The sequence below is a fragment of the Dermacentor andersoni genome, chromosome 3 (genome assembly GCF_023375885.2).
Source record: "Dermacentor andersoni chromosome 3, qqDerAnde1_hic_scaffold, whole genome shotgun sequence".
NCBI lineage: Eukaryota > Metazoa > Arthropoda > Arachnida > Ixodida > Ixodidae > Dermacentor > Dermacentor andersoni.
This window is the reverse complement of record NC_092816.1, coordinates 137,799,176-137,914,330: the sequence shown is the minus strand read 5'-3', so window position 1 is coordinate 137,914,330 and position 115,155 is coordinate 137,799,176. Positions and strand designations below refer to the sequence as shown.

Genomic DNA, 115,155 nt, shown 5'->3' with positions numbered 1-115,155 from the left:
AACAGTTTCCGTTCCGGCTCACCTGCATGCTTCTCGGCCTGCTCACGCTGCTGCTGGGCTCGCACTGCTCCTCTCGGGCTTTCCAGGGAGGCTGGCTGCCGCAGTACTTCGACGTCTTCCACTGCTTTTCCTCGGCGCACCACGCCGAGCACAAGCACGTGACCAACAAATTGAGCGAGTCGAGCCCCAAGGTTTCGGACCCTGTGGCTTCGACGGTCGTCAACAGCGATGACACTCACAGACTCGGGAAAAACATCGTCGCCGACGGTTCTAAGAGCCGGAGAACCCTCGACGCTTCGTCCAAGGCCAAGAGAACCGGCTCCCCCGATGTTTCGTTGAGGGCCAGGAGATCTTCTTCGAGGGCCAGCAGGAAAGCCGGTGCCGCGCAGGAGGGAACCGCCGCGCAGGAGGGAACCGCCGCGCCGAAGGACGCCGCGATCAAGCCCGTCGGCGGTGCCGCGCACCACGGGTCCGATGCGAAGACGCAGCCGAGGAAGGACAGCATCAAGTTCACGACCTCCGCCAACTCGCCGGAGAGCAAGCGGGAAGGCAAAAAAGCGAGCGAGTCGTCTCAGGCGCCCTCCAACAAAGTTCGCCTTTCCCGTGGCCGAAGCAACAGCGACGGTCGGCCTCCCGAAGAAGGGGAAGCGCCACGTTCGGAAGCACCAAAGCCCGAACCGACGTTGTTTGATCTGGGGCGTCTCATCTTTTTTGTGTGTGCTTACGTATTTTAGGCAATATTTTAGCGCCGAAGAACAAAGAGCGAGCTGCGAAGACTGCACGTGACCAGCTCTATATGCACGATAGCTTAAACTTAAGAGGCAGAACGTGTATACGCGTGGCCACCAGCGATATTTCTCGTTAAAAAAGAAGAATCATGCTTGCTGACCGATTTAGTGAATACATGTTTATCGCTGCTGCATTGCCCCAAACACATGCCTCGCTCTTCTGGATGGGAATATCACCCGCCGCGGTTGCTCAGTGGCTATGGTGTTGGGCTGCTGAGCACGAGGTCGCAGGGTCGAATACCGGCCATGGCGGCCGCATTTCGATAGGGGCGAAAACACCCGTGTGCTTAGATTTAGGTGCTCGTTAAAGAACCCCAGATGGTCGAAATTTCAGGAGTTCTCCACTACGACGTGCCTCATAATCGGAAAGTGCTTTTGGCACGTAAAACACCATAATTTTTGGATGTGAATATCACGCATTTCAGAAAGCGCTTCCGGTATCCACAAAGGCTCTGAACGGTGTTCTGAACTACTTTTGCTCGGCATGCGGGCTTTAGCGCCTCAAGATGCTGTCAGCTCCACATATATCCATGGAACTACAGGAACGCCAAAGCCAGATTTCCGGCTGTAATTAGCACATCGTTTGAAAATTTCTAGAGCCAGCTGGAAACAACTGGAAAATATAGAAAGAAATGGAATAGGAGGGAAGTTCACTAGGTTAGACCTTATTTGCTAACCTGGGCTTCGGGAGAGAGAAGTAAAAAAAGGAAAGGAAGAACAAGTGATGCGCACGCGCGCACACCAGCGTTAACCACGCAATCAAAGGCGTCGCAGAACAAATGTTGCAAGGCGGAGAAATGAAATTTTGAAGCAGAAAGGGTCGCCACTGATACAATTCATGATGACCAGTACGGTTATGCTAGAATGGGGACACTCCAGCTGGAATCCCTACGAATAGCTGGAAGTAGTACAATTTCCAGGTGACACATTTGGTCATTGAACCTTTCGAGGTGCGATCCGCAATGTTGCCAGCTGACGAGGTGGAAAGCATCACCATGAGTAACTAGAAAAAAAGTCGCAGTATCGCCCGAAAGGCGAACTATTGATAGCGATAGGAAAGTATTAGCCAATTACACGATGTAAACTAGGTTCTTGTTTACCTGCCGTGTAAATTGTTGTCACACACCGCACAGGCAAACATGCACAGATCTCGCTAGATGACCGCCGGCACTCGCTGTAGCAGTACTGGCGTGATGAAGGGCATATATGCAGCGGAAAACGAACGCTTCGCGCTGCCTCTCGCTTCACCGCATCTCCGGCCTAGTTGAGGTTAGGCGACCTCCCATGCTAGACGCGCGGAAAGACAGCGCGCACGAAGCCACCGGTCATCTTGGATCGCCCTTAGCCTTTGCACCCGACGCAGATGGCCTTTAAGTTAGCAAGACGCGGCGCGCGAACCGCGTATGCGCTCAGCTACGCGCAGCCACACGGAAAGAGAGAGAGACAGAAAGAGATTGTGGAGAGGAAGAGGCGCTATTTTCTGCTACCATATTGAGAGTATGGTTCAGCGCGTTTTGGATGGAGAGGGGACGAAAAGAACGTCGTCATGCTGACAGGACCCATGGCTGACAGCGACAGGCAAGTGGTGCGTTTACGAGTTGGGCACCCTTAAATCCTATAGAGGCGGAGATGCGTGCTTGCCTCCCCTATAGCGCACACTTGGTCACGCGAACTCCAACATTAGGCGCGCAGAAAGAGGGTACGCATCAAGCCGTCATCCTTCTCTGCTCATGCTATAGAACACTTTCTGTCGCAGCATACGTTGCGCGGGCACCTCATTCATATCTAGAACTGAGGTTAAACAGCGCGAAAAAGACGAGGACACAAGGAAACAAATACCACAGATAAGCGCTGACTGCCAACTGGAAGTTTATTTGAAATTCACCGAACGTTTATACCTTCTTCAGCATAGGCATGCGCACACCAGTCGCAAAAACATCTGCAAATCAGCAACATTATAATCTTTCATCCAAAAATGTTATTTCTTTTCCCGACAAGGCAAGAGAGGGGGTGCTTACACATTTATCTCCTTCCTTTCTAATGTGAAAAGCCTCTACTATTTCCATTTCCCTCTTACCTTTCCCTCTAAATGTTGTCTTTTCAAATACGGGGGTGCAGTGACACTTGTTACAGTGTGCAGCTAAATGACTCCCATAGCCATTCTTTAGGTTACTGCTGTGCTGACGAGCTCTTTCATTGAAGCACTGTCCCGTTTGACCTATATACGATGTTCCACAGCTTAGCGGTATCTCATATATAACGTTGCGCCTGCACTCAGTGAAACGAGTTTTATGATTTGTGGTGCACAAGTGCCTTTCGCGCTTGTTCATGCGATTACATATTGAGGACAGCTTACAAGGGGCACTGAAAACCAAATTAATATAATGTCTAGTGGAAACGTTCTTAAGATTGTGTGACAACTTGTGCAAGTATGGCACCACGTGCGCTTGTCTTTTGTCTTTCTTTTCTTTTTCGGAAGTTTCGGAACTTCTTTTCTCTTTTTGCAAAATTGCTTCGCATACTGAAGTGATCACAGAACTGGGAAAGCCTGCGTTCTGTAATCGCGCTATCTGATTTTAAAAAACTTTGATCGCACTCATGCTCACATGACTTACTAAGTGCTGCCTTAATGCACGTTGTAGCTATGCCTCTCTTAATCAATTTAGAATGTGCGCTGTCGTAGCGCAACAACGTTTTCTTAGATCTGGGATGATATCCCCAGCATACATGCTCGTCCAAAGAAAAACAGAGGTTAATATCTAGAAACTGAATACGGTTGTTAATTGGCAATTCATACGTGAATTTAAGTCCTCCCGATGAGTTGATGAACAAGTCCAAAATTTCTTCGACCGCGTCATGAAAGTGCATACATGTATCTTTCTTCATAACAATTAAGTAATCGTCAACATATCTAAACACTCGCGTTACAGGCATGTCCATCAACTTAGCAGAAATTACATTGCCAACCGAGGATAAAAAAAATGTCACATAAAATGGGGGCTATGGCTGATCCTATACAGATGCCAGTGCGTTGGATGTAGTATTGGCCATTATAATTAACAGCAGTTGAATCAAGATAAAAGTCTAAAAGCGTTAAAGAATTGTCGCTGTTGACACCTACACAATTCTGAAAACTAACTTCGCCGAAATCTTCTATCCTATCGCGCACAGCGCACATCAAACCGTTTTGCGGCACAGAATAATATAAGTCCTCTACATCTACTGAAAATGCGGTTAGTGCAGTCCACTGGTCTTCATTTAAGGCCAAGATAACTTCTTCAGAGCTTCTGCATTGGGACTCCTCTTTCGCGCTTCCCTAAAAACACTCGGCCCCACCTAGCGCCGGTGTCGTGAAGCCTGTGCGTAACATCTGAAATATATGGCGCGCCGGCGTGTGCTAACGCGGAGAAATGCGCCATGCTGGCAACCGGGCTCCTCTATCGTGCGTCTTTCTGTACATGCTGCGCCATCTAGCGGCACTGCTGAGAAGTCCGCGCGTGGCCTCCGAGACGAGAAGCATGGCGCGCCGGTTCAGCTGCCCACGTTCCTACTATTTTTTCCCGTACTGATAACACTGCCCGACGAGAATAAGCTTATCGCAACACAATCGATCTTCGCATTTTGAAACAGCGCTTGTTAATGATACTGTGCTAAAGCTGACAGATGCACACCAACAATATGGCACCATGGCACCTACTCAGTGACCAAAGTTGGCAAGAGGTTCTGTGAAGAGCAGCACATGCCCCGTGCATTTGTGGCACAGCCTGCTAGTGCGTCTGGCTGCTGTCCATGAGGAGCCTATAGCTTCGTGACGTGGTTTGGTTTCGATTCCGCTCAGCATAGGAGAAATAAGGGTTCAGAGCCAGAGAAGGCTTCTGAAGACTACCAATTTTCCTCCGCGCTTTCAAGAGCTCGAAAGGGCTATTTTGCGTCATTGTAGAGCGGCCGATTTCTAGTGGCGCATATTTAGTTACCCAAGTTTGCGTCAAATACGTTCATTGAAGAGGGGCACAGACCCACTGGCACATACCCACTGACCCATGTTGGCATCAAGGAGGTTTGTTAAAGACCAGCACAGACCGAGCAGGCTGCCGCCGCCGCCGCCGCCGCCGCTGCTGCTGCTGCTAACCGAGAATTTTACGTGGATACTTACCCAAACTGATTCCAATACATGCAAATGGAGACCATAACCTTCCGGAAGACGACCGTCCAATATCTGTACTAAGTGCCATTAACACAGTAATCGGAAAAATTATCATGAAGCGGATACTAAATTTCCTCGATCCAGAATCTATGTGAACACCTAGCCAGCGTGGCGTTCGGATCAACCAACACTGCAGCGTTATCTCTTTCAGATATGGTAAATTTCCTACCTGAACAACAATACGATTATAATTGGCATTTTCATAGAAGTTAAAAGAGCTGTCGGTACTATTCATCATGGTATATACCACTTAACAAATTGGAACGCTATGGCTTCCCTGCGGGGTGTCTCGAATTTTTTTCCAAGCTACCTTACGAACAGACGACAAATGGTTCTTTTTTGCAATACTAAACCAGATTTTCTCCCTGTTGCAACGGGTGTCCCCCAAGGAGCAATATTGGGACCCAATTTATTTTCACTGTACGTAAATGGCCTTCCATTAATGCTACACAGCTTCAGTTCTGTCATGTAGGCAGATGATACTGCTCTCATTTGTGGCATGAGTCCATGGCTGAAGCTATCCGTGAAGCTAACGAAGAAATGAGACGAATTTGTGATTGGTTTCATGTCAATAACCTGCTCCGAAACGTAAAGAACGCAAAATATATTGGGATTCATTCTTCTCATAAAGTTACAACATTGGACTCGTGTGTGCTTCAGGCTGAAGGAGAACCATACCCAGGAATTCTGGACGTACGTTTAGTTTCTTTTTTCGCCACCACGTGGCCTATCGACCTTAAAGATTTGAAATTCGCGCCGTGACGTATGCCATGACGCAAAACTAAGAAAAACATAAAAAGAAGCACACCCTGAGACTGTTGCTTCACGTCGGTGCTTCACGTCGATACGAGCGCCCTTATGTATCAGCCCTATTTTGAAGACAACCTGCTACTTGCTCAATTGGCAATGAATCGATGATTTCCCTAGACTCCTTGCCAGGCAGCTCATGGACATTCCGGGTGCGATGTCTGGCTGAGGTAGCGGCTGCCGCAAAGGATCCGTTGGGTTTCCTTTCTTCGCTGTTTCTTTTTTCTTATTATTTGTGAACCACTGCGGCCGAGGGCTTCCGTATAGTTAGCGTTATGTTTTGTGGATTTCCTACAGAACCGGTGTGATGCAATAAGAGGAAGCTTTAGCTCTCCTTGCTCTTCTCCTTGCCAAACAGCTCATCGGCATTCCGGGTGAGATTTCTGGCCGATATAACGGCTCCCACAAAGCTTCCGTTGGGTTTCCTTTCTTCGCCGTTTCTTTTTTGTTATTATTTGTGAACCATTGCGGCCGCAGGCTTCCATATAGTCAGCGTTATGTTTCGTGGGTTTCCTATAGAACCGGTGTGATGCAATAAGAGGAAGCTTTAGCTCACGCCTTTCTTCGATGCCGGCTGCTCAAATACATGTATAACGCATAAATTATTTTATGAGAAAATCGCTCAACCGCTCAACTGATCTGAATGAGAATTGTTGCATTCAAGAGAGAACGTTATATCACAGTGATCGCTGCAATAATGATTTTGATTAAGGCCATGACATTATTGACAAGAATTATTGGAAATTGATAAACCTGAAAAAAGAATAGAAGTACGAAGTTTACAAATCCGTTAGTTTGCATCAAAAACTGATATCGCACCTCTACAAACTGCATCCCTTGGAGCATCTCAAGCGGACAAACTTATATGTATGAATTTACAACTTATGTGAAGTTGTTGCAATGCTTGTGAAGATTTTTCGAATGCCATATTCAGGAATTCAGTACTCACCTACGGTGCAGAAACCTGGAGGTTTACGAAAAGGGTTCTACTTAAACTGAGGACGACGCAACGAGCTATGGAAAGAAGAATGATGGGTGTAACGTTAAGGGATAAGAAAAGAGCAGATTGGGTGAGGGAACAAACACGAGATAATGACATCTTAGTTGAAGTCAAGAAAAAGAAATGGGCTTGGGCAGAACATGTAATGAGGAGGGAAGGTAACCGATGGTCATTAAGGGTTACGGACTGGATTCCAAGGGAACGGAAGTGTAGCAGGGGGCGACGGAAAGTTAGGTGGGCGGATGAGATTAAGAAGTTTGCAGGGATGACATGGCCACAATTAGTACATGACCGGGGTAGTTGGAGAAGTATGGGAGAGGCCTTTGCCCTGCAGTGGGCGTAACCAGCTGATGATATTCAGGAATTAGTGGTGTATTCCAAGGTGACATACAATATATCATTTTTGTCCGCTATAGATGAAATATTAGGTGTAGCTTACATAATTTTGATATCGTTTTTAGTTGCTGAGATACAGAGTCGTACACTTTAAGTATTAATTCATGAAATTTCGCATTTTCTTAGAATTTAAAAAGGCGGAAGCTAAATAAATATTTGCTTTCTGAAATCTCATTTGAAATGTTACTTTTAAGTTCAACATAACTCACGAATTGCGGTGCAGTCGTTGTCAGAAGAAAGTATTGCTCATTTCCCATGTACAAGCTAAAGCTCCCCGTTAAGTTCGGTTTAGAATAATATTTTTGCTGAGAGAAGAACCAACATGGGTAACGTATTTACATTGTGGCGGCCACATTCGATGGGGGCGAAATGCGAAGACACCCGTGTACTTAGATTTAGGTGTACGTTAAAGAAACTCTGGTGGTCGAAATTTTCCGGATTCCCCCACTACGCCGTGCCTCATAATCAGATGGTTGTTTTGGCAGGGTAAACCCCATAATTTAATTAATTTACAGAATGTACAGTAATTTACAGTAATTGACAAAGCCAAGCATGCAGCAGGTTAGTCATTGAAGCGTTCACTTCGTCAGAGCTAAGCTTGTGCTCATCTTCCTCAGGGTTATGCGGAGGTGCGCAACATATTTCCACTTGGATGGAAGCGCCGTCCCACTGCTTTTTAGGCAGAAAACGACTGGTAGCGTTTTAGGCGGCTGACTTGAACGACGTGATGGGAAGCCTGGATGGAGCGAGTAGTAGGTGCCACCGGGGACATACGTCAGTTACCTGACAGACGACCCGGTAAGAGTCGGGGTAGTGGGACATTAGTTTTTTCTAGAGGCCGGAGTGGCGGGTGGCAAATCACACAGGGACAAGAACCCTGGGAAAATCATCAGCGTCCCGGTGACGACTGTCACAAATGCTTTTCCGCTTGTTCTCAGAAGCACAAAGGCGACGGTGAGCAACTTGGCGTGTTTCTTGGGCTCGAGCAATGACATCACTTGTATACTGACACACGGACTCTTGAGCGGTAGGCAGTATTGTATTAAAAAGCAATACCGGATCTCGGCCGTCCAAGTAATAATATGGCGAGTGACCTGGCGTGATGAATTGTCCGCGAATGTGGCAAAAGAGGGAGTAGTATCCTAATCACGATGGTTATCAGAAACACACATGGAGAGCTTTGCCGTTATTGTTCGAATAAGCCGTAAGACCGTTCGTCTGAGGATGGTATGCTGTACTAAGTTTGTGTTTGGTAGAACAGGAGCGGAGCAAGTAGGCCACAAATGTGGTGAGGAAGGAGCGACTCCTGTTGGTAAGAAGTCGATGAGGAGCGCCGTGGTGAACAATGATGTTCTGCGACAGGAAGTAGGCTACGTCTGTTGGAGGGGCTCTGGTGAACGCGAACAAAGTTGTATGATCAGTTGCGACGGCAATCCACTTGTTGCATCAGTCAGATATGGGGAAAGGTACCAAGAAGTCTACACCAAAGCGATAGAAGGGTTCGGTATGAAGCCAAGAGATAGGAATAAACCAGCAGTGAGCACAGATAGCTTCTTCTGGCGTTGACATCACTCGCAAGAAGCGACGTAGCGGCGGACAAATCGGTACAGACCAGGGCGAAAGAATCGTCGCCGGACACGGTCGTACGTGCTAATTCCCCGAGGTGACCAAAAGTTGGTAGATCGTGCAGGTTGGACAGAACAGGGTTGCGAAGATGCCGAGGAATGACCAACACCATCTAAGATCCACTAGCGTACATGCTGTCCCGATATAGAGTACCGTCCTGGAATACGAACATGCCAAGAGAAGGATCACATGACCTAGGTGTGAGCTTGTCGATGATAACACCTATGCTCGGATCTTGACACTGTTCGGTAGCGAGGTCAACGAAGCATATAGCGAAAATACAGAAGCAGAAGGTGGCAGGAAGACCAGGAGCATCGTCTGGGTGGTGGTACAAGCAGTTGGCATCTTGGTGTAAACTCGTACAAGCAACTGTGTACGAGTATTCCTGTAGGCGTAGCGCCCAGTGACCTAGGCGATCGGTAGGTTCTTTGAGGGACTAAAGTCAGCAGATCGCATGGTGGTCTTTGGTGAATGTAAAGGGGCGACCATATAGGTAACGGCGAGATTGCGACACTGCCCAGAGAAGTGCAAGGCACTCACGTTCAGTAATGAAATGATTCCGATCAGCTGGAGAAATCAGATGGCTAGCGCAGGCAATGACGCGGTGGTGGCGTCATTACGTTGGCAAAAAATAGCACTGATTCTATGATCACTGGCATCAGTGCGGACTTCTGATGGGGCAAGTGGGTCGAAGGGCGCAAGAAGGAATGGAGATGTTAGGAGAGAGATAAGCTTCGAGAAGGCAGTTGCTTGTTCAAGTCCCCAAGAAAATGAAACGTCTGCCTTCAGAAGAGAAGAGGGCGGGTGACTTCAGCAAAATTGTGCATGAAGCGGCGGAAGTACGAGCACAGTCCCCCGAAGCTCCGCACATCTTTACACATGTTAGCATGGGAAACTTATGTACAGCACGAGCTTTGCCCGAGTCTGGGCGCACACCAGATGAATCAACAAGCTCACCGAGGATAATAATTTGGCGGCATCCGAAGTGACATTTAGACGAATTAAGTTGAAGGCCAGCATTGAGAAAAGCAGGAAGAACGAGTGAGAGGCACTCCCGGTGCGTGGCAGACGTAAGAGCAAGAACGACGGCGTCATCTTGATGTCATGAAGGAGTGTGTCCACAATGCGTTCAAAAGTAGATGGAGCATTACATAAGCCGAAGGGCATAAATTTGAACGTGTATAAGTCATTGTGTGTTATAAAGGCGGTTTCCTCGCGGTCCGTGTCGTCGACGGCACTCTGCCAGTAACCGGAGGCAAGGTCGATTGAAGATAGGTTCTTAGCACCGTGGAGGCAGTCGAGGGCGTCGTCAATGCGTGGTAAAGGAAAAACGTCTTTCTTGGTGATCTTGCTGAGGTGCCGGTAATCCACGCAGAAGCACCAGCTGGCGTCCTTTTTAACTATAACAACAGGGTCCGCCCAAGGACTGGATGGTGGTTCAACGATTCCTCAAGAGAGAACATTTTCGACCTCCGTTTGAATGACTTGTGTGTGCAAGGACAGACGGTATGGTCGCCTGTGAATAGGGTGTGCGTCACCGGTGTCAATATGGTGTGTCGTGAGAGAGGTCTGGCCTAAAGGGCGACCCAGGTCAAAAATGTCGCTGAACGCGGAGAGCAGCTGGCATAACTAGTTGGCGTGGTGAGGCGGAAGTTCGGGAGCAGTTACGTTTGTGAGGTGAGGAAGGACAGCCGGCAAAAAAGAAAGGTCAATGGGAGACGATGTAATATAAGCAGTCAAGGCTGAAAACAGGCAAACTTGGGAGGAAGACAGCGTACCTGTATAAGGCTATGCCTTGTGGTAGGACGTGGTCACTGATTCCGAAGTTGACGAGATGAAGGCTGGTAGAGTTACTGATGATCCTGCGGATGGTTTGCAGAAGAGCAAAGTGATGAGCAAGGAGGACTTCCGCGAGGAGAGACACAACACAGTCACCATCAGGCACAGGTGGAGCTGTATAAAGCAGGACGCTGGTCATGGCTTGTGGCGCGAGTCCAATGTGCTCAGCAAAGCAGAGCCTGCTGGGAACTTTCTCAGGAGGGTCAGGACAAGGTAAATCAAATGGAACAAGTCCACTGGAAGAGTAGATAAGGGTGGAGTGAGCGGATAGGAAATCAAGGCCTAGAATAACGTCATGGGGGTGCTCTCAAAGAACAGTAAGCAAAACAGATGTTGGGAGGCCACAGACACCAACGCGAGCGGCACACATTGCTATTGCAGCCAGTGTTCTTCCGCTAGCGACTTGCACAAGACAGGACGCCGCAGGTGTTGGGACTTAAGTGAGCTGTCTACGAAGCTGGTTGGGCATCACATAGATGTGCTTGCCCATATCAAGCAGAGCAGACAGGGACACCACCTACGTCACATCATGTAAATTCCTTTCCATCAGTAAGGTCAGTAGAGCAACTGCAATCCCTGTCGTTCTAGCAGCGTCACCTCTCGAAGCTGCACCCTTCAGTTTCCCGTAGAGTGCAGGTACATCGGGGACGGAGAACGGCAAATAGTGGGTGAGCGAGACAGGGGTCATCGTGGTGAGGGTGAACGACTCTGCCGTGTAGATGAGGACGCCTGCGTAGAGTTGTATGGCTCTGTGGAATTTTGCGGTGATAGACAAGTACCTGGCGAGTGGCGGTAAGGTTGCAGCGCAGGCCGTTATTGGCATGACGTCCAGGTATTGCGGCAGTGGCGGGAAATGTGGCCAACGTGCCGGCACTTGATACATATCGGCCGGTCATCGGATGTTCGCCGTTCCGCTTGGTTGCGAAAAGGCCGACAGGAGTACTGGCCTCGCGAAGAATAGATCGTACGAAAATGTAGGTGTCCGCTCGGTTGACGGAATAGACAGACTGAATTCCAAGGTTCGCCAACTCGTCGCGCGCACAACGGACTGCACAAGGGAAATCGTCGGTCGAGAATAGTTCGAAGAGGTCTGGAAGCCCACCGGTGCCGCGGCTCCGATCTTCCGGCGACCGATACCAACGAGGCTCTCGGGCGTTGACGGCTGATGCGCAGAGTGAAAGTCCTCGCACGAAGACGTAGCGGCCGTATTTCGAAGACGCATCAACTGGTGTGCGATGTGACGACTTCTTTCTTCTTCGGAGCGTCGACATACATTATTGACGTCGGCTATGGTGGAAAAAATCTTACGCACGAAAAGATTACCAGCGTCGTCTGCTATGCCCTTCAGTACGTGGTTCACTTTAACTTCTTCTGAAATGCTCTTGTCAGCCTTGCGGCAAAGGGCAAGAACGTCCTGCATGTATGTCACATGATTCGGTCGACGACTCTATGCAGGACCCAAGTTCCCTTTGCGCAGCTCGCTGACGCCAACAGGTTTCCCGAACAACTCGTGGAGCTTTTGCTTACATTGCTCCCAGCTCGTCAGTTCTTCCTTGTGGTTTCGAAACCAGAGCTATGCCATTCCTTTCAGTTAGAAAATTATGTTAGCCAGCGTAACAGTATGGTACCACCTGTTGTGGGCTCTGGCGCTCTTGTACATTTGGAGCCGCTCATCGACATCAAGATTGTCTGTCCCAGAAAACGTTCCTGGTTCACGGGACTGCGACGAGGTGACTGTCGGCGTTGCAACCCCTTCTAACAACATATGCTCTTATGGCACTTAGTCGGAACATTGGTGGTGCGCTAAAGCAGTATTTTGTTCAGGGATTGGCCGTGAAGTCACATTTCACTTCAAGAGCAAATTGTTTTGCACCCTGCCGGCAGAGGGAAAATTAGGGCTATTTTTTTTTACCTTCACTTCGCGCAGACTGATATAGACGAGTGTAGTGCTGGGCAGATGTTATGACGTCGTGTGCTGCACTTCGCTCTTTGGGTTGTAGCGAATCACAGCAGACTGCGTGTCGTCTTCTGCGTCAGCAGACGAAAAGCACTTGACTTCGCACTTATCGGCTGCATATTTCAGTGTTAGCATCGAAAACACCCAAGGGAGCGTCGCATCGAGCCTTACTCGTACCCGCTTGCCATCGCCTCTTGCAGGAGCAGGGATCGCCGTCACACACGCTGGTACCCCGGGCTGACGACACCACGGACGAGTGTAGCACTACCAACCTCACGCTATCCTGAAACTAAACTCCAGTGTACGGTTTTTTCTCCCCTGGCGGCACGGTTTTCCCTCCTACGGGTGTATACTTCCGTCGCTTCCCTTCGCTCGTGCTGAGCTCGCGCTGCACGCGAGAAGGCTTTTGTTTGCGATGGCGCCCCGCCGGAAGACTGGCAATTACTGTTGTGTTGTGAACTGCCATAACCGCAATGTGAACACGAAGGGGCTGCAGCCGCCAGTGCAATTCTACCGATTCCCAACTAACTGGTACGAGACAGACAGACGATAGATGTAGATTACCGCAGTGCGCCGAACAAAGTAAGTAAACAACTTTTGTTGCATGCGCTAGCAGCGGTCAGAGTTCACGCATGCCGAAAAATTGAATGTGTGCACGATGCATTGAACATTACCGCAACTCATTCCTGCATAACTATTGCACTAATCGATCGAGTTACTGGAGATACACGCGCGCGTCTTGGTCACGCCGGCATTGGTGAAGCAAAATGATTACAAATGCTTTCAACTTCGGTCTCTTGACCAGTATTATAAATATTACCAAGCTATTTACGCTGCTTCCAATTTTCTACATTGTAGGGGACGTGCTAGTTAAAGTTGTGTACGCACGTCGTATTTTATCTGTGCGGTGATATATTTTGTGTATTTCCGCACAGTGCCAATGGAAGTCCGTGGTCGCCAACAGAGACTGCAAGGATTTGTAGCAGGCATTTGGTGGGCAACTGCAAAATTAACTGCAGCCAACCCCCACCGTATGTGCCGACCATTTTTCCGGCGGCGTGCAAGAAACGGACACCTGGCCCAGAAGTGGCGCAGATGTATCATGGCCAGTGGAGCGCAAAATGCAGTGCGCGTTTTGAAGCATCTAGCTTAGACTAATGATTCTCGCTTCCGTGCTCTGTGAGAATTTGTTCCACGCACGTCCTTGATAGTTAATTAAGGTTAAAAATAGAAAGCAAACTGTGCAGGACTAACTTCAGCTCGCTTAGTCGCCGGATTTCTGCGAGTGCGGTCGTTCAAACAGTATCAAGACAGTCCACGTTACTACTTTGTCATACTAGAAAATAGCATAACCCGATTTTTGCCTCGGTGCACAAGAAAAACAAAGCCCAAAAATCTTGGCCGTGCAGTAGTTAGCCAGGAATTTTCCTCAAGGATAAAATACCCGGTTCGCTCCCCCCCCCCCCCCCCGTCCCTCTCCTGGCTACTCCCCTTTGACCGTGTCACTGTGGTGAGCTTTGCGGTGTTAGATATGCTAAAAGTTGATTACCATACATTTACTAAAAGAACAGACCACATATCAACCTTGCAATGAACAGCTTGATGTAGCTGGTGCCACACTCTTATTTTCCTTTGGTGGAAACGGCGTTCTGTAAGGGCAGCCTGATCAGTGCAAAATACTGTGGAGCAGGCTGTGACTGAAAGTACTCCTCAGGTTTGCCCACCAACGCAAGATCAAGATTTCTCTGCTTGCCTGGACGTCTATGACACACTTGCAAGTGATGAGGAATCACCAGAGATGCCTCTCACACCTATCAGTGATGACCCTTAACTCTTCGGCAGGACCCTATGAAACACAACCAGTTACACAGGCCGATGCTGTAAGCATGCGCTTTTGACATATCGACCTTGTTTTTGTGTTTACCTGTAATATCAGTCAGGCTGTCTACATTGAGCAGTGCGTTAAATACTTGACAGCCTGCCTCTCTTTTGCAAACACCGCAGGCATGCCAAACAGAACCGGAATCCCGATGAAGCCTGGTTATCCTCCTGTCAGCGACAAATGGGTCTGAGGCATCAACTCAAGTTTTTCACATGGAACAATGTGACAAGGTACAGTTATCACTACACATTTGGTGGGTTCATCTTATACTTACTGTTGTCTTGGCTTTCGTCAAAGTGTTTGTTGCAGTAATTTATAGACAGACCTCTGAAGAACGCATTGAAGCATGCGTTCCTCGTCACAAAAATATTTAAATAACTGTCATAGTGGGCAAAAGCGGCCATTTTGCTGCATGCCGTGGCCGTGGATATTACAACACTTCATAGCTAATGCAGCGTATACTGTAATGCCTTCATATGGTATGTCACATCACCACGTATATTGCATTAACTTGCTTGTATTTGTACCAAATGTGGTGATAGGCATCGTTTGTCACCACTACTGCAAAGTTCTCTTCCTCGTCATGTAGGCACCACTAGTGACTTTATTGAAGCACAGTTGTACATGTTTCATCACATGACATATCATTATTGATGCCACACTGATCAATGACGCAGGCCTCCTAATATGCGCTCTCCTAAGCCCATGAACAATGGCCACTTATAAGCAACTTCATTTTCAGAGAATTGTCATTCCAACTGTATATTTATTAAAAATGACCTGAAAGTGCACAGTGAAGCTTACTGCATGAATTGTTTGCTAAAGAGCGAACTAATCGTATTTGTACCAATCGTGAAAAGACAAGAGAGCAGCGGCAAATACATGTGAAGTACAGCCTGTAAGCTAACTTGTCACAAAGCCCACTGGTACAAGCATCCATCTGGGGAAGAGGTACAGAAGAGGAGCTGCACAACCGAATGCCGAATTCTGCTTCTCCCCCAGAAGGATCCTTCTCCACTTCTCTCTTCCCCAATGAAGACGGGCAGTTAGCAGCAAGGGGATGGAGAGAACTAAATTAATTAGCACAACTTTTTTTTCAAGACATGCTTGCCGTTGCAATTTTGTCGCTGACTATAGCTTCCTCTGCAATACCATTTTTATTCTCTTTATGTACGTAATCCGGCGCTTGATTTCTACTGTCTATTTGCTTGCCATGTCATCTAAAAGACGGCAGTGCGTATAAATAAGTATGATGTGAAGGATCCATGCTTTGTAAGTCTAGACTTGCTTGCAATACTGTAAATGTAAAGTTCATGTATATTTACAAGAAATTTAATGTAAACAGTTTACTAAGTTGGGTATGATAGCATGACTGGTAATATTCACATAACATGAGGCAACACAGAGATTGACTAGCAGCTATTGGAGAGATTTCTTACTTTCTGAGCGTGATCTGTTTCAGAATAGCTATGTCACTCTATGGAGAGTTGGGAAAGGCTACATTATAGTCCCAAGTTTGCAAAATATTTGCTTATTAAGGCTGTATTTCAAGTGTTTTCTGTTGCTTTTGTAGGTCACTGGGACTGATGGAAGCACAAGAGGAAATGTGAATTCTTTGGATTGGAGACACTTAAGCAAAACGAGACTGCTTTGCGAGATATATGTGGGGTCACCATGCAGGTCTTTAGTCTTTCGCTCAATATTCAGCCAGATCCTAGCTACCGAAGCACAGATATGACCCGCGAGGACAAGCTTTGTCTTTTTTTAGCGAAGCTTAAGCTTGGGGTAAGCTTCAATGCTATGTCTACGATTTTCGGAGTGGCTGCATCAACTAGATCAAGTGTATTTAAAAAAACGCTCGACATACTTAGCGCAGCCTTGAAAGAGTGGGTATCTGTGCCACCAAGGGCTATCATCAAGCAGTGCATGCCACAGCCATTCAAAGAAAATTATCCAGACTGCACATTTATTATTGACTGTACAGAAGTTCGAGCTGAAAGGCCATCAAATCCCGACTGCCAGCACATACTCTATTCCAATTACAAGGGAAGTTCTACCTTGAAGGTCCTTGTCGGTATAATTCCAAATGGAATGATAACCTTCATGTCAGAGGTATATGGTGGGCGGTAGGCTAATTCCTTTATTACCCAAGACTCTGGTCTTCTTAATCTTATACAAGAAGGGGATATTATCTTGAGTGATAAAGGGTTTCCACGCATCCGGACAGATGTTAAGGACAAAGACGGAGTCATATGATGCCTCCCTTCAATTCTGGAGGTGGTCAACTGTCTCAAGAAGACATGGATGGAACATATAAAATTGAATCTGTGCGTATCCATGTTGAGCGGGTTATTCGCAGACTGAAAGTATACAGGATCCTGCGCAACACAGTACCCTTAACTTTGGTGTCGCACATGGACAAAGTGTTCTCGGTATGTACTGCCTTGGTCAATATGCAGCCACCAATAACTAAAAAGAAAGAATGCGTGCATTGTTTGTAATGCTTTGTGAGTGAGTTCTGCATGGAAATTTTGTGTGTGAATATAGTTCCTAAAGGAAATTTAACGATGCGTAAATCAAGATTACCAGTGTTATTTGTCTTGCACAGATGCTAGCAGAGTACAACTTACAAATGTGGCATCATAATGCACCAGCGCATTTGTTTCTGCACAGCTAAAAAAGAACTTTATTGAAAGATCATGTAGTTTATTCACTCGTAATGGTTTCTTTAGTTGTGCATTGGATGCACAGCATAATTAAGTTAGCTTATGGTGCCCTGCAATATTACTTTGTGTCTGCTGTATGCACAATGATTTTGTTTGCAATGGCTTGCGATTTCAATAAATATTTCATTTATCAGTGCAGTCATCATCTAACTGTTGCCATGTATTGTGCCTCAAACCCCAATGTATACATTAAACAAACTAGCCAGCTTGCCATCTGCTATCTCTAACCTTCTTGCATATCACATTAAGTGTTTCTTGATGTATTGTTTTTCAGGTATGTATGAGCAAGCTTCTAGAATAGACTAACAATGGGAGTATTTGGCTTAGGCATTTAATTTCAGTCATATGAAATACCTAAAGTTTATAAAATGCTGTAACCTGAAGCATTCCAAGTATAGTCCATTCTTGCAATGCCAACTGTGTGTAGTAATGCAATTTTTAAGACAAAGACAAATGTTTATGTGATTTGTTTAAAAAAAAAACCTCTCTGCCACGCGCAGGTGGCAAATGCAAATTGGCATCATTAACAACATTGTAGAATTAAAAATACTGCATGTATGTTGCCCTACATCTTAAGTTCATGACACATCTTCACAATTTAATCGATTTAACATAGTTGAAGTTAAACATGTAAAGGTAATTTCATACTTTATTAAGACTAGCTTCAGCAGCATTAAAACATTGAATACTAAAGTAACTGCAACTTCTATATCCACAAAGATGTAATAAAATATTGCATACAGACTACATACATTGCATACATAAAGGCACTGTAGCCACATTTTAAAAGCTCTGGCATATCTGTGCCCAGTCAACGGGTATTCAGGGAAAACAAGAGAAGGCGGGAGATGGGAATTCAAGACGATGAGCAAAAGGAGAACAAAGTGAAAGCAGGAGCCAACGTTTCGACAAGTGGGCTTGAAAAAGACAAGCCCACTTGTCGAAACGTTGGCTCCTGCTTTCACGTGAGCATACGCACATATTAGATATTTTTTTCTACCTGGATGGACCAACTTTAAAAGCACCACAAATGATAAAATAGATAAATGCACATGTTTTCTCGAACTACCTGACGTTACAAAGTATTGCATATAGGTTAGACATGTTAAACATTATATTGAAGAAACTGCATTCATATTTTCAAGGCTGTGGCCTAGCCGTGCCAACTCAACTGATTGTAATGCAGACCTAAACACCACCTGGATGCAGTAAACCCTATAAACATCGCAAATGATAAAATAAATAATTGCAAGTATTGCCAACAGTGTGACACAAATATATTGCATGTAGACCAGACACACAAATCTTTATGAATGCGCTGTACTCACATTTTTCAAACCTCTGGCATGTCTCATGCCAACATTATAAGACACTTCCACTTTTCCTACCAGTATGTAGCAAACAAACAAAAAGATCACACATAACAGAGACGAATAAATGCAAATGTTTCCAACAGAGTTGCATGGCACTAAAATATTACATGTTGACTAAAAATATTACACATTCAAATTAAAATAAAAACACTGCACTTTCAAAGCTCTGACAAGTACCGCGTGGACTAAAAGACTGCACTTTAGAACATCCTTTTTAACTTTTAAGATGCATATACCACTAAGCATTTTTAAAGCAAACTGAAAATATCACATTATGAGATCACAAGCATTTTGTGGATATGATGCTATGGTAGAGTCCAGCAATACTCGACAGAATATCTTTTTAGATTGTGGACCCAGACGGAAAAGCTCACGATAGAAACAGGAGAAATACTGCTAGAACAAAGCAGGAATAAAAAACTCGAAATAGAAATGCTCCATTTTAGGGATGAGCTCCCACAAAAACACTTCATTCCTCTTCACAGAAACTATGACAGACTGATTTTGACTGTACACAAAGAGCAAAGCTTTCTGTAAATGAAGAATATACATTTGGACCTGCAAGTGAGTTTAGTATTGATGTGACTTTCTTAATCCAATTATATCATCAATGAATATCAAATATGGAAGCTCACAGTGCCATTCTTTGTACTTAATAAATGGTGAATCCTTAAATTTATATGTCCACTTGATTTCAATCAGGACACTCTCATAACCGAGCTGTACAAGTCCGTCAGGGCTGCAGCACAGCCAAGGTTGCTCAGGAAGAACCACCAGTCCAGTCTAGAGAATACAAAGATATAACAATGAGGTTTGGGAGTAGTGCTATGTTCACAATACAATTTGTGTGCTTTCATTGCTTTACATAAAAAAGGAGTCCTACCTGCACAATGCTTGCTCCAAGCCCCCTTTCCAGGTCCTCACGTGCTGTGCCTCCGGTTCTAATTCCTGTAATGATATTTTTGTGAGAGTACTATACAAAATCAGTACTAATGGTTTTCTGTATAATACAATAAAGGCACATCACACTAGTCAAGTGCGGCCACGATTATTCTTTCCATTTGGGTAATGTGTAGGAAAAAACACACCATAGCCCATGGCAGCACTCTTGTAGGAGCCGGATTTCAGAAATTGCTGAGCAGCTTTTTGAAGCCCTTTTTCATCCCTTTTTGTACGAATCAGGTGTGCCTTGGCACTGCTGATGCGAAGCCTCCTCTCCTGATGCCACCTTCATATTGTGAAACACTAAATTTGTCACTCCTGACCATTATATGCCCTCAACCTCTAAAACTTTCTTACATGCCGTGTACAGCTTGATTGTTCTTGGGTCAATAAAGATAAGTGACATGGGATTTGCTCGAGAGTTATTTTTTCTTTGTACTTTTCTCTGTGATGAGAATTCATTTCAACCAAGAAATCTCTTTCCTGGCTTGTCCCATCTTCCAATACATTCAGAACATGGTACCCAGGCCGGTGTGACATTTGTTTGAGAAGGTTCTCAAGGGTATCTTTCTCTGCGGCCTTCGATACCTGCTCAACAACACAGTCGAGCACCTCTCTGCAAATAAGCTCATCAGCACTGAGCTCCATCAACTTGAGCACTTCTTGTAGGGGCAGTCTATCCCAGGGTAGTTCATCAGTGTTGTTCTTGGCACACTTTTGAAGGCTGGAGCTGTTGATTCCTTACCTGTTGCACAGATTAGGAGACAACAGATGACGTGTATTGACACATCTTGGTTCCAATTTAAATGTGTACATAAAGTCAGCTGTATGTTCTATGACTCAAGACTAAGATACCTTAACGTGTGGAACTAGATTGAGCATAGCAACGTGCGCTAATAAAATGAATGTTATTAAAAAAACAAAATTATATTTACAATTATAGCTCAGCAGCTTGTGTGTGTACCACTTTCTACTCGGAGCCTTTTTCCTACTGTGGGCAAAACTTTTATGTTGTGCCACATTGATGTGAATGTTGTCACGCAGCACAGTCTTCAAACTTACGAGGGAATACTTCTGATAAGTGTTGTGATCGCTGCGTCCGGTGCTTCGCGCTGGGCTTTCCCCACTGCTGAGGTCGGCTTGTGCAGCTGTCCTCCTCACAGCTGTTGATGTAGAGGCATACAGCCACTGCATGCTTGCACTGAACCCGTACACCAGCAATGCAAATGCACTTGCCGCAGGAAATCCGGAGCTCTTGCTTGAGGGGGCGCGAGCGCGATAGCTGCAAAAAAGGGGGAAAAATGCATTGGCCGTTGTTGCACGTATATTAGTTTTCTAGCACAAAGACACAGCGAACTAGCTCTCACTGTGCGAGCAGTTATAGCCCGGTCACGGGGTGCACATTCGATCGCGACCAAGATAATATTTCTCGACAGCGACTAGCACTTTCCCGCAGATTGTTCAAATGAGCGAACTGCGATTGAAGACCTTCATAACTGTCAAAAGTGAACCGTGTGACTGCGGTATCAATCAAGTTTGTAAAAAAAAAGTGTGCCCGTAAAACAGCGCATGCGAAATCGTGATACCAACGTTCGCCATACATTACCCAAAAAATAATTATAGGTTAACTGATAGAGTATCGTACGTGCGCTTGGTCAGGTGCTACTAAGGTTAAAGATCTCAACTAAAGACTGTCACTGCGTCAGGACCGATTAAGAGGAAGCTTTAGCTTGGGCCCAACTCCAATGCCGCCTATTCAAGTACATGTAAAATGCAGAAACACTTTCTGAGACAACGCCTGTATGGATTTTAATGAAATTTGTTGCATTTGAGCGAGAGAGTCACATTCTAGTGACTGTTGGAAAGGGAACTTTGATTTATAGCCTGAAATGTTTTAAAGAGATTTTGAAAATATTGTGAGTATGAAAAATATAAAGCACGAAATTTACAAACTCGTAGCTCTGCATCCAGAACTGATATCGCAGTTCAGTAAACTGCATCGATTAATTAGACCACCCAAAGAGGACACATCTGATATGACAGTTTGTATCTTGCGTGAATTCATGAAATTGTTTACAGAGGTATCGCAAAATCACTACTCACATATTACTTGTTTTTCTTTTGGTGCCAAACATGGCTCTTTTAGAGCCATGTGTAATATAACAATTTTGTCCGCTTTAGATGTACTATCCGCGAAGCTCTGCACATCTCTGTAAGGTGCCTTGTGGTGGTCTCGTGCTGACGATGCCCTCTCGGTGAGCGCATATTTCCCCCCCCCCCCCCCCTCATCTTTTAAGAGGTTCAATACATACAAGCATTTGTCTCGCAAACCAGGTTTTTTTCAAGGGAATTTTCCACGTCTCAGTAATTTCTCTCGTCGTATTCGAGTGCTGATTGCCGTGTTATAGTTTGTTTACGAAGCTTTCCCTCAAGTCTAAATATTTTAAGGCAGTTTGTCGTGTGCGTATCATGGCCACGCACGCTTATATCGCCTTCCGTTTCTCTACCACGGTTGCGCTTTAAAACCACGGCGCTGCAGGTTTGCTTCAGAGACTTTCCTTTCCTTCCCACTTCTCCGCCCTTAAACTGGCTCTCTCAACTACTACACGCAGAGACAAAGCAACAGCGCGCGCATTAGATCCCATAGATGAGATGAATATTTACAATTATTATTAGGGTTATAATTATATTCGAGTGCTGATTGCCGTGCTATCGTTTGCTAACGAAGCTTTCCCTCAAGTCTAAATATTTTAAGGCAGTTTGTCGTGTGCGTATCATGGCCACGCACGCTTATATCGCCTTCCGTTTCTCTACCACGGGTGCGCTCTAAAACCACGGCGCTGTAATTTTGCTTCAGAGACTTTCCTTTCCTTCCTTCTTCTACGCCCTTAAACTGGCTCTCTTAACTACTACACACAGAACAAAGCAACAGCGCGCGCATTAGATCCCATAGATGAGATGAATATTTACAATTAGTATTAGGGTTATAATTATATTCGAGTGCTGATTGCTGTGCTATCGTTTGTTACCGAAGCTTTCCCTCAAGTCTAAATATTTTAAGGCAGTTTGTCGTGTGCGTATCATGGCTACGCACGCTTATATCGCATTCCGTTTCTCTACCACGGGTGCGCTTTAAAACCACGGCGCTGCAGTTTCTGCTTTTCTTTCCTTTCTTCTTCTCCGCCCTTAAACTGGCTCTCTTAACTATACTACACGCAGAGACAAAGCAACAGCGCGCGCATGCGATCCCATAGATGAGATGAATATATATATATATATATATATATATATATATATATATATATATATATATATATATACATCTATATGTATATAGAAAAGTATCAGTCATAGCTCTCGTAGTATAGCCCTCTGGGCCATTTCCTTTTTTTTTCTTTCGAAAGTAGTCCTATTAGGATTATTATAATTACACGAAGGTATTTCGCCCTCGTCAGCAGCCGTCCTTGGTATAGTTATTCTGGCGGCTAGCTTCCCACGCTATGCGTGCCGCCATCGCACCTGGTTAAGCTTTTCCTAGACGCTAGAGTTATGCTTTGTCCGCGCAACCTTGAGCGATCGGAAAGCGCGTTTTCCCCTCTTGGCCGGCGGAGAGGGGAGGCTTCGTTCCGGCCGCGAAGCTCTCCACATCTCTGTAAGGTGCCTTGTGGTGGTCTCGTGCTGACGATGCCCTCTCGGTGAGCGCATATTTCCCCCCCCCCCCCTCATCTTTTAAGAGGTTCAATACATACAAGCATTTGTCTCGCAAACCAGATTTTTTTCAAGGGAATTTTCCACGTCTCAGTAACTTCTCTCGTCGTATTCGAGTGCTGATTGCCGTGTTATAGTTTGTTTACGAAGCTTTCCCTCAAGTCTAAATATTTTAAGGCAGTTTTCCTAGCCTCTAAAGCCGCTCGAGTTCGCTCTTCTCCTCGAGCGGCCATTTTTCCTAGAAAGTATGCCTTCCAACTTCCACGTAAGTGTGAGGCTCGGAGCAGGAGCTGTGGCGCTTGAAAGTAGCCTGGGGCCTGACGAACCAACCGACTGAGCTATCTTTCCGGGCAACATCGAAGGGTCACGAGTTCAAATCACCTGTTATGTTCCTTTTTTTTTCGCCCCTTTTTCTTTCTTTTTTTTTCTTTCTTTTAATGTCTTTTCCTTTATTTTATCACTGTACGGGAACCTTCCTAAAAAAAAAAAGAAAGATATATATCTTCAAATATGTATGGCCTCACCTGTGCAGGTCATAAATACCAGGTTCTCTAGCCGAGTGCCATCCATGCGGTATAACCGAGCTCAGATTGGTCCACCTTGACTGATCAAATAGGGCACCACTGTAGGTTAAATGAGGCGTACAACTCCTGCGGGACCCGCCGTGGTTGCTCAGTGATTATGGTGTTAGACTGCTGAGCACGAGGTCGCGGGATCGGACCCCGACCACGGCGGCCGCATTTCGATGGGGGCGAAATGCGAAAACACCCGTGTACTTAGAATTAGGTGCACGTTAAAGAACCCCAGGTGGTCGAAATTTTCGGAGTCCTCCACTACGGCGTGCATAATCAGAAAGTGATTTTGTCACGTAAAACCTCATAAATTAATTTTTAATTTAACTCCTACGGGGACGGTAGAGTATCCGTCTCCAGTGCAAGAGGACCGTGATTCAAATCCCGGTGCCGCGCAATTCTCCACCGGAAAATACAAAAAAAAAACGTGTGTTGAGAAAATTGCACAAACAGGCCTGGAGTGCGGCCTGATCCCGGTGACCAGAACCGGTAACGCACTCTCTCACCAGAGCAGGATTGGCCACCCTGGTGCAGTACTTGGCCACAACCTCCTATATGAATACAACAATCGAACCCCGGCCCTGAGTCCCCAGCAGCCGCGAAGCAACTGACCACGGCGGCGGTCAGATCTGTGACGCTGCAGAGGGTGCTAAGAATACCGGGCTCCGGACAGGCCGCCATTGGAATCTGAGCCTGGCAACGTTTACCGTTAGAACGCTATCTAGTGAGGCGAGTCTAGCAGTGTTATTGGAGGAATTAGAGGGTAGTAAATGGGATATAATAGGGCTCAGTGAGGTTAGGAGGACAAAAGAAGCATATACAGTGCTAAAAAGCGGGCATGTACTGTGTTACCGGGGCTTAGCGGAGAGACGAGAACTAGGAGTCGGATTCCTGATTAATAAGGAAATAGCTGGTAACATACAGGAATTCTATAGCATTAACGAGAGGGTGGCATGTCTTGTTGTGAAACTTAATAAGAGGTACAAAATGAAGGTTGTACAGGTCTACGCTCCTACATCTAGTCATGATGACCACGAAGTCGAAAGCTTTTATGAAGACGTAGAATCGGCGATGGGTAAAGTCAAAACAAAATACACTATACTGATGGGCGACTTCAATGCCAGGGTAGGCAAGAAGCAGGCTGGAGACAAGTCAGTGGGGAATATGGCATAGGCTCTAGGAATAGCAGAGGAGAATTATTAGTAGAGTTTGCAGAACAGAATAATATGCGGATAATGAATACCTTTTTGCGCAAGCGGGTTAGTCGAAAGTGGACGTGGAGGAGCCCGAATGGTGAGACTAGAAATGAAATCGACTTCATACTCTGCGCGAACCCTGGCATCATTCAAGATGTAGACGTGCTCGGCAAGGTACGCTGCAGTGACCACAGGATGGTAAGAACTCGAATTAGCCTAGACTTGAGGAGGGAACGAAAGAAACTGGTACACAGGAAGCCAATCAATGAGTTAGCGGTAAGAGGGAAACTAGAGGAATTCCGGATCAAACTACAGAACAGGTATTCGGCTTTAACTCAGGAAGAGGACCTTAGTGTTGAAGCAATGAACGACAATCTCATGGGCATCATTAAGGAGTGCGCAATAGAAGTCGGTGGTAACGCCGTTAGACAGGAAACCAGTAAGCTCTCGCAGGAGACGAAAGATCTGATCAAGAAACGCCAATGTATGAAAGCCTCTAATCCTACAGCTAGAATAGAACTGGCAGAACTTTCTAAGTTAATCAACAAGCGTAAGACAGCGGACATCAGGAACTATAATACGGGTAGAATTGAACAGGCTCTCAGGAACGGAGGAAGCCTAAAAACAGTGAAGAAGAAACTAGGAATAGGCAAGAATCAGATGTGTGCGTTAAGAGACAAAGCCGGCAATATCGTTACTAATATGGATGAGATAGTTCAAGTGGCTGAGGAGTTCTATAGAGATTTATACAGCACCAGTGGCACCCACGACGATAGTGGAAGAGAGAATAGCCTAGAGGAATTCGAAATCCCACAGGTAACGCCATAAGAAGTAAAGAAAGCCTTAGGAGCTATGCAAAGGGGGAAGGCAGCTGGGGAGGATCAGGTAATAGCAGATTTGTTGAAGGATGGTGGTCAGATTGTTCTAGAGAAACTGGCCACCCTGTATACGCAATGCCTCATAACCTCGAGCGTACCGGAATCTTGGAAGAACGCTAACATAATCCTAATCCATAAGAAAGGGGACGCCAAAGACTTGAAAAATTATAGACCGATCAGCTTACTGTCCGTTGCCTACAAAGTATTTACTAAGGTAATCGCAAATAGAATCAGGAACACCTTAGACTTCTGTCAACCAAAGGACCAGGCAGGATTCCGTAAAGGCTACTCAACAATAGACCATATTCACACTATCAATCAAGTGATAGAGAAATGTGCAGAATATAACCAACCCTTATATATAGCTTTCATTGATTACGAGAAAGCGTTTGATTCAGTCGAAACCTCAGCAGTCATGGAGGCATTACGGAATCAGGGTGTAGATGAGCCATATATGTAAAAATACTGGAAGATATCTATAGCGGCTCCACAGCCACCGTGGTCCTCCACAAAGAAAGCAACAAAATCCCTATAAAGAAAGGCGTCAGACAGGGAGATACGATATCTCCAATGCTATTCACAGCATGTTTACAGGAGGTATTCAGAGGCCTGGTGTGGGAAGAATTGGGGATAAAAGTTGATGGAGAATACCTTAGCAACTTGCGATTCGCTGATGATATTGCCTTGCTTAGTAACTCAGGAGACCAATTGCAATGCATGCTCACTGACCTGGAGAGGCAAAGCAGAAGGGTGGGTCTAAAAATTAATCTGCAGAAAACTAAAGCAATGTTTAACAGTCTCAGAAGAGAACAGCAGTTTACGATAGGTAGTGAGGCACTGGAAGTGGTAAGAGAATACATCTACTTAAGGCAGGTAGTGACCACGGATCCGGATCATGAGACTGAAATAACCAGAAGAATAAGAATGGGTTGGGGTGCGTTTGGCAGGCATTCTCAAATCATGAACAGCAGGTTGCCACTATCCCTCAAAAGGAAAGTGTACAACAGCTGTGTGTTACCAGTACTCACCTACGGGGCAGAAACCTGGAGGCTTACGAAAAGGGTTCTGCTGAAATTGAGGACGACGCAACGAGCTATGGAAAGAAGAATGATGGGTGTAACGTTAAGGGATAAGAAAAGAGCAGATTGGGTGAGGCAACAAACGCGGGTAAACGACATCTTAGTTGAAATCAAGAAAAAGAAATGGGCATGGGCCGGACATGTAATGAGGAGGGAAGATAACCGATGGTCACTAAGAGTTACGGACTGGATTCCAAGGGAAGGGAAGCGTAGCAGGGGCGGCAGAAAGTTAGGTAGGCGGATGACATTAAGACGTTTGCAGGGACAACATGGCCACAATTAGTACATGACCGGGGTAGTTGGCGAAGTATGGGAGAGGCCTTTGCCCTGCAGTGGGCGTAACTAGGCTGATGATGATGATGATGATGAGATGTACTATTGGATGCAATTTATGAAACGGTGACATCGTTTTTTTTGTTGTTGTTGCTGAGTTACAGAGTTGAAAACATTACACTTTAGTTTTCAGAGAATATTGATTTTTGCAAATTTTTATAATTAAATTGACAAGATAAATCGAACATTCGCAACAAATAGTGACTAGATTTTAACTTTTCCTTTTAAGTGCAACAAACCTCATCAAATTTGGTGCAGCAGTTGCCGAGAAAACAATTTCTCATTTCCCATGTATTTAAATAGAAGCCCCAGAGACAAAAATCAGGAGCACATGGTACACACAGCAAATTAAACAAAACAGGAATGTAATTTTAAATGTGCAGAACATTATGCTTACCTCTAACTCCACGTCGTAAACAATTTCGTCTTTCACTTGGGAAATGCGCTTCGCCCTGACGAGGACGATGTCGTCTCCGATAAGCTGCTTCGCGTCACTTATATGGCTAAGCAGACGCTGCCCTTTCGCTACATTGCAGCCACGAAAATATTCGTCAAGCGCACCGATATTCTTAAAACCAAACAGAAGCGTGTACGTCGTCCTTCGAATAAAACGTCCACGCACACACACACGTAGGCGCACACCACGCGCGGTATGAAATGTGCTCAAACACGCGCAGTGCAAGAGGCAATCTAGGTGGTGCGAACGAGAGATGGGAGAGGCGTACCACCCGCTAGTTGAAATTTGTCCCACATGCGCCGCTCTCATGCCATCGCAGCAGCGCCGCTCGCGGTGCCGTTCTTGTCCATACACGCACTCGCACGCACGTATATGCAACAACGGAGGCACTAGCACGCGCACACTCTCTCTCCCTCGCACGCAAGCACGCACACACACACACACACACACACACACACACACACACACACACACACACACACACACACACACACACACACACACACACACACACTGCCTCGCGCTTACACACGTTATGTCCCCCTCGCACACACACACTCTGTCTGTCTCCTTCGCACACAAACGCACTTTCCATCACACGCATGTACACATGCGCGCACGCACGCACGCACGCACGCACACACACACACGCACACACACACACACACACACACACACACACACACACACAATGAGTAGGCACAGACATCCATGCGCACAAAACACGCACACATTTGTACGCACTCGTGCATGCTGAAACTCGAAAACGCACGTTGGCACGCGTACACGTCCACACACGCGCCCACACCTGCACCGCAAGCGCACGCAGGCATGCACACACGCCGCGAACGCTCACACCCGCATGCACGCACTCGCGCTCATGCAAACTCAAATACCTAGGCACACGCCCGCACACCCATACACAGAGCGCACACGCGCATACAACTAACAACCATATATATATATATATATATATATATATATATATATGTATGTATATATATATATATGTGTGTGTGTGTGTTTGTGTGTGTGTGTGTGTGTGTGTGTGTGTGTGTGTGTGTGTGTGTGTAGGTAGGCCCAAGACATGCACACGCATAACTAACTCGGTTCCCTCTCAAAAACCTGCCGCGTGCTAGCAGACTTCATAAATCTCCCTCTACCGTTAGCGTTTCAATGCCAACTCCAATCAGTCGTTTTCCGGTTTAAATTTGGCGCTTCTTCAAGTCAATGTGCCCTCTGCGGGAGGGTGCAAAACGATTCCATCCTGTCGTGGGACTTCACCGCCCCTGTCTGACCTGCTTGAACTGCTTTAACGCACCACCAATGTTCCAACTAAGTGCCCAAACGCATATGTTGTTAGAAGGGACTACCTTCTTGTTGTAATCAGTTGAAACTTTTTGACCCTCGGCCCATATTCTGAAATATAACTTTGAAAAAAAAAATTTGCCCATTGAGTTACGCTTGTGCATTGTTGTGAAGTTCCAAAGGAGAATGTCCAGAATTCCTGGACATGCCATAGAAAGAGTCAGCAACCTAACATATTCAGGTGTTGCATCAGACCATCATTTCAACGGGAAAATGTATGTCGACTGGCTGTGCAAGAATCTCGGCACTGCGTGCCTCACGCTTTTCAAATGTCGCCCTTTCTTTGACGTAGCGACTTTGATCTATTTTGCCCTATATCATAGTTACCTATCTCATTGTGTAGAATCTTGGGGCCATACGTACGGTTCTTACCCAAACCCACTCGTAGTCCTGCGAACACGCGCTATCCGTTTTATGTCAAACTGAAATAATGTGACCTCTTCTGAGCCCCTCTTTTCTCAACACCAATTCATGCTTCCACAAGTGCTAATAAATTGTGAAACTACGATGGTGCACAACGTTTTAACTAGCAATGCTAGTTAGCAATGCTAGCAACTAGTTCAGCTTTTATGCCTTTCCGTTTCGGAGTCTGAGCCTGAGTCTCTATACCAGACATGCATACCTAGGTCCATGGCTTAGGAGAAGGGGAAAAAAGCCGCTAAGTCGCAGCTTGATGGTGCTCCCTTATCCGCAGTATACATCGGTACAGCGTTACGCACAAAAGCATAGACTGCACAAGGCAAAGCCATATACAAGGAAGACTCAAAAACGAAGAACTCGCGGCGCAGCATAAAATGAACCCTAAAACAAATGGGGTAACATCTCATTGCAGGCATTTAATACAAACAAGAGAGAAATAGTGGCAAGGCAATGTGCAAAGAATAAAATTAACGAAAGATGTTTCCAAGGGAATTATAAGAAATTTCACGGATCGAGGTGTAAGATAAGTCAAACCTGTCTAGTAAAGAAGGCAAAGTATATTTTGGAGTTTGAAAACCGTGGTTCGCACGTGGATGAGACACATACTAGTATTCATGCGCGTCGTGTAGGGTAGTAGTGAATGTTGGTGTGCAGGTTAGCAACTTCGAATGAAAATAATATGCCATGTTCAAACTTTGATCTATGTAGCTCTAAAGACGGTAATTGTTCATATTCGATAAGCGCATAATGCAATAGGTGGTGAACAGTGGTACAGAATGCGTTCTGCAAGTCACGGCAGCAGATTCTCTAAGTGCATTCTTCAGCATGACGGAGAACTTCACGATGTTTTTCTGTGTTGTACTGCCCCACACCAAGATCCAGTATTTGAATTTCAATTGAAATAATGCGTGGTACAACGCAAGCTTTGCTTTTGCAGGCAATAAATGATGAAATTTTCCCGTGATTCCAACTATATGGGCTAGTTTACCTTGCAGATTCTCGGTGATAGTATCCCGCCACATGAATACATTGAAATGTACTCCCAGCATTCGGACTGTGTAATTTATATAGCATTTCCTACTAAGGTAAGAGTAGTGCTGACACAAAGAGCTTGATTTTTAGCTCTGGAAAATGTGGCTTTAGTTTTGTTGGAGTTTATGAGGAGAGAACTTTTGATAGACCAGGAGCGCAACATATCTAAGATGTTAAGATGTTATTCACTTGTTTGGCCAAATCATTCGCATTAGTACCTGATCATAAGCTCGTGTCTTCTGCACATATAAATGTATATAGATCACGAGCTTATGATCAGCTACTAATGCGAATGATTTGGCCAAACAAGTGAATAACATCTTAACATCTTAGATATGTTGCGCTCCTGGTCTATCAAAAGTTATCTCCTTATAATATATATATATATATATATATATATATATATATATATATATATATATATATATATATATATATATATATATATATATATAAAACGCCGCCTTTTATAGTATTACAAGACGAGTAATGGCCGACAATAACCGCATATTGAACACGATCGCGCAAGTAACTAGATATTGAATTTAAGCAAATGCCTCGAATACCATAAGCTGGAAGCTTTCAGAGAAATGCTGATACTATTGTTGGCTCTGTGAAACGCTTTGGAGAGATATAGAAATATTCCTAAAGTAATTATTTTGTTTGCCATATTATTAAGAATAAGTTCTTTTTGTTCGAACAATGCAACATCGGTAGAAGATTTTTCTCTAAAACCAAACTGTTTACTGGTTATTAAACCACTTTTTTTTTAATTCAGAAAGGCGCACATAGGTCATTCGTTCTAATCCTCTGGAAAAAATTAGCAAAATAGATATGGACCTACATTTACTGAGAATTTTCTTAGCGCCTCCTTTACGAAGAGTGACCACTTTCGCCTTTTTCATCTCTGATGGAAAAATACCGTGACAGAGAGACAAATTATAAATATACGTTAGCACTGCGCAAATAACATCTACGATATATAATAAAAGTTGCTTTCTCAGCCAAAAGCGCCTGCGTATTTGCGGACTTTCATGCGCCTAAAAGCGGCTACTGCCTCATCGCAATCATACTCAATAAGGCCCATGGTATCATGTGCAGATTTTTCACGTAATCAGGAACAATAAGACCACGCTCGATTTTAGCAAGGGAGGTGAAAAAGTTGCTAAACCTGTCAGTTAAGTCTCTATTAGAATAGTTGACACCGCCAACTGTAATAGAAACAGGTGAACGTGATCGTTCGGAACTTAAAGATCATGTTTAATCTACTCCAGAGCATCTTTTGATAACTAATCCCTTCAAATAACTGTAAGTGTTATTCCTTCTTAATAAATTTGACGTTTAGTTTATTTCAGAACAAGAGGCTATGAATGTAGTATCTTCTTTAAGCCACTAGTAAAAGATGTGTGCAGATAAAGACGGCTTTCTAGTGTTAGCTCTTCTTTAGGAAACAATCTTCCTGTTCCGCTAAAGCAACATAAAGCTTTCCTCGTAATGCTTAAACGTTATTGCAAAGAAGTGTAATAGTTGTCGAAACTCTTAGGTTTTGTACGGTAATCTTGTATGCTGCTAATCTGATGTATAAAGGTGTCCTCTGCCTGTGCGTCATGTACTATTTCTGCATGGATTCATAATAGCATGATGCTAAGAATCCAGATGCTTCTCAACGTGTTTCTTGCGGGGCCTTTCTTTGTCTAATAAAAATTCAAATTCAATTAAAACAATTGCAATTCAATTCAAGAGACGGTCGACGGCGTCGGTGCGCTTAGTGCGCCTTCCTGGTATAGCGCAGGCAAAGCGACCATGTTTAAGCGCTCCGGTGGCATAGGCTAGCGACCCATACTGTGCGACGCCTGAGCCCGAACCACGAACCCCAGAACTGGATCACAACAGCTCGTGCAGATACGTGTTTCGGTTCACCAGCTGTTTCCCGGCATCACTTAGCGTCGTCTGCTAGGTCTCGTGCGCATCCTTGAGCGCCAGAGCACGCCACGGGAGCACGCCATGGCTTCCGCAGAAATGATTCGCATAATCAGTGCACCTGTGCTTGGAGTTGTCGATTACTTCGCGCGCGCTATCTGCTAGACTCCTGGTTAGCTCAGACGGCAGTGCGACCACCCCGCAAACGCGTTGGCCCCAGATTCGATGCCTGAACCAGGACAACTTTTTCTTAAAACTACGAAGCTGCCTTTCTGTGAAACCCGTATGGCCTTCCCTGGTAGCTTCGCGGTGCGTATACAGGTGGATGATAATCTTCCCTTTCATGATCTTTCCTCCACCTTGTGGACTTCCGCAAAACTGATTATATATATAAGGAAAAGTTCTGTAGGTCCGGTGCATATGTAGTTGAAGAAATAAAGGGGCACGCGTACAAATATTGCATTTTAAATGGTTTAACGTTTCGGCCGTGGCACGGCCTTCGTCCGAATATACTGCCGAAGGCCGTGTCACGGCCGAAGCGTTATATCGTTAAACATGCAATTTTCGTAAGTGTGCCCCTTTAACTATATATATATATATATATATATATATATATATATATATATATATATATATATATATATATATATATAGAACAGGTTTTCCTAGATGTCGTCGTAACCGTCCAAAAACATACAAACCGCTAAGTAGAGAGAAGCCGCCCCCCCCCCCCCCCCCCGAAAAAAGGTAAGCTTTCGCTTAGTATGGTTGAGTGGTCTGAATGTCCAGGAATATTAGCTGACTTTACACAATTTACAAATAACGCCGACAAGCTACTTCCTCCTAATAAGACGCATTTATGGCCCTTAGTACTAACTTTGCTGTTGCTTTATAGCAGTGTGATTTTGTCAGGACCAAAAGACTGCTTTAACGAAGCACTAAGCGCCGACAGAATGTCACAAAGACGTATGTTATTAGAAGGAAGTACCTTCTCGACGTTGGTAACGAATACTTGTTGGAACTGCACCGATCTATCGAGATACTTTTTTTTAAGTGCTGCCCATCCAGTTACGCTGGGATCTTGTCAGAAATTCCTGGATGTATGCTCCTGCTACAGTTGGCCATTCACTATTGGCCGGTTATACAAGAGCACAGCACTGCCCAGAAGTGTCGTTAGCTGCTACATAAAGTTAAAGGCAAATAAAATGCACGTACGCTTTTTTTCTGTTCTAAATAGAACTGCGTCCACTTTTATAGCGAAGCTGTTAAGGGCTACTTTCCCCACTATTGTGTCCGCATGTAGAAAAAAATCCCGAAGATAATGCAATGCCGGGACAAACCGCGATGTACGTGCAGTTCGCCATTAAGGGGCCCATATAGACAGCCTCGCTGGTCATCCCTTCTTTACGAGTGGAAGGGCACTGCATTTTTTTTTCTACGCAGCAATTAGTCCACTGTGCGCCTAAAGAAAGATCTTGTTGCGACGCGTCACGATGTACGTAATGTAACACAAATAAAACTGCGTCATTGGCGCCGCATATATTTACGAAAAATAAAAATGCGAAGAGGCCACAGCATGTCATATTTGCTACCACGCTGATCTGGCGCGCCAGGTTCACAGTCTCTCCCACGCACATACATACACGTATACGCACACGTACACTTCTCGTTGGAAAACACAGTTCGTGAGGTATGCAATTCTACGCCTTTGTCGTTTGCCTACAGATCCTCTACAAGCAGCTATTTAGCTTCACGTGAATAAATCTCGCGATCGGAAAAGAAAAGGCTAAAACACAGCATGGCGACCTTGAGTCCACAGGGAAGCTCCAACATCGTAGTGTTGCTTTAAACTCGGAGTTGTTCGCAGATACACGCATCGAAGGCCCTTTCCCCACAAAGCTTATACGCGAGGCGCAGCGAAGATGAAAGCACATCAGTGATCTTCATACACAATGTAACGAAATTAAAAATTGTTCAATGAACTTCGCGTAGACAACCGGACGAAAGAAAAAAAAAACTCAGTAAGCAAATGCCCCTTGTCCCTCTACCCCCTTCCTAGTCACCCTTTTATGTTGTGTGACTACGCCCATTCAAATCTGTATGCGTCCTAGGACATCGCAAAGCCCGCCTGCACAAGCGGCAGTGTTTTCAGCGCGGGGAAGACCACTTGGGCGAGCTGAGCGCCTGCTTGACAGGAAGCACTGCTAGCGCGGAGCTCATAGGTCTGCCCCTCCTCCTCTTCTTTCGCTTCGGCACCAGCGTAGTCTGCATGACGTCCAGGAGGTCCCTGCGCTTGCCGTCCATGTTGGTGACGGCCACGTCGGTAGCGCCTCTGACAGTCGTCTCGGGTAAGCTGAGGAGCACCAGCAGGCCTCCGAACACCGATACCGCCAGGACTGCGAAGCCGGCGTCCTCCCGGTCGACCTCCTGCAGAAGAGAGAGCAGCGAGGCGAACACGGCGCCGACGCGGCCGCACGTGTAGGCGCCACACATGACCGCGCTGCGCACCGACGAGGGGAACAGCTCGGCCATGTACAGGTAGTTGGTGGGAATCAGGGCGCTCGCCAGGCACTTGGCCGCGATGGCGAGCGCGTAGGCGACCTCGTGGGGCTCGGCGTACGTGGCGATGCCGTAAAGTCCGGAAACTCCGCCGAGGAGCGTGAAGAGCACGAGCATCAACTGCAGGCGTCCCAGGGCGTTGAGGGCCAGGTACATGGCCAGGTAGGTGGGTGCCAGGGCGGCCACGGAGATGACGCGCACCACCAGATTGCTGCTCCCGCCGAGCCTGTGGCTCCAGGTGAGCGAGTAGTAGGCCAGCATGGCGGTGAACGTGGTGACGAAGACCGCGGCGGCCCGGCCCCGCAGCGAGCCGGGGACCAGCAGCGCATTGGGCGCCACCGGCGAGTACGGCACGCTCGCCTTGTTCATCTCGAACTTGATCTGGTCGAAGGCCTGCTTGGCACGGATGCGGGACACGCCGTTCACCTTGGCGGCGGCGTAGATGACTTCCTCGGCCTCTTTCAGCCTGGACATTGAGAGCAGCCACATGGGCGACTCGTGCACGGCGAACGTGGCCGAGAGGAGCAGCAGGGTGGGCGCCACGACGAGTAACTGGAGCGGGAACCAGCCGATGCGGACGGCGGTGACGAAGACGAACAGCATCTCGACGAACAGGGCACCCAGTGAGCTGCCGAGACCCATGTAGAAGGTACGGTACTGGAGCGGCACCACCTCGAACATCAGGATCACCGTGATGATGTGAACGGTGCTGGCGCAGGCCGAGTTGACGAATATGAGCGCCAGGTAGAGGGGAAAAGCCTCGGCGAAGCAGCTGGCGATGGCTGTCGTCATGAGCACGAACGAGGCGACGATGATGACTGGCTTGCGACCCTCGGTGTCGGCCAGGTAGCCCATGAACGGGACCACTATGAGTGCACCGCTCATGAAGACACCGTTGCCCAGAGACAGGAGCCAGCTGCGATGGCAAACGAGGTTCCAGTAGCTGCGGGCACTCCTGTGCGCCTCGACTTCGTCGTAGTCCCAGGAGTCACACGGGACCGTCTCCGTGTCGTTGGGGGTGGCGCCGGGTCGCACGTACACTCGGCACTGGCTGAAGCGGCCCACTTCGTCGGTAGGGATGCCGACGTTCTTCCAGCGGGCGACCGACATCGCAGCGAGCTCGGGCGGCGGCCTGCACCAGTGGTCAACCGGGTCCGTGATGAGCGCTAGGACGTTGCTGTGGCAGAGTAGCACCATTTGCGCCACGATGGTGAAACCGAGGATGATCCTCTGGAAGTCACCGTGCCCGATAACGTTGGCGCCCTGCTGCACCTCCTCGCGGTCCGCGTCGGTGGCGACGAAGAGCGAGCCGCTGCCCAGCGTGCGGGCCGTCGAGGTGCAATCCAAAGCGTTGTTCCAGTTGCCTCCGCTTTTCATGGACGACACCGCCGGGGATACTGAGGGCTTCTGTGCCATCTGCTAGTTCCAGCGGGAGTTGTGTATACGTAGGCGGCTGGAGAATCCTGCTGGACGGAACTTGACAAATGGGCTCCGAACGATGTCAGCGCACGCGACGCGCGGTGTTCTACTTCTTGTCCTTCTTCTTCTAAGAGCGCACGCACAGCGATATATTTATTTGGAAAGAAAACAAAGAAATGGGCAAGCCCAACGCAGATGTTGTGAAGCGAAGCTTTCGTAAGAGCTTTATTCTATGCTGTACGACCAAAGGTGACGTCTACAATTTTGTTTAAGTACAATACACTCAACGTGTGGTGTCTGTGGTGGCAACTTTATTCGGATACAATATTCATGTTTTGGCGCTACACCGTTCACACGTTATGCCGAAATGCGAAGGAGTCTGTCGCACGCACATTGTTGGCCGCGGACGAAGGGGACATATGATGCTTGATATTGTGTAGGATCTTTCTTTCTGCCGCCGGTTCATTGCAGAAAGGAAAAGACTACTGGAAGCTTAAATTCGCAAACTTTAATTAAAGGAAACTGGTTTGGTCATGCTTTCAATCGGACATTCAGATTTGGCTTTTAGCCGCAAGGACGTGTTTGAGGCTTTTTGGGTTGTCATTCAAGCTACAAAAAGGTTATCAAATCTAATCAAATCAATTTTATTCATTACAGGCAAAGAAACGGTTACATTTTTGTTTTACAGACGAGGGTCCCAAAGTCGAAGACTGTAACCGGAACCATCGGTGGGTAATTATAAGAAAAGAAAATGACATAGGTGGCAGGACAGAAATAAAATTTATAGAATGTACACTAAGAGAAACGACGAGCTCTAGTGCAACAGCAAAAAAAGTTATTATGATTACAATGTACAGTAATACTAACAAAAAATAAAAATAATATCGGCCTACAACAGAACCTTTAAATTATGTAAAGAAGGAACAGAACAAAATAGAGAAAAATATAATCGGCAGGCCGAAATGAACATGAAGTAAAAATATAAGTGGGCTAAAAATATACATATACAAAATTTCAACAGACATAAAAAGCATGAGAATACATAAAAAGAAGCATTTATGAACAAAACGACTAAAGGCATCAGCAAGCATGTGAACAGCAAACCATAGGAGAAATAGTGATAATAAATAAAACATTTGGAACCATAATTGCGTCACTGCGTAAAAGGGAACTCTTTGAGGGATTTTTCGAAGGCATAGAATGATGTGAGTGATCTTATGTTTGATGGTAAGCGATTCCATAAAGATATGCCAATGAAAGATGATGTCAGTTTACCATAGTTCGTACGGACACGAGGCAGTAAAAAATTTCTGTTAATGGCAAACCTAGTTCTATTGTAGTTATGTAAATCATTTAGGTCAACGAATTCGTAAAGCAAATGGTTGTTAAGTAACTTGAAAAATACGATTGTTAACTTATATTGAAACAAGTTCACGGTCGTTAAAATGAGGTTTTGACGGAGCAAAATGGATGCATTTGACTGGCGAGGACTGTTAGTAATGATACGAATTGCTTGATTTTGTAAATGCTGAACTGATGACAGGTGGCAATTGTACGTGTTGCCCCAGGCAGCGATTCCATAGTTAATATGACTATGAATAAAAGCGAGGTAAAGTGATAAAAGAGCCTTGTGAGAAAAGAAGGCGCGTGATTTTATTAGAGCGTGAATGCCAAATGCCGTTTTTTTCTTAATATTGTTAACGTGGGAGTCAACTTTGAGGTTAGCGTCCAGGAGAACACCGAGGAATAGAACCAAGTCACCGGCTGGAATTTGATGAGCACCAAGTGTTAACGCTAGTGGAGAAGTTAGGACCCTGTGACCCCTATTGAATATGATATATTTAGTTTTCTCGGGATTAATAATAAGGTAATTACTGAGACACCATTCTATAACGTCAGTTAGCGCAGCATTTAACTTTGATGTTAATGAGATTAACGACATGTCTGATAATGATAAGGTGGTGTCATCGGCGTATAAAACGCAGTGAGATGAATGTAAAAGGTCGGGTAAGTCATTAATGTAAATAATAAATAGTAATGGACCGAGAATGGACCCCTGGGATACACCTAAGTTAATTATTTTAGTTTGAGAAAGGGCACCTGCTACAGAAACCACGTACTGCCTATCCAACAAATAGCTTTTTAATAGAGTTAAGCCGGGACCAGTAATACCGTATGCTTCAAGTTTAGTGAACAAAATGCTGTGGTTAATCGTGTCAAAAGCTTTGGTGAAATCCTAAAAGGCAGAGCCAACGAATTTACCACAATCTATAAATTTCTTAATAAAATCGGTTAAAGAGAGCAATGCTAAGCAAGTAGAACTTCCGGAACGGAAGCCGAACTGACAGGGATTATTTATAATAAATTTTTTCAAGGTAGTTATTTAAACGCTTAACTAATGAATGTTCAATAATCTTACTTAAAGACGAAAGAATAGATAGTGGTCTGTAGTTAGAAATTAGGTCTTTGGCACCCTTCTTAAATGCGGGAATAAGCTTAGCCTTCTTTAGACATAGAGGAAAAGTGCCGGATTCGAGAATAGGATCAGTTATGATACATATTGGTTCAGAAATAATATTAGCAACTAACATTAAATGGTGTGTGCAAACGTTATCTAAACCTGGGCTTGTGTTTTTCAGGCTACATATTGTTAAATACATCTCTGGAACAGTAACAGGGGAAAGAAAAAATGAGACAAGGTTGGCTGAGTGACTGGGTTGTTATTTATTTGTGACAGAGCAAAATAGTCGCTAAAGGCATTGGCAACGTGAGTGGGCTCGTGGTATGTTGTACCATTCAGGTTAATTTTAGAACAGTGTTCAGACGTAGAAGATTTATTCATGAATTATTTATTTATATCATTTATTCATGTGATCATGCTGATCACAGTAGTTCTCAATTCCCTTCAGTCTGAATCATTCAGTGAACCTTATTATTGTAATAATTCGAGTTACATTCTTTGTCTACTTCAGCCATTTTGAGCGTGGCATAATCTCTTAAGCCTACCCAGTAGCCTAAGCTACCATTTGAGCCACTAGGTATGCACCCGTGGTCGTGAGTGAGTGAGTGACAGAACTTTATGGTGATGATGCATCGTGGTCGTACCATCGCCGTCAATACAGTTTCGTGATCAGACTCTCGAAATGCCGTCGTCGTCATGCCTTCTGCTCCAATCCAGCGGCCCCAGTTGTCTATAATAGCTTGAATCACAACAGGTGTGCCCGCGGTCGTGAAGCCGTCGGGGTCATTCCGTCGTCATCACTCCAGCTTCGTCATTCAAATTTCGTTACGGCGTCGTCGCCATTCTGTCGTCGTCAACCGTTCTTCTTCATTCTATCAGCATTATGCTGTGTCATTCTGTCGTCATTATGCCGCCCTTGTCGTGCCATCATCATTGCGTCGTCGTCACACAATGACTGTCATGCATCTGTTGTCATACCGTCATCGTCATGCCTTCGGGGTCGTGCCATCGATGCTTCTCCAGCTTTGTCTTGCGACTCTCATCATACCGTGATCGTCGCGCCATTGCTGTCATACACTCGTCGCCATCCCGTTGTCCGTCTTCATTGCGTCGTCGTCATACGTTCGTTGTCATACCATTGTCGTGATGCAGTTGCGTTTGTTCGATATTCGACACTCTTTGACATCCGACTGTCGTTACGGGGTCGCCGTCACACAGCCGTCGTCATACCGACTTCGTCGATCTATCAACGTGATTCCTTGTTCGTCATACTATCGTAATTATGCTGTCGTCAATCAGTCGTGATTATGCAACCGTTGTCACACCATAATTGTCATGCCGTTACGGTCATGCCATAGTTCTCAAACCAGCTTCGTCATCCGGTTGTCGTCATGCCGTCGCTGTCCCGCCATCGTCGTCATACACTCATCGTCTTTGCCTGTCCTCGTGTCGTCATCGTCACGTTGCCATCCTTACAACCACGTCATCCCATGGTCATCATTTCGTCGTTGTCACACCGCATTTGTCCTTCCATCAACGGCATTCCTTCGTCATGATTCAACCCTCGTCACTGTGTCGGCCTCATACAGCCGTTGCCATGCCGCCATGCTCATGGGCGGCTTTGGCAAACGAGTGCCATATTAAAGCGGGACAATAGCGAAGTACGTAGCATATAGCGGAAGCAACGGAAGTCTCACAATGATCATTACAGATCTTAAATAGACATTACTTCAGAAATGGCGTTGTCGCTACATTGCTGGAATGCTGATCCCATTACCATTGACACTCATTGTGAAACTCATTTTGTTTAACTTGTAATTATTTATTCATCTTGTTCGAGTTTCTTCACACAATATTTTCGAACTTTGTATGTATGCACACACACACACACACACACACACACACACACACACACACATATATATATATATATATATATATATATATATATATATATATATATATATATATATATATATATATATATATATATATATATATATATATATATATATCAGGCGTTCCAGCTTCTTTGATTGGACCATCGTCCACTCTGCATACCTGCCATATGTTGAAAGATCATCATCATCATCATCACCACGCTTACTCAGGAAAGAATGCTCGTGAGATGTATACATGACAAGTGCAACACATATTTAGCGTGAGTGAAAGAACTTTATTGGAGGTCGGGCGAGGACGCGAACTCATCGCGCACCCGGTTTACATACACCTAAGTAGGGGGGGCTCGAATAGTGTTACCTCCAAATAGAATTCAATACGAATATTTGAGTAAAGCGACCTTCGAATATCGAATACAACATCGAAAATATTCTCATTTATAAACGAATAAATATATGATGTTTGTTGGTACTTTGTTAAAGAAATGGGGTTTACTTACACTACTTGGAACATACAAGCCATGCCGTCCACAGCTAGACATCCCGACGACCGAGGAGTCTGTCAATGAGTGACAACTGCTTTTCAACGCGGTAACGTTAAGGAGCCCGTGTCGCGGAAAATCGGGCGCCCGGCGTCGCACGTGGTATTGGCAAAAATATTTTCGAACCACATATACCCAGGCCTTCCATATGATGCAAGGAATTGACTGAACTAATTGAATAATTGAATTGAAGCACAGTGCGTTAGCGAACACCAAGTTTCATTTCCGATAGCTGATCACACAGTCTGTGTAGCGGGGCAGAAGCTGTAACGCTTTCGTATTACATTACATTACATTACATTACATATTATGTAACACGTGCGCTTTCGCCGAGGCAACGCGCGGCGCCGAAAGCGAGCTAACGCGTTCCTCCAGCGCAAACTGCTCCGCGAAAACAGTCCATACGAATCCCAGAGTCTGTTTATTTTCGTGTCGCATACCGACACTAGCGCCGCCTATATATTACATCCGCCAATTAAAATGTCATTTTGTAGCTCTTCCTGCATATTTCCCATGCGTTAACGTATAGTACATCCGGATAGAGGAATGGCCTTGTCGACAAAATCCTTACCCCTCCGTGGTGGCGCAGTGGTTTTGGGGTTGCGCTGCGCTGCGCTAAAGGCGCGGTATCGAATCCCGGCCGCAGCGGCCGCATTTCAATGGGGCTGGAATGCAAGAACGCCCGCGTACCGCGCATTAGACGCACGTTAGAGAAGCTCAGGGGGTCAATATCAGTCCCGAGTACGGCTTACCTCAAAATCATATCATGGCGTTGGCACGTTTACGTAGACCACAGACTGTGATTTAAACCAACGGGTCTCACAGCAGACGTGCGCTTGCGTCACCATTGAAATGGCGAAATCTCCGAAAACGCCGTTGGACACTAAGGAGAAAAATTATTTCTTCTGTATCAGCAAATTACCCTTCTGCAATATCAAAAACACCACTCTTAACCCGGTAAGACGCGTGGTAAGCCAGAAACAGCGCAATAGCAAAGGACGGGTGGCTACGCCTCCCTGAAGTTCGCGCACCAGCTGGCTTTGACGTCATGAAACGGCGAAGCGGTTTGCCTCTAATAGCGCCTTATAGGGCCCACCTAATTCTTTTCGCGGCAAAAACAGACTACGTTGTGTTCTAAAGGAGCCAAAGATTGAACTTGGCGAGTTTCGGGAACTTTTGCTGACTAACGCGGCCTAAATACGAAAAAAAGAAAAAAGAATACTTTGAACTTCTTGACGCCGCAGTGACTTACCAGCGTTGGGGTTTTGGCGCGAAATTCAAAAACAGAACCTTTGCCCTTCATTTTTTTCTCTTGCCATAACCACGCTATGGTTTCGAAATTAACGACAAGATGAGTTTTCAAAGAACGCTTTATCCGTCTAAACTGATGTTGCGTTTTTGCTTTAGTGGTGCTTCGAGGAGTCGCGGTATCGCTCTTCTTCGCATCGCCACACAGACGTGACCACGAAACGCGCAGCCCAAACAAGGAACGATTAGAAACGACAACCATTGCAGGAGCACTCCGAGTTGTCCACAATCGCATGCTCCACGCCGAGTGCCTTCGGCGCGATATGGCGCTCCCGCACATGCCGCAAGAACGCGGGATAGACGATAAGGGGGGCGGGGGGACGATCACACTAGACACTTGTTTACTCCGAGATTAGAAAAGAAAACGCCCCCTCGCGACCGCACCAAGGCTCCGCAGTGCACGACGTCTGGGTCTCGAAGCAAACACATATACTACACACGCTCTCGAAACGCCCACACCGTTGTGTTTGGCTCTTGGCGCGTCGTGAATAACGGCAACAACGCGCGAAGCTTCGAAGGAAAAAAAAAAACACACACACAAGAAAAGAGCGATAAGGGTTCGTAGATTCATGCATACGCACTCGCCTTTTACAAATATGCTGAAGTGGGTACTTGAAGTGCGCAGAGTGCCTAGCTTTTGATGTCACAGCAGACGATTCGCTGAGTATATGCGCTCGCGTACGAGGGAACCTGTGCTTTGCGTACACAGAAAGTCTGACCGATAAATTTCGAGTGTTTCTTGTATCTCCCTAACAATGGCTATTTAACCGAGGAAAAAAATGTCGATCGGAGTTTAGAAGTTGATTGTGGGATGCGAATGCCTATGGTTCGTTGCCTCTCGTGAAATAGGTGCACGCGAAAGACACATGGGACGCTAAACTTGCCGAGGTGGCGCATTTTTTTCAACCCCTGGATGGAGTGACTTTCGGTGGTTCGATACTTGATCATATAACGGATACCTTCGGAAAATGCGAGACAAGAAAAAAACTGGCCGCTTGATGTCATCTCTAAAATCTCCGGATTCAGATGCAACCTTTAATTATAAAGGGCTATTTATTGATTTCGGATTGGGAAGTTTCCTGCATGGGTGAGCTGAACGGGCTGCACTATGAGTCGCCAGCTGACTAAGTCCGGATTATAGCTCGGCGCCATCAGGTTCCCCCGAACAAATTAAGCCTCGGGTAAATTTGGACACACCAGTGGAACATGTTCCCGGTTCCTGTTACGGTGCCATTTTCCCTTTTGTCCTTTTTTTGTTTTGTTTTTGTAGTGAAAATAAATATTAGAATAAATTTGTCTCTGTATATAGTACCTCTAACTACAATTTTCCTTTTCACTTAGACGTAGGAAAGGCTATGCACAAGGAAATAATAAATGGCGTCTACTGCTCCTTTTCGTTTAGCATCAAGAATGGTGATACTTTTAATAACTTGCATGCTTCCGGTGTTTTTGCCTGTGATGGCACTGGCTGTTTGCTTGTGATTTGTGTTATAGGATGCGCAAGTGCTTGCCTTTTATAATTAAGGCCAGAACCTTAAATGGCTCATGCCCTCGATGGCCTTGAAAAAAAAGAGCGCGTCGTCCGGTCCAATGGTACGAAAACGATCATCATCAGCAATGGCTCAAAAAATGCAGTGGTTCAACCCTCTCGTAATGCAGAGGTTACAAATACGCATCAAAGTGAAGCGTACAGTGCATACATTGATTACAATCACGCGTATAACGTACAGAAACGCGGCGTCTTGTCGAGTGGTACAAAAAAAAACACACGTGGCCATCTCAGTGGCTCATACACCCCTAAGAAAGCATAAAATACAAGCATAAATACAAGCATAAAATACAAGCATAAATACAAGCCCATTAGGCAGGGTCGCCCTCCCAAACACCAATCTGATCACCGACCCTGTGACACCATCACCCTACGCCTTCAAGATGGCAGTCCTATCCCACACGTCCCTAGTATCCGGGTCCTCGGTCTCACCATCTCTACCAACGGCTCCGACACCTTGGCTCTCAGCAAGATCTGTGCCCAATCTCAAAACACCCTACAACTTCTTAAACGTATCTCTAACCGACGAGGGGGACTCAAAGAAGAAAGCCTTCTCCGCCTCGTCCAATCCTTTGTCATATGTCACATTACCTACGTTGCTGCGTACCTCAACTGGTACCGGGCTGAGCAAAACAAGCTCGACACCCTCATACGAGGGGCCTTAAAGCAAGCACTTGGCCTCCCGCATTGCACCAGCACTGAACTATTCAACCAACTGGGAGTTCACAACAACCTTTCCGAACTCATTGAAGCCCAACAACGCTCTCAGCTTGAACGGCTCACCCTTACTGAAACGGGATGCTTTATTCTATCCACGCTTGGCTTCACCTACCATCAGCAACAGGGCCCCAAACAACCGATCCCGACCGACATCCGTAGCTGGATCTACATAGACCCTATCCCTAGAAACATGCACCCTGAATATAACAGGGCCTGGCGCCACGCTCGGGCCGGAGCTATCATAAAAGTCCTTGCCCATGTACCTGGCGTCACATTTGTTGATACAGCCCAATACTCCCATGGCACACGATTTATGGCCGTCGCCACACGCGATGGAGTCCTACACCACGCTTCCAGCGTCACTACCCCCACTGCCGAGACGGCTGAAGGAGTGGCCATCGCCCTGGCCACTTTAAATCCCACCTGTCACACCATCGTGTGTGTCTCTCGCTCAGCCGTCACTAACTTCAGCAAAGGCCGTATTTCTCCCCAAGCTCTTCGCATCCTCTGCCAGGCACCACACTCTAAAGACAGCACAATCTCCCTAACGTGGATCCCGGCCCATGCAGGCCCTGTCCACCCACACCCCCCAATCTCAACGAGGTCATCCACTCCATTGCGCGAGGCCTAGTCAACCGCGCCGGAGTTACTGGAGATGAGTTAGACACCAGGGACAATCTGACAACTTATAACGATCTCGTTAAGGCCTATTATCTCAGTCGCTGAACCTTCCCCCCGCCTGACCCCAAGTTCAGCCGGGCGCAGGCTACCACCCTGCGTCTGCCACAAACAAACACGTACCCTTCACCCACCCGCCTCCACCTTATATTTCCAGACGTCTACACTACCCCCAACTGCCGGTGCTGTGGCATTCACCCGGCTACGCTTCCGCATATGCTGTGGGAGTGCCCAGCACAGTACACACAGACTAACACCACGACTCTCTCGTCGAGGTTGCATGAGGCTCTGCGGAGCTCCGCCCTCGACGACCAAGCATGCGCGACCCAGCACGCCCGCGAGGCGACGGCGAGGCAAGCCCTCGACGTCCCTTCATGGTAGGCTTAGGCCCAGCCATCATAAAGTGCTGGTTGTACAATAAAGTTTATTCCTCCTCCATCCCTCTCATAATGCAGAGGCTACAAGCGCTGAAAAAAGTGAAGCGAACAGTGCATACATTCATTGAAATCACCAATGCAACACGCAGAACAGCGTACGTTTCTGTTCCCTGCTGAGAGGATGCAGAGTTCAAGAGAAACGTCGTTGTCGCGAGTCTGATCGACCCCGCTATACGAGCGCGCGAAGCCGCAGATAAGCGTCGAAAACGAGCCGAAGAAGCCGAACTGCGAAAGCAGCAACGCGGCGATAAGAGACGCCGCAGTAGCGGCTGTGCAGCAGGCTTTAGCCTTCACGTGTTACAGGAGTGTAACATAATGCCGAACTTTTTTGTTATTTGATAATTTCAGCCCGTTTTCTCCTTCTGTCTTTCCTGAGTATATGAACCGGAAGAAATGGTGTTAACCAAGGGGCCAGATTTTTATTAATGATGTCATCAGAAGCCAACAAACAAAGACACCAGGAAACCATAGGGGAAATTACTAGTACTTACTGATTGAATTAAAGAAATGATAAATTAATGGCAATGAAAGTGGATGAAAAAACTTGCAGCAGGTGGGGAACGATCCCACGTCTTCCATTAACGCGTCCGATGCTCTAACCGAGTGAGCTACCGAGGCGCCGTTTCGCCATCCACTTTCTTGGGTATTCATGTGTTACTATGAGAACTAACCTTGGGAGTATTAGCCAGTGCCACCACTCACAAACCTTGGCGGCGGATGTGGAACATCCTTTTTGCCGCAGGCGTCATGAGCACGTGATATTTCTGGGTGAAGGCAACTGGCCAATAAACCCGCACATGCTACCTGAAGGCATCGTTACCGGATTCGAGACCCTCGTTCTGTCTGTAAGGAAGAGAAGAAAGGGGGTTAACCGAGGGGCCCGATTTTTATTAAGCATATCAGTTCTAGTAGCAACGCGTAAATACCCAAGAAAGTGGATGGGGAAACCGCCGCGGTATCTCAAATGGTTAGAGCATCGCACGCGTAATGCGAAGACGTGGGATCGTTTCCCACCTGCTGCAAGTTGTTTTTTCATCCACTTTTATTGCCATTTATTTATAATTTCTTTAATTCAGTTGGTAAGTACTAGTAATTCCCCTATGTTTTCCTTGGTGTCTTTGTTTGTTGGCTTCTCATGATCTGAGTAGTGTGTGGCGCTTTGAGATAGCCGACCCTGACAGGGCTTCTTCCCATCACTCCCCCCCCACCCTTTCTTTCTTCCCAGAGTTTATTAGATAATGTCAGACCACAGGAAACAAGGATAAATGGACATTACAGCACACATATCGGTGAAAAATGTTCAATTGCTTGTTAAAGTGGCGAAACGTTATTTTTTGCGGCATGATAATTAGGAAACCAATTTGATGAAATATGTACCATTAAACGGTATATCAGTTTCGACGGGTAGATTGCACGCTCGAGAATCTATTTCTTTTCCTTCTTCGTCTTCTTCTTCTTCTTCTTCTTTTTTTTTGTGCTTGTGGCGAACAGATGTAGGCTGATTATCATAATAAAGAAAACAAACAGCGAACTTCCCTTTCTTGGATTTGGCGCTAAATATAACTGTTGCTTCCATCCATGGCCCAAAGTTTTCTGCTAAAGGGGATTGTGCTCACGAGTACGAATAAGCTTCGAGTGAGTTGTCGAATATTCTTCTCTTTCGAGTATTATAAGGGATAAAAACACTCATCGGAGTCTCGAGGTTAGACCGAATGATGGACGGTTCCGAATGATTCTGACGCAGGACAGCTGCGGTTGTTGCGCAGGGGCACTGCTTCCTACCAGAACGCACGGAGCGGGTAACTTCTGCGCATTAATGATCTCGAGTCATTAAATAAGAACAACCCGCTTCTGTGCACGAATGTGTGTTGTCATTTATTATTTGTGCACTCTCACCGTGTTTGCATTCCGCTAAATAAACGCGCGGTGCTGTATATATAGGGTGTCTCAGCGAACACTTTCGAAAACTTTTTAAAAGTTGCCTGTGGCAGATATCACAATTCTGGTCTACTCGAAGCGGCGGACAACACTTGCACAAAAAATTTAGATGCAAAATAGGCTAATTAATAAAACTCCAGATATTAAGTTTTAACTATTAAATTATGGCCCGTATTGCAATTTACAAACTCTAGCCGTGGAGTTCGCAAGGCGGATCCACTTGAAACGAATTTTCAAGATGACGCCAGTTTCGAGATATAAATTCCCGGACTTTGAGTTTGCGTACAAATGCATTGGCGTTCCAGTTAATTTGTTAACAAAACGTCGTTTCATGCACTGAAGCACACAAGTAACTGGAACGCCAATGCATTTCTTCGCAGAGTTCGGGAATTTATATCTCGAAACGGGTGTCGTCCTGAGAATGCGTTCCTTGCGATGTCCACTGCTAGAATTTGTAAATTGCAATGTGGGTCATAAGATAATTAGCTAAAACTTAATTAGTGAATTTTCGTTAATTAGTCGATATTGCATTTCGAATTTTTTGGCGCAAGTAGTGTCCGCCGCTTCGAGTAGACCGGCTCATCAACTAGAATTGAGCTACCTGCCACAGGCAACTTTTGAAAAATTTTTGAAAGTGTTCGCTGAAACACCCTGTATAGTACCACACCTGTCTCCTTCAGCGAAAGCGACACTGTACCCGTGTCTGGTGACATGCTGTTGCCTCGTTTCATTACTGTGACTGCCACGATGCCGCAGATAACGGAAAGCAACTTGTAATTAACAAGCTCCTCAGTTGTCCGGGTGTGTAATTGTGAATGCTATGACATGCGTGTGCCCATGTATTTATAGACCTATGGTTGTACTGCCGAACAGACTACGCGCAAAAGTCATATTTCATGTTGCTGCAGTAATAGGAGAACATTCGATATTTGATTTGATATCCGGTTGTCGTTCTTCTCGAATGTTCTAATTCGATTCGATTTAATAATTTCGCTATTCTAACACCTTTGCTTGGTTTCATTGTCAGCTGTTTTTTTCCCCGCCACTTAGTCGGCCTTGGGAAGGTCAAATAGCTTCCTCAAGTTCCTCCGTACATTGAACAAAACACTGATACAGACACAAACACAAAACGGACGTGAACTAGCGCTCATTCAGTTGGAATGCGAGGCCAACTAGCCCAAAGTCAGTCTTTCTTCAGCTGTCTATTTCCTTCCTGCTAGGTTGCTTTCTTCCATATTGTAAGGTTTCCGAGAGATCTACAGAGCTTCATTTTCGATATCCCCTAGTTCCTCGATTGACGGATTCGATAAACAAGGTTATACGTGTGTGATAACAAAAGAGTAATGATAAGAGAGAGAGAAAGAAAAGCGGACTGTCATTCTTTTTTTTTAAAGACTCAAAGAGTTCCCGCAATGTATATTTTGGAAGGACAGGGGACCGCGCACCGCATTGTGAGAGCGAAGCCCCGTGAACAGTGCAAGGAAGAAAAAAAGAAAAGAAAAAACCTCTGTTCTTACTGGTTTTGTGGTGGCGGCTCGCGTGGGCACACCATAGTTGAACCGTAGCGGAGCGAGCGAGGGAAAGCGCGCCATTGAACTCAAGCGGACACTGTTGCGGAGGAGGGTGTGTGGGAGAGGGGGCTACCCTGTTTCGCGGGCGAGGAACTTTCCATGGAAAATACATGCAGACAGGCCACTATTCCACCACGTCCCCTCGGACAATATATATATGTATATATATATATATAAGAGCAAGAGAAGAAATGGAAACCGAGGGGCTCGACTTTTGTTAATCATGATATATAAATTATATAATTATGTGTAGCGCATGCACAGCGATCTTGTTTCATGCATATATATATATATATATATATATATATATATATATATATATATATATATATATGTGTGTGTGTGTGTGTGTGTGTGTGTATATGTATATCGCGCACGGCGAATTGTGCTTTCTAGGATAAAGTGCCTTCTTATAAATGCAGGCAGAGCCACTTAATTCATTGTCGTTCAACGCCTTTACATTTCTTCGACGGCACGTCATACATATCGGATGCAGTGAATTTTCTCCTAAAGTTACGCTGCATATATTGAATTAATCATTGAACTTTTGAAGGGAAAACAACCAGAACAAAATCTTGGTTACAGCGCGCCGCCACAAAAAAAAAAAAAAAAAAAAAAGCAATTGTGTCCTCCGTTAGAGCTTGAGTTCTACAACTATATACCACTACAGTTGCGTTTTAGCAATAACGGAAGTGAGCATACGTCACCATTATAGGGTGACGTGTCTTTGTTTTATTTGCATTTCATTTAAAAAAAGTGACTACGTATATCTGTCTCAATTGGCGTTTCTGTAAAACTGACTTATGGCTGTTAAAATGCCTCATTTCAAAAATTTCGTCGAGTGATTCAGCGGGAGTTTCGTGGTTACAATACGGAACTTGTACTTATATAAACTACCCCGAATACGTTATATTTATGACACTTAAGCCTGCTGCCAGCGTAGCTCTAACAGGAGAGGTTGCAAGGAATATAAGGTGTTACGTTGGAGTACGTGGCAATTCTAGTATAAGCTTTCATTAGCAGTGCTTTCATTAGCTTTCGATAGGAAGCTAGGTTCAATGCTTCCTACTTCAATGCTTAATGTTTGAACACATAACAATTTCTGCATTAAATCTTATTGTTGTTTCGGGTGTTTCGCGCGTCTGGCACCAAGTCGTCCAAAATTTGCTGCTTGTTGTAGGGTCAATTTCATGAGCTGAATCCAGCCTAGCAAATATATGTTTTAGGCTGCAAAATGTCGCATTTGTCATACGGCTTACGAGCTTGTATGTGGTGAACGCAGCAGAGTGCGAGGAGATAACTGCGCTTATAGCTAAAAGTGATGCTGGTGTTTTGTATGTTCCCGAACTTTGCGTAGGAATTTCGAGTGCGCGTGGATTTCTCGCCAGCTCGCACTTAGATGAACGGACAACGTTTGAATTAACGGATAATGAAACCTGGAGTATCAACAAATATATTTCCTTCAGTCCGTTTCGTAGTTTCCTGTGAAGCTAACTGACGCTATCCGTCATCGAATGAGACGAATAATCACCGGCAGGAGCGCGTAGGCATGGCGACAGGAGTGTACGCGGTCCCAGCAGACGATATTAAGGTTACACATGCACACTGATAAAATAGGATTGTGCCAAATCACACAGAGATATATATGCTATAAAACAGGGGTAAAGAGTAAAGCTATAATGCTTCTACGAAATATACGCGGTCAATATTTCCCGAATATCGCAACATCTCCGCAGCGCCGCACCGCAGAGTAGAAGCGATAGTTCGTCAAGCAGGCGAAGCAACACAGCTGAGGATGACCTTGGCATGGAAAAGTTCAAATAAGTTTTTTCAGCGTAGGTAAAACTGTTGCCACAATAAGGAATACGAATCGTTAGACATCTTTTAATGTTGAGACACTATTGAAGTATATACGTTACTTGCGGCGCAAAATTTATCCGGTTGTAGCACTACTTTCATTTGCGCACGATAACCGTGAGCAGAAACGAGGCTTGCTCCAAAAGCAGACGAATTCGTGCCGTCACTCGTCGAGCTGTTGGTGCAGACAGCTGCAGTAGTTGCTTGTAGCACTTCCGTGGCTTCAACGCTGGCACGCTTGTACCTGCTCATTTAACCATGGCATCCTCCGTTCTACAACGATGTCGGATACACCGGCTGACGAAAGCACACAAGGGGCTGCAATTGGCCTGCGCATCGAGGTGAGCCGACGCCGGGGTTAGCACAGCGTGGTTCGGCCAAGTATTTAAGCCTATGCGTACAGTTTCTCAAGCGGGTTTCGCAAACCGTTGTTCATGGATTTTCGTGTTAACGGCCGCAGGGTCGTGCTGGTTGATTAGTTTTCTGTATCAAGTGATGTCTTCCGTGTGCAGTCGCGCTGTGGTGAGAAGCAAGACCCGGCCGGCGCCGCGCCGTCCAACCGCGTGATCGCATCTAGTATGTGGCAATGTCTTGGGCGAATACGTCGAGTGTTCCATGGATTGCGCAATGGCGGCAGTATATCTAATCGCACATGCCTCTGCGCGTCACGGACAGCTGTCATATTGCCGCGCTTTTCTTGCACTCTTGTGTTTGTATGTCACTTCCAGTCGTGGTGCCTGCTATCTTATCGAACAAGTCGGCTTCCCTTGTTGAATAAGTATGAACCCCTAAATGACATGTTACTAATCTAGATCGCCGGCCTTCCGCGCGAGAAACGATTGAAGTTGAACAGCCATACTAACTTTTGTCTTACGGAAACACACGCAACGCTACACGCTAACGACCATGTTGTGTTGCTCGACGCACATAATTGTTATTTTGCTATTAATATCTGCATTTATTTGCCTACCTGTGTTCACTGCGAGTAGATGTGACTGCATGGACCATTCATAACTTGCATTTCGTGATCACATTGCGAAGAAAAAGGATGAGATATTTTGATGCTGGATTGCTTCCAGTTGCAACTAAGTAATTACCGCATGATTATTTTGACAGACACATTTAAATCACATGTATATTTCTTGTGTGCGTGTATTCGCGACTTTCTGACTCCACGCCACTGTTTCAGTTTATTATTCTTTAAATACAGTGAATGGGTTAGAGATAATATACAGACGAGGGTCCCAAAGAAAAAAAGAACAGCAATGCGACCCTCGGTTAATAATAACGATGTAGAGACTTGGCAATGCTACGTGAAAATAAAGAACCACAATCATATAAGATACAATATAGAATAATTAAGCGACGGAAATACAGTTGCCAGTATACAATCCTCTAGTACATAAATGTGCAGTCAATACATACAAATGGCAAAGGTAGTATAATGAACAATGTGAATTTAGTTATACATGTACAAACGCTTAAGGGCATTTTAAATGCATGAAAGGATGATGAAGATTTAATGGTGGTGTGTAAACCATTCCATAGCTTTATAGCCGCAGATGGCGATGTCATTTTTCTGTAGTTAGAATAAACCATCTGCAGTGGATAATTGGAGTTATATGTGAATCTGGTATTATTATTATTGAGATACCTGGAATCAATGAATTTGTGTGAAAGCTGTTTAGTAAGCACTGATCTATAGACCAGAATTCTGAGACAATAGCTGAACAAGCGTGTCATTAGAAGGACATTGTTTTCATGAAATAAGAGAGTAGCACTTGCAAAAAAAAAAAGACGCTGTTAGTGATCATGCTTATTGCTTGATTTCCTAAGTGCTGGACAGAGACATTACAATAATATGCATTTCCACAGGAAACAATGCCATAATTGATGTGACTGTCAATGAAAGCAAAGTATAATGCTAGTAGCATGACTTTGGAAAAATATGCCTTGATTTGATTACTACTCAAATACCAATGGTACACTTTTGCTTAATGAAGGCTGTATGTTGAGAAAACGTTTGGATAGAATCTAATTTGATACCGAAAAATGACACACAGTTGGAGACAGGAATGCGATGACCTTCTAGAGTTATCTCAGGCATGCCTGCCAGGCAGTATTTCTTTTGCTTGTTCAGAAAATCATGAACTGAGTTTTGTTAGGGTTGATAATTAAGTGATTGGGAAAAACCCCATGAAACAGTCCGTTCAAGCTCATTGTGTAGTTTAAAATTAAGGTTGTTAAAAGATTGTCACACAAAGTGCAGGTTTAAGAGGCGTGGGTAAATCAATAATACAAATGGAGAATAGTAAGGGACTTAGTGTGCAGTCTTGTGGTACACTTTAATTAATCACTTTATTATCGGAGTAAGCACATCCTGAAAAAAACTGTATTCTATTGTGCAGGTAACAGTGTAGGAGTTTTGGCGCTGGTCTGGTAATTCCCAGGCCTTCTAGCTTAGTAAAAACTATGTTATGATTTGTAGCAATAGCTTTAGTCAAGTTCAAAAATAGTGAACCAACGAAGTTACTAGTGTTAATTGAGTGATGAAGGTAATTGATTAGGGATATTAAAGCTAACTTAGCCGAACTACCAGTGTGAAAATCAAATTGACATGATTTCAACAACGTTAATTTTTTACAGTAAATATTTGGGTGCTTGTAATATAACTTCTCAACAGCTTTACTAATTGATGAGAGAATAGAAATAGAGGGATAGTTAAACACCTCTGTTTACTCATCTTTATTATGTACAGGAACAATCTTAGCCTTCTTAAGTGAACTTGGAGAAATACCGCATTTAAAAGATATGAATAATTAATAGTACAAAGGGTTTCAGAAATGAGTGATGCCGTGTGAAATGAGTGAGCTGCTTTGTCATCTTGGATGCAAAATGAAAAAGCCAAGTGCCAATTATATTTAGTCTTGGGCGGCGAGCTGCACAAACTGAAATTTCATCAGGCCAGATGCTGTACATAAAATGTATAAAGCAAATGTAAGTGTTTCATAACATGCTCAGCATCAGTCTGGAAGATCAGTGGTTGAACTTTTATGTTAGCTTCGTAGCACAGTGCCCATCCTTCTGGTGCTCAATAATTCCATACATCTGTAGAATGTTATTTCTAACCATCTGGTCCAGCAGTCATATCACGCACCATATTTGCAACTGCTAAGCCGAGCATGGCAGCTGCATCATGTTTCCTGCTTGCAGAGCAGTCAGGACCTGCGCCTAAGCAGGTTGAGTCACTTGAGTGGAACTTGATTTCGTAGGCTGAAATGGTTTGTTGATCTCATGTTGCAGGAACAGCCATTGTGCAACTTTTGGCATGGTATTAAAGTATTGCAAAATTGGTTGGTATATTGTTTAACTTGCAAAGTATACTTCTCTCACAGCATGTTTGAGATGTTGAAAAAAAATTGCCCTGTTACTGGTTTCTCCCTCACTTTTACAATATTCAAAAATCTTTGTTCTTTCTGTTACTATTTTAGTGATAATAAACCCTGTGAGAATATTGCACAATTGTTATGGTCACCAAAAGCAAGATCAGTTGCCGTCAGCAGTGCCTCGCATTTCTAAAGCCATTTATACTTTTCTTTTTTTGTTTGTGCAAGCATCTTTAAGATCACTTTAGTAGTTATGTAATGCTATACATTTTTAGACAGTATTCTTGCTACAAAATCTAATCTGCAATGGATTATTGCAGAATTATTCTCTTTGGCCAATACATGCTGAAATCTTTGAAAGCATTCACTTTACCTATTGTTGGCCTTCATTTTCTCAATAATTTAACACTATGGAGAAGCCGGTGACATACTGTATTTGCAGTCAACATTACACAATACCACAATCAATAAATCAGTCAGTTAATCATTATTAGTGCAACCTGAACTGAACTGCGATTGTGGCCAAGAACCAAGCTTGCAATTTTGTTTGGCATAGCTGGCATTGCACCTGATCAGTGCATGTTGGTTTTTGTAGAGTTACTATCTTACTATGGAGAAAGACCAGCAAGGTGAACAAGTGGGAGCAGTTGCATAAAGCTGCATACGATGAATCTGTTGTAAGAATGTGCTGTAAAGACAAGCAAGTTAAAGATGAAAGGTGCAATAAATTTTACACCAGCCAAAAGTGTAGGACTTGTGCAGTAAATCGGGATGGACATTATCTTATAGGCCACGGAACCCATATATGCGGAACGTCGCTTCATTAGTTAATGTCCATCTACATGTTTGCATGCAATTCACTGTTTGGCTTGCATGGTGTGGTGATACAGTAGCTACTGCATTCTGCCTCTGAACACAGAAGTAATGAGATTGACTTCCTTCTACCGTGGCCGCATTCCAAAAGGCCTGGAATGCAAAAAAATGTGTGTGTACAAGTCATGGCGTACATGTTACAGAACTGCAGATGACCAGAATCAATCCAGAGACTTCCACGATAGCATCTCATTTAGACACTGTGTCACTTTGGGTTGGTAAGCCCCTTGAAACAATCGGAATTGTTTGTTGCCCCACTTCTTGTCATTCCTTTCCAGTCTTCAGTGCAAAGTAGACAAACAAAAGTGATTCGGTTCAAACTCCATATGTTTTTATCTCTTTGTCAGAGTATTTTTGGTCATCTCCATCTTGGTCATTCAGCTTTGGATCTAGGATCGGAGAAATTGTCACTGACTCATGAGCAACATGAAGCTACAAAGCAAACCCATGCAGATCTATCGGAACAAAAGCTTTGCACTTGTTCAAAAAACTTTTCCTGTGACGTAGATCAAACTTGAAACCAGTGCATTTCTATGGCGGTTAGTCTGCCCTCTGGTCAACAGTCAGTTCCTTCATGGTTAGATCAGATGGTAGAGCCGACCACCCCAGAAAAGCATTGGTCAGAGGTTTGATCCCTTGACCAAGACGAGTTTCTCGTCAGCTACGAAGCTTTTCTTTCTGAGAAACGCTTTATGGCTTCCTTTGTAGCTTCGTGCTACTATTGGTTGCATGTCAGTTATTCGTTTTCGTGAAATTACCATCCTCCTTGCATATTTCTGCAAAACTGATTTTCCATATTCAATTATGAGTCATTGTTTTGAGAGCACTTATTAGAATGTATTAGAGAGGCACACGGTGTTGTTGCCTCTGTCTGTCCTGTTTCTGCATTATTTCCCTTTCCTTGACAAGTCGGAACGTGTTGCGTTTCTGTGCAGGGTGCGCTCACTGACATTTTCCCAGCATGTGGATGAATTCACTGTGGCCAACGAGCCCATGCTGTCCTATCTACCAGGAAGCAAGGAGCGACAAGCACTGCAAGATGCTCTCAACGAGCTCAAGGACACATGCACTGAAGTGCCCATTGTCGTTGGTGGCAAGGAGATCAGGGCGTCAGAAGCACGTTACCACACTGCGGTGCGTCAAACGACTGTGTCGACAGTGCTGCATTGCTCATTTCAAACATTGGAGCGTTCTAGCTTGTCCGTATACTTACTACCCGTCACAGAATACAGTCGACTTTCATAAATTTGACTTTGATACGACCATTGGAATTTACCGAATTATCCTTCATGTCGAATTAACAAAAGATGTGGTAATATATCCAGACACACCCATGCTTCATTTAGCAGTATTTACCCAATTCTACATGCCTCCAAATATAATGTGTGGGCAGTTTTCATGGGTTCATAGCAGAAAACAGAGTGCACCAACCTTGACACCCTCCTTGCTGCCCATTGTGTTTCATATTTCGCATTTCTTGAACCACTGTGGTACAGCCACAAACGGGGTGATGGCCAACACCTAGGCTAACTGCTTTGTCCTGCGATGCATGCAAGTCTCCGGAGCTTTGAAAACATGCCTCTAGCTTACCAAGTAATGTAATTAATCTTTTAAATGAGCCTCAAAGTGGTGCATTGTCGTCATCCTAAGAGAAAACTTGCTCTGCCACTGTCGGCTTGCGAGGACAGTGGCGATGATGCTGGCTCAGTTAGTGGACTATTGCCAACACCGCAAACACAGTCTCAATTTCGTATCTGGTTGTAAGGCATAGACAGTTTCCTTGGTAAAAAAAGGGGCATGTTAGAATTGGGTAAATACGGAAATCGGACATTGTGAGCTGCTGTTCTCGTTTAAAAATCTGCCAAAGGCAGGCTAAACATGGGCATTTTGGGTGAGGGTAACTGGTCTTTGATGCCAAGACAAATGCTTGAGTCATCGGGGTCAGCAGGCACGTGCATGCTGACCAGGCAAGTTTTAATTGTCTGGCGAGGGCCAATTTCAAGATTGAAATAGCGAGTTTGGCTCGTAGAAATATATGGGCACTGGCCTAGGATCTTTGGCCAGGATTGAATTAACGGAAAAAAATTTGAAATACTAATCGGAGTTGAATTAATGAAATTCTACTGCACCAAGTTGCTGCAGGCATGGATGTACAAAGGCCGCGTTGGAGACACCACCTTGCAGTGCATGATTTAGCCATTAAATATGCAGAGGTATCGTTGCAGTGACCAACCACATTCTACCTAACTGCTTGTGCATAGCATCGGTAGTAATGTAATCATTTATGCTTACTATTTTTCTTGAATGAGAATAGTCCTGTAACACAAACACTGAACAAGTTATTGGGCAAAGCATCACAAGACATCGCCACCAACATTGGACAGTTTTAGTTGAGCATCCCATATGGTTAGCTCCACTCACTTTTCATGCACTCGGGCACTGCTGAGAACTCTGTTGAATATGCATTTTTGATGAATGCACCTCCAAGAGGCACAATAGACATACAGTTAGCTTGGTTGCAATATGATAACGAAGCATCTGCACGCCACGCTTCGCTACATCGGCTCTACTAGAGCAAGGGCAGCGTTCTGCCTCGTGTGCTGGCATGAGCGTAGTGCACGCGTGCAGTAGTGTTTTCATGGAGTGGCTGTGTGCAGATTTGTAGAATACACCGGTTTGAGTAGAGCAGGCCGTAAATGCTCAGCTAAAGCCCTGTTGTGTCCGTCGATGTCTGTGATAACCCAGTATTTGATAAAGGGACTGTTAAATAGCAATTGACTTCCAGCAATTTTTTTTTTTTTACGTGAGAGAAGGAGTTGTTAGCTTTCTCTGTGCTTCATGTCATGTGCAAGAGAGTCCACTTTGTATAGAAACGGGGAACTAATTTTATACAAGCAGGAAACATCACATTGAAGTCGAAACTGGACTGGGTGACGCTAAAGCAGGCATGCACTCTGAGGACAAGAGTGCTAGTAACTACATCTTGGTACCGATTATTTAGCCACCAATAAATTCTGAACATTCCTGTCCCACACAAATTTTCATGGCATGGAATAAACTTTAAAAGCTACTTCATAAAGGTTGTGTTGCTCCCCAAACTTTTATGCCAGCAGATAGGTTGAAGAGTCGCTCATGGCATGGAATAGTTGTGCAGGTGTCATTTAAGAACACCCCAGCACTGCTGCATCTGTGTGAATATGGCTAGTGGCAAGCAAATGGTGGCCAGTAGAAGTCATTCGCTCAGTGGCATGAATTGCAAGTGTGCGCACCAATCTCTCTTTAAAATTAAGCTCCAGATTTATCTGTGCAGATGAAGATAACATCAATAGGAGCTTGGGGCTTGGCTTCTGTGACACAGAAGATTTTAGTGACTTGTTAAGTACCGTTTTAGTGAAAAAAATCACATTTGTTATGCTGGATGCTGACTCCTATAATTTTAGGGTATGTTGAACTGTTGTAAGCACAGTTAGAATTCAGCATCGCTGGGTCCTTACAGCATGCCTCTATCTGCCTAGCCTACTTTCTTGACACCAACATGCTCTTGTACCTGATGCAGTGTGTTGCAGACTGAAATCTTAAATGCTTATTTTTTTTCTCTTGCAGCCATTTGATCATTCAAAAAAGGTGGCAAAGTACTACTGGGCATCCAAGGTGAGCACTCTTTTTGTCAATGCTTGAGAATCCTAAATAACAGTAATACTGACAACAGTGTATAGTCACCATAAAATTTAATGCAATCGTAAATAAAGTGGCTTATTGTTTCTTTTTTTTTGTATATGCGTGCTTTCTTCTCCAGTGACGATGACTTGCATATTCAAGCGTAGTCTGTGTATTATGATATCACTTGCGTTTACATTTAGGCCTGATTATGGCTATCTACTAAATAATAATGTTCACAAAGTGTCTGCACTGGCATTTCTATCATCATCCACTTGCGTTAATTTTCGTTACTGGTGGGACAATTTTTTAACTTTGTGCCCAACAAAATCTTATTGACCCAGTCACTTTTACAGTCGGTTGTTACTGCCAAGCAGTCTACTGCAAACCTGAAAACTCATTGTTTGATCGACTAGCATGAGCACATGTACACAGCAGCAGCTCCATGTCTGCAGACAAATACACTGTTTCTTCACTTTGTTTAGGCAAAATGCTCTTTAACTTGCCTAAAGATGCAGATAAAAGTGTAGCATAGCGTAGCACTTTTAAAATTATTATTTAGATTTTTCACCCTGGATTGCTGCATCATCACATGGCATTTTTAACTTGCTTCACGAGTGTTTTTCACGTCTTTCGCAATGTAATGGTCTTGTGGAAAATGGTATTTTCTTGAGGACAAGTGGCGACAAGGTGAATGAATGTTTCATAGGATATGGCGCCGCTTTCACCTGGCTTCATGTTGAAGAATTTTATCCACCTGTCAACTCTTTGTAGGAGACAATCCAAGATGCAATCAACGTCAGCCTCAAGGTCCGGGAGGAGTGGGAGGCCAAGCCGCTCAATGACAAAGTCAAGCTGTTCCTCCGCGCGGCTGACCTTGTTAGCAGCAAGTACCGTTACAAGCTCAACGCTGCTACCATGCTCGGACAGGTGAGCGCTGGTGTTTGATTCACTTTGTTGCCTTCAGCACAGGTTTTTGGCGGTGGTTATGTGCAGTGAGAGTTGTCCCAGAGTGCAGAAGCGTTCCAGGAATCCTTATTACTAAGTCATGGTTGTCGACTTTGACAACTTTCATACTTACGACAGTGTAATAGGGCCCAAGACAAAGCGAAATAAGACCAGGACAGGAAAAGGTGTGTTTCTTGACCTGGTCTTATTTCATCTTCACGTAAGATCAGGACAGGAAAGAGAGTCTTTATTGTCCTGATCTTACTCCACTTCATTTCGAGCCCCATTAGTACACTGTAAGTATGAACTTACTATCCCAGCGACAAGTAGTAATATTTTACAATTGTCATATTGGCTTCAACAATTTTATGATTTTTTTCATTTGCATCGAGTTTAGGGCAAAAGGAATACAAATGCAGTCATTGAGCAATTTTTCAGAATATTATATTACATACCCACTCAATTGTTCGTTTCATACCTACACGAAGCAGCACCACTCGCTCATCGAACCAACTTATAATGGCAACTGAAGTATCGGCCGGTGTTATGTGAATTTTGATAAACTTCAGTAGCATTTCTATTCTTGTGGTGCAGATCATGACCCTGGCAAAGTGTGTTTCGGACATTAGTCTAGGGGTGATGATGACAATGAACATGCATTTTTTTTATTCTGTTTTCTATGATAAAAAGAATAAAGGGCCACTTTCACCAAAGTCACATAAGAATGTTGGATAAAACACAATGTACAGGTTTGTACATGTACAAAGTTTCTCGAAGTTTTAATAAATTTTGATGACGTGCATAAAAGTAAACTATTTCCATTTTAATGTTAATTTCAACACATTTATTTTCAAAACGTATAGTTTTATCATTGTAAGCTTGTCGCATGCGAACATTTCCTGTTGCCCCTGCGAAAGTGCAACTATTGGGTACAGACGCTGTCAAGCTTCTGGCTTTTAATCTGTGCCCCCAGCATTTTTGTACATGCTGCAATGTACCGTAATGCCGAAATAAAATGAATGAATGAATGAATGAAATTAAAGGATATACTACGAGCATTGGTGAAGGTGTGCAGATGTCCCAGGAGAGGGTATAACATTGCATTTCATTTATGTTTCAGTCCCCTTTGGTGCACGTTGCATTCCTATTGCATTATGAGACTGGTAGCTTGCCCGCAGTAGTCAAGCATAACAAAGAAGTGGCAGGACAGTCTCAAAAAGATTTGCAGCAAGCAGCCGCATGTTTCTTTAACTTTCACAACCACTCCATGACTAGACTAACAAATCCTATTGAACTAGGAAGGAAATAGGTGAAATATACTTAAGAGTACAGTAGAACCTTGTTGATATGATCCCGTTACGTATGATTACCCGACGCCAACATTCGCGATGGAGAACACATAAAATGACCCAATAGAGTTACACTTATTGTATACCGATTCATGCGTTCCCTGAAAACATCTTTTTGGCAACAATGTTCAGTACGTTGCCAAACTGCGATGGTATGCTACCTCTTCCGTCCTCTAAATCTCATGTAAGCAAGAAAATGTGGGAGGCGCGCGCGATCGAGAACAGTATACAGTGGAATCTCGATAAATGGAAATTGCATAAACGGAACTGCTGCTTAAATGGAACACCATCCTCATGGTTGGTTGGTTTTGCAATGATCTCTACGATGCCTCTCATTAAATGGAACACCTGATAAACAGAACCAATTTCCTTGGTCTCTTGAGGTTCCATTTAAAAAAGAGTCAACTATGTAGCTGCGCACCATGGCAGCTTCACTGCAATACTCGCCAGACCGTCTCGCATGAAAACGCCGGGATGCACTGAATTTCTTATTCCGTTAGTGCCAGCAAATCACATTCGGGGTTATCGCTCACGGCATTCACAGCTCTCGCTGCCAAAGCTATTGCGATAAGCGTATGCACCTTTTTGTTTTACAGCGTATGGGGCGTAGTGCCGTTGGTAGTGTGCTGCACACTTTTAGTAGGCGATAAGCCAAAGGCGCTGCCATTCCGTGCTGCAGGTGGTGCGATGTGAGCATCACCTTTTCTTTGGTGGTATCCGGCAACGCCCACCAGCTCGATTACATTTCGCTTTCCTGTTGCCGTCTTTAAACACTGCGTAATAGGAAAACCATAAAACGTGTCTAGGCTGCCGAAGCCTCACCAGCTCGGCACGTGTTGGCGTCTTGTGCCTCGTGCACACATTTCGCGCAGTGCTTTGCATTACGTAGATGCCAAATACAATTGAGTATGTCACCTTTTTTAGTTACTTCAGACCCTACGTTTTCTCAGCTAGTATGTTTTTTTCTTGTGTTCTTTTTCCAAATTGTATGAGCGAGGTTCTACTGTATATACAGGCATGCTCAGTACGGAAAATCCACGCACAAGCCTAGGTGCACCTTCATCGTCTTCATTTTGTTGTGTCCTTGTGGGCGCATCTGACTGACTGTCCCACTGCACAACCCTCCGGTGGCAGGATCACCCACTTAGTTGTGTTCGAGGACAAGAGAAGCGGTAGCTAGGATGAGTGAGCTTAGTTTTGCATGCATGGTATAGTTTGAGCCACGCAATGTGCACAATTTCGCTATGCGGGCAGCGAGCAGATAATGTTGTGGGGGCGAAAGATCTGATTTCGTACGCAGGGTCGGTGATTTGGTGAAGGACGCTGTAAGGGCCAGTGTAAGACAACAGTAGTTGTTTCGAGAGCCCAACCCAATGCGTTGGAGTCTAGGGGAAGACGAAGGAGCCTGGCTGGAATCAGTTGAGCCGGCAATGCCTGCCGTATAGCGCTTTCTGGTGCTGTTACAATGTGGCTACTAGCTGGCAGGAAATATGACTGGTGTGACCGGCTCGGGCAATGGCATCATGGGCACAATCACTGGTGGAAAGTACAGTGGAAGGCAGCAGGGCAGCCATAGTTAAAGCAGGATCGTGGCTAAGCAACAAATAGAGCGGCGAGAATCCGGTGACATCATGGCAATTGTAAACAAACGTCATGAATGGTAGGCTCATGTCCTAATCACATTGGTCAGAAGAAGCACATTGATAATACATCTGTGAGCGTGTGATTCAAGCGTTACGTTAGCTCATTAGTCTGGAGTTGGCAAGCTGTGGCAAGCTTGTGCCGGGTCACACGGCAACCTAGAATGTTGATCACTTTAGATAGAAATTGCAGATCCTTGTCTCTAAGGGGTTGTTTTGGAGTACCATGATGAAGGATGAAATCGCAATATGTACACACTTGCTACTGGAGTGGTTAATGAAACATTATGCTTTTTGGGTTTTGCATTCCAAAACCATGATCTGATTATGAGGGATGCCGTAGTGGGAGACTCTGGATTAGTTTTAACCACCTGGGGTTGTTTGACAAGAACAATAAATGAGCATTTTTGCCCCCATCGAAATGCTGCCACTGCGGCTTTGGTCAAACCCGTGACCACGAGCCCGTCAGTCCAGTGCCATTGCCACTGGTTGACTGTGGTTGGTGCTGGTGGAGCGGTAGCAGTTGCCTCTGTAACAGTACTTGGGGGTTAGGCAATCTGCAAGTGCATGTTTTCTGAACTATGGCCCTATACATTGCTGAGAGTGTCATACTTATCTCTATGCTTTCTCTTGCCTTTCAGGGCAAGACTGTCTTCCAGGCAGAGATAGACTCAGCAGCTGAACTTGCCGATTTCCTGAGGTTCAATGCCTACTTCGCCAAAGTGAGTTTGCTGATACTCAAAGGGCACGTAATACGACCACTGTACTGGTCAGTATTGTGAGCCATACATACTCTAGTAAATTATAGCGAGTTCAGGAAGCTCTACAGACACATAGGTCGATAATATAAGTTGCCACAGATGTTCCAACTGTAGCATTTTGTTAATTGGCAATTAGGCTATGAAATCATGCTTTCTTTGTGCTTCCTCTGTGGCAATATGTTTACGTCGCACATTGACTGTACGTGTCTGTTCAACTGTTCGCAACATGACATCATGTCTGCTGCATTGTGTGCAAGCTGAGGGGTCTTTTTTAATCTTTAATAATGAGATTGCTTGTTATTATTCGCTTGTTTGCTTCAGTCGAATTTCTTTTGAAGGAAACTGTATTCTCTGTGTGCAGACTTCTATTTCGCAATCTCCACTGTGGTCTTCTTCATTGACTTTTGTTGCTTTATGCATCCTAGGAGCTCACAAAGTACGAGCCAATTTCTACTGATCCCAAAGTCACAGTGAACCACTATCGGCAGCGTGGGCTTGAGGTAAGGTTTACAGTGTCTTGTTAGTGTGAGTAACACAGTAAAGGTTGAGGTATCTAGCTGCAGTTACTTGTGCTTAGGTAAGTGATGAGCTTATTTATAGGTGGAAACAACTAATGTTTAATATACCTGGACATCCATAATTAAGTTCGAAATTTTTTTGTGGAGTTGAATTGAAGTTTATTTTTTGCATACATAACAGGGTAAAATATGTGAACAATGCATTTCGATCCCCAGCTCGAGGCTAGTTGGGATCCATAACAAAATTATGTAGAGTAAGCACAACAAAATACAGATAGCACAGATGCATGTACTTAAAACACTAAGCAACAATAAGCACCTTCACATCAGAGAATGCAAAGAATACAATACAAAAAGTCCTCATAATGCAGATGGTATAAAGATCATTTGCAACTAAAGGGAAATGCACTAGAAGAAGCATGCGGTGAGGGTAGTATTAAACACAGGAAAAAAGGTCACGAAACTACAGTTTTGATGATGCTTGAAAATTGGCTGCACATTTTACTTCTGTGACTATAACATTCCACTAGACTACTCCAGCACCATAACCATTGCGGGCCATTGGAACCAAAAAATTTCTTTTAGCACACTGCGTACCGTATTTACTCGTATAATGATCGCATTTTTCTGCCACAAAAAAATTGACGCGAATTCAGGGGTGACGGGTTAAATTTCCCGCGAAAATAAAATATTTTTTTTTCATCCCGCATTTGCTGCGAGATTACAACAGGTCAACAAACAGGTGGCTGCCCCTCTAACAGTGCTGGACACCAAAACAAGAATGGCAGCCAGTGTAGTAAGCTGAACGCACTGAACGCGATTTCTTTTCTTCTTGTGAGTACATTACACGCATTGAAACAGTTTCTTCCGTATTAGTAATAAATAATATCGTTAATACCGGCAAGTTTGTGACTAACGTAGCCATGTCCACATTGAGGAGACAGGAACGGAGATGGGCGCGCTTAGCTGCCAGTGACATAGAAACACATAGTGGGCATGCTGCGGAAACTGCGGCATTTGTCTTCACTACTATCCTAATACGGCACATTTCTGCTAAGAGTGGGCGAATATCTTAGCTGTGTTACAAGCGTCGGTGTATAAATAGGGTATACTTCTAACATATCAGTGTAAACGTGGCTACTATCGTTGCCGCTTGCGATTTGTTGCGTGCCCACGAGTGCAGATGAGAAGAATCGAAAGGCGCCTTTTTTGTTGCTGTTGAGCACAACCATTATGAAGCCTACAAATAATAAAGCCAAGGCAACTTGTGTTGTAGCTTTTTTTTCATGGAAGTGCAGAAATTGATGAGAGGAATGAAATGGGGCATCTGCTTAAGAATGTTTGGTGCATGCAGACCGCTTGGTATGTCTTGAAAAGTTGTTTGCCTAGCATTCGACAGCATTCGACAGATGGTAAGCGTGATCATCATTAGCTAGACTTGGCACACAACATATCGCTGTGGCAAGTTCGGGGTGCGATCATTACCTGGGAAAGAAAAAGAAGGGAATTTTGACGACAAAATTCAGGGGTGTGATCATAACACGGGTGCGATCATTATGCAAGTGCGATCATTATGCAATTAAATACTGTATATATAGCATCCTGATCAAGCTGGTTGCATAGAGTGGGTAGTTGGTAACAATGCTGTAATAATGACTATCACAAGAGTGTTAAAATTTAGTAATGAGGGGAACAATAAAATAATTAATGGTTGAAAGGGCGATGTTATGTTGGCATTATAATGTGACAAAGTCATAAAGCAGACAGCCTTCTTTTGGAAGGGTATTGATGCTGCTGTGGTTGTGCAATGGAGAAGAAAGATGAAAGCCGTCAGCCAGTGTGACTTGTGCTTTGTTGGCAGCGCAAATTATATGCCCAGCATTTTGTGTCGTGTAACACTGCAATACGCAACTCAAGTAGGACTCGCCCGAGAAGTTTTTGAGGGGTGGGCATCTTGTGACTGGGGGAGGTAATTTTATACTCAAGTAAGCCCTATTTCCTCTCCTTTACGACCATCCCACCATTTTTCCTGGCACATTGAGCACTTTTGCATTTCGAACGAATTAACGAAAGAAGCCATTGTCAAAATGCGTGCAAAACACGTGCCAGCTACATTCGAATCTGTGGCGGCCAAAAGAAGCAATTCCTGTGCGCACGTGGCAGAAGTAACAAATCGCGACACTAGCTTTTACTCTTCTCGCTTGCTGGTTTGGCTTTTACTAATGCATGGCAAAATACAATTCTGTGGCTATCTGAAGGTCTGATCTCCCATCTTTGAGACTGTATGGTTGACTGCTGTTAATTCGACCCTGATGTGACCGATGAATTAGATTGAATTATCCAGCAGGCCAAATTAAGTTAGATGCAGAAAAAAATGGCAGGACACACTACTGATTCATTTCGCAGTATTTTTTTTATTCTTCCACATGCGTCAATCAAACATATGCCCACTTTCTACGTTTTCAAAATAGAAAACTAACACAGGGATGGCATTAAAGCTTGTAAACAAAGTAGGAATCTAACATGCATTCGTTTTTCTTGCAAGAAAAATGGGCAAGGGTCTAATATGTGTTGCACAGCGGTGGATGGTTTCCTAGTCAGCTTTGTTGTCTACTCATTTAATAGTCAGCTTTGCTGCAGTATATCCGTGTTATGCGATAAAGTATATGAATGCTGTAAAGGTGGTTTTGGCGTCATGTCAGATTGCACTGTGTAGGCAATCTTCGGCCCAATTTTCTTCAAAAAGAAGGTGCCTGTTATAATCGGATAAATACCATAATCAGACGTCATAAGCAGTGGTTATTGCTCATGTATTTTCAACAGGTTTTTTTTTTTTTGGCAAGTGTTCAATGCCTATTGAGGTACCATAGGGATCAGGCATGTGCATGCTAACTGGTCAAGTTTGAATAACCTTGTGAAGGCAAATTTTAGGATCGAAATAACGAAAATTTGGGCCTATAGAACTTCATGGGTGTTTTAGCCACGATCAAATTAATCAAAAAGTCAAATTAACCAGAGCCAAATTAAGGGAAGTCTACTGGATCAAGATGATGATGTTACATAAATGAAAAGCTGCACTATTCACAGTGCGATAGCACCTGCCAAAGCCCGATTTTTGCTGGCAGCACACTAGAAAAATGCTATTTTCTCAGCTTCTACTTCATATTTCACTGTAATATTTCCCTACGTGATAAAACAACCAAGGATCATGGAAATAGCAAAAGTATAGGAAATTTTAACAAAATTAATCACTCTAATCGTTGAGTTGCCTCTGAAAGGAGTGGGCAGTAAACTAAAGCTGTATGCGTGCAGCATTCCTCCCACCTTCCTCTGTGGAGAGAACCCTGACAAGTGAGAGAAATGTTTATGACAAAGGTCACACGTAGTCATGCATTTCGTTGTCATGCCTGTGCTGAATTGTGATGTGCATACCTACTAAGTTTTATGAGTTTATCATGAAGTGCCTGATTTTCCAGACATTCTTACGAGTGCTGTATTAACACCTGTATATTTACAATTTTCCATGTTCTGTTTTCAAAACTCGCAAATGCAATAAGCGTTACTTTATAGAATCCCTATAACTGCTGCATCTCACCTATTTGCAGTGCCATGTTGGCAACACTGAGTGTGTTGGCTTGTATCCAAAGCCAAAGCCAACAGTCATTTGCGGAAAAATAGGTGCTTGCCTTTGCTAACCCTATTGTTCCTGTATCTTGCGCATTGCTGCCAGACCTGTGGCACGTGATCCCATGCAAGCAGCTTAAGCGATGTCGGAGAAGGAGTACTTTCAAATTTATAACGGTGCAAAATCTTTGAAGCTTACAGGATGGCAGAGAAGGGAGCAGAGGCGTACACGCCGTGAATTAATCTGCTTGATATTTCGGTGGACGTCCATGTGTGTGGCTGGGTGGTGGCGGTTTATGCGAACTCTCTTGCACTGACGTCATGATTCCGTTTCCTTCTTTTTGCATTTATATTTCGTGTGGAGCATGAAAGAAACTTTATTTGTATTTGGAGGTCAGCGCCTTTTGTATTCGTGTGTCTTCTTATTTGTCCCATCTTTTGCGCTGTTACAATATCGAAATGTACAAGTAGCCCTCGTCAATACTATAGTTCGGTACTTTCAAGTATTTATACACAGCTATTCATCCAACTTTCCTTTCAGGGGCGAAAGGCACACATTCTGTAGTTAGTGCTGCTGCAATGTCAACATTTCGTGCGCTAGTCAACGGGACTTTCTATTGCACATGGGTACGATAAAACACAAGGACTCTGCAAAACTAGTGGACTAGAACGAGAAGCTTGGAGGGTTCTGCGACCGATCAGCGGATATGTATACTGCAGTCAAACCCAGATATATCGAACCAGGATGTAGCGAATTATTGTATGTAACAAACAGCTGTAAAATCCCAATGAAAATGTTTGCATTAAATTTTTATTTTATACTCGAACCTCATCATAACGAAGTTGAAGGGGGAGCCAAAATTAATTTGTTATATGTATGTCATTTCGTTATATCCATTATTGCCATTTATCACAATGTATGCTCGATAGGATGCACAATTGCAAACATGGAAATAAGAAAACGACTTCGTGGCATGCGGAACCGCTACACAGCCACGCATGTGATAAAGTTTGAATGAAACGGCAGAAGAATCTCTAGTGTGTGCAACACGTACGCGACTTCTTAGCACCCGACACGACAGCCTTTAGATAGCTGCTTTCTGTTCCATTGTGATTGTCTCTTGCATTCGCTTTCCACTTGGCTTGTCGTGGTCGAATAGCAAGTACATGGCACACAGCACAGCACTCTGCTGTGTGATCGAAGAGGAAGTTGAACTTCGCCGCACCAGTGTGGCTCACCCAGCGCATGGCGTCTGAGATTGCACAGGTGCCAATGTGATTGAGGATGGCAAGCCCAACTGCCAGCCCGTGCGGCGCGCTGCAGGGAGAGGGCGAATGGAATGCACTGCCTTGGCATGGCCCCCAAGCTTGCGTCGGGTAGATCTCGAAAGCCAGGCCCAGCTGCAGCAGCCTGCTGTAGAGGGAAAGAGAAAGAGAGATAAAGTGAACAGCACTAATTAAAGAAGTGAACGCAACTTTTGCAGGACCCACGAAATTGCACCGAGGAGATTGTTGGAGGCCACGTCCAGTTATGCCTGCCTACGCGGCGCACCGTGAAGTAGAAGTGAATGTACTAATCTTTTAATCTTTCGCACTGCTGCGTGCAGCCAGCCATGTGTAGCCATTTAGTAGGCTACACATGATATAACCAAAACTAGGGAACTGGATAATTGGGAAAACAGCACGGTACAAGGATGTACTTGCTTGTCGATTGAGAATAGGACACCTACGGTACTCACTTTTACCTCTTGCCTGGAGGGAATCCTCCGGCTTGTAGGAAATCCCGCAATAATGTCACAGTACTCCATGTTCTTATTCAATGCCTTGTAATAGAAGCAGAGAGAAAAAAAGTATTTTCCTTCTGCATATCACGAAAATGTACTTCTTCACCCGACATTTTTTCTTAACAATGAACAGCTTTTTAACCTGAAATTTAGCTCGGAGTTTTTAGCTGAAACACACTCGGAAAATCATTTGGCCATGTAATTTATAGCACACAATATATTCAAGGACTTCCTTGAAGCTTTACCGTCACTTTTAAATTTTGTTGAATGGTGTTTTTTACGAAACCCAATTGCCGTAACCCACATAACTACTTATTCAGTGTAATTATTTTAGTACCTATATATTTTACAGCGTGGTGGTGGCGCAACTTGCGCAGCCCGGCACACGTAATGGGGCGAGATCAGTGCAGAAGTGCAATAGTTGAGCCGTTGCTTGTGCGCAGGTACGCAACTACGTTAGCGCAGTGTTGAGAAAGACCAGTGTTGCTCAACGGCATATTCGACATGCAGATGTGGGAGTTTTGAAACGCAGCGGCGAATTATTGCTGAATCTCGTGGAAAGTGATGTACTCGGCGTGGAACGGTCGGGTGTGTTTGGTTTCGGAGACAAATCTAGTTTCCATTGCCAGGACAATTTCCCTTCGTTACAACGAGGTTTTAAATACATAGATCTCTATGGAGATTTCAAGGTTAATTTCGTTTACTTCATTATGGGTGACGAGATTTGAGTGTATATTGAATTATTGATACTATATTGAACTATTTCACAATATCTTTCGAGTTCTATATATCAGTGTTTGACTGTATTAGAGCTGAGTGCCTTTTGGTTGTATAGCTAGCCGAGCCCTCAACTTCCAAGGTGTAATGAGTTTGTTGTGCCACTATTGCGCTGTGTTTGTTGTGTATTTCACTTAACAAAATGTTTCACTGCTATAAAACGGTATTAATATTTATTTATGCTATCGTAGTATCTTTCGGCATCTCGTATGGCATATTGAGCAGTGTGGGGCTGGCAGGTATGGACGTGTAACCTTGCAACAGCCTCGCAACCCCTAGGCTAAACAAGATAAGAAAATAACACAGAGACAAGCACAGTATGGTTCAAAACAGTAGAAGCTTTGCTTACTTTGACAACTACCCTCAATAATATTTGCACAATTTTTGTACTTGAGATGACCAAATAAGTGTAGAGGATGCTAAAAAAAAATCCATATCGATAACTTGGAGAGGCCCTGAAGCATTTTTTCCATTTGTTTTGAATACACCTACGTTGTTTCAAGTCAAATTATAGCTTACATTTCAGTCAAATATTGCTCTCTCAGGCACACCAGAGAGTGTATAATACTGTTTAATGCTTTGGTATCTCCTTGCCCTTTCTTTTATATCTTCAAGGTCCCCAACTACATTTGTCACGTCTATGAATGCCAGAGATTAAAATGGCGGTTATTGGAAGGTTTCCTTGAACACGCCAAATTCCCTTCATTTGTGTGCTGAAAGCTGAAGGCATTTGTGTGCTGAAAGCTGAAGGCATATTGCTTAACATCACCTAAGTAGCCCTATATATGTACAAATGTGCATGTTGGCTAGATGTGCAAAAGTGCTGGTTTGTCAGTGTAATGTCATAGATTTCAGTAGCAGTTTCTCATATGTGGGTCATTTTGCAATAAGAAACGTTGTCGGAACTTCATATGTTAAGCCTTTGATTCCTTTAAATTGCGGTCTAGTCCTTTATTGGAACTGGAATTGAGCAGATGCTGTCAAAATCTGATGTCATGGTGAACTAGTGCAGGGCAGTCAAAGTGCCATTTGCTAGCAGTCTTGTTCTTGCCCATTTATTTTATTGCTCACCAACCCTCTTCTTACAACCAGAATGGCCATCTTGCCGCTGTGGAAGCTAAACATACTGACGCAGCTCATCTTAATGTTCTTTCGTGGTTTCGCTTCAAGTAGCTGAGCTTAGGTACAGGCACAAAGGCCAAAGGTTGTTAAGCCTTTTGTCATTGATTACAAATGGATTGTTTAACAGCATGCGAGTGTTGTTATGAACCTACCTTACTCACTTTTGCAGCATTGCCAAGGATTAGACTTTGCATGTATGCTCGAACGTTGCAACCATGTCTGCTTCCTTTATTTATGGTGAATTCGGCAAATCGCACCAATGCGCACCGGGCACCATGCTGGGGTGATGATTGGATGAAATGGTGCTTCATTGCAATTTTCTGAATTCACCATTAATTCTCCAATGCAAGAAGGCAATGAATGAATGTAGCCAAAATCTAAAGTGCAAGTCAAGTGCAAAGGCGTTATGCAGGTATTTAAACTCTGATGCTAATGAGCATTTTGGTGACGTAAGTGTAAGGTCGACAGAAAATAAGTGCATTGGAACACACACAGCCGAGAAAGACACAGGACAGGCGCTATGTCTGTCCTGTGTCTTGGCTGTTGTGTGTGTATTGTAGTGCACTTGCTTTCCGTTGACCTGCAATGCACCATCTAGCCTGTATGCAGTTGTTGTTAAGAGGAAGCTTTAGCTCGGGCCCAACTCCGACGCGGCCTATTCAAATACATGTAAAACGCAAAAACGTTTTTATGAGATAACCCCTGGACCGATTTTGATGAAATTTGTTGCATTTGAAAGAGAAAGTTACATTCTAGTGACTGTTGGAAGCGGAATTTCGATTTAGAGCTTGAATTGTCTTAAAACGATTTTCAAATATTTGACCGTATGAAAAAAATAGAAGCACGAAGTTTACAAACTCATAGCTCTGCATCAAGAACTGATATCGCGGTTCTGTAAATGGCATCCATTAGATCATTCAAAGCGGACAAATTCAATATGTCATTTTACATCTTACGTGAATTTGTTACGTTGGTTACAACGGTTTTGCAAACGTTGTATTTCCCTATGATTAAATTTTTTTATATTTATGTGTAACATATCAATTTTGTCCGCTTTAGATGTACTATTAGATGCAGTTTACAGAATTGTATTATCGTTTTCAGTGGTTGAGTAATAGAGTTGTAAACTTGATAGTTTCGTGTTTTGAAAAATTTCGATTTTTGTCAATTTTTAATAAAAAATTGACGACCTAACTCAAAACTTCGAAACCAACAGTCACTAGATCTTAAGTTTGTCTTTTAAATGCAAGAAACCTCGTCAAATTTGGTGCAGTGGCTGCCGAGAAAAACGAATTTTCCTTTTACATGTATTTAGATAGGAACACTCGAGCTAAAGCTTCCTCTTAAGTAGGTGTAAGGTATGCCTACACCTGAGTAAACAATTGGGAGCTTAGTGAAATAGTGCTGTGTGCTGCTTGTTTTCAGGGTTTTACAACGGCTATTTCACCTTTCAACTTCTCAGCCATTGGGGGCAACCTGGCATCAGCACCAACATTAATGGTAGGAGCACATTTCTTCTTTCTTTTTTTTTTCGTGTGGCTTGTGCGTGTTATTAAATTGTACTAGTGGTGTCATTGCAAAACTGGACAGTAGGTTATAAGGGACAGCATAGTAGAGGACTCTGTATTAATTTTGATCAACTGTCGTTCTTTAAGGTGTACCCAAAGCATGGTACATTAGCATTTTCGCATTCCACCCATGTTGGAATGTGGCCTTAGCAGCCTCGATCGAACCTGCAATCTTGTGCTCAACAAGACTTGTTATTGTAGTTACCTGCTCTGTCTTATCTAAGAGGCTCTGCTAAAATGATGGGAATGAGTGCACTATAAATATGGAATTTTTTGCATTGCAAGTGTCGAGTCGATGCAGTTGAGGCAGTAGAAGCACTGGTTTTCACCATGACCCAGCAATGTATGCCAGGTCCAGTTGAATGTGAAAGCATTGTCGATTTGCTTCTTCAGTGGGAAGGGGATAGTGTACCAAGAGTGTCTCCCTCTCAGGAGAGCAGCAGCGCAATTGTCTTACCCAAAAGGCTCCGAAAAGACTGCAAGAAAGTGCATGGCAAAAGAATCCAAAAGTGCATTGAGGAGCATGGCTGGTGGGCTCTGAAATGACAGTGCCCTGTTGTACAATGCCTTTTTCTGTCTTGTCAGTTCTTTGGGAAATATAGGCCACAGACACATGGGTGCTCATTGCTCCACTGGATTGAACTGTTTTAATTTTGTGGGTAGTCCTAGTTTGTAGGTAGTCAAGTTCATAGCCTCACTGTTGTGGGACCTTCTGCCATCCCCCACCTCCAACACCTGCACACATACACTTAGCTTTGTTGAACTGAGCTTTACTGTACGGTACTGCTGTTGAAAAGAACACCAAATTAGTGTTTTGGGCCTGGTTATAGCTGGGCCTTGAAAAGAGATCAATAATTTTTAATCATTATAGGTATACTTAATGCATCACATCAAGCACTTTTTCATTACAGTTAGTGTTAGTGCCACGATACTGAAGAAGACAGTAGCATAATGTAAATACTGACCAAGTGAAAGTGGGTCTGCAACGTCTCGCCTGCTGTTATGCCTGTGGCGCTTACCATGTAATATTACCATGTACATATTTGAATATGCTTCTATGTTATTTTGCGACATCTTTGGTGGAAGTGTTGGGTGTATATTGTGGTGATATAAAGTTTTGCTGTGCAAGGTAGACATCTAGAGTGGCATGTCAGAGACTGCGAAGTTGAGGCAGTCTATTATGGGGTATAACACTGGATCATGGTGCTGTTTGTTGCTGAAACGAATGAAGTCCAAGATTTACAGAACATAGGCACCGGTGTAGTGCTTGCTGAGGTTGAGTGGATTGAGAAAATAACTGGACATGCGGTTTGCATCCTGATGGAGTTGCCTGACTGGCGCAAAACAGAAAACTAGTACTCCTATAAGCCCATGGCCCAGCGTTCAAAGTGGCCTCTGTAGTCTTTCAGCGAAGAAAGCTAGCAGAGTGCGTGGGGTTCAGCGACTACCAAGAATGAACCAAGAATGGGTGATGATAGAGGTTTGACCAAAACTCTGAGGTCACCCAAACAAAGACAAGACGTTCATGCTCTCCAATTGAGTAATCATGCTCTAGGACGGGAGGGGGGGGGGGGGGGGGGGCGGTGGCTAGTGTACGCTATTACACAGTCATGACTGTGCTGATGCCTGGGCGAGAACAGCTCCGGTCGAAGTGCGAGAACAGATAGGTCGAAATGTGCCATTACATTATATAGTAGTTATGCCAGTTCGAAAACTAACTTGGTGTTCCCTTTAAGAGGAAACCTTAGCTCGGGCCCAGCTCCTTTGCTGCCTATTAAAATGCATGTAAAACACGGACAGGCTTTTCTGAGATAACCATTGGGCGATATTAATGAAGTTGGTTGCATTTGAAAGAGAAAGTTAAATACTAGTGACTGCTGGAGGCGGAATTTCGATTTAGGGCCTGAATTCTTTCAATGGAATTTTCAAACTATGGTAAGTCTGAAAAAAAAAATAAATAAAGTGCGAAGTTTACAGATTTGTAGCTCTGCATGTAGAACAGATGTCACAGTTCTGTAAACTCAATCCATGAGAGCATCCAAAGCAGACAAATTTGATATGTCAATTTATATCTTAGGTCAATTTGTTACATTGGTTTACAAGGGTTTTGCAAATGTTCTACTCGCAGATTAGTGGTCTATTTGAAAGCCATGTACAATATACCAATTTTGTCCACATTAGATGTACTATTAGGTGCATTTTACACAAATGTGATACAATTTTTCATTGCTGCGTTACAGAGTTGTAAACTTTGTAGTTTCGTGTGGAAATTGGCAATTCTTGTCAATAAAAAATTGATGGCCTGAATGGCAAATTCGCAACCAAAGGTCACTAGATTTTAATTTTTTCTTTTAAATGCAACAAACCTGATCAAATTTGGTGCCTTGGTTGCCAATATTGCAGCATGTGCAATATTTGCCTGTGGTTTAAGTGTGATGCTTGATCAATTTTGATGTAAACTGCAAGCCATTGGTACCGGGTCTCAATGTTGCTTACAGCAGTGCGGTCAAAGGTACTGCTTTGTTTTGTGTAGAGGAGGCTCAAAGTCATTGCTGCGCATTCTGTTGAAGCTCTATGTTATGCACTTTGTACAGTGCCGTTCACATTTGATGGTGCCACAGTTGTAGCTGCTGGCTTTGATGTCCTGCAACTGTTTGTGGGTTGCTCTTTGTTTGGGATGTGACAAACAGACAACGTACTGTACAAACCTGAATGCAATACAAGAGGCAATACGAGGGTAATGGGAAGAAAAAAAATAAACTTTCTGCTACTGTGGCATGCGCAGGACATCTCATGAACACATATATCTGTTATATCTTATCTGTATGCACTGTTCCTTTCCAACATGCATATTAGAATTCTGTCTTCTTTCTCTCGTCTATGTCCGTACCTGCCACTAGTACAACGCATAGTAATCTCGTTCACCCTTTGTTCCTTTTTCCGATATTAAGGGTAACGTAGTCCTATGGAAGCCTTCGGACGCGGCCATCCTCTCAAATTACTTCATCTTCAAGATCTTTGAAGAGGCTGGCTTTCCACCTGGAATCATCAACTTCCTGCCCTCTGAGGGGCGTGCCTTCGGAGACGTCACGTCAGCGTCGCCGCACCTTGCCTGTGTGAACTTCACAGGCAGTGTTGCGTAAGAACTTTGGTGTGAATCGCAGTTATGAATTGGGAAACGGGTCAATTGTGCTAGCTCATTTGTATGTCACATTTTTGTTTAGGTACTATTACCTGATGACTTATGTTTGACCAGGCATGACTGGTATCAAACCAGCAATTTTGTTGTTTCTAGTCCAACATTCCTAAAAGAACAATAAAAAAATATTAAGTTGAGCAAGATCGAAATATTAGGCTTCTGTGATAATGAATTCACCATTCATGGCGAGAAAAGAGCTTTTGTAGGTGAAAAAAAAATAACAAAAATGGAAAATCGGAGTGGTGCCGCCTATTCTGAACTATGGTACCACTCAGGTGATGTCACACTGGCCGATTCATGGAAAGTGGCAGAGAGGGAGGCCACTAGGAGATTACGTTAACTTATCCGTATTAGCAAGGGTGATTCAAACTGAGGAGCAGCAGCGGGACTTTCGATGGCAATTTTCTACGCTGTAAAGTCATATATTGGCACGCAGAAAATGATGATGGACATCTAGATGAATAATTGGTAGCTCTAACTTGCTGTCCCTTTAACAACGTAAGCCATGGCCAACTTGTGCAAGGAAACAGATAAGCTTGTCTTCTGACGTACATCTCGTCCACCATACCCGGTCAAAACACAGTGCCTGCAATGTTGGCACTCATGCACCGTTGTGTGCTCTCTGTAAGATTTGAGGTTTTTGCGAGGCAAAGGTGCAAACATATGCAGCACCAGAGTGCATCTACTGCAGCTTGCATGTTTCTCACATCTTTAGATTGTGAACAAGCCTTTCAGTGTTGGTACAGGAGTAGTTCAGGTAGCACTGGAGTACACACTGCACACAATTGTGCTGGTAGCATGCTCTCATCAGTCACTAGTGTTCACCTTACATGAACATGTTGATCTATCTGTTAGTGCTTTGTGTGGCTAGCCAGCTACCTGCAAAAATGCCTTTCATAATATTGATTCCCGCAGAGCGTGGAAGCTGCATAACCCCCACCTCCCCTTTATTTTTCATTTGCAAAAGGCTTTTTCTTTTGTACGTTTTGAGAAAGGCAAGGGCTGATACAAAATGAAAATAACTGTGTCTTGACAGCACAGTTTTGATCAGATCTGTGTGTGCGTATTGTCATGCAGTCGTGACAGTGAAAAAAGCAGCAAAACTGTGAATGATGAAACTTGTGTTTAATTAGGCAAACCTGTGCCCTTAAAAGCAGGCTACACTCAAAGAACAACGGTAGCGGTGAACACAGTCAGCGATTGTTGTCAACGATTGTTGGTCAAGCGCATCGGCTTTTATACATGAGTCATCGAAGGTTCCAGAGTAATTGCTGGTGCCTGCGTGTCTTCCATAAAGTTCTACACTATTCACGTCACGCATACATGCAATCAGATTACACAAGGTTCGGTAACAATAGACAGCGGATAGAACCATTGATAACATTCAAGAAACTTCCAATACATGCAGGCGTGTCCTGCGTTGAGCGATAAATTTTTTTTAGACAGCGAAATACGATCACCCGATAAAGATAAACAAGTACACATGTCAATATATTGTGCGTGTGTTGCCCTTTTTTTCATTTTTATGCTTTCAGTACATTCAGAACGATATGGAAGCAGGTGTCTCAAAACTTGGACATCTACACAAACTTTCCAAGGCTAGTAGGAGGTGAGTTTGTGTCCTTGCATTTTAATTAAACTTGTTAATGTTTACTCTATAACTGTGAGCTAGAATCTGAAATATCGGATTCGGCAGAAAATTGCTTATTACACAAGTGCCTAAAAAAGTTGTCATATTCCCGTATGGTAACTTTTGGGGATACCTTAACTTTCATGACGGATGACTAGCACCAGTCACATTGGTGTGTATGAGCGATGGCATTCTTGGCTCAGGGGCAAGCACGCTGTCTTTTTGCAGAGCCAAAATTGCTGTTTCCTGCCCATGCATTCGGTGCTACAAAACTGAAAGTATCTTTGAAAGTGATTGTCTGAGAATACAGCTGAAGTTTGTCAATGCACTGCTATGTTCCTGTAAGCTTGCCATGGTGTCGCTACAGTTATATGAAAGTACAATCAATGTATGCAATGAATGTTCATCCCCTGTGAACATAACGATAGTTGACCAATTGGCCAGTGTAGGTAGCTGCACAAGCTGGGGGTTGAGCCTATCGCGGTTGAGAATTTTGATCGTGACTGGGTTCCGTTGCTATCGATAATGGCCATGTGCCACTGGTACAGTCGGACCTTGATATGTCGAACAGCGTGGTGATCGTGAAATAGTTCGATATAACCAGAATTAGATATATAAGATCACGTAAAAAATGCATAATAAATTTCTGCAAATCAATCAATAAACCAAGGGTGCGATTGGGGATCGTTTGGAATGCGCATTCAGTTGCACCGTGCGCAATTGGCGTACGCCGCGCCGACTTCGTCCGCCGCGCGAAGTTGCCGCAGTCTAGGTCAATCGCACGCGGCACAACCGAACGCACGCTCCGAACAACGATTTCCGATCGCGCCCCAATCGTGGGCGCAGTAAATACTCACTTGAACATTAACACAAAGTATATATTTATTTGGCTGACTGTACTGCAGCAGTGTAGCCTGCTTCTTATTGGCAGCCACGTGCTTAAACGCGGAGTCCTCATCATAGTCTAAACGGTCCACAAGCGATAGGCCGGTGCCCTCTATTGCACCGCAGTAGCGGTGCCGAAGGGCCAAAGCAGCTACAGCCCCAGTTGAAGTCGGGAGTGGGGCAACATCAGCGCTTGCGGGATCAACCTCGGCAGCGTCTTCGTTTGGCCGCTACTTCTGCTGCGATCTCCACGTCCGTCAATCGAAGCATTTTGAAACACTGTCAGTAACACAGTATTAAGTGGCGTCTACCAAGGCGTCTATGAATGAGCTCAGTGAGCGCACGCTGTCGTGCGTCTTTGTGAATGCAAACCGCCAGTCCTTGTGAGACGCACATGGAGGCGCGGCAGGCATAAAGCGCGCACCAAGGCGGAGTCAGTGCGGCAAATGCAATACGTCGTTGACGTTGTCGAACTAGTCAAGCTGCCCCGTGTGTGCGTCGCTACGTTCAAATGGCGCCCTCGGCGCAATAGATGTGTGGAGCAGTTGGGAACGCCCATCGTGACACCGCTATCTTCGAGGGTGTTGCAGGAAAGCTCACCGCATGTCAACAGAATGCACATGGTCTGGGATGGCGGAGTTCGATATACCATTTTATGTCTGGCTTCGTTCGAAATAAAAAATAAAAGATTCATGCGATTTTCCAGGTGATATAGAAATTGTTCGATATGCGCAATAATTTGATATATCTGTGTTCAATATATCGAGGTTTGACTGTACTACACACCACTCGGTCGTTCGGATGCACATTCTGTTTGTCCTGAATCATCATATGCCACATTCCGGTAAATGCTGGAGCATGCAGTGTTGCATGTCTGATCACGTGCTGGATGGTACCATAGATCGTGTTGTAGATGGACTTCACGGTGGCAAGTTCAGAGTACTATCATTATGCAATAAAAAGGAAAAACACACTCTTCAATTAGGAAAATGGGCAGTCGTATTCATTACACGAGTGTGTTCAATATGTGAGTAAATACGGTATTACTTCCACTTTCACCATAGCAGAGCATGTTGAATGGAAAAGGCTGCACAACTGTTGTTCTTTATCATCAGTAAATGAGGCAAGAGCCTTGATGCGTTGAGTAAAAGTGCCAAGTGTGATGAGGAACCATCAATAGGGAGCTTTAGAAATAGCATCTTTGCATACCCAATGCCCCACCCCCTGGTTGCATTCTTTTGTATACCTTTTTGCATTCTTTTGTACACCCAGCTGCCTGTGCCCCCAACTTTTGATGTGCAGCACTTAACCCTCCCTAGTCTCAACTAAACCACGCAGGCTCACAATGTCTTCTTTCACCCGCTGCAGTAGCTTAGTGGCTGTGGTGTTGTGCTGCTAAGCTTGAGGTCACAGGTTCGATCCTGGCAGCGGCTGCCGCATTTCAATGCAGGTGGAATGCAAAAATGCTTGTGTACCATGCTTTGGGTGCATGTTAAAGAATGCCAGGTGGTCAAAGTCAGTCCAGAGTCCCCAACTACGGCATGCCTGATAATAACATCGGGGTTTTTGCATGTAAGGCCCCAGTATTCACCCTGAATTGTCTACTTTCAAGTCATCTGGGCACCAAACAAGAAAGTACCCTATGTTGACGGCCACTTCTACTTTCCAATTCTCTTGTGCATATTCCTTTGGTGCCATTGACAACTGGCTTCTTTTCAGCTTAATTTAGTCCCCTCTTTTCACTCTATTCCCCCATGCAGTTCACCGTTGCCTTGTTTTAAAGGCATTAGTTCTTGCGTAGGAGCTGTCAAGGCTGTGCACTCTTCTTCTTGCATGCTTCACAGTCTGTGCCTACGGTGTTGTTTCACAGAGTGTGGTGGCAAGAACTTCCACTTCGTGCACCCTTCGGCTGACCTTCCTACCGTAGTGGCACAGACGACACGGTCGGGCTTTGAGTACAGCGGCCAAAAGTGCTCGGCTGTGGAGAGGTTGTACGTGCCCAGCAGCCTGTGGCCCAAGGCAAGTTGCGGCTTGACGGCACGTTCGGACTAGAACACTGCACTAATTAAAAACTGGAGAACACAGATGGGTGTGTGTGTGTATCGTTGCTTTACATTTTACTCTTGAACACCACTAATTCAAGGTGACCCACAAGAGGTATTTATAATCTAGTGGATCTTTAAATGGTCAAAGTGAAGCTTTATTTGTGGCATCTGATACGTTTAGTTGCTGTGGTTGGTGGAGGTGGTTGGACTGTGGAAAGCAGGATCTTGGGGGTGAGGAGTGGTAGAAGGTTTGTGCCGAGAGGAGGCAGGGTTGAGGAGAGCTAGTAATGTGTGCCATTTGGTAGTTACTGCTGCAGGCTATGATGACATAGAGTAAGTGGAAGGCACAGTGTGGTACTGATTGGTTGGCGCTAGTGATGTTATCACGCTTTCACAGTAGAGGGGATAGGAAAGCTTTGCTTACACTGATTTTCGCAGTGTTCGAGAGCTGCATCATATTTACGCTTTCACGGTAGAGGGGACAGGAAAGCTTTTCTTACGTCAATTTTCATAGTGTTTGAGAGCTGCATTATATTTTTGAAATTGCGAAAGCTTAAAATTTTGCAGAGTCCTGCTAATACTGGAAGGAGTAATTACATGGTTAGAATATAGTTCCATGATTGCTTGTGTGTAAGCGGATTGTACCTTCGCAGCTCAAGGAGCAATTGGTGGAGGCTCAGAAGAGCCTGAAATTGGGCTCTCCGCTGGAATTTGACACCTTCATGTCAGCGGTCATCGACAGGGCAGCTTTTTCCAAGATCACTGGCTACCTGCAACATGCCAAGAACAGCCCCAACCTCAAGGTGCTCGCTGGTGGGGGTGCCGATGATAGGTTCGTAGCTGCCTTCCCTTCTTTCTTACTTTTTACTTAAAGACACATTTTTGGGGTGCGTTAGGGTATGAATTAACAGGAGCATGGGTTTCTGTAACATGAACATCAGTTGTTATGCCTAGTCCATTTTCCTTGTAACATACTTGCACATTTGCCTTGTATAATCTCCATGGTGGCAATGGCATTGTGCTGTTGAGCACAAGGTCATGTGTTTGATTCACGGCCACTGCTACCACATTCCGATGGGGGCAGAGAATGTGAAAATGCTCATATACCATGCTTTGGGTGCACATTAAAGAACCCCAGGAAGTTGAAAAGAAAGCAGAGGTTAAGTGTTAAGTGTGTTAAGGCCTTTGCAGTGTCACTTATAACACATAATGTAGTTTCAGGGTGCTCTAACTCTATAATAAATTATTTTTTTCTGCAAATATAATAGATGAAATATAGGTACTTTGGTGTAAGGTTACTTAATTGAAGGTTCTTGATGAGATATTCTTGAATGGCTCACATTGAGACCTCTTGCATCTTGACACTTTTGAAGCTATCATTAGCTAGAAAAAGAGAGAGCAAGGCAGAGAGGCGAACCGGGAATAGTTATGGTTGGCTGCTGTGCTGGAGGGGGGGAGAGATGATAGGTGAACTACCATATTTATTCGAATATAAGCTGAGATTTTCTCCCAGAATCCTTAGCCTCAAAGTGACCCCACACTTTAGATGTGAGGCTTACTGTTTGCTTATGGAGGCAGCAGTGCCACTTTTTCGGTGATCCAGATTTTGAACAGCAGCACAAGCTGTACCAACTAATTTGGCAGATGAATTGGGACCGTATTTTTGCACATGTAATCCGCACTGAGATTTTGAAAAACTTAACACCAAAGGCGGAGTGCAGAGTGTCCTTGAGGTGCGGTTTCATGGCAGTGCTGATGTCATCCTACAGTGCAACTTTACAGCCTCGCGGCACGCACTGCTGTAAAGCCACACCTCAAATGAAATTTTCGCCCATCCAGCTTCATTATCTCTTAGTGAATGCCACCCTCTCCCCATCTCCATGTGTTAAAGCTACCTTTCCCTCTATTTCCTGTTCACTATTTTGCATTTTATGTTAGTAGTTCAGGATTTTAGGCAATCCCCACTGCTTCTGACTAATCCATCGGCTATTCTATAACACATTATATTAGTGTGCATACTTAAGTTCTTTTGCTTGGCTTATAATAGGATAAATATGGTAATAGAAACCAGAAAAACATGATGGAAGGAAAGGGAGGTAAAGTGCTCACTTATTCCAGGGGAAGGATGTAGCATTGTTAAATACTCAAGTACATCATGTGGGCAACTGGAGCAGCATAAATATAACTTTCTGCATGCAGTTCCTTTTGGTGCATTTGCCTAGAACTTTTTCTGATAGTGGATGGCTGTTGCCCACTCTGTCAAACATGTTGCTTATCACCCGTGCCTCTCTGCACTAAAGTGTGGCAGACACAGGAGACGTGTGAAGGTCTCATGACAGTTTCACGTGTTGCATGTGGGATTTTCTGTCATTCCAATGAGGAAACCATGAGTTAGTAAATGCAACGCCGAGCCATAAGAACAGCATGGCATGATTTGTTCATGTTGTGGTAACCTAGACAGTAGACTTATTTCTAGACCAGGTCAAAACATGCAGTTGTGAGCAAAAGTCTAGAGACCATGGCATCAGCGAAAAATTTCTTCTTAGCCCAGAGTGCAGCCTGGTATTGTCTCAGTGGATTGCACTGTTTGAACAAGCACAAGTAGGCTGTAGCACCAGGATGCGACAAACAATTTTTTTTTATTCAAATCTGTCGTGTTAAACTTTTGCTCACTACTATTCGTAGTTGTTTATTTCTAATCAGTGAAATGTGTAGGGATGAGTTTAACACACTTCTAAATACAGTTTTGGGGGGGAGTGGGGACACTTATGGCAGTTTGTCACTTTCCCCACTCGAGGACTGCACAGTATATTGTTGGGATAGTTGGTGGATGTTGACTGGTTCGGCCACCATGATGTTACATAGGGACAGCAGTGGTCTTCTTGCCTTCTTTCTGATGTCCCTGTGTAACTATATGCTCGTAAAACCATTGGAGTGCTACACCTGCACATATTTTTGTAGGGGTAGGCTGTAGGGGTAGCCTGTAGGGATTGTGATGTTCAAAGATCTCTCGCATATCAAAGGTCTGAGAACTGCCTATATGCAGAATTGATATTCTTCTTACACAGAGGAGGTTCCTTTCAGGCATCTAATAAAAAGAATTAGGCAGCGGCAACTAGCAAACAACCCCAGTGATTATCTAAATAACTGCCCTATTTATCACCTGCTTTGTTTTATACTATAACCCGCCGTGGTTGCTCAGTGGCTATGGTGTTGGGCTGCTGAGCACGAGGTCACGGGACCGAATCCCGGCCATGGCGGCCGCATTTCGATGGGGGCGAAATGCGAAAACACCCGTGTACTTAGATTTAGGTGCACGTTAAAGATCCCCAGGTGGTCAAAATTTCCGGAGTCCTCCACTACGGCGTGCCTCATAATCAGAAAGTGGTTTTGGCACGTTAAACCGAATAATTTAATTTTTTTTGTTTTATACTATAGGTGTGCTCATGTCAGATTTTCAATTTCGGAGTGAATTCGAATGATGAAAACCAAGTGTAAATGGAAATAAATATTCTTTTGATATACAGTGCTATTGGTGTTGCAAAGATGAAATTTTTTTCATGGACCAGAGGTCCGAAAAAAAGCATGTTTAATTATTCTGCAGCATATACAAACAGGAAGATTATGCTTTGTAGTGAACAAAATTTTCTGGTACAGTGACTTTGCTTGACAGTATCATAACTGCAGTTATTTAATGCTCTCATGAAGGAGTGATAGCTGCTCGACATGTTAGGAGAGTGGGAGCTTCCTCCTGCATGTCACAGTTCCTTCAGACACCAAAAAGAGCTGCTCACTGGACGCACTGATGTCTGGTATCGGCAGATATCTTTTCGAAAGCTGAGCCAACAGTTGGCACTATACTTAAACCACCACTCACGTGGATCTTATTTTTGCCAAAAATTTCATTGTGCACATATCTTTCAACCTGTGCTTGTGGCAGGGAAAATTGCAGCTGGTTGATGAGGTTATCAAAGTCTTTCCACAGTGCTGACTTGGAAGGAGCCTCTTCAGAAGCTTTCATTGTTGAGGACATATCAGAGTTCCTTGGTGTTTAAGTTTTTCTTGTTTCTTCTAAGCCAGGTTTTTAATCCAGTTTGCCATTGAAGCAACCTTGTGGTACTCAACTACTTTTGAACGAGGGTCTAAAAACATTGCCGAGCTTGCTACTTGGTCAAATTTGTTGTTTGGAAGCATTGTTCTTAGGCACTCAGCCAGATTAGTAGCAAACACAAAGGCTTCCACCTTGCGATTGATGTTGTCCAGGTGTGTGAAGAGGCAGCACAGTCTGTTTACTTAAGCGGATAGGGTCGGGTAGCCATAAGCACCAGCTTATTACCTGTGACAGTGCCCCGTCTTAGTCTTGATATGCTTCTCTGCACGCCAAATATGCTTCACCGCAATGCAGTATGTATGCTTCGCCTCATAACACGGGTGTACTGCGGTGAAGCTGACTTAAAGAACTGACGACAGCATTTTTTGAGGGTTGGAATAGTGTCTTTTGAATCAAATACTTACTGATACGAATAGAATGTTCGAAGTTTCAAATATTCGCACACCACTAGTTTACACTCTTGTCAGAGGGAGCGAAAGTTTTATTTTTTTCATTACTGTGTATACTATAATAATGAAATATTACTATACAGTTGAATGACTATGCAATGAAATGGCCTGTATAATAAAGATTTAATTATGTTCCAGCCGAATTTTTATATTCTGTATGTATTGTGAATGCCTCTACAACGAAGAACGTTGGGTGTCCCTGGTGACTGATTTGTTACTCTACAATGAACGGCATGTCAAACAGCATACGAGGCAGTGTTAAGGCACACTTGACAATTGTGCTGAGGTCATACAGCAAGTGTTATAGCACTGTTGCCCTTTGCAGCAATCGCTGAAGTCGTATGCTGTTTGTTGTACCATACCAGCAGGTGTAACATTGGTTGAATACGGTGCAGTTGACGATGACGTGGCGATGTAAGCATAACTGATTACCGGCAATGTTATCAAAGTCATGTAGGGCAATGCCAACGGAGGCACCATTGAAGAGCTGTAAACGGACTAAAAGTTCCGACAGCAAGGGATTTGATAGTATCATTCGATAGTTTCCAGCTGTGCCTTTCTTCGCTCCTGTATTGCGTTGCAAAGCATGTCGTGAACCTCTGTACGATAAGGTCAGCTGCAATCATGTATGCGAACAAGCAAAGTGTGCACAAAGAAAGTTCGACGTATTTAACCAAGCTCCCCCTTGAAATCATGTTAGATAAGGGTTTTCTCTCATTGAATGTGCTTAACCTGCTCAAGCGGTGCGCAATCTTAATAAACTATACTGTATAACAAATAATTTGGAAGCTCAAGTGTCTGACTGTATTTACTATAATGTAATGTTGAAACCGTCTTGCTGCAAAGCCGTTCATCACAATACCTCGGCGAAACCTATGGCACCCTGTAGCTCTGCACGAGCTCAAGGGTTCATGTTCCAGCTCCTGCAGCCTCACTTTAATGGAAGTGTAATGCGACTGTGCCTTAGTACTGAGATTCCAATTTGCGCTAAATTAAAATTTTATCTTTAATGCATATGTGGCCTCAAGATGTACGAGTCCCATCAATTTATCTGTGCGATTCATACGGGGTTAATCAACTCTGCCTCCCACGCTGTGTTCCTCAATTCTTTGGTGCAAAAGTGTGCCGTTGCACTGTTGTCGTGGACGATCGATTGATATATTAATGGGGTTTAACATCCCAAGGCAACACTGAAGCTATGAGGAACATTGTAGTGGAGGGCTCCAGAATAATGCTGGCCATTTGGGGTGGTTTAGTGTGTGCCTAATTCTAAACACACGAGCACTTTTGCATTTTGTCCTTATCAAAATAGAGTTGGGGCAGTTGGAAATCGAACTCGCAACCTTGTATCAGCAGCAGAATGTCATAGACATTAAGGCACTGCGGCACGTGTGATCAGGGATGCCAACAATAATTTATAGTGGTGCTCAATGGGGGAAAAATGTTCTTTTCATCGACAGAAAAATGTTGGTGTTTTTCAACTCCTTTTGGCTTGTTTTTCAGTGGAAAAACAAGCATTTATTCATCATTGATTATTGACTGGAGTTGATAATATTGATTGAAACAATGATTATTCATCAACCCTTCGCCATGTCTCTCGGGCCCAATAAAGGTCAGCCGCTACTGTGACGTCACAATAGTTGATATGTACTCTAGATGTTACAAACACGCTGTTTGCCTGTGCCCTGTTCAAAGTGTCTCTCACAAGAGCTCGTTAAAATCTTGTTTTACTGTGGAATTTGCAAAGCACTGTTCAGAGATCATTCTGCCTCAAGAGGTTTTCAAAAGGGTTTAGCACCAGTGTATCTATAAAATTAGGCTCAAGAGTTTAAATTTAGTGTAGGGTCAACCACAGGGCCAAAACAAAGGATTTATTACGTCATGTAGGGTATTATCGATGGCATCGCTGGTGGTTTTAAGGAAATTTGTCAGCAGAACTGGCTGATGCTGTGCGCTGTACGTGATGCGTACTTCACGTTTCTCTTGCTTTTTACAGCCAGGGCTTCTTTGTGCAACCGACCATTCTGGAGACCACCAACCCAGAGGACAGGATCATGAAGGAGGAGATCTTTGGGCCAGTCTACACGGCCTACGTCTACCCAGACAATGAGGTCGACAAGTGCCTCGCCCTGGCACGGGATACTGCCCCCTTTGGCCTCACAGCATCTGTCTTTGCCAGGGACGAGTGAGTGATGCTTGTTTGTTTTACAGTGATGGCCATTATGGGCTCACTCCTCTAGTCATCGTGATGTCTGTCTGTGCCACCAGGTGTTCCACCGCCGCCGCCAATCGCTGGAGCCCCAGAGGGCATTTGCAGAACTTGGTAGGATTCACCTGAACTTGAAGAGAGAAAGAGTAAAATTTGGTCTAGAAGAAACTGGTCAACCTAGACGAAGTGAGGATAAAGTGGACCAATTCAGGCATATACTTGCAAACAAATATGCAGCCTTAGAACAGTGAGATGTAGATCACATGGAGGTAATGAATGAAACCGTAACTTGGCTGGCTTCAGAAGCGGCACTTGAAGTGGGAGGTAATGCACCAAGGCAACCAGTAGGCAAGTTCTCCCAAGCAACGAAGGACCTAATGAAGAAACGACAAAGAATGAAACCGTCCAACTCGAGAGATCAGATGGAATTCGCGGAATTGTCAGAACTGATCAACAAGGAGAAAATAAAGGATACTCGAAATCATAATGTAAGAAAGGCTGAGGAAGCAGTAATAAATGGATGCAGCGTAAAATCAGTGAGAAGAAAACTTGGGATAGGACAAGCCAAGATGTATGCACTGAAAGATAAGCAGGGCAATATCATCAGCGATGTCGAAGATATAGTAATAGCAGTGGAAGAATTCTATACTGACCTTTACAATACCCATAGCAGCCAGGACACCTCCTTTGAAAGTAGCAATGGACAGGTTACAAAGGCTCCTTCTATAACTTGAGATGAAGTTAGAAGAGCCTTAGAAGACGTGAAACGAGGAAAGGCGGCAGGTTAGATGGAATAACAGTCTATTTAATCGAAGATGGAGGAGACATCATGCTTCAAAAGCTTGTGGCCCTTTATGAGAAATGTCTGACGACTTCAAGCATCCCAGAGAGCTGGAAGAATGCCAACATTATACTAATTCACAGAAAGGGAGATGTTAAAGAATTGAAAAATTATAGGCCCATTAGCTTACTTCCAGTATTGTATAAAATATTCACGAGGATAATTTCCAATAGAATAAGGGCAACACTTCAGTCAACCAAGGGAACAGGCTGGCTTCAGGAATAGATACTGTACAATGGATCACATCCATCTAATCAATCAGGTAAACGAGAAATCTGCAGAGTACAATCAACCTCTCTAAGATCTCTGGCTATGTCCCCTCCATCCATCAGGCAACTAGCATACGAAACATACGTCCGCTCTAAAATGGAGTATGCCTCACCCATATGGAACCCTCCCCAGGTTTACTTGATTCAGTCGCTCGAAGCCATTCAGAACCGGGCAGCCCGCTTCATAACTTCCCAGTACTCACCTTGGGACAGCGTTACTGACATGAAATTGACTCTCGGACTCGAACTCCTAGCACTCCGCCGGAAACTGGCAATGCTCTGTCTTTTTCATAAATTATACTTTAACTTTCCTGCACTGCGCGAGAACTTACTACATGCTCCGATACGCTCATCTCACCGTTTGTTTAACTCCCTTAGTATACAGCGTTTGCATGGTTCTTCCAATGCCTTTAACAAATCCTTCCTCCCCATCGCCATAAAAGAATGGAACAATCTTCCCGAAGCCGTGGTTTTAGAGTCAAATCCCTCCAAATTTAGACAGTTAATATCAGACCATTTCAACCCAAAATAGCCACTTTTCCTCACGTTACCTCTCCCAGCAATCCGTCTTGCTTGTGTCATTGCCTATTTTTCCTTTTCTTCTTTTTTGCCACTTACGTTTAGCATGTTTCACATTTACGTGTACACTTTTCTTTCAATTTATTGCTATTCAGTTTGAGATATTTTCATTGTTTTGTTTATACCTGATGTTTTCTACAATTTATTATTTATTTTTCTGTTGCCTTTGTTTGCATTCTTTTTTTGAGCTAATGTATGGCACTTTCACATCGCTGTTTCCCCCCCCTTATGTAATGTCCCCGAAGGGACCCTTAAGGGAATAATAAATGATGATGATGATGATGATGGCTGTCATAGATTACAAAAAGGCATTTGATTCAGTAGAGATACCAGCAGTCGTAGAGGCACTATGTAATCTAGGAGTAGAGGAGGCTTACATAGATATTTGGAAAATATCTACAAAGATTCCACAGCTACCCTAATTCTCCACAAGAAAAGTAGGAAGATGCCTATAAAGAAAGGGGTCAGACAAGGAGACACAATTTCTCCAATGCTATTCACTGCGTGCTTGGAAGAAGTATTCAAGCTATTAAGGGACTCCTTAGGGGTAAAGATCAATGGCGAATATCTCGGCAACTTTCGGTTTGCAGATGACATTGTCCTATTCAGCAACACTGGACACGAGTTACAACAAATGATTGAGGACCTTAACAGAGAGAGTGCAAGAGTGGGATTGAAGATTAATATGCAAAAAACAAAGATAATGATCAATAGCCTGGCAAGGGAACAAGAGTTCAGGATCGCCATTCAGCCACTGGAGTGTGTGAAGGAAAATGTTTACCTAGGACAATTACTCACAGGGGACCCTGATCATGAGAAGGAAATTTACAGAAGAATAAAATTGGGTTGGAGCGCATACGGCAGACATACTCAGATCCTTACTGGAAGCTTACCATTGTCACTAAAAAGAAAGGTGTACAATCAATGCATTCTACCGGTGCTAACATATGGGGCAGAAACTTGGAGACTGACAAGGAAGCTCGAAAACAAGAACAAGTTAAAGGCCGTACAAAGAGCGATGGAATGAAGAATGATAGGCATAACGTTAAGAGGCAGGAAGAGAGCTAAGAGTTGGATAACCGGTGGATCGTTAGGGTTACAGAATGGGTGCCAAGAGAAGGGAAACGCAGTCAAGCACGGTAAAAGACTAGGTGGGGTGATGAAATTGAGAAATACACAGGCACAAGTTGGAATCGGTTAGCGCAGCAAAAGGGTAATTCGAGATCGGAGGGAGAGGCCTTTGCCTGCAGTGGACTTAAATTAGGTTGTTGATGATGATGATGACAAAGAAAATATTTGTGAAGAACCAACCGTGTTTCTATCCAAGAATGCGTTTAGCATGTTTTGGGAGGTGGTTGTTAGGGGCATTATGTTGCACGCTCCCCTTACCAGCTCGCCTTACCTGTACGTGGAAGCGCACGAGTACTTAGAATGCATTTCTTTGAGGACCATTTCAGAACTCCGCGCAGTGTATCAATGACAGTGTCTCAAAATGTGAGCTAGTTGGGGCTGATTAGCAAGCTGCCATGAGAAAAAAAACGCGAGAACACTTCTGTTACCACTGTGCCATGAAGTGCCGCATGGTACCACCGATACCACCACACCGCGGTAAGGTATCCCTGTGCAATTTTTACTGCTAGCGCTATATCGGATCGGCCCACAAAAACGGTTAGACAATCACTAGGACACACAGTTACGTATAGTTGACTTTCTTTAAACAGAACATCAAGGGACCAGGGAAGTTGGTTTCATTTATCAGGAGTTCCATTCACTGAGAGACAAAGCTGGATGCAATTGCATGAATACAAAACCAACCAACCATGAGGATGGTGTTCCGTTTAAGCTATTTCCATTTATCGAGATTCCACTGTAGCTCCAAAAGAATGCTAAATGCAGTAAAATTCTCAGCACCCAACGAGTAATCAAACTCTGGCGCTACAGACTGGCAGTTGAAGATTCTACCTCTCGTCCATTACCGCTGATGCTGCAGCAAACGATGCTGCACCCAAACAACACTGTCTGGCCTCTTGAGCACTTATTAAAATGATTAGCTGATGCCATGCCCTGCAGCTTATTCGTAAGTCGGTGCTAAGGTGAAAGAATACAAACGAAGCCTGTGGGAAAAAGTAAAGGATTAGCTAGGCAAGATGAAAAATAAAAGTACATGTACCGTCTCTCTGCTTCTCCGCCACCAAGAAGCACCACCTACACAAACAAAGCCGACTCAGACTCGAGGCATCATAGGCCAAAGTTTTCTTCTTCATGAAAAGAGGGAGCAGTAGTAATAAACTTTATTTATCAAACGAGCAGGCGACGTCCTTACCCTAGATGGGCGGCGTCTTCACTCCAGGACACTATGGGCACTGGCCTTCCGCCGAGCTCTGTCCACCACGCTCGCCTGGTCCTCGGAATTGGGGCTGGCCAGCCGTGCCTCCTACTACGAAAAGAGAAAACAAATTTTCTTTGAAATGACTTGCACATTTTTTCTTGCACACACACTTTCTTTATACATTTGTTTCTTCTGAGAGAAATCGGCTTCATCTGTGTGACAGAAAGAGCGGTCAAAGTGTCACGAGTATGGCACATGCCTTCCACAGCAGGCACCTGTCCCTGCCACAAGACGCAGATTTCTTGCTCTTGGCATAACGGAAGCAATTTTTGCCACCACTGAGCACCCTGCCTCTTTGCGCGGTCAAGTTGCGAGGCATTATTGATAGGGTTGTGCGAAAGCAAATACATAGTAGATTTAAAATCGAATTGTGAATCAAGCCCAAGAAAAAAGACTGAATATCGTATCGAATATCGGAACATTTCACACGAACCTTGGTGGTTACAAATCTTGTGCAAAAGAACACGGTGTTGCATGTGCGCAGGCGTTACGTAACAGGAATGTTGCTTGCTATCAGTAGCGTAGGTACCCAGGAATCAACAAGTATAGTATGGTCTACTCTTGTTAATTAAAGGAAATCTCAAATTAGTATGCAAGCACTGATAACTCAGTTTGTATACGAAAGTCTGGAAAATATTTTTTTATCGATAGAACGTCTGATGAATAGAATTAAGTGCTTTTTTCTCTCTGAAACTGAAGAGATAGAGAAGTTATGCTGTCCGGAATGGCCAGTGAGGTTATCAGTTTAAAGGGGCCCTGAACCACTTTTTATCGAAGTGGAGAAAGACATTTGAAGTGAAGATGGGCTATTTCAGAACCACTTTGCCACAAAAAGTACTTCGATGCGTTCAGCAGAAGCGGAGTTATCGGCAATCAAACACGGCCTCAGCTGTGCTCCCCTTCCTCCTCCAATGCCTTGCACTGTGAAGGCTGCGGCGGAGACGTCACCGTGGCGCGCAGTTCAAATTTCCGATTTGGAGCCTATGCCACGCCAAACGTAAGCCAAACACGGCTGTCCTCAGAGAGCCACAGTGCGCTTAGCCACTGGATTCATGGCGGCACCTCGTGGCGGCTGCGGTGTAGCAGAGCGCAGCGACCAATAGCAGCCAATAGTATTGGAGTGTGCTTTATGACGAAGCACACAGAAAAGAGCGAGGATCATGGAGTTTTTGAAACGAGAGCATTTGAGAAAAAGGTGACTTCGCGCTCCGCTTGCGAGCTCCATGGACCACGTACGACAGCAGAACTTGGCTGAGATGTTCACAACAGCGTATGCTACCCGCGGACTATGTTATTTCACCAAGCCCGAGGGGTGGTTCAGGGCCCCTTTAATAGTGGGCCATATTGTGCTTAGCGGCAATCTTTTACTGCTTAGAAAATTTTTCTTTTCAGTTTTCTTTCAGAAAACGGAAGGGTATTTCTATCTTCAATGCAAGTGCTTCTCCCCCCCCTCTTTCTCACCGAAATTTTTGTATTAGTATGGGACCTGCCCGGCCTTCCTCCCCACTCCCTGTCCCTGGTCAAGTGAATATGCCCCCAGAAAAAATTTTCTGGCTATGTTACTGCTTCCGGTGGCTAAGTGTCCACACCTTCGCACATGGTTTTATGCTTATTATACATTCTGATTTTGTTGTTCCGCTGTCCGCATCATGTTAATCAATTCGATCAGTCCCGTTGACCCGGTCGAACGTTGTACCAAAAACAGATTGTACGCTGTGGGAACGCTTGGCGTGTCAAGGCAACTTACCATGGCTGGATCTATATGCAAAAAGTCGAATAGTAGATATCGATTCATGAGTCAAATTATTCGAACATTAACTGTTTGATTCGAAATCGAATATTAGAGCATTTGCATACCCCTAGTTATTAAACTGAGGTGGCCAAACTAACTAGCACGAGGCCTTCCACTGTGGCGTGTCTCGTAGCCAGATTGTGGCTTTAGGAGCTAAAAACCCTGTAACCTCTTTTTTTTTTGTATGCTGGTCAGCCATAATGTTTCTATGCTGCAACTGTCTACCAAACTACCCTTGAGTGTGAGGAACAGGAATGGCCTTGCATTCTTGCTGTCGGCATGTCGTCAGCTGAAGCTCTGCATAGCACGATTTTGCCATTCCGATCACCAATTACACATGCTAATCTTTTTTCGTTACCACGTACATTGAATGGATGCTCATACGTTTATTTGCTGTGCTTGTTTGCATTATGCCACTGCGTTTAGTAAAAAATCCGTAGCAACTAGCCTAATCTGCAGCTCTTATGGTTCATTGTTCACTTTGCGTCAGTGTTCTTGGAGTGACTCTTAATTTAATTTGCATGTTGAGTGTTGCTTTGTTCGACTGTATGCAGAAATTTCCTGAAGTCAGCTTGCGAGTACCTGAAGATGACTGGCGGAAACTTTTACGTCAATGACAAGTCGACCGGGGCTGTTGTTGGGCAACAGCCATTTGGTGGAGCACGCATCTCAGGTGGGTTTCTGTGGTGTTCACTAGGCCAAAAGGAGCATACAACTCCTTTATCTGAATATATCAAGAACATATGCCTAATTCCATCAAATTTCTTTCTGAGTCTGGTTTCTCAAACATCAAAATATACACCGGAATCCCAGTTTTTGGAGTTGTTTAATTTCCATTCGTGGATGATGCAGACTCAGATGTGCTACAATTAACTTAAAGAAGCCTTTCTTCTCAACCCAATTGCATCTCAAGGCAATCTGATAGCAAAAGCCGAAGTGCCGCACTAGGCCAGCAGACGAGGCCACACACGATCATGCGTGACATTGTTTACTATGGAGCTTTTCTATTGGCCCTTAGCATCTAGTTCAAACCCCAGTGAAGCCTTAGCACCGTGGCCAACTAGCAGGTCCATTTGCCCAAATGGCTCTTTCACTATTTTTCGGGTCATTGGTATTGTTCAAGTTGTTGAAATTGTGGCTTGTTGGAAAGCCAAGGGTGATTCATGCACTCGGGACCATGTGCGTCCACCTAGATGCAGCTGCAAATTAAATGCATTCGGGTTTCTTGGAAAGAAAGCTGCACAGTAGACGAAAAAGTCTCTCTGGTTCTGGGACTGCACCTGAGACCACTACCTGATAAAGCCAATAGCACTACCAACCAAGCTACCCAGTAGATTAGCAGCTGGTAGTTTTGAAATCACTTCTGTGGTTGTCTTATACCCATGCCACGTGTGCACAGGAAATGCCATTAACCTCCTAATGCCTTGAGTTTTAATGTAATTTGCGTGGTGCCACATGGGCTATGGAAATGACATTTGCCTTAATGCCATTCATCAGCGAAGGCGTTCGCCAGAACTCATTCGACTGAGAAATGCGTACGCTTGATGCCATAGCTTGCTCAGTGTGGTTTGCTTAAAAGTATTTGAAATGACATCCTGTTTAGCTGGAAACAAATTTTTCAGGTGTTTAATTAAGCCATACAGCACATATAAACAAGTGCATAGAGTTTTATAAGATGCAAAAAAAAAGGGGGGGGGGGGGACATTAGAAGAGAAGCTGCTGCTGCAAAAGGAGTCGCGTTAAATGTTGGCAACAAGCTTACAACAAGGGCGATTTCATTGCCATTGTGCAGTTCTTTCTTTCTCCATACCAGTGTGTCTGTGGTGGACCCACTGCCAACCTGCAACCGCAGCCTTGTTTGCTATTCAGCGCGATGCTTGGCATGGAGGCACACAAGTGCAGTAGTAAACAAGTGCACTCTGCGAACCTCTCTAGCAGGCCAGCGCTCTGACATCTTTAGATGGGGCAGGCACCATTTTGCATCTGGGCTTCGGATTTGACCTGTGATGGCCTAGGCTGCCATGGTCAGTTGCAACGTTGCAAAAGACACCAACAAACTAAAGCTAGCAGCATCGTAGCATGCTTATTTCTACATTTTACTAGCCTTGAAGGCAGATCAAACTTGTAAATGCATGTGTATCTTTTTATTATTACCCTAAAATTGCTGACTTCAGAAGACGCTGTTATTGACATCATCAGGTCAAATGTCATCAATTTTGGACGTGTGGCAGCTCCGCCGAAAAAAGATTTAATTCAGAAACTTAAGGCCTTTCTGAATGCCATTTTCTGGGCCCGTGTGGCATGGCTACTATACCGCTCTCATAAAGCGTGATTTAATTTTCATTTACATCAAATTACATTTTCAGTTTAATGAGTTAAAGTAAATCATTCAAATGTGTTTCAGAGCATATGTGTACTCTCTGCTTAAGAGCACCCAGAAAATGTGCAGGAACAGCCAATACAATGCTGTGTATAAATAAAAAAATTTAAATTTTTAGTCTGACATCTATATTTAAAAAAGTACTAAGCTTCCATTCCCTTTACGCGACCAATGCCAGAGAGTGCCTGTGCACATTAATCTTGCCTGGCATGTTGGCCATATTGCTTGTTAACAGCTGATTGGATTTGTGCCTGCCTCGAGTCTTCTTTTGACTCCGATTTCACAAGTGTTGCTCAATAATGTAAACCTGAAAGCTTTAGGTGGTTAGCATAAATCTCTCAAATGAATTCTAATTAAAATATGCAGCTTCAAAATGCTTCGTACATACTCATATGAAGAAACAGTCGGAGAAAGAAGTCAAAGAAAACATAGCGAAAGTTAATTCCTATGTTTAATTGAAGTGTTACGACTAATAAAAAAGTAAAACTGCTTGAGGCAAAGATAACTTGCCATAGATGGGAGCTGAACCCACATTTTCTGCATTACTTGTGCAGTGCTTTATGAATTACGCTACTGCAGTAGCCATCCTCCCACCTTATTTCTTGCTTGGTATTTCTGTTTTTGTACAAGGTTAGCCCTGGGAGCATTAGTTGGTGTCAGCTATGGCTAAGGTGGTAGAAGTGGAACATCTTTTAACCACAGGTGCCACATAAGATATGAGCTTAGGAGCAGGCAACTGGCAAATATGGCAACCTCATGGCATCCAGACGGCAAAATTCAAAGCGCTCGCTATGCAGTGAGCGAGATATATTAATAAGATGATCTGAAGGGCTCGGTTTTCTCTCAGTTACAACCTTATTCACATCTATAATTTATATGGCATCCCTTATTATTTCTGTGTTTCAATGAAACGTAATTTATTATCCCTCTGCTCTCTTGGCGTCCTTGGTTCTTGGTATGTGGTTGTTGGTTGTAAGTAAAAAAAAAAAAATCAAGCCTCTCATATCCTCCTATTGTTCTTGCACATATTATATACACTGTCACATATGTCACAAGTGAAGCGGTGGCGTAGAGGTAGAACACCTGCCTCGCGTGCAAGAGGTCCGTGGTTCGAATCCTGGTGCCGTGCAATTTTCCACCGGAATAAAAAAAAAAATCCGCGTGTTGATAAAATTGCATAAACCGGCCTGGAGTGTGGCCTGATCCCGGTGACCAGAACAGGTAACCCACTCCCTCACAAGAGCAGGATTGGCCACCCTGGTGCAGTACTTGGCCACAACCACCTATATGAACACAACAATCAAACCCCGGCCCTCAGTCCCCAGCAGCTGTGAAGCAACTGACCACGGCGGTGGTCAGACCTGCGACGCAGCAGAGGGTGCTAAGAATCCCTGACTCCGGATGGGCCGCCAATTGGAATATGAACCTGGCAACGCTTAACGTTAGAACGGTATATAGTGAGGCGAGTCTAGCAGTGCTATTGGAGGAATTAGAGGCCAGTAAATGGGATATGATAGGGCTCAGTGAAGTTAGGAGGCCAAAAGAAGCGTATGCAGTGCTAAAAAGCGGGCACGTACTGTGCTACCGGGGCTTAGCGGAGAGACGAGAACTAGGAGTTGGATTCCTGATTAATAAGAATATAGCTGGTAACATACAGGAATTCTATAGCATTAGCGAGAGGGTGGCAGGTCTTGTTGTGAAACTTAATAAGAGGCACAAAATGCAGGTTGTGCAGGTCTACGCCCCTACATCCAGTCATGAAGACCGAAAGCTTCTATGAAGACGTGGAATCGGCGATGGGTAGAGTGAAAACACAATACACTATACTGATGGGCGACTTTAATGCCAAGGTAGGCAAGAAGCAGGCTGGAGACAAGTCAGTGCGGGAATATGGCATAGGCACTAGGAATAGCAGGGGAGAGCTACTAGTAGAGTTTGCGGAACAGAATAATATGCGGATAATGAATACCTTTTTCCGCAAGCGGGATAGCTGAAAGTGGACGTGGAGGAGCCCAAATGGCAAGACTAGAAATGAAATAGACCTCATACTCTGCGCTAACTCTAGCATCATAAAAGATGTGGACGTACTCAGCAAGGTGCGCTGCAGTGACCATAGGATGTTAAGAGCTCAAATTAGTCTAGACTTGAGGAGGGAACGGACGAAACTGGTACATAAGAAGCCGATCAATGAGTTTGCAGTAAGAGGGAAAATAGAGGAATTCCAGATCAAGCTACAGAACAGGTATTTGGCTTTAACTCAGGAAGAGGACCTTAGTGTTGAAGCAATGAACGACAATCTTGTGGGCATCATTAAGGAGTGTGCAATAGAAGTCGGCGGTAACTCCGTTAGACAGGATACCTGTAAGCTATCACAGACGAAAGATCTGATCAAGAAACGCCAATGTATGAAAGCCTCTAACCCTACAACTAGAATAGAACTGGCAGAACTTTCGAAATTAATCAACAAGCATAAGACAGCTGACATAAGGAAGTATAATATGGATAGAATTGAACATGTTCTCAGGAACGGAGGAAGCCTTAAAGCAGTGAAGAAGAAACTAGGAATTGGCAAGAATCAGATGTATGCGTTAAGAGACAAAGCCAGCAATATCATTACTAATATGGATGAGATAGTTCAAGTGGCTGAGAAGTTCTATGGAGATTTATACAGTACCAGTGTCACCCACAACGATAATGGAAGAGAGAATAGTCTAGAGGAATTCGGAATCCCACAGGTAACGCCGGAAGAAGTAAAGAAAGCCTTGGGAGCTATGCAAAGGGGGAAGGCAGCTGGGGAGGATAAGGTAACGGCAGATTTGTTGAAGGATGGTGGGCAGATTGTTCTAGAAAAACTGGCCACCCTGTATACGCAATGCCTCATGACTTCGAGCGTACCAGTATCTAGGAAAAACGCTAACATAATCCTAATCCATAAGAAAGGGGACGCCAAAGACTTGAAAAATTATAGACCGATCAGCTTACTGTCCATTGCCTACGAACTATTTACTAAGGTAATGGCAAATAGAATCGGGAACACCTTAGACTTCCGTCAACCAAAGGACCAGGCAGGATTCCATAAAGGCTACTCAACAATAGACCATATTCACACTATCAATCAGGTGATAGAAAAATATGCGGAATATAACCAACCTTTATATATAGCTTTCATTGATTATGAGAAGGCGTTTGATTCAGTCGAAACCTCAGCAGTCATGGAGGCATTGCGGAATCAGGGTGTAGACGAGCCGTATGTAAAAATACTGAAAGATATCTATAGCGGCTCCACAGCCACCGTAGTCCTCCATAAAGAAAGCAACAAAATCCCAATAAAGAAAGGCGTCAGGCAGGGAGATACGATCTCTCCAATGCTATTCACAGTGTGTTTACAGGAGGTATTCATAGACCTGGATTGGGAAGAATTGGGGATAAAAGTTGATGGAGAATACCTTAGTAACTTGCGATTCGCTGATGATATTGCCTTGCTTAGTAACTCAGGGGACCAATTGCAATGCGTGCTCACTGACCTGGAGCGGCAAAGCAGAAGGGTGGGTCTAAAAATTAATCTGCAGAAAACTAAAGTAATGTTTAACAGTCTCGGAAGAGAACAGCAGTTTACGATAGGTAGCGAGGCACTGGAAGTGGTAAGGGAATACATCTACTTAGGGCAGGTAGTGACCGCGGATCCGGATCATGAGACTGAAATAATCAGAAGAATAAGAATGGGCTGGGGTGCGTTTGGCAGGCATTCTCAGATCATGAACAGCAGGTTGCCATTATCCCTCAAGAGAAGTATATAATAGCTGCGCCTTACCTGTACTCGCCTACGGGGCAGAAGCCTGGAGGCTTACGAAAAGGGTTCTACTTATATTGAGGACGACGCAACGAGCTATGGAAAGAAAAATGATGGGTGTAACGTTAAGGGATAAAAAAGGAGCAAGTTGGGTGAGGGAACAAACGCGAGTTAATGACATCTTAGTTGAAATCAAGAAAAATAAATGGGCATGGGCAGGACAAGTAATGAGGAGGGAAGATAACCGATGGTCATTAAGGGTTACGGACTGGATTCCAAGGGAAGGGAAGTGTAGCAGGGTGCGGCAGAAAGTTAGGTGGGCGGATGAGATTAAGAAGTTTGCAGGGACGACATGGCCACAATTAGTACATGACCGGGGTTGTTGAAGTATGGGAGAGGCCTTTGCCCTGCAGTGGGCGTAACCAGGCTGATGATGATGATTATGACATACAATATTTTCTTTTATTTCACACATGATCACAAACCTATGTGCATGACATTAGTTTTTGCCACAAGAACGTAGTGTCATTTGATATACTCGTATATGCATTAAATTGTCTCTGGCTTTCTCAGGCTGTTTGACCACTGTTTATCACTTCAAATTTCCACCTTCCACGAATGTATCATACTTGGTGCAAATTTTCTTATGTGAGAGGGGTATTAGGGTATTCCTGCATTTTCACGCCTGCATGCATGCACACACACACACTCGAAGAGGAAGGGTAGGAGCTAGAACTTCCTCTTAAAGAGCAACACTTGCATTGAAAGAGGTATGCACATGCGTTTTCAGGCTTTCAGGCTACTGTTTAAAATGTTGCCCCTTTGTTGTAGCCCCAAAATGTGCAGCAATGGTGTAGGCGGCGTCATGTCATACAAGTAACAACTGCTACTGATATACTCACACCTTCTGCAGGCACCAACGACAAGGCTGGTGGTCCTCACTACTTGCTCAGGTTCAGCTCGGCGCAGACCATCAAAGAGACCAAGGTTCCACTGACTGACATCAAGTATCCGTACATGACCAGCTCTTAACGTTTACCCCCTTTGGTAAAGCACATCATCACGTCTAGACAAGTCATCTACAGGCACCTTTGTCCGGTTGCCTGTTGTTTTTATGGAAAGCTTTTATACACTCAAAACCAGGCTTGGTATTTCAAACTGTTTGTTATAGCTTGCGCACCAAATGTTATGTCATGGTCTGTTCAAGTGTGTTGGTTTTGGACATATATTTGCTGTGTTGCGAGTCGCACAATAGAAATGGTTCCTCCCACTTTCTAAGTCGCACTTGCAGCTAAAGAAGGCCTTACAAGCGCCTTCCAGATATTGCTGCTCTTCAAAGTAGCAAAAAAATGTTTATTCTGACATTCATGTATTGCCAGCATCATATCTGCAGGACAACAGAGATGCAGAGGAAAACAACAGTGCTAGTGGCAGCAACTTGTGACACTGCATTTATCCATGATGCCTTAGGAACACACTCATGTCGCGAATCCCATCTTGTGAAGGAAATAAAAAAATACCTTCATGAAAACGATGTCACTGCAAAACCTTAAGGCCAACTCATGAGCTGGTTGTTTGAAGTAAAAATTCATTGTTGTTGAGGTGCTCTTGCACAATTCTTGTCTATATCTCTGGTTCCGTGTTGCTAACATGTTAATACTTACATGGCAATGTAAGGCTAAAATTCTGAAAAACACTGACTGTGCGTAAGCCAAGCACGTTTTTTCACTATGACTCCTTGTTCTATCTATCATAGTTGTTCTTGTGTCAGTTGAAACATTAGCCAACTTTCCAGCTTGTGTGAATCTCTTTGCATGCAGAAAAAGCTTAATTTCTCAAGAAACTCTTTAGAAATCTCCAGCTACTGTGTATGTTAAGAAGGCTAGCAGATAATGAGGCAACTCTCTTCCAGTTTCTATTTAGTATTTTACAAAGTACATGCCATGGCCCTTTGCATCACTGCCAGTACTTCGAGAAGAGAGTTTAAAAAAGGAGCAAGGATCGATGCTGGCACCAAGCAAACTCTTCATGGGCTTACTTAAATGTAGTGCATGTTCTTGAGGTTTACAACAGGGTATACTGTTATAGGGAACACCCAACCAATAACCAGTAATAATAGCTAATACAACTGGGACATTCATTCGCATTTACTAGGAAGAAGTAGTTGATGCAATCAATTATACCTACATCTATACAGTCTAATCTCGATAATTCGAACTTGAAGGGGCCCGGAAACTTGTTCAAATTATAAGAAGTTCTAATTAAGAGAAGCTAATTGAATGGAGGGCCTACTTGCAGTGGCGCATGTGCACTGAGCTAACACATGAGTGGGAAGTTCCAGGAGATTTATTCACATGTATTTACAAATTACAGTCAGTTATTAGGCGTATCGGTGCTTGTACTGCGATGGGAGACGGCGAGTGCACGCGTGCATAGAGGGAACCGTACTGACAATTGCCCCGTCAAACTTTTGGCATGCTTCACTGCGTAACACTTCAGCATTGGGGTGAAGCTGACCTTCGAAAACCGGCATTATGCAACGCTTTATGCTTTCTGCACACCGAAGACTGCTGCCAGTGGCATGGTAATTAAAATGGTGGTGGTGATGGCTTCGATTAATGCGATTTCAGGCCTGCGGTCATGGCAAAAAGTCAGGAAAATCGACCTTCTCATACATTGACTCTATGGAGTAAATGGCGGTGCTGCAAAGGCGTTTGAATTATCGAACATGTCCAAAAGATTGGGGGTCCGGAAAATCGGTCGTGGACTGTACAGGAGACCTGCCACTAACAGAAGAAATCGGTGATATGTGCTTGCGCATGCCTGTGCACATATTTTTACCATGTTTTTTTATTTTTTTCATTGCGCGCTGCGTTCAGGGGTTTCTCCTAAGCTCTTGCTCTATGGCGGGTTCAGAGGAATGCTGGTCAAAGGTGCCGCTGCGTGACTTGGTGCGCTGCTGAGAGCATTGTCAGAGCGCAGTATGTTCGAATTAACCGTCGCAAATGCTTGTGCATTCAAATTACCGGTTGTTTTCACCTATTGGAATACACATAATTTTGACGGGGCCACAGCACCAGTTCGAATAAACTGAAAGTTGGAATTAAATGGTGTTAGAATTAACGAGATTTGACTGTATATAAAAATGAGTTCTGTACTCTGTAGGTCGTTGTGCAATATATCAGCGATAATCAGTGGCACTGCATGCAGGTAACTGTACGTTCCCTTTAACAGTAGCCCGCTTTGTACTTTCGGTATAGGAGCCTTCATTGTATACCTTGGAGTTACTCAAAGATACAAGAAGGATTCATAACTGAGTCTTGTCGGTCCATTGAAATGACTCATGAAATCTGGCGAGATTTATAATGATATTGGCATGGTGCTGAAATTCCATTTTCAACTTTTTCTTTTCTTGATGTTTATACATTGTTGAACCAAAGAGCTTTCTTCCAAGCCGCTGTTATGTGGAGTACATCTTGGATCAGCATGAATGTGTCGCTGGACATTGAAAAAAAAATGTACAAAGCAGTTGCAAGCTATTCTTGGCCAAAAGTGACAGTTTATTGCAATATATGAGTGCCTTTGGTGTGGTTGAAGATAAGTTTCAGTAGTATTCTGGGCACTCTGCATTTTTAGGTGAACGGAAATGCTACTATACGAATCTTTAATTTGAGGCTGCTTCTTGTAGACTACAGCTAGAAGCAATGTTACGTCTGTGCGACTTCCTGAAATGTAATGTAGAGTTGCATAGCAAATCGCTTGAGAACTTTTTTTTCCAGCTTTCATGTTTTAGCATACTGTCCTCTCAAATATTTAAAGTAGGCAGCAAACAGGCAATTTGCGAGTTTACTTGTGGTCGGTATATCGCAGTAACAATTGCAGCACAACTAGGTACACTTCTTAGCATTGTCTGATGCGTATCGCGAGTGAGATGCTATCCTCAATTTTTCTCAACGAAATACGTTTGACCGCAAGTTTACTTTGCCTACAGAAATTCGCACTCGAAACAACAGTCTTATGCAAACTGTATTTTTGCAGAGTATTTAACTTAACAGCATTTTTTGACAAGATAGAACACTGTTTATAGATAACAATTACTGCTGTTATTCTTGTATGTCCTGCTGGCTGCTTGACATTGCTCGTTATGATACTCTGCTTCTTGCAACTGATTTTTGTCAGTCTGAAATATACAAACCTATATATAGTATGCTAAACCTCATGCTAACTCATATATGTTCGGTGGTTCAATGCTTTTATTAGCCTACATGACATCGTTTATTAAGCATTGTATTCTGCGTTTTCTTGTCCTTAGTTATTCAACTCTTACACGTGCAACCAGGCAGTGAAGAGTTCTCAGAATTTTGTGCACATGCTCTGTTTGAAAAGCAGTAACTGTCGGTGGCGAGAGACTAATTTCAACTCCTGTACATTGTCACAATGAAGTGTGTGATCTAGTTCAGCATAGTATAATACTACATAGTATTCAAAAACAAGTGCATTGTGGAAAAGAAAAACTGCACGAGGTTTGTTTTGTAAGGCAATGCTTGCTATAAATTTGAATCGTGTACACTGAACATTGTGGCGTTGTGTTTCGATTCTTTCTGCACATGGGACACCGTTTCTAAAATCTCACAGCTGTAGCTTCCTTGCCTGCCAGTAGAGAAAGCAGAATTCGCATGCCTTGCCTAGTGGACGTTCTGCCAAGGCAACCAGTTCACTTCAGATGCGAAAGATTTGTTTAGCGAATGATTTATTTATACAACTACACACTGCCGGAGTGATGACAAAGCCTGGAATGAGCTTTTGGCACGAGGCATTCTTTGCCTCGTACACCTTGTGCTGACTGCATTCCTATCTCCCCTCATTTGAGCCTCTTCAATTAAAAAGAATTATGTGTCCAAAAGTGGGATTAGAACTAGTCTTCCGGCATAACAGATGATCTACCCATTAGGGCACAGATGGAGCATTGGCACAAGGTAAGAGCAACCTTGTTATTGTCCATCCCTTATGCAAGCTAGTGTGCTGAGATGATTTGTGCATGGGCCGCATCGCAACAATTTTCTTGTAAAAGTGTGCACACACCCTAGCAGGTCGTCTATATCCACAGTACTTGAAACTAGGCTTTTTATGTGGTCCAGTGTTTTGTTGCAGTTGGCCTTGAAGCCCTTTGTGTAACCACTTTTATCTGAAGAGTTCTTGGCCAATTCTCCGAAGACCACAAACTCGGCTGCCCATGATCGACTACTGCGCTAAACAACTACACTGTGATGTACCCATTCACATGAACTAGCAACCACTACCATACAACCTATTGTAATGCTCACTTAAGTGATGGAACTCAACATTTTTCTTCACTTCTCAGTTCAAATTAGTTGGGTTCCAACCAAGAAATGTAGAGGCATGTGAATAATTTTTGAGACCGAGTTGAACACAAATCGAATGGTACCAAAAGCGGGTCATATTAGATATCAAATCTTTTTTGAACAATGAGCAGCCATTTTCACAATTATGAAATGATGTTCAAGTCCTAGTATTCTAAACGTTGGCAAGTTTCTGTAATTGCAGTCCACATTATGAACCGATTGTTACAAAACCACTAGAGCATTAGGAACAAATAAGCAGTTTGTTTGCTTGCACAGGGCTCTTCAGAGAGACAAACAACTTTTATTACCGTATTTACACAATTGTAAATCGGCCAACTTATTTTAAATTTGAAAATCTGAAGTGGGGGCAGGGAGGTCGACTTACAATCGAAACCAAAACATGGCACCACCAGAAAGAGCGAGACCAACGAGATTTCAGGGAAACTACAACGTAGTTACAATTTATTGCTTGCTCTATGGCCCTACCTGTAGCTTTACACTATCCCGTGCATTCGTTCGCTTTTCAGAAGGGTTTTTAAACATTTTTGAGAGTTTTACGGTGCACACAACACTATGGGGGGGGACGTCGGTAGTTGATGGAAGTGCCGCTGTTCCATTCGCGGCGCCACCCTGAGAACGGCGGCGCTTGCAGGGAGTATCAATAGTTCATGGAAGAGCAGACACCGCTCACGTGTTTCTCTTTTCGTGTGGCTCTTAGTTTGACGCATTCGACTTGACTGCCGGCTACGTGCTGCTACCATGCTTCCTCAGTCGTCATGAGTGCTTCAGGTCCACTAAACATTGGCACTCGTTCACAGCAGCATTCAAGAGGGCTATCATCCTTTACGCCGAAGAAATAAATCAGTCCGAAGCGGGCCGCAAGTTCGATGTTTCTGAACAGGTGGTGCGAGAGTGGCAACTGCAGCGAAGCAAGATTTTCACCTGTGACGGCAAGTGAAGAATGTGCCACGGGCCGAAGTCTGGATGCTTTCCGGAGCTGTAGGCCAAGCTTGCAGCATACGTCACTGAAATCTATGATCGGTCCCTGCCAGTGAAGTGCGACATGGTCATGAAACAAGCCCAAATCTTCGCCTTTTAAGGACCTGCTCCAATGTGAGTACGAGTGGTTGGTGGCAGAAGACCGCAAACTTACGCCAACCAGACCTGTCAAAAGAGCCTCCCTGACGGCTGCGTGTGGTTGGGTGGATTTGGCGTGGGCTGCTGTTCTACAAGGTGTCGTGGTGCGGTTGTTTGCCAAATGGGGAATTTCGCTGGACAACATGCTGTGGGACCGTAGCAGCGATGACGATGGCAGCACTAGCGAAGTCGATGGCACAAGTGAAGACGAGTAGTCCAGTGACCATGTTAGCTCCTCATAAATTTTCGTTATCGAATGCGCCCTCGGGTATGCCGGTTTTTTTTTTCCCCTGTCACACGCGATATGGGGGGCCGACTTACATTCGTGTAAATACGATAAGTCCTTGATGGATTAAAGGCCGCCAGAGGGGTGGGAGACAGCCCCACTTGCTCCCTCCCTTAAACGGCGCCCAGTCCTTGTAGTCTAGCAGCGTCCACGGGAATCTGGATGACCCGGAGCTGATCCTATGGGTCGCTGCCGAGCAGTATAGCCTCCCCTTCTCAGCAGCGGTAATGGTGAGTGTAGGGCGGGTGCGCGTGACCTGTGGGCAGGTCCAGATAATGTGATGTAGGTCGGAAGGATGGTTACAGAGCGTGCAGAGTGGGGAGTAAATTTCGGGGTTAATGCAATGTGGTAGAACTTGGGGTTAGAAAAGGGGTTGGTTCCATTTTTAAGGTGAGCGTCATTCAGACCTCAAGTCAGGTCCTCGTGGCTGTGTCAGACAACCTGCATGAGTTGCTAGCGAGGGACCGCATTATCACTTACGCCGAGATCCTCCAATACTATCGCAAGGCATACTTGAAATACCCACCCCCTCATCGCTCACTCAACAAATCTCTTCAGGGAGTTGATGCCAACTGTATAGCCAGTAAGGCCTGGCTCTTTGGGCGACACGTGTTGCTCCACTACGCAAGTTCTTGTGTTTTGCTTCAATACTAGCCCGCAAGTATAAAAGTGATCATAGTTGTTTTCCATTCTTTTTACTCCGTGCAGTTGACAACTATTAGAAAAATATTTGTATTTACAAATGGTGACTATTTCAGTGCTCCCACTCTTGTGTCAAATACGCAAAATTATGAAACTTTTTAAAGTTTTTCCCCGCCATCCTTTTTCGCACGAAAGGCGAAGCATCTATTGTGATAGCAAATTAGTAGACAGCTATAAAAAGTAAGGATAGTAGTTTTATCGGCTGTATGAAATCGTAAACATTCGCTTACTAAATTAAGCACGGTGTCGTGCGCACGGGCAAACATAAACACATCTCACTCCATGAGCATGGATACTCGCTGTCAAAGCGCTGGCGTGAAAAAGAGCGACGGTAGCAGTGAGCGAATTGACCTTCATTCTGGGGCTTCTCTCCTCACCGCGAACTAAGCGGCGAGAACACATCGCACATGAAGCCGTGAGCCCTCGGCGCGCCTGGACTCTGTACTCATCGCAGACCGCTTTCAAGATTAGGCCCGCGCGGCCTCGCTCAGGCGTGGCCAAAGTAGAACGCCATAGGTTTAATTAGGATGCCTCGATGTGTACACAGATTCCCGAAGCGCCGTGTCGAGGCACCCTAGCTTTATATAAAACGGCGGTGTCTACCGGCTGAATAGAAATACGCGAGGAAATGCAGTGTTTTTCTTTATTGCATTAGCAATTATGTGGACACTGCAGAGGCATCTCTGCCACCGCCGCGATGTTCCGTATGAAGACCAAAAGGCGATAATATCGTCCCCGCGCGCCCTATGCTGTGCGTGCGAATGAAAGCGTGCAAGGGGGGAAAGCGGGGAGGAAACGCGCAGTCTTCCGTCGCCCGGAAGGTAGCGAAGGGAGGGGGAAGGAGGGGCGTCCTACTCCGGCGGCTGCTGCGCATGGCGGGGCCGCGTGGGCTCTATCTCGAAAGTGATCAGCGATGGGGACAGCGTATTGGCGGCGAGGAGTTATGGAGTCGCCACCTATCGGAAGCGCCTCGCTGGCGTAGTATGAGGGATCACGTGGCGAGCTCCTCATAGGTTTTGCTGTCAGCGTTCACTGAAAACACCACGCGCGAGCTCTCCCGGACATTTCTGTAAGTCTTTCGAAACGAGAGAAGTTTCCTACTGTCTAAATAATAATCTTGAGCAAACTGAAAGCACACAATCGTTTACAGACGCTATCTCTTTACCGAATACGTACAGTGAACGCCACTGTGCGCGGTCACTGCGATGGAGTCTCCCGAACCGGCTTCTTGCGTGAAAGGTAGGTAAACGCTGAGATCAAACTATGTGAAATATGTTCTTATAGTGTTTGTATAACTAAATGGAGTGTAATAGAACGAAGCCTCAATGCAGCGATCGCGTAGATTCGCAGCGACCAACTGCGCGTCTGCATGCTTGTCCGCGCACTGTTTCGCTTTCTCCGCGCGCGCGTTATCGCACCGTGCCATGAGCTTCAGGCCGCAGAATATGAGCATTTGACAGTATACAAGCAACCATTGTTGCGTGGGCGTTATCAGAGCTGTTCAAAAATAATTTCATTGTAGAGACTTCGATGCCTACGGGGACTGTGATGTGCCGTCGCGACGATTCAATCTTTTTTTTTCTTCTAAATTCTTTGACCTTTCAATATTATTTCTCGAGTTGCGTCGCACTGTATGTTTATCGGTGTTCTCAGCGTGCAATTTCCCGCTGCTCCTTTTTTGTAATGCAGTGCATTAATTCATAACACGAAACATGACCATATGCCATGGTTTTTTAAGATGAGCTTCTTACCGCTGCCTTTTCACTCCACTGAACTTGCCAGTATCTATAGCATCGACAAGTTCATAACCAAACCTTCATGACATTAGTCGGGCAGCGGACTCGGGCGAGCGTCTCAGTGCGCGTTTTCAGAACATCGCAGACCGGGCGCCGTAGCAGAAATCTTCCTCGCGTCTGTGCTTGCTGCATACCCGAGTTGTAGCCGATGACTGTTTGCCGGTTTTATGTTTCGTGAGTCAAGCTTCACGCAGCTTCTTGTCCTGCGGCTACGTGTGAATAAGGCTGACACCGGCCTCCGTTACGTGCGTCCGGCCCTGCGGCACCGAGCAGTAGCCTACCATGTTGCGCGCCTTCAAGGGCAGCCACTACCTATTGTAGTGCTTTCAAGCGTTGTAAAGGAGACACTCGAAGCGGGAAAATTTCGCCACTAAAGGAGGACCGCAGCGTACGAGCGAATTTAAACTCTTTTTCAGCTCGCTTCGGCGCGCCCGAAGCAGCCGACGCTGCCGCTATGTCCACGTGATCCCTCCTAGCACGTCACGCCGACGGTGGCGCCAGCTTTTCCAGTGGTGGAGCTCGAGGCCAATAGGCGTACCGAGGGCCGATAGCTTCGTGTGTGCTGAACTCCCGCTTCCCGCTTAATTCGCGTTGACCTTCGGGCTGTCTCGCTTTGCTTCGATTCGCTCGCCGCTAATGCCGCGCTTGCTCACGCCAGCGTTTTGACAGCAAGTTCCGCGGTCATCGAGCGAGATGTGTCCATATTTGCTTGTGCACACGCTACACCACGCTTATTTAGTTAGCGAATGTTTACAAGTTTATACTGCCGATAAATCTATCCTTACTTCGTATGCTAATTATACTAATAGCTGTCTACTAATTTGTTATCGCAATGGGTGCTTCGCCTTTCGGGCGAAACTGCTACTTTTTCTTTTCCGCGCTTTTCTTGCCTGGGACAATTATTCATACTCTCAGCAGACGAGCTCTAAGAGGACGGTTTGCGCCGATGCACTGAAGAAAGGTAAGCTTTGATTCCGTCACTCCTTAATTATCGTGTGTTGCTTGCATGCGCATGTTTGTAGCGTACGCGTGGCGCTGATGGGTAGCCTTCGCGTTATAATCGCTGTGAAACTTAAGATCCTGCTTAAAATTGTTATGTGTGTTTCGTCCAAACCCGAATGGTCGTACTACCGTAGGTGCTCGCGGAAACTAGCACCATCATCTATTAGCTCGCTTCACGGGTCGGTTGATGCGGGACATTCGATGTATTCGCCCCGTGGTTAGCTTGCGCAATGTTTGTATTTCTTTTAAGCCTATTGGGGGCGAGCTCCACCACTGGAAAAGTTGACGCCACCGTCGGCGTGACGTGGTATGAGGGATCACGTGGACACAGCGGCCGCGTCGGCTGCTTCGGCAGCGCCGAAGCGAGCTGAAAACGAAAGTTTAAAGTCGCACCTGCGCCGCGGTTCTGACTGAGTGGTGAGGCTTCACCGCCTTGGGTGTCTGCTTGACAACAATTGAAAGTACTATAATAGGTAGTGGCTGCCTTTGGAGGCGTGCAGCATGGTAGGCTACTGCTCGGTACAGCAGTGCCGGACGTACGCAACGGAGCCCGGTGTCAGCCTTATTCACACGTAACCGCAGAGCAAGGAGCTGCATGAAGCTTGGCTGGTGAAACTTAGAACCGGTAAGCAGCCATTGGCTACAACTCGGGTATGCAGCAAGCACATACGCGAGGAAGATGTCTGCTACGGCGCCAGGAATGCGCGATGTTCGGTGAGTAGCAGAAAACGCGCAATTAGACGCTCGCCCGCGCCCGCTACCCGGCTAATGTCATGACGGTTTGGTCTATGAACTTGATGCTAGATACTGGCAAGTTCACTGGAACAGAAAGGGAGCGGTAAGACGCACATTAAAAAAAGGCATGGCATATGGTCATGTTTGTGTTATGAATCAATGCACTAGCTGGTTTACGAAAAAGAAGCAGAAGGAAATCCCACGCTGAGAAGACCGATTAACGTACAGCGTGACGCAACTTGAGAAATATTGAAATGTCCAAGAACTTAGAAGACAAAAAAAGATTGAATCCTCGCGGCGGCACATCACAGTCGTCGTAGGCGTCGAAGTCTCTATAACGAAATTATTTTTGAACAGTTCTCATAGCGTCCACGCAACAGTGCTTGCTAGTGTACTGTCAAATGTTCATATGCTGCGGCCTAAAGCTCACGGTACGGTGCGAAAACGCGCTCACTCCGAAAGCAAAACATTGTGCGCGGACATGCATGCAGACGCGCAGTCGGTTGTTGCGAACCCGTGCAATTGAGGCTTCATTCTGTTATGCTCCATTTGGTTATACACTCAGCCGACTATAAGAACATATTTCACATAGTTTACTCTCAGCGTTTGCCTACCTTTCACGCAAGAAGCCGGTTCGGGAGACTCCATCGCGGCGACCACGCGCAGTGGCGTTCACGGTACGTATTCCGTAAAGAGATAGCGTCTGTAAATGATTCTGTGCTTTCAGTTTACCCAAGATTATTATATCGACAGTTAAAAACTTCCCTCGTTTCGAGAGTGCCTATATAAATGTCCAGAAGGGTTGCCGCGTGGTGTTTTTATTAAGCGCCGTAAGCGAAACCTATGAGGAGCGCGCCACGTGATCCCTCATACTACGCAACGAAGGCGCTCCCGACAGATGGCGACTCCGTAACTCATCGCCCCCATTAATGGTCGTACTCTCGGATGAGGCCTCCTGTGCTGGAGTTACGGGAAAAAAGTCGTGGCGCCACCTCCTGGTGTGAGCGTGGAAATGAGTAGTACGAAGTCTCACTTCCTGCCTCGGTTAGAGCTAGCAATTTGTCTTTCTTGATCAGAGACGTAGACAAGATCATCCTAATACAGTTGATCACCTCGTTAGCCAAACTTGCCATGCAGAAAGCAGAAGCGAGCGCTACGCCGGCGCCGCGCCCTACGACGCGAGTTAATTATCGGGACTACTGTTACGCCGTGAATTGTCACGAACAAGAAGGACTGCGTCACGAGGTTCAGTTTTACCAACGCCCATTCCCATCGTATGAACCAGAGAGGCGAGAGCGCAGGATACAGGCTCAACGCACTGGGAAAGCCAAAATACGTGTACTTCGCGAAGGCCGCTCGCGTGAGAAGTAGCGCCAGGACAGCCGAGCAACAACGAAAGAATTTGCAGCCACAAATTGGCGATAAAAAAAAAAACGCGTTGCGAATTATCATGCGTATGTGACAGGCATATTTTTTCACCGCCCTAAATTTAGGTGACACCCCGTACCCGGGCACATGGGGGTTGGACCCTCCCGCGTCTAACCGTGCGCGGCTTAGCCGTGTCTGGGGAAAAGGGGATCCTGGGGGTTGAGCCAATGCCGGGTGTTTGGACCTTTACGGTCCCTCGGCGGCGGCAACACCCCTTTGGCCTCGGCTTCACGTAGACGGCACCCCCGGACTGACCCACCCACGGGAAATCGGTAGTTGCCTTTTCCTGTCTCTCTCTCCCACCAGCCTTCGTCTTTCTCTTACTTTTCATCTTTCCTGTCTTCTCCTAGCTTCCGATTACTTTCACTTTTTCCAGGCAGCAAGGGTTAACCTTCTGTGAATAGCCAACCTAGGTTATCTCATATTTGGTTATAGTGATAACGTACAGCTGGCGTTTGCAGGACCTGTTTTTACAGTCCCTGCAGCGTCCCCTTGTAGGGCTCCACGGTGGGTGGCTGGCGTTATTGCCGAAAATTACATTATTCTATGGCTAGTTCCTTTCCTCGCCTTCCCGATCACCCTCAGAAAAGAGGGCACACCGAAGATGTTTTCCAGTTCTTTGGACGTCAAAGACCGAACTTCCCACGGTGCCATGTGATCCACTCAGCAAAATCCGATAAACAAGTACGAAATATTTCCTCTTTTCTAGTTTCCAAGTCCTTAACTGATGTCCTTGGTCCAGGCTACAAGGTATCAAGGCTGGCAAGTGGTGATCTCCTGTTAGAGCTGCATGATCAGAAACCATACGAAAAGTTGCCCAGTCTAGTATCATTTGGGGATGTTCCATTGACAGTAACTCCACACCGCACTCTGAACACCACCCGCAGCGTTGTCTCTGATGATGATTTGCTCCAGCTGACAGAGGCTGAGCTCTTGGAGGGCTTCAGTGAGCAGAATGTTGTCAATGTCAGAAGAATTAAGATGAGAAGGGATGGTAAAGAAATTCAAACGGAGCACCTAATAATCACCTTTGGTTCAAATGTCCTGCCCGAGTCAATCGATGCCGGGTACATAAAGCTCCGTGTTAGGCCATACGTGCCAAATCCACTCCGATGTTTCAAGTGCCAGCGTTTCGGCCACAGTTCGCAGAGCTGCCGAGGCCGTCAGACTTGCGCGAAATGCAGCGCCCATGAACACACCTCTGAAGGTTGTGAGAATTCTCTCCACTGCGTAAACTGGGATGGGGAGCACGCCGCGTACTCGCGGTCGTGCCCATCCTGGAAGAAAGAAAAAGAAATTGTAACTATCAAAGTAAAAGAGAATATATCATTCAAGGAGGCACGGAGGCGGGTTTCATACCTGCCCAAGAAAAGCTTTGCCGATGTAACGCGTCAGGGGGCAGCGACACAACGGCCTCCGGCGGCTGTCAAACCCACAAGCAGTGAGTCGGCAGTTACGCCATCTGCCCCCGCGGCGGTTGCAGCTAGCGCTGCTCCGTCAACCGAGAAGGAACCATCGACCCTGAAGGCGGGTGCAGCCGAGGCTGCCTCAACCTCCCAGGCCCCTTCCAGCACTGGCAATAGCCAGCGTAGCCCAATCCCACAGGCAGCCCCATCAACATCCGGGCTGGTGGGTGCAGGGGCCTTGTCCTCCGAGGCGAGGCTCTCTGAGCAAACTTCTCGCTCACAAGAGCTCGTGTCCGGCGCCTCCCAAAAGGCAATGGACACTACACCTATCGTCACGGCGCACCAAGCGCCTAAGGGGCGGCGAGGTTCCCTCGAACGCTCCAAAAAGGACAACATCCCCGTTACAGGGCGGGAAAGAGCTCTGTAATAAGGCACCACTTCTGTTTCTGTATACACAGCACCAATTTACTTTAAATATGGATACACAAATCATTCAATGCAACGTCAGAGGTCTTCTTAGAAACCTTGATGATATGCAAGAACCCATCCACAAACACAATCCAAAAGTTCTGTGTTTACAGGAAACATACTTAAAATCCAAACACACAAACCTTCTCCGAAAGTATGTTACGTTTCGCAAAGATCGCGATGATGCCGTCGCATCATCGGGTGGTGTTGCCATTGTCACTCATAAAAGTATAGCCTGTCAACCTTTACAGCTACAAACGTCCCTTGAAGCAGTGGCGGTTCGTGCTGTTCTCCTGAACAAACTCATCACCATTTGCTCGCTTTACATACCCCCACATTACAAACTAACTAAACATGAATTTCAGTCCTTCATAGATGAATTGCCTGAACCTTATATTCTTGGCGATTTCAATGCGCACAGCTGCCTGTGGGGCGACTCTCGTATAGATGCGCGAGGTCGTCTTGTTGAACAGTTCCTTTTTTCTTCTGGTGCGTGCCTGCTGAATAAGAAGGAACCCACATATTACTCTCTTGCAAACAGAACCTTTTCATCAATAGATCTTAGTATAGCTTCCCCGTCTATACTGCCCGAACTCGAATGGGAAATTACGAACAATCCTTACGGGAGCGACCACTTCCCCATACTGCTAAGAACATCTAAAGAAAATGAATATCCTCCACAAGCTCCTAGGTGGAAGATAGATACAGCCGACTGGGAGAAATTTCGAACTCTCACTAGCATCTCATGGGCTGATATGTCTTCTTTAGAAATTGATGCTGCTGTGGAGTATTTTATAGCATTCATAAGAGATGCCGC

General features: G+C 44.6%; 2 protein-coding genes across 2 annotated transcripts; one reads left to right on the top strand and one right to left on the bottom strand.

Moving 5' to 3' along the window:
- Window positions 1-34,027: 34,027 nt before the first annotated feature.
- On the bottom strand, window positions 34,028-36,478 carry LOC126525166 (solute carrier family 22 member 13-like). The gene has a single exon (XM_050173219.3). It carries the CDS (start codon window positions 36,476-36,478, stop codon window positions 34,652-34,654), a length of 1,827 nt encoding a protein of 608 aa, XP_050029176.2. The 3' UTR covers window positions 34,028-34,651.
- A 15,050-nt stretch (window positions 36,479-51,528) lies between these two features.
- On the top strand, window positions 51,529-104,589 carry P5CDh1 (delta-1-Pyrroline-5-carboxylate dehydrogenase 1). Its single transcript, XM_050173220.3, has 14 exons — window positions 51,529-51,781; window positions 56,635-56,833; window positions 59,303-59,350; window positions 60,131-60,286; window positions 63,935-64,015; window positions 64,480-64,554; window positions 73,305-73,379; window positions 76,399-76,586; window positions 78,182-78,255; window positions 81,032-81,180; window positions 81,860-82,038; window positions 87,763-87,951; window positions 94,400-94,518; window positions 100,929-104,589. The coding sequence occupies exons 1-14, from the start codon at window positions 51,699-51,701 to the stop codon at window positions 101,045-101,047; spliced, it is 1,734 nt and encodes a 577-aa protein (XP_050029177.2). The 5' UTR covers window positions 51,529-51,698; the 3' UTR covers window positions 101,048-104,589.
- The last annotated feature ends 10,566 nt before the right edge of the window (window positions 104,590-115,155 follow it).

Coding starts and splice junctions, on each gene's coding strand:
- LOC126525166 (XM_050173219.3), bottom strand. CDS start 36,478: ATGGCACAGAAGCCCTCAGTATCCCCGGCGGTGTCGTCCATGAAAAGC.
- P5CDh1 (XM_050173220.3), top strand. CDS start 51,699: ATGGCATCCTCCGTTCTACAACGATGTCGGATACACCGGCTGACGAAA. Junction 51,782..56,634: donor CAATTGGCCTGCGCATCGAG/GTGAGCCGACGC, acceptor GTTTCTGTGCAG/GGTGCGCTCACTGACATTTT. Junction 64,555..73,304: donor ATCGGCAGCGTGGGCTTGAG/GTAAGGTTTACA, acceptor GCTTGTTTTCAG/GGTTTTACAACGGCTATTTC.